This window comes from Felis catus, chromosome B1 (assembly GCF_018350175.1).
Source record: "Felis catus isolate Fca126 chromosome B1, F.catus_Fca126_mat1.0, whole genome shotgun sequence".
Taxonomy (NCBI): Eukaryota; Metazoa; Chordata; class Mammalia; order Carnivora; family Felidae; genus Felis; species Felis catus.
This window is the reverse complement of record NC_058371.1, coordinates 70402577-70546755: the sequence shown is the minus strand read 5'-3', so window position 1 is coordinate 70546755 and position 144179 is coordinate 70402577. Positions and strand designations below refer to the sequence as shown.

The window sequence follows — 144179 nt, the reverse complement described above, 5'->3', positions numbered from 1 at the left end:
CTCCTCTAAAACACACATTTCTACTTACCCACATTGATTAACACCCACATTAAAATTCATTCACACATTAAAATTCTTGCAAGCAGAGCAGTCATGCTTTAGCATCATTGAAAATCTGTACTAGTACCTGTTTCTGAGATTTTGCCCATTAATTGCTGAATAAATTCATGAATGGCACAGAAATATCTTTGAATCTTTCCCAAGGTCTCCGCAGTGCCTAGATTTTAGATGCATAATAAATCCATTTTGAATAAATGAAGGAGACATATAAATTCTGTATAAAATGTCAAACTTAAGTTTATCAAATTAACGTGTAAAAGGTAAATACATAAAGAATATTTTTCATATGGGTAAAAACTTTTAAGTAGGGCACAGTAAAAAAAAACAGTTGGAAGCCTCAGGGGGTATTTTCAGTTTTCATATGAATATAAAAAGTAATAAATATTTTTTTGGCCAAAATATATATATTGACTTGAGTAAATATTGTTTCTGACAAAATATAGGAAGAACCAAACATTTCAACACTTTAGAAAAATGTCCTAAAGTAAAGACAGTCTACTAATATTTTTTTTTTTTCATAGCACAATGAGAAGTAAAGAAAAAGAAAAGATCTCTTAAGAATTCTTGAGAAAAGTATTACAATTAGTGTTATTGAGAGTTTAGGACTTTTTCCCCCAACTTTACTTGGTTGTGAGTATATTGGCTTATTCTGAGTTTGCATCAGTTTAAAACTCAGAAGATGTGAAATAAAATTGCCAATATTATGTCTACATATTCATGGAAACCAAATGAAGCTTGAGTCATATAATTTGTAACAGGACTAACGGAGAATTGAACTTGCTTTTCCATGCTGATCCTGCCGCCATGATAGAAGCAGCCCTAGAATGAGCAGAAAGAATTTAAGCCTTCTAAGCTGAAGTCTTGAATTGTGTGGAAATTCTTTCCCTTTGTATTCAATACACATTTAATTTGATGCTATATTTTAAGTGTAGTCTCCTACATGAGCACAAAGACTATTCCAAAATAGTCTTTAGAATTCTATTTAGAAGGGAAAAATCTGTTAGAAATGAACATATATAACAAAACATAGGAAAATATTGTTTTAAACTTAAAATAATGGGAAAAAAATTCATTCTGTTTGTAAGACCAGAGGCTTAGAGTGTATCTTTTCAACACATGCTTCAACATGTTTTCCATTGTTATTCATGAATTTTTTATAAAAATTCCTTGGCTTCACATTGCACTGGTTTTACCAGTTTTTTTCCCCTAGACCTGCTTGAAAAATTAAGTGTTTTTCTATGATTTTACTTTTTTATTTTATTTTTTATTTGAGAGAGAGAGCATGTGCAAGTGAGGGAAAGGGGCGGGGGGTGGGGAGAGAGAGAGAGAGAAACTTAAGCAGGCTCCATTCTCCATGCAGAGCCTAAATCGGGGCTTGATCCCATGACCCTGGGATCATGATGTGAGCCGAAATCAAGAGCTGGACACTCAACTTACTGAGCTGTTCATGTGCCCCCCTCTATTATTTTACTGATTGTTATTTATTATTATAGAGTTTTCTCCCATCTCATGAATTTACTTAAATAATTCCATTTAAATTTAAATTGTAATTATATAGATCAAAATCTATTCAATTTATAAGCAGATTAACTGTTTACTTCTAAAATATTTAAGATATTTAAATTTTTTAGAATTCAAGTAAGCTCAAATTTCTCTTTGAACTACTCATTAAAAATAGACTTCCAAAATTCAAGAAAAATATTCATTGAAATTCCTATCTTAACAGAGAGAGAGAAAGAGAATTTTTAGTACAAATTAAGACTTTTCTGCAGTAGTTTAAATAATTTATGAATTAAAAATATTTTCCTATGGAAACTATCAAATTATAAACCACACCTGATTTTACAAAATACCAATTGATTTCTAAAACTGTAAATATAACTCATATTTTATGTGTCTCAAAAGACCTGATAGAAAGCTGGTAATTGTCTTCAAATGTTTTTAATTTGAAAAAAAGCAAATTGCATTTATCAACTAATAAAATATATAATGAAAGTAATAAGACCAATTTTTATCAGCATGCCTAGAAAGGGCAATGAAAAAGAAGCACAGGGAAGGGGGATTATGTAAGACCACAGACGGCATCTTATGTGCCCTGTGGTGTATGGGCATATGTGAGTGGAAGAACACGGTGGTGGGAGGGAAATCGACAGGAATAATTTTCTCGTATTTTTCTGAAGTCCTGTGGGTAGTCTTCTGGTGTCTAACACATTTGTATTTTTTAAGTGCTTATTGCAGATGACATTCTTGTATATATGTGAAATAAACTTTGTAGAATGGTCAATGCAATGATCTAGGGAAGAATACTATAATGACTCTGTTTCTAAGATGCTTTGAAAAAGCAGCATGAATTTAACACCCACTAATTCAGACAATTACATAATATCCAACATATTAAGTAGATAAAATGTTGTATGTTCTTTAGGTTTATCTTCTTAGAAGTTTTAGGAAATTTATACTGTGCAATTGGGTCTTAAAAGCAAGATCTAGGAATTGGCCATTGATAAGGAAATTGTCTAATTATCAGTTTCTTTTTTTTTTCAGAAATAAAAGTCTGAATATAGTTAGCTAAAGTTGAATGATAAATAGAATGAAATGGAATAAACTAAGTAGAATATAGTCTGAATATAGTTAACTAAAAAGTTGAATGATAGATAGAATGAAACAAGTCCATCTAGCCTGAAGGTTAACCATATATAAAAGCGAGGCATTTTTAATCATTACAGCATTCTTCTTCCTTTACATTACTCTGTTAACAACTCCTGTTCCATATCCATCGCACCATCTTTAGAAACTGAATCTTGTGGGGGCTCTTGGGTAACTGAGTCCATTAAGCGTCGACTTCTGCTCAGGTCATGATCTCAAGGTTCCTGGGTTTGAGCCCTGCTTGGAGCTCTGTGCTGATAGCTCAGAGCCTGGAGCCTGCTTTGGGTTCTGTGTCTCTCTGTCTCTCTGCCCCTCCCCTGCTTGTTCTCGCTGTCTCTCTCTATCTTTCAAAAATATACAGTAAAAAACAAAAACAAAAAACAAAAAAACAAAACCTGAATCTTGTAATATTATATCATAATACCAGCCCTTTTAAAAACCTTACTCATGAGAGGACTTTAAGTGATGACTACCTATTTTTACTGACCTGCGGAGATTTGTTTTGTAGAACCTATTTGCCACACTTTAAGGCACCCAGCATTTGCTGGTCTTCCTTTATTTGGGAATGCAGTTCCAAGATAGAATGTGAGAACTGTTCCTTGCTGCATTGCCTTAAGCATGATTCTCTAGCTGCATTGCTTTGAGGCATGATTCTCTTTGTATTGGGTTGTTTCAACCAAGATTACTCCTATTTTTTCACTGCCCCCCTTTCTCTAGCATGTACACACACACACACACACACACACACACACACACACACACACCTTACAAGGAGAGGAAATGCCTTATTATCAGAAGGTGATTTATTAAAATACATAATCTTTACATATATTTTTCTAGTGTTTTCCAAAAGACACGAAAAAAACTGTCTTGAGTAGAAAAACATAAATGAAAAATATATCAACGCTCATCAGACTTACTTCATTTATTTTTCGTGTGCTGGGCATTGGAACTTGACAAGGAGGATGAAAAGAATATCACTGGTGAGGCCAATTTGTAAACATTTTCTCCTAATGATCTATATATTTATCAAATATTAAACCAGATTAATTACATACCCAGTGTGATCTCTTTAACACATACACACATTACAAAGTAATTCTGACATCAGGGAGAACAGCAGCTGTGTTGAAAACGAGTTGCGTGCATGGTACAACCAGGCTGGTCGATGTGCAGTATTTGCAGAGGTCTGTGTACCACTTACAACCGAACCACCCAGGGTGCACATCTCAGATCTACCAAGACAGAATCTTCAGGGAGGGGATCCAGGGATTTTCATTTTGAATATTCATTCTCTGGATGGTTCTAAGACACACTGGGGAAATTTTGAGGGGCAAGTGTAAAATTTCTTCTCAAGGAAAACTTAACTCTTAAAATGAAAATAGAGGAATTAATAATACCTTCAACGCTTTGTATCGTATTTAGCACATTCAAAATTTCAGGTTGCGATTGTTACTTTTTTTGAGAGAGAGAGAGAAAGAAAGAGGGAAGGGCAAGGGAAGAGGGAGAGAATCTGAAGCAGATTCCATGCTCAGTATGGAGCCCTACACGGGACTCAATCCCATGACGATGAGGGCTCGATCTCAGGACCGTGAGATCATGACTGAGCAGAAATCAGGAGTTGGACTCTTAACCAGGCGTCCCAATTGTTACCTTTTTAAAATACATCATTTTGTATACTAAATTTAGGCTAATGACATTCTCCTCATCCAACAGGAAAAAACACAGTGGCAAATGTACATTCTTTCAAAATCTTCCAAATAGGAAAAATCCTAAGATTAGGATTAGAATACAATGCTCCTATAATTCTAGTTGTGTACAACATTTCATTCCTTGCTATTTTGATTCTTTAAGCTTCTTTTTTTCCTGCAGCACCATTATGTCAAGCTTCCACAGTAAGGCACAGAATTGGGGCAAGTATTAATAGACCAATTTAGGCCATAACCCCAAAGTGTCTCAACAATCGATTTAATTTGACTATGACAACTAACCCAGCTATAAATTTAAACAGGGTTGAATAGTCACCCAGAACCATATTTTGGAATGTCTCAACGCAGGTATAGGCTGGACTAAATACTCAAAAGTGCACTTGATTATGCCTGTTTTTTGGTAGATCACACATATATAAATATATGCATATATATACCAGTCAGAACTTTCTAATAGGTCTGTTTATGCGGCACTATTTGTCCTGGCTGGGGATTCCCAGTTTCCTGATGTTAAGTCCGATTATTACTAGAATCTGTGTTTTTTTTTTTTACTAGAATCTTGGGAAATACCTGTGTCTTCAACTCCTTACCTCACTACAGACCAGAATCAGTATTAGAGTTACAGTCCAAGCAGGTAGACTAATGTAGGATGATAATATCATTTTTCAGCATTTTTCTTTTGGCTAGTGCTAGTTAGAGCTATTGTATCCTTTGCATGCAAAATTGCAACAGCTAGTATAAGTTAGTTAGTTAAATAGGCATAAGAATGCTGTGAAGCTCAATGGAATGGCTTTGAGTTTAAAGTCTTAGAGGTTAAAGAAAATCCTCCACTCTGCCCTGGTGATACATTCACTGGGATCATGTCCAAATCTATTCTTGGAAGAGCCGACTGTATTACCAACTGTTTTTTGTTGGTACAAACTGTGTTTTGTTTATACAAAAGGTTGATAAGTGACATCAAGAGGAAGCGGCGATTATAGTACCAACTCTTAACCTGTGTTTTGTTTATTCAAAAGGTTGATAGGTGACATCCTTTACAACAATCATGCAATGCACTAGCATCATTGAACACATTCATTCTTTTGCTCAGTTTTTCCGATGGCATCCAGCCTTTGATGTTGATCATTTTTGTTGGCTCATTAATTCAATTTTCCTTTGTTCAATAAAATCTCCAAATGCTGATGTTGAATTGCCAGGAATAAAGATACTGATGATAGAAATGGCACCAGAGAAATCATTGCTATTCTTGGCCACGGACATTTCCAGTCTGAACAATAGTTGTTTTCTTCATAGCTTTCACCAATGTCATATTTTAAGCAGGGATTTTGTGAGCTCAACAAAGAATGGAAAAGGCTGCAAAATACGTTGCAGAAATATCTAACAGGTAAGCAGGAAATTTGGAATAGATGATCAGAACAGAGAAGTTATAAAGAGATGTCTAAGGCAAAAGAGAAAGCAAACCTGCTGAAGTGTGCTTTAAAGTGTGGTATGATTTGGTCAGCAGGTCAGCCACTATTTTCCCAGCTGACTTGGAATCCATCGCTCTATGGAGAATAAAAGGTCAGAAGATTAGGCTATTTGAAGAGTTAACAACTATTAAGAGTACAAGTTTCATAAGAATACAGTGATCTTAAGGTATTTCATCACTCAATGTGATGAAGTTCATATCCTTTTTAATGCTAATTATTTAAGTCAAGATTTTCAGGTTGCAAATATCCAAATAGAGAGTCACATCTGGAGTTTGATGCATGTAATGATAATTAGGGAGGATAGAGGTAACATGCTCATACTGTAGGTTTCTACCTTCCCTATTTTTTCCATCAAAGCATTAATGGGAGGTGACATATACAAAGAAAACTTTACTGATTGCCAAAAACAACAACAACAACAACGACGACAACAAACAGAGTAATAAGGAGTGTACTAAAAATCAGGTAAGACCTAGGGAAATTTCCCAAGTTTATTCAAATCTTCTTTACCTTTCTATCTCTCCAGAGACCCTCGAGAGTGGCAGCTGCCCCTTCAACAGTCCCTTCCAATCTTCCAAACTTTTCTCTTGCTATGCTGCTGTTTCTTTATGCCTTAGTTATCTACATTATATAAATCAAGATAATCCTTCCTAGACTCTTTTCTTTGGATCACCACCATGACTGCTGGCAGTCAGGGGTATAATTAAAAATCCTCATTATTGGGTAATCAAAGTAGTAGTGGTTGGTATGGGGGAGTAGAAAGGCAGACTCTCCTTTCTTTTTTGTCTCAGGATATAAGGAAAAACTCCCTGGCCTAACATCTCTAGTTCTCAAGGTTCTTAAAAAATAGACCGGATAGAAATATGTCCCTTGCTTTCCGACCTTCCTGAAATGACAAAATAATTAGTGTTCCTCCTTTTTAATTTAATATGCACTATTAATTTAATTAATTAATTTAATATATATGCACTTCCTTACACATAGTAAATATTAAATAAGCATGCACTGAAATGAATTTCACACTATGAGACAAAAATAAGACTGGGCATAAAATTCGTGTTTAAATTAAAATTTCTCTGCATGAAATATCTACGGTAAATCAATGAGTTATACACTTTCTAAATTATAACATGTGATATAAAACTCGTGTTATTATGGTTTTATAACTTATTTCTTTGTGCTCTGCAAGCCAAATCTACTTTGAATCTAACTATTACTAATAGTAGATTTGAGGATACAGAGAACAATTGGCGCCACTATTCTATAGTTTTTTTTTTTTGAGAACAAAAGAAAGAAATATAGAATGCAAATAAGCTAAGGTATATGATACACAAATAGAGTGTAACCGCATATTGTTTTCCCTGCTGCAATAAATAAAATTTCAAGGGAGCTGTTTATAAAAGCCAACCTAATAAACATATTAATCATCAAAGCCTCTAATCCAAACCTTACGTAAAGCCTTTCCCATGGGAAAAATAAAGTCAAATAGACCCTACAGATACTGCTGTGTAATCTGTCCTCAACTGATTGTCTCCTCGCTGCCATAGGCAGTGGTGTGTGGGAGACCTGCTACCTGCCAATTGTTAAATGTTTTAGATATTCTGTGAGTCAGTTGTTAAACAGAGTCACTAGCAAATATTAATTCATATAAACTCGCAATTAAATAAATCGCATTAAAATTAAAGGCAGTAAATAGTTGAAAGTCATCACTTTTAATTATATTACTACCTGCCACAAGTATCTATTCTTTTTTTTTTAATGTTTATTTATTTTTGAGACAGAGAGAGACAGAGTGCAAGTGGGGGAGGGGCAGAGAGAGACGGAGACACAGAATCTGAAATAGGCTCCAGGCTCTGAGATGTCAGCACAGAGCCAGACGCAGGGCTCGAACCCACGAACCGTGAGATCATGACCTGAGCCGAAGTCGGATGCTTAACCGACTGGGCCACCCAGGTGCCCCACAAGTATCTATTCTTTTGAGGTGATTTATGTCTCTTATATCTGTATGGTGGAAGTACTATAGAATTCGGTGATATTGTACATCTCTTTCCAATTCCATAATTAAGGATGTCACGTCAGACATACAGTGGGAATATTTTATGGGAATTGGCACATGTTATACATCAGGGATTCCCTCCCACCCACCCCTTCCGAGGCTAGTTGTTCAACATTTACCAGCATGCCACTAACTCTAGGTCACCATTTCTGCCAGGTGTGTATAAGAACATAATGACAGTGATCTGTGGAGAGGAAATCACATCCTCACAATCCCAGAAATTATTCCTTCAGGCCACAGTTAGGAAAATATTATCATTCAACAGGCTATCCAATTACAGCGAAAGAGTGGAGATTCTGACAACCCCCATTCATGATGCACAAGAGCTCTTGCTCCTTGCCACGACAACGCACTGGCTTCGAATTCTAGGTCCTTGCTATTTCAAGTTTAGGTTTCTGCCAGTAGAGAATCCTACCAGCAAGTGTGCTTTAGCTTGCACTGATAGAGCATGTGAATTTCCCATCACAAATAAACCAAATCCAAGTCTCAAGCAAGCCTCTGGACTGTTTAGTACTGATCTTAATGCGTTCCAAGTACATCTGAATGTCAAAAAGCTAGAAACGGCTCTCAATTTTATTTTTAACGTAGCTTGTCATATTTTTTATAAGTCCCCACTAATTGTAGGTCTTTCCTGTCCCTCTCATCTTTTTGTTTCTTAAAGGGCAAAGTGAGACATTCTCTGAAAGTTTTTTTAAGGAAATCACGTCTGACTTAGAGAAAGCAGGCCCCTAATTGTGTCACGTTTATAACGCTTTTTTTTTAAAAAAGATGTTTATTTATGTATGTGAGAGAGAGAGAGGAGGGCAGAGAGAGAGAGAGAGGAGGGCAGAGAGAGAGAGGGAGACAGATTCCGTAGCAGGCTCCCCACTGTCAGCACAGAGCCCGGCATGGGGCTCAAACTCAGGAACAAATGGTGAGCTCGTGACCTGAGCCGAAAGCAAGAGCTGATGCTTAACCAACGGAGCCACCCAGGCGCCCCACATTTATGGCAGTTCCTAACAGAGAATGAAGTTACATCCTTTGGTGAGTGATCTGGGGACCTGTTAAAAATATTCATTGACTCAAATTAAAGTGCAGTTTATAATGATGCTTACTTTTAGATGTGTTTCTCAATCTTTTTTTTTTTATATCGCTTCTCTAAAGAGAAAAAAATAAATTAAATATAAATTCTTCCTAATAAGAGACACTAAATACTAAGGAATAAGATTCTGTCAGGTAAATTTGAGCTTTGGGGTGCACCAACCATCGTCATGCCTAAATGCTATCTTTGCACCCCCAGGCCCCACACGAGAACTAATTTTCATCATGTTAGGGGCAATGTCATCCCTGTCGATAATGCATATGCACTTCATTCTGAACGAGTGTACTTAAATGTCCATTTGTTTCAAGTTTTATTAGAGAAGCTGATTTTACAAGACATCGCATATGTATTTGTCAAATTGGCTTTGTTCAGCTTTCAGACACTAAGTTAGACACCCAGGGATATTGTATTCATAATGGTTAGGCGGTCTAGAGCAACATTCACCAAGATGGTCACTGGACATATGTGGCAACTTCTATTTAAATTAGCAATTCAATTTCACTCATCCCATTTTGAGTGCTTGCTTGCCATTAATGGCTTGTGTCTTTTATGATGGAAAGCGCAGATAATAGAATATTTTCATCATTGCAGAAAGTTCTATTGGTAACAGTGTTCTACAGCCTCATCCTCAAAGTGTGTTCCATGGACCTGACATTGCTGTCGTGTGAGATTTTATTAGAAAAGCAGATTCATTTTTGCGCCCGGGAGGCTCAGTTGGTTGAGCAACCAACTCTTTTGGCTCAGATCATGATCTCACCATTCATGAGACTGAGCTCTGAGTTGGGCTCTGCACAGAGCCTGCTTGGGATTCTCTCTCTTCCTCTCTCTGCCCCTTCCCCACTCTATCACTCTCTCTCTCTCTCAAAAATAAATAAACATTAAAAAAAAGGAAAGCAGGTTCCTGGGCTCTATCCCAGACCTACCGAATCATAATTTGCACTTTTTGCAAGATACCTAGGGTTTCATACGAGGACACATCAGTGCTGCCAAGAGATCATTTTTTGTCTGCCTTTAAATACTAACTTCCTGGAAGATACATCATACTGAAATGTGCCTGATTTTTGGGGCACCTAGGTGGCTCAGTTGGTTAAGCATCCAGCTTCAGCTCAGGTCATGATCTCATAGTTCACAAGTTCAAGCCCCGCACTGGGCTTTGTGCTGACAGCTCAGAGCCTGGGGCCTCCTTCAGATTCTGTGTCTCCATCTCTCTCTGCCCCTTTCCCCCTCTTGTCCTGTTTCTCTCTCTCTCTCTCTCTCTCTCTCTCTCTCTCTCTCTCAAAAATAAATAAACCTTAACATTTTTTTAAATGTGCCTAATTTTTGAGATGTAGAGGTCAATACTTTATCTGCACTATTTTTTAATTCAATGCCTGAACAACAAACTATTTTACAATTATTTTATAACTAAGGGTGATTATGATGTGTTTGTGATTTTCCAAGTTGTCTGGTTTAATTCACAAGTTAACCATTTGCTCTCATGGTTTGAACCCACACAGCTTTTAAATTCAGAAAGCCTCCTTATTTTATTGAGACCCTCAGAAAAAAAGGAATGCCAGCCGAAGAAAATCACAGGCCAAGTGATGGTAATGATGATGTTCCACTTGTTTGAGTCATGAAAATAGTTTGGTCTGCATAACAGGACCAGTCCCTAATAAAGGCAGCTCTCTGAGAGTGGAACTAGAAATCCATACTTGTAACTGCAAACTGGAATGGGGTTAACCCAATTTTAAAAATGAAGGTAAAGATTAATCTATCCAACAGTATATATACCAACCCAAAGATATGTACTATTATTATAAAATTAAAAAAAAAATAATTCAGTTCTCAGAGTTGCAGAACCACTCAGGTGTAGCCTCCTTTAAAATGGAGAAAATCTCACTTCACGTATATTGCGTAATATCTCATCACCTTTTACATTAATAGTAAATTGTTTTATGACAATGGAATTGATTAACATGTCAAATGCAAGAATTATTGCTGAGCTTTAGGTAGATCATTTGAATATAATTATGTTCTACATATTTGTTCTTGAAGATGAGTATTCATTTCTTTACAACAAGCCAAGATTCTAAGATAAACAGTTCTCATAAAGATGTATAGGGCTTAGTTCAGGCTCTGAAGATAATTAGAAAGTTTCACAAATGGGCCGGCCCTGAATTCCAACTCTTGAGATAAACCAGGGATCCAAATAAAATAAGCTAATCTGGCTCAGGTTTTATAAAATCATGCCAAAATTCCATCTTTAACTGCTTAAAAATACAATATACTTTGTGGTGGCCAAATAAAAAATAATCACATTATTTTGTGATGAAGACTATGGTCCATGTCTTTCTTTGAAGTGAGATTAAATTTATTTTTCTTCTGGCTCCGCTTCCTCAGTTCCAAGATTCCAATTTGTATACCTGAATTATTAAAGAAATCATTTGGAGTGAAATAAAAAATGTCAAACTCCTAAGCTTGTAGAGCTTCATGGAGACCTTTCCTCTCACTCTCACCGAGATCTTTTCCCTCATGCTATAATTGATACTACTTTCTAAAGCTGAAAGACAGGGTATTAAAAAAACATATATATATATATATATATATATGTGTGTGTGTGTGTGTGTGTGTGTGTGTGTGTGTATATATATATATATATACATACATATATATGAGATAAGAACTCAACTGCCCCTTCCCTACATTGGTTCCCAGTTGGCATGGTGCATTAACTAAAATTTCACCATTAGGAATCTATTACTTTATCCCAACTCATATCTTCTCCAAACATCAGTCTTTATGTTGCAAAGTCCTGGGGGTAGTTTTCATTTACATTCTACTGTATGAATACTTTTATCAGATGTTTTACCTCCAGCTGTGACAGGTTACATGAGTTTCAAGGAATGTGACTGGGACTATATGGGACAGAGGGTAATACTAGAGCCTAGAGCACTACCTATGGAGGACAGGCTTAGCCAAGTTACTAAGAGGACAGTATAAGCTGTCCAGTACTCTGGGATGATCTGGATGGAGAGCATGGTATTGGTAAGGGAAGGTGAGGGAACAGGCTCAAACTTTATGTCTCATTTTGCCCAGGACTATACACAGGGAGACTGTTCGTTGCACTAGAGTTTCCTAATTCAATCAGGAACCCTGTGTTTAAAGTCTGAAGCTTGTTAAAGACTAAGCTTATTAGTTAAGCAGATGGAGTTTTGACTCAAAGGTTGTACCAAGCAAGTACACAAAGCAGCAGACTTTTCACATACCAATACGGACGATTCAAATAAGCACTCTATTTTTTTCTGTTTTGGATATTTGTGAGAAAATAACTTTTGGTCTGAAAAATCTGCTGATAATTCTTGCAAATACCCACTGTACTGTCACACTTTACTGTCAAGACAGCAGCTCGATTATAGTTCACACACTTCTGGAATACAATAGAATACTCACTGCTGTCTTACCAGTGAAAAGTATTATGGTAGACCTGATACTGGAATAAAAATAAATAAAGTGAATACATTTTAGTAATTGAAAATTATAAATTTATACTTTTATATGTCAATTAAACAAGTTAGCCATTTGTCATAATTCTTTACACTGATAGTTTGAAAAAATAGTTTTTCTAAAATTGTACAGAATAACATGCATAAATAAATGCATAGAGAATAATTTAATTGAATAAAGACATGGGGAGCGGAACTGATCGTGATATGAATTCTAAGAAAAAATAAAATGGTCTATATAAAAATTATCAATAAAATTACATTTCCATGAATCACAAAAATCTACCTGGATAAAAGTTAATTAGATTGAAAAAGATTAATCATCAAACTTAAGATTATATAAAAAGATTCCTATCTATAAAAACTTGCATTTAAAATATCCAACATTCTGTGAATCCTTGTGATAAAATGCATCAATACGATAACTACCTTCTGCAAAATTTAAAAACAATGGTTTTAAAAGCAGAAAAATTTTTATGAGTATTTCCAGAGTAATATTACATCCTGTTTGTAAATTAATGAAAAATTATAAGCATTTATTTACTCTAGTTATTAACTCTTCCTAGGAACTCTTACAAAATGCATGTGCTGTAGGAAGTATATTAAATCATTTTTAATTAGCAGAAGTACTTCCATTCGTACGTAAGTATTTTTAAAGTGTCATATTTACAGACAACTAAAGGTTGGCTAGCTAACTTATACTTCTTGGATTCCAAAACTATAGCCTAGGACACATAATAATATTTTAATTTTTACATTCTCTCACAATTCCATTAATATCTGACTTCGTTGCATTATGTTTAAATATAAACTTCAAAATTTCAACCATAAATGTTTAAAAACAAAAGCAATCATTTGAATTGTATTTTGCATTGATAATATTTAAAATATATATATATTACACATTATATATTGTTATATATAATATGTGTATATTTAATTCTATATAATTATGTGTATTACATAAATTTTATATTATATAAATATTACATATTTATACATTATAATATATTTTATAATATAATTTATATCATATAAAATGTATATGAATTTTTATAAATTTTCATAAGTTTATACACATTTTATATAAATATTTTAAATTTAGTACTTTACATAGAGCTACATTTGATATACTCATGAACCATTAAGAGATTGTCAAGGATAATTTGATTGGACCTTATTTTGTTTTTTGAACATTGACTTTAGAATCTAATTCTGCCATAAGATGTGTTATTTTTCATGATTAGTTATTTGCAGCGAGGTTTATTCCAAGGAAGGTAGCCATTTAGACATTAAGTCTTCCAATTTTCTCTCTTTCTTATTCTGATATAATGTTAGAGAATTCAGAATTTAAAAGTACAAAATTCTTAATAATATTGAGAAAAAAAAACATCATTTCTTCTGGATGTGGGTAACCCTATGTGCCAGGGGTCAGAAACTTTTTTTTTAAGTTTATTTATTTATTTTGAGAGACAGAGAGAGAGAGGTGGAGGAGAGAGAGAGAGAACAGGGGAGGGGCAGAGAGAGAGGAATCCCAAGTGGGATCCACTCTGTCAGCTCAGAGCCCTATGTGGGGCTTGAATCCCATGAACCATGAGATCATGACCTGAGACAAAATCAAGAAGCAGATGCTTAAACTGAGCCACCCAGGCTCCCCTAGAAATTTTTAAATAGGAGGATTTAATAAAGGGATTTTGCTACCCTGGTGTAGCTAGTTTAGGAGAAAAGGGAAGAAAGACTTAGAGCAGGAGGTAGCCACCATCCCAGGTCTGGGGAGTAAAGGGAAGAGAGCCGGGTAACCAGAAACTGGGGGCAGACCTCTGACTAGAGTGCTCTGAGCAGAAGAGGGAAGCCATAGAGGCTGATGGCCAAAACCATCTGCCACTGCTGGCATGATGGTGACAGGCACAGCAAGCAAAGAAGGATAGATTTGGAACTGAGATACAGTGGACCAAAACCCACAACTTGAAAGCAATAACTGACAATGTTTAGTTATTACATTCTTTGAATATATGTATCAAAGTTCGTTTAGCTCTAATGACAAATAATGTTTACAACAAACTAACCGATACTCATAAAATCGTTTTCTGCTATAAAGCTACAACTCTTTGATACTTAAGTTCGTCCTGAGTTCATAGACTTACAACTTCTACATATTAGTCATATTTAATGCTATATGTCATTAAAAGTTATTGAAATGGCAAATTAAGAATATGGTGCTATAGAGAGGAAAGAACCTTAGATTTTGCGTCAGAAAAGCTGGTTTTTAATCCAATTCTGAACACCAAGTAGTTGATTTTGGACACATCTCTTAAATTGCCTGAACCTCATATTCCTCATTATGGGGTTTATTTAATGATATTGAATATTATTTCAAGATTCACATATTAGAGACTATTTGATTCAGTGACTTATAGGAGAACAATACAATAAATTTTGTTGTTTTTGGGAACAGTGTGATGATATGCCATAGAAGTGACCTTATGTAAATTAATGGGGTCTATAAAAATATGAAGAAATTATTTCATCCACCTATCTGCTTTCAGATACACAGATGCCTTGGTATGCAAAGCTAAAAGAAACGATTCTGTTTAGTAATAGCACTTTGTTGAAAGAAGTGTAATAGGAATGGGCCTTTGTTTTGTATAAAATTGTTGCATCATTGCTAAAATTGGAAAAAATACAATCAGATATGCCCAGAATCAGAAAGACATTGTTAGTTATTGTCCAAATTTTACTTTTCTTCATAAATGTTATGATATTGGGAGGAGTTCAAAGTAGTTATTTTAAAAGTCAATAAATAGAAACTGCTAAATAATCAATCTAGCATATATAAAAGGGTTGAGATGTGGAATAACTTAGCATTCAGAAATCTTGCCATTTTTCTGAAATGTTAAAATAAGAATCAAAGTGACAAGAGCAAAAATATTGGTTTCTAAAGCACAATAAAATTCAGTAGAGCTAAAAATAAAATAAAATAAAGGATTGACCAGACAAAAATATAAAAGAAAAATCTGGAGTCTTGATGCTGAACCCAAGCTATTATGATTCTGGAATTTATTAAAAGGAATAATTCATGGGACATTTGGAAGTAATCTTTCTGCTATATTATGCATTCATGAGCTCTTTATTAGGATATTGTGGCTACTTTTTGGTCACCGCACTTTTTAAAAGATGTGGACAAACTGGAAAAGATCAGTGAAGAATGAGGAAAATGAATAAAGGGATAGAAAATAGTAACCCAAGGAAAGGTTTAAAGAATGGTGTTGCTCATAATAGACAAGGAAAGCCCACAGGGCAGTCTGATTATTATAATTAGATACATGAGGTATTTTCACAAGATTCTGTTATTTTTTTCTTGATATGAATATTAGCTAGAACAAAAGAAAAGTACGTAATTAAAGAGCATTTTATTATATATATATATACGTGGTAGTGTATATTTTATTATACACTATATACACTATATATTATAGTATATATATAGTATATATATAGTATATATATATATAGTATATATATATATAGTATATATATACTATATATATACTATATATATATAGTATATATATACTATATACTATACTATACTATATATACTATATATACTATACTATAATATATATATATATATATACTATATATATACTATATATACTATATATAGTATATATATAGTATATACCCCCCCAATTAAGCTTGTGTTTGTTTTTCCATTTCTTTGAATCTAGTGAGAGAAATACTAGAAAGTTACCTTGGTAATCCTTAGGAAGACAAATTTCCTTTCAGACCTGAAGGTAGATCCTCTTTCTAAGCAAACAGAGAAGCCTCCTTTGTCTAGGAAATGGGGTATAAAGCCATCTGTTGTGTTTTGGATGGTGTTGGCCCAGGACATTTAGTCTAACAATCCTCAAGTGGGTATATAGATAAACTGAGAAGAAAGGGCATATGAGGCCCTTTGAGTTTTGAGAAGTATAAAAGCAAGGCTCTGGGCATATTCAGAACTGCACAGACATTTCTTGAAAAAATTTTGGAAGAGCACTCCCAGAATCTGGGTAAGGTCTGAATATGACTGAGAGAAATAAGCATACGCACCTTGACCATATCAATCAAAACAGTGTAGGTCCTTGTTCCATATAATTCTCAGAGAATAGAGGAGAATCCCTCAAAGATTTATGGACTCACCTAGCTGATTGTGGAGGACGGGTTGTCAACAGAGACACCATGTGGCAGGGAGAAGCAATGGCAGCAGGAGAATGAAGAGAAACTCCACGTTCCCATTTAACTTCCGGAGAGGTGGAAGCTCACAAAGGAGAACTCGATTCTCCTTGTGATATGGATATTTCAGCCTGTAATAGAGATATGGCTGCGTTTCTACCTCACCTTGGATAAGTACCTATATAGCAAAGCAGCTACATGAAAAGAATGTTTTTAAAGATGAAAGAAATAATTAAAAGCTATAAAGATAAGAAGAAAACATTTAATTATGTACAAATACTGTTTCCTCATGAAAATCTTTTTAGTATGCCTACATGAGATTTTCCATGATCAACACTCATGGCACCATGAACCCTCTACTTAGAAATCATTAAAATTGAAATCCTATATACATTGCTGTTTATTGACAAAAGTCTGTCTCCCCCTTTAGAATAAAATATTCCACAAGAGCAGGCCACCCATCTCACCTTGGTACCTTCAGCACGTCTCACTCTAGGCTCACAGGATCACCATTGTAAAGCCAACCTCTATCACAATGGTGCATAACATGCATTCTATACATAACTTGGTAGATAATATACATTTAATGAACAGGGACTGAATATCATTCTTTAATAATCTAAAAGTTAAAATTGAATACATTATTAAAAAAAATTCTTCTCAAGGGGGGCATGGGTGGCTCAGTTGGTTAAGTGACAGACTTTAGCTCAGGTCATGATCTTGCAGTTTGTGAGTTTGAGCCCCACATAGGGATCTGTGCTGACAGCTCAGAGCCTGGAGCCTGCTTTGGATTCGATCTCCTTCTCTCTCTGCCCCTACGTCACTCATGTACTCTCTCTCTCAAAAATAAATAAATATTAAAAATTTTTTAAATGTTTTTATTTATTTTTGAAGGAGAGAGAGAGACAGAGCATGAGTGGGGGAGGAGCAGAGAGAGAGGGAGACACAGAATCCGAAGCAAGCTCCAGGCTCTGAGCTGTCAGCACAGAGCCCTACGCGGGACTTGCACTCACGGACCGTGAGATCATGATCTGAGCCGAAGTTGGATGCTTAACCGACTGAACCACCCAGGGGTCCCTCAAAAATAAATAAATATTAAAAAAAAAACTTTAAAAATTCTTCTCACAGTAAAAACTCCAGGCCCAGAAAGTTCCACTGGTGCATCTTTACAAACTTAAGAAGAAACGAGGGGCACCTGGGTGGCTTAGTCAGTTAAGCATCCAACTCTTGACATCGGCTCAGGTCATTATCTCATGGTTGGTGAGATCAAGCCTTGCACTGGGCTCTGCACTGACAGCATGGAGCCTGCTTGAGATTCTCTCTTTCCCTCTCTCTCTGCCCCTCCCTTGTTCGTGTGATCTCTCTCTCTCTCTCTATCAAAATAAATAAATAAACTTAAAAAAATAAAGAAGAAATAAGAAATAATACCATTCCAACATAAATTCTTCCAGGAACTGTAAAAAAAGGTGGAAGTCATAGCTCCTTATATGAATAGCATCCACCCTCCGATTCAAACCTGGCAAAGAAATTACAAGACAAAAACATTACAGACCGACTGTAAACATGGGTGCAAAAATCTTTAACAAAATATTAGCAATTAGGATTTAGTACAGTCGACCCCTGAAAAACCACACAGGGTTTGAACTACACGGGTCTACTTATGCGCAGATGTTTTTCAATAAACACAGTACATCTTTATTGTAAGAATAGAGTATATAATACATATAACATACAAAATGTGTGTTCACTGACTGTTTATGTTATTGGTAAGGCTTCACGTCAACAGTAGGCTACTAGTAGTTAAGTTTTAGGGGAGTCAAAGTTATATGTAGATTTTTGACTGCCATAGGGACGGGCGGTAGTGCTGCTAATCCTTGCATTATTCATGGGTCAACTGTATGTATATTTATACACACATACACCAATACCAAGTGGGGTTTTCCATATGTAAATTTAGTTTCACATTAAAAAAAATCAATCTTCGGGGCACCTGGGTGGCTCAGTCAGTTGAGCACCCGACTTCAGCTCAGGTCATGATCTCACGGTTTGTGGGTTTGAGCCCCATGTCGGTCTCTGTGCTGACAACTTAGAACCTGGAGCCTGCTTCAGATTCTGTGTCTTCCTCTTTCTCTCTGCCCCTTCTCTGCTCACACTCTGTCAATCTCTCTCTCAAACAATAAATAAGCATTAAAAAAATTAAACAAAAATCAATCATCATAATTTACCACACACACACACACACACACACACACACACACACAGAGAGAGAGAGAGAGAGAGAGAGAGAGAGAGAGAGAGGCAGGAAGGGGGGGAAAATCACATCATTGTTTTGATAGATTTATAAAAATCATTTGACAAAATTTAACACTCATAGTAGAAATCCCAAGAAAACTAGGATAGTAGGGAAATATCTTAATCTATAAGTAATCTATAAGAATATCTATAAAAAACCTAGAGCAAACATCTTACACAATGAGGAAACATCAAAAAAATTTCCTTTGAAATTCGGAAGGAGGGGCGCCTGGGTGGCGCAGTCGGTTAAGCGTCCGACTTCAGCCAGGTCACGATCTCGCGGTCCCTGAGTTCGAGCCCTGCGTCAGGCTCTGGGCTGATGGCTCGGAGCCTGAAGCCTGTTTCTGATTCTGTGTCTCCCTCTCTCTCTGCCCCTCCCCCGTTCATGCTCTGTCTCTCTCTGTCCCAAAAATAAATAAACGTTGAAAAAAAAAAAAAGAAATTCGGAAGGAGACAAGAATGTCGACTATCACTATTTCACTCAATGTTGTACTAGAAGTTCAGTCAGGAAACAAGGCAAGAACAAAGGACATAATAATGAAAAAAGAAGAAATAAAGTGATCGTTATTCGTAGATATAATAATTTGTATCTAGGAAATATAAAAAGCTTAAAAAAATTATTACTAATAACTGAATTTAGCAAGGGTATTGGATATGTGTCCAATCTACACAAATTGTGTGCATTCTAGCAATAAAACAACAACAAAATAAAACAGAAAATAATTGTATCATTATAACACATTAACAAACATTAAATGTCTAGGAATAAATGTATCAAAAGATGTTCAAGGCTTCTGCACTAGAAATGGAAATTTTTATTAAGGTTGAAGAAAGAGGAGGAATAATTTATGTTTATTGGAAGGCTCAGTATTGTAAAGATACCAATATTTTCCCAAGTATGTTTAGATTCAATGCAATCCTAACTGAAATCCCGATAGATTTTTTTTAAATCAAAAGTGATAAGCTTATTCTAAAATGTATATGGAAAAAATTAGCAATAGCAATATTGAAGAAAAGTTGCTAGGCATACCAACTATCAAGATCTGTTATAAAACTACCATGATTAAAACAACATTATATTTGTGTAAGGATGGAGAAGTTGAATAAAGGAATAGAATAGAAAGCACAGAAATAGCCCCCATACACTGTCATCTGATTGTGGTGAGTGATCTGCCCATATTTTCCTTAATAAATAAAGGACTTATTATTTCAGCTGCTGGTAAGATAGTTCTCAACTGTCAACCCTTTATGGGGACTGCCTTGGCTAAAGAAAACTCTCACTTAAGGTGTGCACTTATTTCCAGGGTTAGCCTGCATCCAGTGACTGATCGGTACCGTTGTGTTAAGGCTAGAACCCTCTCCTTAACTCAAGAAACTCTGAAAGGCCATCCCAGCTCCAGACCTCTGCATGGAATCCACAGAGGCTCTTGTTGGGGCAGCATTACAGATTAACTTCTCTCTCTGTCCAACCTTCTTTCCCTTCTACCTCTTTTACAGTTCTGCGTTCCCAAGAGCACTCCTTAATGAATGTCTGGCAAGCTAACCTTTATCTTTTTAATAGAGAAGCCAAAGAGCAGCCAGGAATGTTCTAAAAAGCAGATGCTGATATGCAATTTCAGAGCTGGATCATCTGTTGCTTGACTGGAGGATGGCTGGACTACTGCAAAGTCAACCAAGTGGTTGACTTAAGTCAAATGGTTGATTTAAGGAATGTGTTCTTTTCCACTGTTATCAGAAAAGAGGATCATAAACAGAATTTATTTGGAATAGAGGAAACGTTTATAGACATTTGGAGTTTTGTCCCAGGGCTATGCTAACTCTCTTACACTATGCCATGAAATAGTACAAGGGGATTTGTACCGTTGAATAGCCCACAGGACATCATTGGTCTATTAGATTGATGCCTTTATGCTAATCGGACTGAATGAGCCAGAAGTGGCTATTGGATTAGAGGCCTGAATAAGACCCGTATATTCCAAAGGGTGGGAAATAAAACCTGCAAGGATTCAGAGACCCATTACATCAGTAAAACTTTTAAGGGTCCAGAAGTCCTTTATTCTCCAAAGTAAAGGATGGATTATTGCGTTTTGTACCACTAGGAAGAAAGGACATTGCTAAGTAGGCTCATTTGTGTTATGGCTGTACCATGTGGCATATCTAGGAATATTGCCCTGACTTTTGTGTCAAGTAACACGAGAGTTGGTCACCTTTGAGTAGGGCACTAAGCAGAAAAAGGTTCTAGAGTCTGGCCTCGAGACAAACTCTAGGTTATTAAAATTGATGGACTGTATGGTATTTAATGTATCAGTGGCTATGAGAAGTTTATGGAAAGTCTCAATGAAAGAATCATAACATAGACCCTTAGGGTTTCTAGCAAGGCCATGTCCTTTTCAGTGGATAATTATATGCCTTTTGAAAAGAAGCACCCTGTTCAAAACCACTGAATTGTAGATAAAAAGTTTAATGCAACAGGATAGAGAGTCCAGAAATAGTTTCACAAATCCGAAATAGCATGGAAGAGATGGACTAATCAATAAATGAGCTTTGAACAATCAAATAAATACTGGGGTAAAAAAATTAAGTTAGACTAATTTTCACGCCAGCACCTACGTAAACTCCATATGGATTAGGGTCTAACTGTTAAGAGAACAACCTTTGGGCTTCCAGACTTGTTTGGGTTTTCTTGAGGATTTCATTGACTTTACAAATTAATTTGGAAAGTGTCATCATCTTTATAGTATTGAAAAATTCCTATTTAGGAGTATGGTCTCATTCTTCACTTATTTTGGTCTTTCTTTACATTCTTCAGTAGAGTTTTAAAGTCTCCTTGATGTACATGTTCCTTTTCTTTTTTTCAAGTTTTACACCTGAACTTTTTGTTTTTCTTATAATATGTATTATTTGTAACAATAGCTTCAAAAAACTTGTGGTATCTTGAGGCTCTCTCCCCAAATGTCACCATTCTTTTTTCCCCAAGTTCTACATAAATAAAGAAAATAAAGCATGGAAAATGGAGGGTGACATGGAAATGGAGAGAGAGTCAATTAAGAGACTCTCTTAACGGGAGAGTCAAACAGGTTTGCTAACCAAGTCCCAGAATTTGGCAAATGTAATCCACCTAGTTACAAGCACTGATGGACTATCTGAAGTTGATGCTGAGCACTGTTGGCTTTCGCCTACCCTTCCACTGTTTGTATCTCATGTGAATTTCTGTTGTGTATAGACTCTAACCTGGAACCACACTGTAAGTGGATTTGGGAAAAGATAATTTCAAGCTTCTCTTCTAAAATACAGAGAAGACCTAAGAAAAGAGTAGCAGTGATTTGAGTTGACTTTAGACAGGGGCCACAGGGGCAATTCCATCCTGCCACATGCTTTTTTCAAACACAGCCACTCCCCGGAATTTTCTATGACTGCTTTCATGTTGCAATGGCAGAGTTGAGTATTTTCAACAGAGACAATATTGCTGGTAAAGACTCAAATATTCACTATCTGGCCTTTTAGAGGAAAAAGTTTGTCAACTTTTGCAATAGAAAATCCAATATGCTTTTCAATATATTCTGTGTGTATTGGTCTTTGTGTTTTTTATGTCTTCCTGAGTCAATTTTGGTTATTTATATCCTTGAATATTATCAATGGCATCTAAATTCATCCTCTTTTTTTTTTGTTTTATGTTTCTTTTCTCATTAGTAATTGTATGTAGATGTTTCTTTTTTTTTAACATTCATTTTCAAGAGACACAGAGCACTAGTGGGGGAGGGGCAGAGAGAGAGGGAAACAGAATCTGAAGCAGGCTCCAGGCTCTGAGCTGTTGGCACATAGCCCTAAGCGGGGCTCGAACTCACGAACCATGAGATCATGACCTGAGCCGAAGTCGGCCACTTAACCAGCTGAGCCATCCAGGTGCCCCAATATGTAGATGTTTCTAATATCTTTTGTTTTGATACAAAATAAGACTTTGCCAGAAGTTATTTTACTTTAATTGATATAATTTGTTATTTATTTTCATTAATTTTTGCTTTCGCTTTTATGTTTTCTTTTATATTTAAAAGAAAATAACTGTTCTTTTTATGCAACTTCTTGGATTGAATGCTTAATTGATTTATTTAAAATATTCTTGGGTTCTAATAAATACATTCATAAATTTTCTTCTTGGTACTGCTTTGGTCTAAAATCCGTTACTTCTGAAATACAGAGCTTCTTCATTAATTTTGAAAAATTATATTTTCAGTTTTGATTTTCTCTTTAACTCAAGTTGTATTTTGAAATGTGTTTTTTTCATTTTGGAAATGAAAGGCTTTATGTGTATGTATGTTTCTAGTCATTTATACTTAATTTTTAGTTTATTGTATTGTAGCTTGAAAATTAAGCTGATATAGATTTTCCCACCCTGAAATTAGTTGAGTGATTTACTGCAGCTTTATAAATAGTCATTATCTACTATTGCAGGGGCAAAGAAGTTGGGCTTTGGAAAAGATCATGCATAAATTACAAGGTTTTTGTCTTTTTTTTTTTTTTTTTTACTGGTTATAAAATTCTCTCTGTGTAGATCAGTCATGTTAATTGTGTCATTCAGATTTTTATCTTCAGCATTTTGTGGTCCCAAACCAAAGATAAGAATAGGGAAAGGAGAGGAAAACTGACAACAGCAAGACAAAATTAAAGGCGGTTTTAGTTACTCTACATTTTAGTCACCAAATCAGACCAATTCAGGTAAAAAAAGAATTATGTATTTATTAATAAAAGAAACAGAAGAAGCAAAAAGTGCAAACAAATTCCGTATCTTCCAGGGTTTTTGCCATGTGATCCGATAATTTTTGAAAAAGTCATGTTAAAAATCTTCCCCCATGATTATAGAATCATGTACTTCTCTTTTTATTTAAAAAATTTAAATTACTATTTTTTAATTAAAAAATTAAAAACAAATTCAAGTTAGTTAACATACAGTATAGTGTTGGTTTCTGGAGTAGAACTCAGTGATTTACCACTTACATATAACCCCCAGTGCTCATCCCATCAAGTGCCCTCCTTAATACCCATCATCCATTTGCCTCCCCCCCACCCCGACTTCCCTTTATTATTATTTTTTAAACAAAAGAATTTATTTGGGGTCATAGTATCGCAATTTGAGAGCACACATTCAGGTAACAACCCAAATTGTGTCCTACTAAGGAACAAAGTTAGGGGTTTTTAAAGACAAAAGGGAATGCTGTATATGTTGTTTACAAATAACTGTGACTGATATTGGTGGCAGAAAACTAACCTTGGCTAAATAGAATTGGTTGCTGAGGCGATCACTGAGCAAAAGTCCATTACTGTAGCAAGTTGCTGGTATTCCTGCAGAGCCCCCAGACTATTTGTGCTTTGACCCTACTCAAAAGATTTTGGCCCACCTAAAGACTCTACCAAAAAACTACTAGAACAAATAAATGAATTCAGTAAGGTCATGGGATGCAAAGTTAATATACAGAAATTTGTTGCATTTCCATATACCAATGATGAAGCAGCAGAAAGCGAAATTAAGAAAACAATCCCATTTACAATTACTCTAAAAATAAAATACTTAGGAATAAACTTAACCAAAGAGGTGAAGACCAGTAGTCTCTGAAAACTATAAAACACTGATGAAAGGAATTCGAGGTGACACAAAGAAATGAAAAGACATTCTATGCTCATGGATTAGAAGAACAAGTATTGTTTAAAATGTGTATACTACCCAAAGCAATCTACAGATGTAATACAATGTCTATTAAAATACCAACAGTATTTTTCACAGAACGAGAACAAACAATCCTAAATTTGTATGGAACCACAAAAGACCCCAAATACCGAAAGCAATCTTAAAAAAGGAAAACAGAACTGGATTTATCACAATTCCAGACCTCATGTTATATTACTAAGCTGTAGTAATCAAAACTGTATGGCACTGGTACAAAAATAAACACATAGATCTATGGAACAGAACAAAACCCTAAAAATAAACCTGTAAGTATATGATCAAGTAGTCTTCTCTCTCTTCTTCTTCTTTTTTTTTTTTTTTTTTTGGAGAAATTTTTGTTGTACATGTCTTAGCTATAGAATGAAAGTTTGTGATTGTTATAATTTCTTTAGGTAAGTTATTTCTTCCTTTGTTGTGGCCAGTCTTTTAATGAGGTCATCAAACGCATTCCTCATTTCTGTTAATCTTATGTTTTGTTTCAATTTTTTTTTTTTACTGAAGTATAGTTGATACACAATATGACATTAGTTTTAGGTGTACAACATAATAATTTGATGAGTCGGTATGTTATGCTGTGCTCACAAGTATAGCTACCATCTGTTATCATAAAGTGCTATTATAATACCACTGACTTTATTCCCTTATTCCCTGTGTTGTACCTTTCATCCTTGTGACTTATTCCATAACTGGAAGACTGTACTTCCCATACTCCTTCACCCATTTTGTCCATCCCCCCAGACAGAATTTTCATGTCTGCTTTTGTTACCCATCTATTATTGCATATTTCTACTTTTCCCATTAGAGTCCTTATCGTATTCATCATAGCTATTTTAAATTCCCTGTTTGATAATTCAAGCACCTGTATCTAAGACTGGTTTCTGATGCTTGCTTTATCTCTTTATATTGTTTTGTTCTTGCTTTTTATTTTGTCTTGTTTGTTCGTTTATTTTTGATGAAAGCTACACGTGTTTTATTGGGTAATAGGAACTGATGTAAATAGGCGTTTAGTGTGAAGTTTTATGTTAATCTGGTTAACAGTTGGGTTTCATTTACTGTTTGCTTAGTTATAGGTACCAAAACCATCAATGTTTCTTAACCTTGGGTTTTTTTAAGTAGTTTTCAGGGAGGGGTAACTGGGTGGCTCAGTCAGTTTAAGTGCCCAACTCTTGATTTCAGCTCAGGTCATGATCTCATAGTTTGTGAGTTGGGGCCCCACCTTGGGCTCTGTGCTAAGCACACAGCCTGCTTGTGATTCTTTCTCTCTGTGTCCTTCCCCTGCTCATTCTTCTCTCTCTCTCAAGATAAATAAGTAAACTTAAAAAAAAAAGAATTTTAAAGTACTTTTCAGGAAAATTCTGTTTCTTTCAGTTGTAACACACCATTCTTACCCAGGAGGCTTTCAGGTGTGGCGGTATGGATGGGGGAGGTTATTCTATAATCTTCCAATCAGTCTTTCATTGGGGCCTGTGTGTCTGGCCTATGACTTTTCACAAGTGTTTTGTTTTTGTTTTTGTTTTTTTGTACAGGTTCCCTCCATAGGTGGAGAGGAAGGCCGGCGGGTTTGGAGGGAGCAGAACAGTTTTCCCCAGAGCTCTAGGACCAGGCTCTGATGAAGTCTTTACCCCTGGAGAGTAGGTCATCATTACAGAGAAGGCTCTGGGCATACATCACAAGGATTACTCTTCCTTCCTTGCTCTCTCCAGTCTCAGGTGACAACCTGTCTGGTTTCCTCAGGATAAAGTCCATGAAGTATGAAGCTCCCTAGGATTTCAGCCCCCAGGAGTATCTCATTCTCATGCTAGTCCACACTCAGCCTCCAGTAATTTGTCAAAATTACCAGTTAAGATTCCTACCAGTTTATAGCTCCAGTGGCCTCTGTACCATTTGAGCAGATTTTGGCCATGAGACTCTGGAATTTCCCGTCTCTCCAAACTCCAGGGCGGACGTTAGCACAATAGACTTAGTTCTCTGATAGGTCTAAGAAAAATCATTGGTTTCCGGTTTGTCTAGCTTTCTCTTGTAAGGATAGGAGTGACAACTTCCAAGTCTTTACATCTGAAACTAGAAGCCTCTAATCTAGTCTTTATCCTTATAAATATACTTGTTTGGGGCCTCATTTAATACTTGTAGTGTTATATCTTACTTTATCTGATTTTTAAAATTATCATTTGTTTAGAACATTCTTAGTCATGTCATTATTGTTAGCCTATGTGATTTTATTTTGTTTTGTTCCTTATAAAAAGCACATGGCTGGATTTTGTTTCTTAATCTAACCTGGCATTTATCATTTAATAGGGTAATTCAACCCCTTACTCACGCTGTCATTGCTCTGTATTGTGAGGATTCTGACATTTGATTTTCCAAATTGATGATTTGTTTTTAGCACTCTATTTTTAAATTCCCTTTATTAACCTTTTTTATATAAAAAAAGTGTGCTGTTGTTGTTTTTAAACTGTTTAACTTCTTTTTTTATTCTTCTCTACTTTCTTTGGAATGTTTTCTTATATCATTTTATGGATTCATTTTTATTTCCTTACTCGTATTTAGGGATTGTCTTACCCGGGTAGTAAGAGGCTAAAAATGAATTCTGTCACCAGTTGGCTAGGAGCCAATGGACTGGCAAGCTGTGACACCTCGGTTGAGAGCTCTCTTTGGAAGCATCCACATTAGTAAGCTCTTATGGAGTGAGCAGCAAGATGCATCTTCCTCCTGGCTTCTCATTTCCCTGGCACAGTCCTTCCCTAGGGGGACACAACAGGTAAGTGCATTTTGCTTTTCCCTGTGCTCTGATCACAGTGCAGATACGAACAGTTCTTCTGTGAAAGCCATGGCATGGGAGGGCATCACCCCAATTTCCTCATGTAGGTTCTCCATTAAGACTCCATGGTCTTGCATGACAGAAATCACTCTTTGTAGACTTCCCTTGTAAAAGAAAACCTTTTATGAGGTTGATTGCGTCTCCCTAAGCTGTATCCTTTGGCCCAACCACCCAACACAATTCCTCAACACGCGCGCGCGCGCACACACACACACACACACACACACACACTAATTACTAAAGAGGTGATTTGTAAAAGAATTCATTAGTAACATAGGAAGCCATCTTTATAGAATCTCGTTAGTTATCATTAACTTTTTCCATCTTCTGGAATAACAATATTAGACAAAGTAGCTTTCATATTGGAGGCTAAGTATATAGCAATATATGCCTGAAGAAGACTGAAGAATTTATTTCTATTTTGTTCTTTGTAAATAAAAGAGAACCTTGCATTTGCATTAGCTAAAGTAAAGAAATATATCTATATCTGTCTATTAGAAAAACACTCTGATTATTATTTTGTATCTGGCCAAGCTAAAGCACTCACATCAATAGTGCCCTATTTATTCATGACATAATATTATCCTTATAAATTGGGAAAATGAAGAGGTCTATTTCTTGAAATGTATTTTTGTCTACTTGTCAATGTGGAGATAATAAAGTACACTGCTTCAAAAACAATGGAAAACATTAAATTTACTAAGTTTTATTCATATGTTAACCTTCCAGTTTCTTTTGACCTTCTTAAATTTTGGCATAATTCCTCCTTCTTGGCTTTTCTCATCTTCTTCCAGATCAATTCCATTTGGAGCTACAAATTTGTTGAAAGCAACATTTAAGTGTTCATAATAAAAATCAGTGAAACTGCACTAAATGCCATCTATTATAAATTTTAAAATATATTCTCTCACTAACCTAATAAAACCTCTATTGCTTTTAGCTATTCCATCATTAACACTTAACCTGATCTGGCATCTGATTGAGACATCTTCTATCTTGGTTTTCAAATGAAAGCAATTAACTCAGTCAATTGTACACAGTTTCTTTAGGAATGACACTAACTAAAATAGAAGGGCAATAGATGAAGAATTATTTTTGGATATTCCTATATTTCCTTTGGCAACACACTAAAATACAAACAAGAACAACAACAACAAAAACCCTATAACTTCCTAAGAGGCATTGACTCAGGTCTCAAGTATCTTATTTACCTCTTTTATATTTGTTTTCTTAAGAATATTTCATTTTATTCTGTATTAGAAAAAGTTAATAACTATTTTATCCTTATGAAAGTCAATTATGTGGATTCATCTGGGAATTTTCCAAAATGTATGGACAAATATTTATGTTAAATAGCTAGGAATTCTGACTTTATTTTGCTATAGATTTCTCCAAAAATAAGGCTGACGAAATCTTGGGCTCATAAATCTAGTGGAAAAGATTTCCTAGGGATGTTCCAAATACCAAGCCAGAGATATAAATGACTCTCTCCCTCTTCTTTAAGTATTCTGAATACAAGCCTATCCACTGCATGCAAATATGTAAACTTCCTTTTGTACACCTGCCTCCTGTTGTGGCCTCAAGTTTTTTGCAGCTCAGGGATTCCAGGTTACTGGCACTGCAGTCAAGGTGGAAGTTCCTTGAATGACATTGACTTGTGTTAGAGCAGCAATTCTTGCCAGTACCATTTTTATTTTTAATTTTTAGGTACAAAGTTATTTTGCAAATATCATTGGGATTGAGCCAGTTACCAATTGAGGATATAGATTGATTGACACTGAAGTTTCATACATAATTCATTAATGGAGACATTTAAATTCTTAAACAATTCCATAAATAACCCTCTGAATTACTTTTTTAGCTATTTAATAAAAATGCCAAAAATGAATTAATATACCACAAAATTGAAACAACAGTGTTGTGTTATCTTGGAATCACAATATGTTATGTTGAAAGGTTTGCTTTAGTGCAAATTCATTACATTGTTTGCTTAATCTGTTTTTTTTTTTTTTCAACGTTTATTTATTTTTGGGACAGAGAGAGACAGAGCATGAACGGGGGAGGGGCAGAGAGAGAGGGAGACACAGAATCGGAAACAGGCTCCAGGCTCTGAGCCATCAGCTCAGAGCCCGACGTGGGGCTCGAACTCCCGGACCGCGAGATCGTGACCTGGCTGAAGTCGGACGCTTAACCGACTGCGCCACCCAGGCGCCCCTGCTTAATCTGTTTTAATGAAATTCCTTAATATTTGGAAATAATTCAAAATCAACATATTTTTGTGCTTATCATACTTCTTTTTTTAACTTTTATCTTATTTATTTATTTATTTATTTATTTATTTATTTGTTATTCTCAAATTAGTTAACATACAGTGTAGTCTTGGCTTCAGCGGTAGAACCCAGTGATTCATTTCTTACATATGACACCCAGTGCTCATCCTGAAGAGTTCCCTCCTTAATGCCCATCACCCATTTAACCCACCCCAACATCCTCATCAACCCTCAGTTTGTTCTCTATATTTAAGAGTCTCTTACGGTTTGCCTCTGTCTCTGTTTTTATCTTATTTATAGCAGTGATATCAATAATAGCCAAATTATGGAAAGAGCCCCAATTTCCATCAACTGATAAATGTATTAAGAAGAGGTGGTTTATATATACAATGAAATACTTCGCGGCAATGAAAAAGAATGAAACCTTGCCATTTGTAACAACATGGATGGAACTGGAGGGTATTATGCTAAGTAAAATAAGTCAGTCAGAGAAAGACATATCATATGATTTCACTCATATGTGGAATTTAAGAAACTTAACAGATGAACATAGGGGAAGGTAAGGAAAAATAATCATACTTCTTAAATGTAAATCCAGTAATGTTTTATCTCCTACTTAAAATTTTAACTCTTTAGCCTGGTGTTCAACATTCTTCATTATCTGGCTTACCTCTCTTGTTCTATGCTCTTCCATTCTCTTACAATGTTCCAGCCATACTGAAGTTCTGAATACCTCTTGGGCTCACACTCAGTTCAAATATCCATCCACATCCTGGTCTGTATGTTTAGAAAAAAAAAAAAAAATCTGCACCAGAAGGACTTTCATCCAGTTTACTCCTAATCTTTTACAAGATTCATTCTTTTGGAAGATTCATCTCTTTTGGGAAACCTTCATGATTCCCCCAGTTTGGGCTACATGCTCCCAGAATGCTCTGTGTGACAACTCTTAACCACACTGTTTTACAAATGTTTGTTTCTCCTACTTTATATCAATTTTGTATAGGTATCATTTCTTACTAGTTTTTATATTTCAGTTGCCTATATGATGTTTGGCCCATAGTGGATATCTAAAACATGTTTTCATTCAAATAAAAATAAAATGAAAATGAGTTACCTAGTATTCTTTCAGTCATAATGGGTAATTTTCTTACTTAAAAATATAATGTCTAGTGTTGCTCTAGTACTTTATCATTTCCATGTCTATACATTTTTAATAACCATATCTTTCCTAGGTTTCATTAATTTACAAAGACAGTATAGGAAACTGAGTTGAATTAATTGAAATTAATTAATAAAAAGGAAATTCAACACAAAAATGAGAAATAAATATCAAAAGTGCCAATTAACTAATTTGTCTTGGGATAAAAGTTTTATTTTTGAAGTATCAATTTTGACCAACGAAGATGTCCATAAATGCTTGTGGAATTCTCTTCCTGTTTACATTTGATGACGTGCATATGATGTTGAAAATGTTGGACTTTGCTATCTGTTAATATTTTTGGAGACTATCTTTATATCTCTACCTGTCCATTTATCTATTTATTTTTACCAATTCCATTTTCCTTTCTGTGTTTTGACTTTTAATATGTTATCTCTAAAGTTCTATATAGATAATTAACTGTAAACCATTTACACAAAGTAGGATATGATAATGAAAAGACCTAGATTTCAAACTTGGCTTTAATACACAGAAAATGACAAAAGACATATGCTTCCAGAGTTAGAAATACTGTACCTAAAGCTTCTGGTATAAGGTAACTGATTTATGCTTATTTTTGGTCCTTTATTTCATTCCTACTCCATTTTCCTGTGAAACACATCTTAGTCATTGAGAATGACAGACTGCAGCCTTTTACTATGGTAATTATTATTTGTTTGTTTTCAAAATCTCTCCTCTCCTTACTTCCATGAATTTTGTTTCCTCATTTATTTTAATAATTCTTCCATTTTTCCTCTAAGTGGAAGCATCTCCAAAGGTATAGCTAGACTTCTTTCTCTGTATTTTCCTTTAATGTGTAAGCTAGTATTGTGCGTTATATTACATTGCCATCCTTGACTTTTTCCTAAGTGTAGGTTTTTCAATTCTTACAGCCTGGCGGACATCACTATTTGGTGCCTCAATTTCGGTGCATCTGAAATAGAATATTTCCTCTTCCAATTGCACTCCTCCTCCTATTCCCTTCTATAAATATTCCATCAGAGACCTACTCATCTAAGTTCAAAAACCATGAGTTATATATGAGTGATTCTCACTGCCCTCCACATTCAATCACATGATAAGTAATATGGACCTACTTTTGAAATCTCTCTCACATATTTCCTTTTTCTATTTCAGCAGTTTCTTCAAAGTCCTTTCACACATCTGTCTCTGCCATCCATTCCAGGTGCTTTGTCCAAAGTCTAACATAGTAGGCCTGAAACTTTTCCTTCTACCATCAGAATAAGAGAAAAAAATAATAAACTAATAATATCTAAGTAGTCAAAAAAAGTTGTGAGTCTTCCCTGTGCTCTTCTTTCATATCTGCTTATAGTACTTGTCATAGGCTAAACTATGTCCTCCCAAAATGTGTACATTGAAGTTCCAACCCCCAGTACCTCCGAATGTAAACATCTTTGGTGATACGGTCTTTAAAGAAGTGAAAAAATTACAGTGAGATTGTTAGGAAGGAGCCCCATCCCAATATGACTAGTGTTCTTATGAGAAGAGGAAGGGACACCAGGGACATGTGTGCACACATTGGGATGACCATATGAAGAGGTAGGAAGCGAGCCAAAAAGAGAGACCTTACAAGGAAGCCAATACTGCTAGCACCTTGATCTTGGACTTTCAGCCTCCAGAACTGTGACAACATTAATTTCTGTTGTTTAAGCCCCAGTCTATCGTATTTTGTTATGGTGGCCCTAACAAACCAGTACAGTTTTGAACTTGGGTCAAGTACTTTCCAATCAAAAGGGATCCTCATGTTCTTCCTCTACATAGTAAAGTCGATCACGTAAAGAGAGAGAAAGAAGGTTCTAGTCAAAGTTCTGTAGATGTAGATCTTCACAGTTGGAATGCTTCGTACCCACTGCTTTATTTAATTTAATATTGAAGTTTATTATCGATTACTAGTCTTTCAGAAGAAGCTTTTTGTTTTTAAGTGTTGGAACGCATTAGCGTGTTTAATGATGGAGTTAGTAGAGAAGTTAAAGATGAAGGTAAAGGAAAGAGAGAGGAGAATTGATGTGTTATAGTTCCTGAATATAACACAGGTGATAAGATTTAAGGCACAGGTATGGGAATTGCTCTTGGAGAGGACAAGGAACGTAGAAGAAGTGTTTTATTTAACTGAATGGGAGGAGAAAAGAAAAATTCTTATCAGAAGTAGGTTTGTTGAATAAAACTTGAGGAATTTCCATTCTGATAGCTTCCATTTTCTTTTCTTTTTTTTTTTTTTTTTTTTTTTTGGCTTCCATTTTCTCATTGGTTGAGAGTGAGTAGGAAGTGAGATGTTTGGAGGTTTGCAAGAGTGGAGAACGTATGAAATAATCATGGAAAACAGGAGCCACGGTAGTAAGATTGTTGTGCTTTCAAAGGGCCAATCTATTATAAATGTCACTTAAGCCATTGTTAAGTAATTAATCTGTCATTCAGTTTTGGAGAAAGCAGGAAGTTGGCTTCACTCAGGGTTGGAATGTTATCAAGGAGATAAAGCAGAAGAACAAGGAATAGTTCAGGATATTAATAAGAGAGTTATTCCTCGAAACTGCCTAGCCATAATTTACATTCCCATTTCAGCCACTGAACTGAAATAGATTAAACAAAATACACAAAATAACTACCCCGTTGTTCCTATGTTTTTGGTTATCCACATGCTTGGTTCTGCCATCCTCATCCTATCATGTTCCATTATTCATTCCTTAACATTGAAATTGTCACCAGTCCTGGGAATTTTGCTTTGAAGATATCTCTTATATTCTCTGGCCCCTTATTTTCCAAGACTCTACCTATGTTTGGACCCATATTATTTTGTGTGGACTTTTACAACTTCCTCAGTGCTCTTACTTGTTCCTTGTTTTGTCTCCCATCATTGTCTCCAAGTGGCTGTTCAAGTGATCCTTCTACAAAAAAAAAAAAATGTGATCATATAATTCCCTTTACTTAAGACCCTTGGCTGCTTCATTACAGCTTATAAAATGAACTTCACTGTATATGAGACCCTTCATAATCTGACCCATCCCAACTTCTCCAGCTTTGTTTTCTGTTCCGTTCTCTTTCCCTCATATCAACTCTTTATGTTCCAGCAAAACAAAACCACAAAAATATGGATATAACATGCAATCTACATCTATGTCTCACACGCATTTTTCTACTTGTTAGGAATTCCTTTTTTCCTTTTGGGCAATCTGGCATATTGACTTTAGAAAAACAACTCAGGCATCATTTCGATGAGAAATGGCAATCCTTTCCCCATACCTCGGAGTCCATTAATAACTCACTTTCAGGAGGCCATGAGTGCCTTGTATATGAGTTTTTTTGTTGTTGTTGTAATGATTATACTCTACTGTTACCCTATTAGGAAGTGGTGCACTTAAAAGAGATGGTAATATTGTGTTTGATTCATTTGAGGATTGACAGATGGATATGACATTTATTGGTGTGGCCCCTGTGGACCAGCACCCCGTCTTGCTCATTGTTAGCGAAAGTTCTAATTTTCTTTTTCTAAGGCTTAAGTCTTGGAATCATTGGAAATACTGGAATTTTTCTTCCCTTCTGTCACCAAGTTCTCATTCTTCTCTTTGCTAGCACTGCTATCCTTGTTCTTGGCAAATTATTTAAGGCATAAGACCTACCACTTGACAAGTTTTATTTTTGCTATTCTTGTTGATTATCTACTTGATTTACAATTAGTGCTCTCAAGATTTAATGCTCAATGTTGAAACCTCTTATGTTGCTTGCAGTTTTTCACATCTATTGTTTGCTATCCCTCCCACTGAAAGATAGCTTATTAAGGAAGGTTACCATGTTTCAGACTTTCTAGAACTATTACATAAACTCTTGAATTAAGAGTTGTCGATTGCCTCCCTGGAATGTCTATAAGGTTGATCATTTGTGTTTACTTTCATAGCCTTCATTTCATCTAGCTCTTCATCTTATGCTGTGATTACTGTTAAGATCCTTCTAGACAGGTGCTATGCCACTAGTCTCTTATTTTAGCTAATATTCTACTCCTGAATGAACACAAAAAGCCTTGTTCACACAATCCCTTTAATCTACCAGGAGCCTATTCTTATACTGTTTTGTTTTGTTTTGTTTTGTTTGTTTGTTTGTTTGTTTTTTACAGATTTTCTGAATTCTATTTCTTGGAACCGTAGGTCTATGTTTTTAAACTTGCAGCACTAAAAATAAATCTTACGCAAACATGTTATGGAGATACTGGGTTAGATAATGTTGAAATGTTTCTTTATGACATAGCAAAACATTGAGTATGCTAAAATACTTTGTAAACTTGAGAAGATAAAAATTGATGAGTTTGTTTAGTCATTGACTATTTCTTTTCTCTCCTGAACCATACTGAGGGCTACGCTTGCATAGGACATCCTTCAGGAAATGCTAACTGAGAGATTTTGTCCAAATGTTTTATTCTGATCCCATTTTTCCTAACCCAATCCAATGCTTTCTTGACTTTCTTTGTGGCTTCTCTTTCACAACCAAGCCAGAGTCAGAATTGGACCTTTATCTGTCACCCCTCACCCTCTCTGCTGATGCTATTGCCCTAGAACCAAAGTTCTCCTGCACTAGTACTATATATATATATATATATATATATATTCTATTAATAAAGTATGTTTTAAAAATTAGGTTAGAGATATATAATCGTTACAATCCACAGCAAGCCTAAGTAGTTAATGATGACATGATGAGCTTAATTTCCTTGGTGAGCTTCATTTTAAAGTCTTATTTTAAACTATATTAATGTGATAAATACCATTTTTTTTTCTATAACTTACTTGCAATATTTGCAGGACCATTACCCATTCATGTGTTTATTCTAAAAAAAAAAATCTGCTAAAACAGAATGCTTGTTCTTATTCATCATCTCTCTCATTTTTTAAAAAAAATTAAGATTTATTTATTTTTGAGAGAGCATGAGCAAGGGAGGGGCAGAGAGAGAGGAGACACAGAATCCAAAGCAGACTCCTGGCTCCTAGCTGTTGGTACAGAGCCCAATGCGGGGCTCGAACCCATGAACTGTGAGATCATGACCTGAGCTGAAGTCGGACGCTTAACCAACTGAGCCACCCAGGCACCTCCTTATTCATCAGCTCTTATGCCATATACATAAATTATAAATGGGATTTACTAGTGTGGTAAAAAAATGAAACATTTCCTGCAAAGGCACAGATTTAGACATCATCATCTGCATGTTTGGAACTTTCAGTGGATCTAGCTTGACTTTAGAAAACCTAGAGGAATACATTTGTAATACTGACCAATATTGATTGTTTCCTCGGGTCTTAAAAAAGAGAGACAAGAACAACAAAAAATCAATGCTGACGTTGTTTACAAATTTCTAAAAACCAGATTTTTGGATTGCTTATCAAATTGAAATAACATATTTGCTTTGGATACCAGAGGAAGAGGACATGTTGTCATAAACATTTAAGACTTAAAATCCTGGTTGTTGGAGGAAAGCATGACCTCTTCTCAGAGCTGCAGCAATGTTGATGGGCAGATTCAACGTTTTTCCAAAGAGGCAAATACAACTTTGCTCAGACTTGGCGAAACTGCCTTTGACTGGAAGAGTTGTGCCCTGACATACTAGTCATCTGCTTCTGCTGCGATAATTGTTACTATTACTCCAGAGGAATGTTTGGCTTTGAATAGTCCTGAATGAGACAATCTATCACACGTTAGCCATAGAATAAGGGAAAAAATAACGTACATAAACTGATCTTTGGATGACTGTTGCTTTGTCATATCTGCTTGGATGTGAAGAGTTTTGGCTCAAATCAGCGATTTTGTTATGATATTGATATTGGACTAGCTTTTATGACACTAAATAATAGTTTTTTTTTTTTTCTGAAGGCATATTCTGGAAGTATAGTAACAGTATCATGTTATTTATAGAAGTCAGTAATTTTTTGTCTTTTTTTGCTAAGGACCTGGGATATACATCTGGTCTATCTAAAAGCTATATCATATTATATAGGTGCTTTTGCATTGAATGCTCTGATAAAACATCAAAATCTTGATCTATTTTAAGTTCCTGCACCTCCAATCACAGATTGTTCCTCTCCATGGGCGTAAGGGCTGATGATGGATTGATAGTACAGTGGGTCTTTGTGCAGAACTGTTTTCTCAACTGCATGATATGGCATAATGCTCAAATTCATAAACAGGAAAGTCTCACTCATATTTCTTATTTTATATTCTCAAAACCACATTACTATTAATCTGATGTTTTGGTTGCATATGAATGTTATTCTAGGTGTCATGGGATATGATTGAATATATAATTTGCAGTCGTACACACAAAAATACTTTATGTTTTTTTAATATTTATTTCTTATTGAGAGACAGAGAGAGAGCACAAGAAGGAGAGGGGTAGACACAGAATCTGAAGCAGGCTCCAGGCTCTGAGCCATCAGCACAGAGCCTGATGCAGGGCTTGAACTCACAAACCGCGAGATCATGACCTGAACCGAAGTCGGACACTTAACCAACTGAGCCGCCCAGGTGCCCCCACACGAAAATATTTTAAAAGCTTACTTTTCAGAAATATGTAAGTGTATGTCTTCTCTATCACTTATTAGGAAAGTTATTTGCAAACTTTATAAGAGTTATATGATGCCTCTGAATCTTCATCTATAAATTGTAGTGAGAATAGATAGTATTGGCCCCACAAAATCGTTGAGGAGATAATGAATTTAACATACTTTGTTCATGTCTGGAAAATAGTACACTCTATCAATAATGATAATTATTACTATGACCATTATGTTGAACAAAAAAATTAAGTGAAAAATGATTAACATATTAGTTCATGTTTAGGACCAACCTGGATTTGGAAGTAAGAGCCTGAATCTATACTTGAACGGCCTCTCTGACTTCAATTTTCTAATCTGCAGCCAGAATTCTGTATAAGCCATGTCTGCGTCTAAAAACTAAGCTGCTTTAACTCACCAGAATCAGAGTCTTAATGTTCTAACAGGACATTAAAGATGGAACAATCCCATCTCTTCCCTTTCTAACTCTATTATTCTAGATGAGTTATTTTCCCTTTTGAAGCCTCTGATTTCTGACAAAAAATATGGGTATTAAAATAACTTGCAAAGGTAGCTTGAAGTTTTTAAAGTATGGTATCAGTGCCATTTCTGGCAATTTAATCAATAACAGTTGGCTATTATAGATTAAAAGTTAGTTTAAAAATAATTGGAGATCAGAGAATATTTTAAGGATGATATGGTATTTTGGAAAAACATGGAAGTGATCGTGGGTTATCAAATACCGTTTTCATTATTCTAATACATTAAAATTGGCTGTCCATTGACACTTCCTAATACTAATTTTGCTGTCTTCTGAAATTCGTGAATAGTACTTAACAGATGCTGAATAACTGACACATTATTCTAAGCATCCTCTGTTTTAACATTCTCTTTATTTGTACTTATAATCCCATTATCTATTTTTGAACAATTTTTAAAGATGATGAATTGGGGGAAAAAAACACATCTAAAATAGCTGGACATGAGGGGCGCCTGGGTGGCTCAGTCGGTTAAGCGTCTGACTTCAGCTCAGGTCATGAGCTCGTGGTTTGTGAGTTCGAGCCCCACGTCGGACTCTGTGCTGACAGCTCAGAGCCTGGAGACTGCTTTGGATTCTGTGTCTCCCTCTCTCTGCCCCTCCCCTGCTCACGCTCTGTCTCTCAGTAATAGGTAAACATTAAAAAAAGTTTTTTTAATAAATAAAATAGCTGGACATGATGGAAGAATTGAGTGAAGGTGGTCAAAGGGTACAAAATATCAGTTATATAGTAAATAAGTTCTGGAGATGTAATGTACAACATGATGTTTATAGTTAACATACATTTTGTCTATTTGAAAGTTATTATGGTGCCACAGTGGCTCAGTCGGTTGGGTGTCTGACTCTTGATCTCAGCTTAGGTCACGATCTCAGTTTGTGAGATGGAGCCCAGATGGGGCTCTGCTTGGAATTGTCTCTCTCCCTCTCTCTCTGCACTTCTCTTGCATGCTCTCTCTCTTAAAATAAATAAACTTAAAAAGAAGAAAGTTGCTAAGAGAGTAGATCTTAAAAATTCTCATCGCAAGGGAAAAAAATTTGTTAACTATATGTGGTGATGAATGTGGTAATCATTTTGCAATATATACATACATCAAATCATTATGGTATACATCTGAAACTTATACAATGTTATATGTCAATTATATCTCAACAAAACTGGAAAAAATAAAACAGCTGAATATGTTTTTCTTGAAAATATATGGTGGTTAAATTGAATTTGGACTCAAGTTTTGATGAAAAACCTCATTAATGATTTACAATTCAGACTAACATTAACAAATCAACATGATCTGTATAGAGAAAAAATAGAAAGGGAATGAATTTACATATTGCAGACTAATGTTTCCAGACTTAAGGCAGTAGCAGGAGGGCTAAGTGCTTATTCCATATGAACAAATAATGTGGTGAGAAAAATCTCTCTTCTTATGTTTGGTTACTCAGTCTAATGCAAGATATATAGAACAGCATTTACTTTTGATGATCAATTAAAATAAATATTATAGGCTACATGAAGCTGGGTACATAAGAAATAGGGTTCCTATTGAATATGCTGAGATAGGTCTCATAATATCATTCCAGGTAGATGTAAATAAAAGAACAGAAAAGTAGGAAGAAATGTACAATGGGATCCCATTAATAAAAAGAACAAAAAACAAAAAACAAAAAAACACTATCATTCCATTAAACAAATAGAAAAAAAAAAAAAACACAAGAAGAGGGGAAGTAATTATTTATGTTGTCTCTACTACGTACCAGATATTTAACATAAATGAACCTGATTAGTTTTTAGAACAATTCTATAAGTTATGTACTTTTTTTTTCATTTTACTGATAGAAAAACACAACATTAAAGAGATTAAGCAACTAGGGCAAGATTTACTCATTTATTCAACACCATTCTACGTGGTTGGGCAATATCAATGGACAAAAACAGACACAAATCACTGCCTTCATTGAGCTTACATTTTTAAATATGGAAAGAGAGGCAACACATATATTAAGTTGTGTAATATATTAAAAGGCAAAAAAAATACAATGAAAAAAGAAAAGGAAAAGCAGGTAAAGGGGGATCAGAAATCCTTGGAGGGGGGACAGTTTGCACTTTTAAATAGTATCAGACAAATCGCCTTGAGAGGTTACATCTCAGATATAATTGAAGAAGTTAGGAGGTTAGACATGGCTGTCTGGACGAAGAACAGACTAGCGGGAACCAACAACCCAAGGTGGCATTTGCGTGGCACTGGCATGTTGGAGAAGCATCAAGATCAGTGTGGATCGACCCTAGGGATCAAGGGGAAAAATGGGAGAAGGGTACATAACAACTAGAACCTTGCAGACTATTGTGAACACTTTGGATTAGAATCTGAATGAAATGAGTCATTGCTGGGTTCTTAGCTGAGGAGTGATGTCATCTGACATATGACATATTTTAAAGGTTTCTGGCTGCTGTGCTGAGAATACTAGGGAATAGGGGAGGCAGTGGTAGAGGCAAGACGAGCAGCCATGAAGCTGTACAAATAATCCAATTTAGAGATGATGGTGACTCAGTCCAGGTTTGTTACAGTAAAAATAGTGAGAAACAGAGTTTCCTCATAGTTTGGATGTGGAGAGTGACACAAAGTGATATTGAATAAAGAACAATTTTTAAGATTTATTTTTTGGCCTGAGGAAGGAAGAAAGGCAGGCATTGCCATCAGTTGAGAAGAAGACTGAGTGTGGAACAGATTTTGGGGAGAAGAAGATAAACTCCGTTTTGGACTTGTTGAGTACTAAATGTTTATTAAATATGTGAGTTGGGACATTGAAAACGCAATTGGATATAGGAGTCCAGAGTTCTGGAGGAAGGTCTAGTTGGGAGAAATAAATTTGGGAGTCATCAACAATGGTACTGAAAGACCTGTAACTAGATGAAATTACTAAGACAGCGAATGGAAATTAAAAAAAAAAAAAAAATAGAGAAAGTAAACCAACACTTGACAAGATTGAGAAAATAGATTATTTCATGACATCATTGGGAAGCTTTCTTTTTGGAAATATACAAAGCAGCTATATACATTCAAATGGGCTGATATCTTCATAGATAATATTCAAAAATCTGAACTTACAGCTTCATAGGCCTGGAAGTGGTCATTTTAGGTCACCAACTGTATTTCCTAACTTCTGGGCAAAAAACAAAAACAAACCCAAACCTATCCAAACAGTTGGACATACTTTTCTTATGAATAACTAATTCTCCCAATATTATATCTACAGGTGGCATAATTACAAAACACTTCTAAGGAAAGTAAACCCGTCAATTTTATGTGTTTACAACACATAAATTCTTCCAAATGTGTTCCTAAGATTTTGTAAATAAAAGGTAAGTCTATTTCATTACTGGAATCTGAATATCCTATTATTCCAAACTCTTAGTGATTCCTTGATTATGAGAAAACTAAGTTCAAGGTTTTCTTCAACTTCCGAACTCCTTTGGTTGCATGAAACTTATTCTTTTACTTTACTGTAGGGGAGGAGAAAAAATTTTTCCCTCTATCCTTCTAGATTCTTGGCTAAGAACTGCTACGTTTCACCACCAACCCAATAAAAGATTAACAGGAGAAATACAAACAAGTTTATAACATGTATACCTCTTTGTACACATGGGAAACACCCAGGAAAACTGAGCAATTCTCTGAAGTCCATCAAACCATCATCTTTTTTTTTTTAATCTTTTTTTTTAACGTTTATTTATTTTTGAGACAGAGAGAGAGACAGAGCATGAACGGGAAGGGTCAGAGAGAGAGAGGGAGACACAGAATCGGAAACAGGCTCCAGGCTCTGAGCTGTCAGCACAGAGCCTGACGCGGGGCTCGGAACTCACGGACCGTGAGATCGTGACCTGAGCTGTGAGATCGTGACCTGAGCTGAGAGATCGTGACCTGAGCTGAGAGATCGTGACCTGAGCTGAAGTCGGACGCTTAACCAACTGAGCCACTCAGGCGCCCCATCAAACCATCATCTTAAATACCATCTACTGCTAAAGACAAAATAAGATGTTAGAGGGTGGGGCAGTTGTCAGGCAGGAAGGCCAGTTATGGGAGGTTTCCAGGAAAAGCACAGTAAACAAGTGTATCGTTGTTATGCAGATTTAAGTCAATGACTTCTCCACTGATAAAACTTTCTAGAGATTTAGTCAACCTCCTCTCCCTAGTGGAGAGAGAAAGAGACAGAGAGAGACAGAGAGAGAGAGAGAGAGAGAAACACCCTTACAAATGGAGACTTCCCCTCTACAAGTGAAATGTTTTTTACAAAAGGGTAACTTCTGCTCAGTTTTCAGAGCTTTCTCCTATGTCTGTTGTATCTTAAAAAATGATCAGCTCAAAGTAATCCTTATCCCAAAGAAATATAGTTTGGGGTAGCAAATTCTGTTCCTCTTCAATTCCTTACATCACATATTCTCCAAAACTTGCATCTTATAAAACTTATACGGTCAATGCAATTCTCCTTTATATACTTGTAAAATCCCAAAGTCCTATTCTGATCCAATTTGGAGGCTCCCAATAGAACAGTTCTTTAAGTAAAATAATGATCAGATGCTAACCTTAGGCAGCGGAACGTCTTGTGAAGCTTATAAAACAGGGTTGGGTACAGAAAATGTCCCCTTCTGCTCATATCATCTGGTTTGAAATATTTATTAGTGGATACATCTGTAGGCCCCAATATACAGTACTAAATGGTGCTCATCTGGGACAATGCTTTGTTCATAAAAAAGTCAGTTAGGCATACAGTCAAGCAGTGATAGGAAAGTTTTGTCTGTTACCTGAAGGTGCATAGTCAAATAAAAGGCTGCTTCCTAAAAAGCGACAACCAACACTTTGCTACCAGAAGACAGAGATCATATTTGACTCAAATGTAAAAATCAGACTTTGAGTTGCTGGTAAATTCCATTCAACATTAAGCAAATTCCTTAATACATTTGAGATTCACTTTCATCATCCGCAAACCGGGAATGACGACATAAAACTTGCCCAGGAATGAATGATATAATGCAGGGATAGGGTTTTGAAATTGTAAAGTTCTAGACACATGCTAATTATGTAACAAATGTTAAAATAGCATTACCTGAAAGATTATATGGTGTTAGTAATTTCGACCAATTTAAGCTTGCTTAGAAAGGTCAAGTTGTTAGAAATAGTTGGTAAAACTCAAGGGATTAAGTTAGATGCCAAGAGTCTGATGATGAAATTACAGAAGCTGTGTTCATCTGCTTTATCCAAGATCATTTGTTGTTTTCCTGTTTTTGTAACTAGTGATCAGAAGTTGACCCTAAAGGATTTCAGCTCCTTGAAAGGTCTGTCTCCTTCTGTCCCCAAACTGGTCCTCACCCCCCCCCCCCCCTCGCGCCCGTCGTTTCTAGTCCCCTGCAGGGGGACTACATTTCACAGAACCCCCTCCAGGGCCTGGAGGGGAAGGTGCTGTGACGTCCTTCCACGCTCGGTCGGAACACCTTCTCCCTCCTCCCGGCCCGCCGGCCCGCCGTCGCGCCAGCCGGCTGTCCCGCGGGCCAGCCGCCCCGGCTCACGGCAGCGCGGCCCGCGACCCGCAGCGTCCCCGAGCGCGGCTGCGGACGCCCCGGCAGCGGCGCGCCACGCACGGCGCAGGCTCGGCGGCCCGAGCAGGCGCGTCAGCCGAGCTCGGCGGTGGCGCGGGCGGCGGGGACGCAGCTGCCCCCGCTTTGCGCCCGCCGCACCCCCAGAAGCCACCGCCGTCTGGGCCCCGCGCCGCCGCGTCCTCGCCTGGCGGCTGCGGGCGGGGGCGCCTCGGGTAAGAGTCAGGGGCTCCACTCGGCTGGGGGTAGGGGTGGGGGGCAGAGAGGACGAGGAGTGGGCGGCGGCGGTGGTCTGGGGACCGGAATAAATGCTCTGCGGAGAGACCGGGTCAAGGCTGGGAGGCGCGGGGAGCACTGCGGCGTGCAGGGGGAGGAGGTGAGCGCTGCCCTGCGCGGGGAGAGGGGCACGGGGCGCCCGGCAGCCGGGTCACGGATGCGGTGGCGTCCGCGAATACGCTCCGGAAGGAGGGATGCAGAGAACTGGGGGGGCGTTGGGGGAACGCAGGATTTGCGGGGAGGGCTCCTTGCGTTGTTTTGTTTGTGAAGCTCCTTCAGTCATTGCAGTTGTCCCCTTTGAAAGGTTGGAGGTGAAGACAGAGAGCATAGGGTTGGATTTCTGTCGACCCTTCAGCCCGTTAAGGATGGCCCTCCTGATTTCCCCGGGAAGAATGTGAAGGTGGGAGAAGTACCTGCTGCTGCGGGCAAAGGTGTCTGGAAGCAGATGCCACCGTAGGATGGGGAAGGGAGCGTCCAATGCTGGAAGTTGACAGAGGAGAGCCTTCTGTTGTTGCTCTTGGCCTGATAAGCCCCCTCTGTTGTCCTCAGTAGAGAGAACCAGGGAAGAAGCCCTTCTGGCTTCCCTCAGGGGCTGTAAAGGATAAATGGGAGAAAATGAGAGTTCCTGGGAGAAAGGGAGATGCAAATTATGACATTGGAGAAGGAGAATTATACAGGTGAGATAGGAATTAAGTTAGTGTTGAGGATTATGATAGATCTCTTAGTCTGCAGAAAACAATGATGGGGAAACAATTTATGGTTTGGAAATGAAGGACTGCAAAAGAGGCTTAAATATTCCAGTGTCGCTAGATGCTTAAAGTTTTTTTCTTTTTCTCCCTTTTGTTAATGCATTGGACCGGCAAGAATATAATTCTCATTTGAGCATAGAAAATGTTATTAAAATAGGACTGAGAAGGTTATTTGGAAGGGTCTAACCACACTTGCTATTTTTTTCATATAATGTTACAGAATTTGTGGAGTCGAAAATCATCTTGATGATAAATGTTAGTAACATGAAAGTGGGAAAGCCAACAAGCTAACTTAAATCACTATGATCCTATTTTGAGTAAAATGTAACTTGCAAATTTAATGCATATAAGTAAAACACAATGAATATAAAGTGTGAAACTTTTGGTACTAATTTTTTATCTCTATCAGTTCTTTAATATTTAGAATTATCTTTTCCTTTAGAATAGTTTTATTATTTTTGAAAAAATGTACATGCAAAATTCAAACAATATAGAAATTTAAAAAGGAAATAAAGAATCCAATGTACAAGAAGTAGATAACCTTTTAACACTGTGTTAAACATCCTTCCAGGTAGCTTTCTAAACATTGGGATTATATTTCTGTGAATCACTATTTAACTTTTACTACTAAACATCACACATGTATAATGAAGGCTTACCACTTAGGTTTGAGCAATGAAACTTTCACGTATAAATGCCCTTGGCCATTGGGTAGTCATGGTCTACTCTGTAGAGTCCTGTTGTTATCATTTAATGTAAACATTTTCTTGTTCTTTCTTGTAGATTGGTCTCCTGAAATTTAACTTTCAAGATGAAGTTTTTATTGGCGATTGCCTTTTTTATTTTAATTTCCTTGTGGGTTGAAGAAGCTTATTCTAAAGAGAAGTCTTCAAAGAAAGGGAAGGGGAAAAAGAAGCAGTATCTATGCCCATCGTACGTTCTTCATGTCTTATATTCTTATATGGAGAAATGTTATTGCATTTTTTATCAAAGTAAGGTGGTTTATTAAAACACGTATCAGCAAAACTTTTCATATCAGAATATGTACCCATTGGTTTCACGAGAGGTTTAGCACGTGATAGCTATTTCCTAGTGTTTAAGGTAAAGTTTTATAAAGTTTTGTTCATGTTCTGGGATTATATGATTTCTATACATCTTTTATAAAATTAGAAAAAAGCATTACTATTTCTTTCAACCCTAAATATGCAACTATAATTAGATACTGGAATTCTGTGTTTTGAGCAAATACCAGTTCAAAAAGATGGTTTTAAAAAATATTCCTAAAAATGAATATTAATTTAAAAATTTGATAGCTAAAGTAGGATTTTAAGGTGTATTTAGTTTATATTGATACATGGAAGAAGAAAATTCACATGGTAGATCAGTTTTCTATTTCAGTACTTTTCTGCAAAGGACTTAGATTAGGAGATTAGGTTATTTCTCAAAAAAAACATGAAAACAAATCCAGATCACCCACTCCTCCTTTTGTGGATTGGACTCTTTTTTTTTTTTTTTTTTTAATAGGAAGGGTTAATATTGTTGGTGAATAACAGCAAATAGTACCTAATGGTTAGAGCAATTGAACAGTGTATAAGCAAACGACTTAACACCAACATAATGTGTTTTTAGGTGATAATATATGTGGTGGTCTGAAATAAAAGTTAATTTGTTGTTATAGGTCAGTTTTGAATTAAGATTTTTTAAATGCCATGTTGATCATGGGTAATTTCAGGATCAACATCATTTAAAGGTAGACTATTATAGTTTGTAGATACTTTGTAAGAGATGTTAAGGCACATTTTAGGAAGGTTATTTTATAAAGAAGGGCTATTAAAATTGTTTTTTGGAATGGGTATTTATATGAGTATGTGAGACTAAAAGTCTGGAGACAGTATCATGATCCACATCAAAGTCTAGAATTAAATAAATTTCCCTATTTAGACAAATCTGCTGGTTTTCAGGTTTAATAGTCCTGCTGCTTATTTCAGTGCTGCACAGTCTGATGTCAGGACCAGATTTCTGGGTGTGTAATAGGATGGCCCTGAATTCTACTCATGTGTCCCTCCTTGGCCATTTGCCCAACTGGGTATGAGGTATCTGATGGAGCAGGTTCAGGAATAATTGCCATCTGCAACTATCACTGGTCTTCAATGTCAAGAGCCTTGGTATCACAACCAGGAGATAAGCATTTTAGGGAACTGGACATTGGCAGGCCTTACTCCTCCCAAGGGAAAGGACACATTCTCATGTTTTAGATATTCTTTGTATTAACCATTTATTTGATGATTGTTGGCATATCGGTACAAACTGTTGCGCATGTCTTAACAGTCATGGTCATCCTGTGTGTGGAATCAAGCCAACTTCAATCAGTCAGGTTTCTCTATATGTGGAGGTTCACAGGGCTCTTTTCCTCTTCCTTCTGCCTCCCCCATCAACTGTCATGAGTTAAGAGAGTTCTGAAGATGCCAACACCAAGCCTGAGAACTACCATGCATCTTACATGAGTTCTTTAGAGGACATTCTATCCCTTTTCAGAATTATGCTGTTAAATTGTCTTATATATAAAATGGCTATATATTTAAGTGTCTATACTTAAGACAGATTTTTAAAGTTAAATCTAGTAGGTTAATTAAGAGTGAAACCATAAAGGTTCTGTTCTGATGAATATGAATATCTTCAAGCAGAAGGCCCAACATACACTTGGTAAGCCCATATCACAGTATTTTAGACGTGTTGGTAATTAATTGAAATTTTATCTTTGAAATTTACTAACACAATTTTAAACTTTTTAGTATTTTATTTTTTTATAATTATGAGACTAGCTAAAGCATTATTAACAGTTGCCATGGTGATGCTGCCAAAAATCTGACTTATTAAAAAGTAAGTGTGCCTTGGAGAATAAGATTTACATATTTTTTTGTTTGAGCATTTTATTAAGAATTTTGACTTACTATCACTGAATTCAGTGAACTTCAGAAGACTAGAGTTTTCTCTGGCTATGTTTGGATCCATTGTATTAAATTTCTTTGAACATCCAGATTAACAACCTCAGCTTTAATAATGTGCTGTGAAAGAATATGCAAATCATTTGTATCTAGAGGATGATCCAGTTAGCCCATCTTATATAAGTTGAAAAAGTATAAAACATTTTGACTAAGAGGAATATTTGAGATTATGAAAGTTAGGTTCAGATCACATCATAATACTCTTTAATATGGGGAAGCCTTAGTGATTTTTTATTTAACTTTTTTTTAGTAGAGTTGAGACATTGGAGTTGTATAGACATAGGCAGTTAATGTGTGAGTGTAGCAAACACAAGCACAAATTTTCTGTTTCACTGTTGTGATAATATCCTTCCCCCAACCAAGACTGTATATAAGAAGAAAAAGGTTTTAAAATGTAGAAGAAATAAAAGACTTGGGGTCCTTAACATTCTAGGGTTCAATTTTGATGTTGAGCTTGAATTATATCATAAGCTTTTACTGGCTCTTTTACTTTTTTTTTTTTTTAATTCACATTTTTTTTGAGATGCTGTAACTTATATAAATTTATGCTGTTGTTTTTTGATGTGTAAGTGAAACAGCCATATGACATTGACAAGCTACCTGATAAATCTCCTTTCAAACATTTTAGAAATTTAATATATTTTAAAATATAAGAAATAAACTGTAAATGAGAAGATAATTTTGATTAAGTCCTTGGACACAGCTTTTTATTTTCCAGTTTGAATTTGACATTAACCTTCATTCCTTGGTCTTTCTTCTGGTTGTCTATACAGTCGGCCTGAGAGATTCTGTCCAAATCTATGGCTGTAACTACCATTTATTCACTGTAGTCCTAAATCTCTGTGTCCATTTCAGACTTCTTTGAAGAATGCCATACCATAACTCCAATATTTTTATGTGGCTATACTTATTTGGACCTCGGGCTCAACTCAACATGATAAAACCTGAATTCAGAAATCCTCCCCACCACTCCTAATACCGTGTTCATTTTTCCAGCAAATGATACCACTTCCTCTTTTGCTAATGGAAGTACTGGGGATCACCTTAGACATTCTCTACCTTAGCGTCTCAAATTGAGTAGTCTCCAAGACTTCTCAATTCAGAGTCTTTATCAGCTCTGGAATGTGTCCTTCATTTTCACTCCTCCGTGGACACACTACTTTAATTACTCTTCTCCACCGGTTTTGGTGAACTTCTTATTAGTCTCTCTGCTTCTTGTCTTCCTCCATCAATTCATATTTTACTGGAGTGTGTTTTCTGAATCTTCAGTCTACTCAAGTAGTTCCAATGCTTAGAGCCCCTTAAGCGCCTCCATAGCTTTCTATATAAGGTTCTTATTTCTTGGCTTCATACTCAAAGCTCTTGCTAAGCTGGCCTCTGACACCTCTAGCAATATCTTTCTTTACTTCTTCTTCTTTTTTTTTTTTTTTGAATAGCCATTTGCCACCACTTTTATTTTTTTACACAGAGAGAGCACGTACATGTGGAAGAGGTTAGGGGGAGAGAGAGAGAGAGAGACAAAGGAAGAGAATCTCAAGCAGGCTCCACACACTGCACGAAGCCCCACACAGGGCTCTGTCCCACGACCCTGGGATCATGACTTGAGCTGAAATCAAGTGTTGGATGCTCAACCGACTAAGCCACCCAGGCATCTCCAGCAATATCTTGCTATCCCAGTCCCCCTCCCACCTCAACACATATGAGTCAGATCTCATACACACTTGCTCTTTCACACCTCTAGAAGTGTTCTTTCCTTTACCTGAAATGCCAATGCTTTTTCTTTAGTTAACTCCTGCCTCAGTGGAGTTGTCTAAATCCATGGCTGTAAATATCACTTATTCACTGTTGACTCTTCTTAGAAAACAAAATTCAACCAAGTAAATTTGAACATCTCATTGGTTTAGTAGCAGATCATGAATCAGGCAGCATTCCATCTAGCAAGTACAGAGATGCTCTGAGGAGTTATACAACATGGAAGGTTCTTACAGGAAGGAAAGTGTGGCAAGAAGTTATTTAGCAAAAAAAGGATTATTTCAGGCAAGGCTACATTCCCTTAGAGGGAAGGGATCTTACTAGATGCATTATCTCATCTTTTGGGGAATGGAGAGGGCACATGTGACGGATTCCTCATTGATGCTGATCAGAACATTCCTGACTGACTAGTTAAAACTACATTTTTAGGGGACATTGAAATGTAGTTGGGTTAGGTATTAGGTCTATATGTGGTGACTTGGCTTAAGTGGCACCATTTTGGGCCTGTGGTTTTCTTTTTAATACACCTAAGTCTGTATGTCTGGCCCAGACCTCTCTCTGAAGAGCATCACACCCATATGACCAAATTTTAATCTGACTGTTCCATAACGATCTCAAACCTTGGGAAACCTTCCCTAATCTGATCATTTGATCTAGATAATGACACTCTGTGCCTCCATAGTTCCCCAACTGCCTATCATGTTTATTATAATACTGTTTGGTAATCATCAGTTGTAATTGCCTGCTTTCCCCACTAGATTGTAAGCTCCTAGAGAGCAGTGTCTTATTGGCTCAATCATCAGAGATCACAGAATATATACATACAATAAAAATTTGTTTAAAGAATGAATAAAAACCTAAAGATCTTTGGCTCTTATAAGTCATTATATCTGGGTTAAGATACTTGAAAGGAACTTATATAAGTCCCTATGGACCATATTTAGAAATATAGTCTCAATATAGGGACAACTAGATGAGTTAACAACTGGGTAATTAGTGGAACATCTCCAAAATGGATGATGTTTCCTTGTGAAATTTTGGCCTTATCAAGTTTAACATTTTTTTCAGTGACTAAAATAAGACTATACAGAGGAAACACCCAAACTGAGGATCGTGTGATTTGGGAACATATAGTGAATATCTGAGACAGGATTAGGATCCACTGTGATGTTGAAGGGTTAAAGTGATGGGCTGAATCTAAAAAAGATGGAAGTATAAATTGCACTTTTGTCAAGAAATCACCTGTGCAAGGATAGGATGGGGAAAATATGGTAGAAAACATTTGAAAGAAAAAATGAGATACTACGTTAATTATATATATATGTGTGTATATATATATATATATGCATTACATGTATATAATATATATGATACAAATGAGTATATATCATTACTTAAAGAAATTAGTATTTCTATTTTACCAATTTTATGTTAAGTATATTAGTAGAATGATATTTGAAGCAAGATTTACAGAGATTTCTGCATTGTGCTAATCAATATTGCAGTAACAATTGAAATAATTAAAATCATGTCATACTAGGAAGAACTGAAGAAACTGAGGTATTTGAAAGTTGTTTTCAAATCATTGAAAAACTCTGATGTGGATGAGAAAGTAGATTTTGCTGCTTGGCACCAATAGTTAAAATAAGTAGTAACTGGAGGCACTCGGCATGAAGGGTAATTACTTGGCAGATATATTTTACAGAAAATTTGAACATTGGATAGGTGGTTAGACTAGATAGTGATATTTAAGGTCAATTTAATTTGTCATATTTTTAAGATTCTTTGATTTTATATATTGTATTTGATTACAGCCTTACTATTATCCAATAGAATGAGATAGAATCATTTGAAAATTTTGTTTCAGTGCAGATTTAAACAGATCTGCCTTTATTTTTGGTGCATTGTCTTGGAAAGCCCACCCATATAAAATAAATATATCTTGGTCTTGTGTTAATAATAAGGATTTAGGGGCGCCTGGGTGGCGCAGTCGGTTAAGCGTCCGACTTCAGCCAGGTCACGATCTCGCGGTCCGTGAGTTCGAGCCCCACGTCGGGCTCTGGGCTGATGGCTCAGAGCCTGGAGCCTGTTTCTGATTCTGTGTCTCCCTCTCTCTCTGCCCCTCCCCCGTTCATGCTCTGTCTCTCTCTGTCCCAATAAATAAATAAACGTTGAAAAAAAATTAAAAAAAAAATAATAAGGATTTAAAAACCTTCAGTGGTAGAATCTCTTCTTGGAATTTCATGAACGATCATACTTTTAAAGTATGTCTTTCAAGCCCAGAAGATGTTTCTCCTTTCTGATCTAAACCAATAGGAAGAAATATGTCAAGCTACTGTTCTCAAATCATGATTGAGGGATGGCAGATTTAAGTGATCTAGTCATACCTGCCGTAATTTTTAAGAAGGTGGTGTATGTTGATATATTTGTATTTATATGTGCATTATATATGAAACCAGAACATATATAGTATACTTTCAGAATTTTTGATTGAATAAACCAAAACAAAATAGAATTATCACAACAAAAAACATTACTTGTCACTTCTGTTTGTGCTATCAGCAGACATAATGTCACTTTTAAATACTGAATTTGGCCAGGCGGTAACCTTTTGGCACATGCTGCCATTTTTGCCATCACCGAGCCTAGGGAACCTTCTACCATTTGTTGGGGACTGTTTGAATTTCAAGTTCATGATAGTTTACAGTAAGTGCACTAATATGTTTATAACTTAAAATTTCCTTTCTCCCATTTTTGGCCCATACTTGTATCTGAAATATGGGGAGACTTAATAATATACCCTTGATTGATACTAGATGAGGGCTGCTATTATTTATATTAGTGTGTAGTCATGTTAGCATAAATGAGTCCCATCTTTTTTCCTCCAAACTGTTGGTACTCTACTTTTAAAATCATGACAAAGGAATTTGGTTCTGTGTGTATAATGGAAAACGATGTGGCTTCTCTATATTAATTTGTTCACAAACTAAAAAAAAAAAAAAAAAAAACAACTATATGTGTAAAAGCATTTGGTATGTTATGAGAAATTTTTTTGTCTCTTAGAGATTTGACCATTTAATGATAGCATTTGTATATATCAGTTATATGTGGTAGAAGGGTAGATGTACTGAATAATCAAAGCTATTACATGTTGTCTAAGTGTAATATTAGCTATTTTCTTCCTATTCTGATTTTCTTACCTACTATTGATTATAATAGAGTGGATTGATTTTAGTTTAGTTCTAGTTTCTTCCTGATGGAAACATTCAAGATAAATGTGGTGGCCAAAAGATGAAAAGCTGATTGCAAAAGGGTGTGGGTAATTTCTGTAATGAATACAATTGAAAATTGTCTGTATTATTATTACCATAGCACATCTAGCTTGAATATGTCACTAATGTTTAGTTATGCATTTTTTTTACTACCTGTTAAACAATCCCAGCTTACTGGCATGCTGTTGTTTTGCCATCAGGTGAATTAATGATCTTCCCTTTCCAAATAATTTCCTAGGTTTTGAAACTGGCGTCCTCATTACTCTAGCTACTCAGGCATGAAACTTAAATGGAACCTTTCTTTCTCTTAGAATGATTTCCTCTATCTGTCATGTTCGTTGCATCTCCACTTACCGTCATTTTTAACTTTTTTCCTCAATAGTTTTCTAATTATTTGCCCTATTTTTTCTCTGGTCATTATTATTCATCTTATATATTGTTTCCATTTTCATCTTGTTAATATTATGTTCAAGACCCACAATGTCTTCTTTTTGCCTGATGGATCCTAGTGCAAACTCCTTACTTTGATTTTCAAGGGCCTCTCTAATTTGCATCCCAAACTTTATGTGAAACTACCCTCTAGTTTTAGAAAGGTTGATCTGCCCTTGCTCCTAAACTACTCTTGCCATTGTTTATGCTTAGACATGTTTATGTTTAGAATGACAACACCTTGGTTAATCTATGCAGGTCTCAGTCGTCCTTCATGATTCACCTCAAGTATTACCTTACCTTATGAAATTTTTAAAAATAATTAGAAGTTTCAGTTGAGAATAAGGTTAATATAAATTGATAGCATGTGCTGGCTATTTAATACTTAGTCTTGGACATTGATAGAAATACTATTTTTAGAAAGAAAAAAGTATTAATATCATGGTGGGTATGAATTCTGGTTGCCATCATTTGTGATGGTTAGAATTTCATGGGAATTTGTTAAGGAATCATGATCAGGATTTGCAGGAACATGAAAGTCTGTTGTTTGGTTGGTTGTACTGTGAGCTGTTTTCCTTGAAGAATAGAAGAGTAGTTACCTGCTATTTGAGGAGTTATTACACAAGATGAACTAGACTTCTTTTGCATGATGTCGACTTATAGAACCGAGATCAAAGAGAAACATAGAGGAAGACAAGTTCAATTTTAAAGGATATGATAGAACTGTCCAAAGAGAAAATGGATTTCTTTGGGTAGTTCTTTGTTGCTAATAAAATATGGCTTGGGTAGAGATACTACCCAAATCAAGCCTCACTGGGAAATTACAGAATTTAAAAGTTGTTCTCATCCCCAAGATTTCATGAGTCTATGACTAGAATTAATGTTAACTCCCTCTTCTTGAGTCTTTTTTGTTCATACTGCATGTTTTGATATTTGATTATATTTAATAATAATACTCTTTATATGGTATCTTTTATTTTCTTGTTGAACTATATATAGTATTAACTCTAACAAATATATGCATACACACACACACACACACACACACAGACACCCCTCATCTAATATGTATATATACATATATCTCAAGTGTTTACAATTTATGGTTAACACATAATGTTAACTCTAACCATATATAACAAATGTATACACAGACACGCTTTTATTTAGCATGCATAATGAGAATCTTATGCAAAGTATCTCAAAGTAGGCAGAATGTGAAAGTTTAATGTATATACATACATATACACACATATACTTAGTAATATATGTGAAGGTGTGTGTGTGTGTGTGTGTGTGTGTGTGTACACACACACATAGTATACACACACATACACAATTTTATATTCTGTCTACTTCAAAATTCTTTGCATAAGACCCCACTATGCCTGCCAAGTCAAATGGAATAAAATGGGTGACTATACAGAAATAATATAAATCAATCTTTTGATGGGTCAGTGGCTGACTGGGACTGGGATTAAAGGTAACACCTTTAAAGTTCCCTTTGTATGTCTGCTAAATCATGATGGTCAAGGCTTTGTAATATGGGAGAAAGAACACTCCTGTATCTCAGTTAAAACTGTTGCTGATTGGTTTTATGACTTTGAATAAGTCACTAATTTGGGGGGGGGTCTCTACTCATTTGTATAGGGAAAAGTTTGATTTCAGTAGTCTCCCAATTTCACTCATCCATCATTCATTTATGACAACTGTATCTTTTATGACTTAATCAAGTTTTATTTATCATTCTTTTGGTACCTTTATATTCAGGGTTAACTCCTTTTGTTTTTGTTCCTCTTTTGCTTTCAGATTAAAAACCAGCCAAACCTACCAACAGAAAAAGAATACACAAAATTCTGTTTCTTGACTAAGTTAATTACAAAGGGAGCTAAATTTCAGAGTTGACTTATTAAAATGTATGTATTTCATTGTATTCCAAAGTAGATTAATGTATGTAGAAGGTGAATTGTTTGCGTTATTAGCGTACCAATTTTTATACATTAAGGAATTTGACTTACAGAAATGTGCATTTTTTTTTCTTTTGGAGATACAGTAATATGGTAAAGCACAGAGTATATTTGCAGAGATCTTCTCTATTCTCATTGTGTTACTACCTGAAAGAGACAGAACACTGCTGTGTTCCACAAAGCAGAGAACTTTTTATAAAGGATTTCTTTTACCGTAGACATTTTATGGAAATTTACGCTTAGAATTCATGAGGCAAATTATTCAAATTTATGTACATACAAATAGCTCCTCTGAGACATGATGTAAATATGAAATAATATTTCTGGAGCTCTGATTGGAATAACAGCAAAACACTGATTAAATCACTAATAGAATATGTTGGTTAACTTGAAACATCTGACCTTTGTTGGTCCTCTTTTAGGAGAACAATAGTATGGATTCATGACTGTTCAGGGAAGTTTACTACCATGATTCCTGGGAATAACCTCATAGAAAATACCAATGTATTAATGAGTAGATGAGTAATGAGTGCCCTTTTGCATCAATATCTAGCTCTCCATTACACCATGGGCATGACTGACAAAATGGTCCAAATTCTTACTACAACACTTTTCAATATCGCCCAGAATTTTGTATTCATTTGACTATGATATTTTTGGCTTAATTCTTCAGATGTAGATGCTTTCAGTTATTCAGAATCTGTACTGATTTATTTTGTGTAGTGATCTAGTCTTGGCTGGGTCTTCACAATGTTTCCAATAATCCTTTTACTTGGCCCTTAGTGTCTCTGTTTTTCTCTCTCTCTAATAATTGTTTTATCCTTGAGCCTACCCCTTTGAGTCTTAGCATACAGTCTTAGTTTATTTCAAAGACAAACAAATAGAAGTAATTGGGTGGAAACTCTCCCAGTGCCTATCTTCACTCTAAAGCTACCTATACTACCCTTTCTTTTCTCCTTTCCATGTGACATAACAGGAAAAGGGACTTCCTTTTGTCCTATCTCCTCTACTCTCTTCTGAGACCTACCTCTATTGCCTTACCTCTGCTCTCCCGAGTTTTCAATTTGCTTTTCTTTCTTTGGCTTTTTTTCCCCCCTTAAGGGCTTACAAATATACTGAATTGTCTCTCAACTGAAAAAAAAAAAATATATGCAGTTTTTTTTTTTTTTAAGTTTATTTATTTTGAGAGAGAGAGAGAGTGCAAGCTAGGGAGCGGCAGAGAGAGAGGTAGAGAGAGAATCCCAAACAGGCTCCATGCTATCAATGCAGAGCCCAACTTGGGGCTTGATCCCACAAACCATGAGATCATGACCTGGGCTGAAACCAAGAGTCAGATGCTTAACTGACTGAGCCACCCAGGCCGCCCCTACTGTATAGTTTTTATTTTTGTTTTTGTTTTTTCCTTCCTAGTATAGTTTTTATATTCCTATTTCATTAACTTTGTTTTTTCCCTCTGTTCACTACCATGTATCTTAAATTAATAGCCTACAATGGTCTATACTTTCTCTGGGCTATTCATTATTTCTTTCCTTTCCTTGAATTTCTTGGAATTATGAAAGCCATACATTATTGTGGTAAGAAATGAAACAATGTGTACTACTTAATATTCTTAATGTTCACTACTCTGTTAATATTAACTCCTGTTACCATTGTACTTTTTGGTAAAGATATTTTATTCTTTTTAAGCAAGTCTATTGACTTTTGAGTCCTTCTATGACTTGATAAGGACTAATGATTGTCTTCTACATCCTGACTCAGTCTCCTACCCTAAGCATCCATCTTTTGGCTACTAGCACTTGACTCACTCTTGGAACTTTTTTCCTGATTTAACTGATTAGCCACTTTCACTAGCTATTCCTTTTTAGTGTATCCTGAAATACTGGGTTTTACCAGGTATTCATTCTTGGTCCTTTTAGCTTCTTTACTCATCAGTTTTTTTCCTGAGTAATTTCTACTTGTATCTGTGGTTATCCACACAACTTTATCTCTAGGTGTAACTACTCCTGTGGGTTCCCCATAATTATTTTCAACTTCCTGCTGGACCTCAGAGTTCATGTATCAAGCCGGCTCTACCATCTGCATTTCTCAACTTTGTACTCAGCCTTTCATGAAAAATGGCAGAAGCATCTTTCTTCCATGAGCTCTCTCCCTGATCATCTCATCAGTTACTTATCCCATTGATTCCTGTTTGGAAATGACTCTTATATCTGGCTGCTTCTCCCCATCCCTGCTATTATGGTCTTGGTCATTTTCTCATCATTTCATCTCGAATCTTTTATTGAAATCGCTTACCTAGTTGCCTGAACTCCAGCCTGCCTTCTCCACTTTAGTTCATACTGCACAGCAGTGGCTCTCCAACTGTTGGTCTTAGCACCCCTTTGCAATCTGAAGCATTTTGAAGGCCACAAAGAGCTTTGGTTTTTGTTAGTTATATGTACTGATATTGTCTTATAAATTGAGACAAATTTTTAAAATATTAATTAAATCACTTAACTATACTTATTACATCTTAACATAAGCAACTTAATTTTTATGAAAAGTAACTATATTTTCAAAAACAAACAAAAATAGTGGGAGGAGTGGCTGTTGTTTTACATTGTTGCATATCTCTTTCCTGCTGGCTTAATGGAAGAGAGCCAGATTCTCATTTTGGCTTTGTGGTATACTGTTTTGATTGGAGTAGGTAAAAAAAAGTATGACTTCACACAGACATGTAATTAGAAAAGGGAAGATTATTTTAATAGCCTTTTCATAGCTGTGAATATTCTTTTTTAATGCCATGCCAAAAGTTAACAAGTGATAATTTCTTAAAAGTTAATTGCGGTGTTAATTCTGAAATCAGATCAGTGAACATTTTGTTCTCTGTTGTACGAAAATCTGTTGGTTCCCCCCCCCTTTTTTTTTTTTTTTACACTTTCTTAGTTTTATTACTGTTCACATTTTTTTAGCGTCTTAAATTGTGTTTGGAACAATTTGATTTCTGGTTTTTTTTCTATTTTCATTGAGATGTAACTGGCCTATAACACTGTGTTAGTCCATGGTGTACAACATAATGATTTGGCATATGTAAGTAAGGTGAAATGCTCACCACAGTAAGTTTAGTTAATATCCAGCACATATTTATACAATTTTGTTTTTCTTGTGATGAGAATTTTTAAGATTTACTCTTTCAGCAACTTTCAAATATACAGCATAATATTGTTAACTATAGTTACAGTGAATGACTGTAACATAATTTTATAACATTCTCCATTGGCCATTAGGAAAATATTGGCTTGCTGGGTTTTGCAAATGTTGACACATTTCATTATACAATATCAAAACATCACATCTATCTAATGTCACTTCCAATCTCACTGGAAAGTCTGTTAAGTATTGGAAGGTATTGAAGCTCATGATGGTGAGTATTACCTTATCTAAAATTTACAATGTGTGAAAATTTACAATTATTGGCAGCAAATACTATGCTCTTTGCAGTTTTTCTCAAAGTTAACAAGCTCTCTTGATTCACTTTTGAAAAATTGCTTGCTAAGTAACTAAGACTAAATTACCATAGTTTTTCTGTGTTGTTCCATGAAAATGGTGTTCCATAAGAAGTGTCTGCTTTGGCTAGAACATCAGTGACCCAATTGCTGCTTTTGTGGCATCGGTGTAAATGTCAGTATAGTGAAACAAAGCAAATAATATTTTTAAAATTATTATTTTTATGAAAGTAATTTTGACTCCATGGACCACCAGAAAAGGTCTTGGGTACCTTCAGGTATTTGTGGACTGCACCTTGAAAACTACTGTTTTATAGTGTCAGCAGATCAGTGATGCTCAGTGTATATCCCATCATTTATTTCTCTGACTATGGCTGACCCTTTCTCTTTTCACTTCTATTCCACACCTCTAACATGCTCTTGGCATACTTAACTTGTCACTGACAAACATCCCTTTGTGCGCTGTTGTGCATACTATAACCACTGCCTTGACTCTGTCTTTGTCCTCTCCTTTTTTACCGGTTACCTGCCTCCTCCTCCTCCAGCCCCACCTCAAAAGCCACCTACCTACTCTACGAAAGCCCTATTCTATGTGTAATTAAATGATTGAAATTAATGCCATATTTAAAGTGAAATTAGTTGAATTAATAAAGAGGAAGAAGAATTAGATGTAAATTCTGGAGAAGAATTGGGCTCTGCTCTGTTACTAACTCGTGGTGTGTTCTCAGATAAGTCACTTTTCATTTTAATAACCCTGATCTGTAAAATGAAAGAATTAGCAATAAGATTTATGAATTTCTCACAGTTTGGGGAGAAAAGATTATTTGGGATTTTAACATGTGGAAACAATGTTGTCCTGAGTCTGAAGACCGTGGTTCTGTTCTAGAACAGATTAATACATTTGTGACCTTGAATAAGCAATTGTTTTGCCTCTCCAGTCCTCAATTTTCTTATCTGTAAATTGGAAATAATTATCTCTACCTATTTCACAGAGCTTCTCTGATAGTATAATTTGAAATTGTATATGAAAGTATTTTCTGAACTGTAAAAGTTCTACAAAGTGGATTACCTATATTTGTGTATTGTTGAAACCTTTTTTTTTTTAATTTTTTTTTTCAACGTTTGTTTATTTTTGGGACAGAGAGAGACAGAGCATGAACGGGGGAGGGGCAGAGAGAGAGGGAGACACAGAATCGGAAACAGGCTCCAGGCTCTGAGCCATCAGCCCAGAGCCTGACGCGGGGCTCGAACCCACGGACCGCGAGATCGTGACCTGGCTGAAGTCGGACGCTTAACCGACTGCGCCACCCAGGCGCCCCTGTTGAAACCTTTTTAAAGGTTCAAAGGAATTTTACGTATTTCATGTTATTCTTGGTCTCATTCTTCTATCATTACTTAAGGTAATTATTATAGGCAGGAAAACTAATCATGGAGAAAATATATGAGTAACTTTATTAGACATAGTTTTTTCATAGATTCAGAATGCTAAGATTTGGTTGAATACAACGTATGTGGCACACTCTCTCAACGTGAGGGCAGGTGCCATGTGCTTGACCTATGACCCTTTTTAATACAATGAATCTATATCGGAGGCAGCATCCTTCTCCCTTTACATGTGAAAATTTTGTGCTGTGGAGCATGTTTATATAGCTTTCTTAAGGTCATAAATTTAGTAGTATTCTTGTTATCTAATCCACATGGGTATTTTAGGACTTTTTTTTTCTTTTTTTGGTCATACAGCATCATAGTCCATTCCGTTTTTTTGGAAGATAAGAAAGCTGAGGTCACAGGAGGAAATGGCTTTCTTAAGGCACACCACAGGCTAGGAGCTGGAAGTAAAACTTAGGTCTTCTGATTCTGAGTGCAATTTGTTTTATGAGCCTTCTTTCCAGTTTGTATTTATCTAGATGTTATTTCCACCAATGAGAACTCATTTTTCTTGACCTTGATTTCACTTATCCTTTGTATGTTTTTACCACTTTCAAGTAACACATTAGGTTTGCTTGTGGGATTTTACTGAGATTTAAAACTCATCGATGTTTTATCTAAATAACAGAATGTCAGTTTCTGAGGACACAGTCTTACAATCTTCCTGTTCATTGATGTGGGTTCCACCATATAAAAAATAGTCATTCATTTGATTAATGGTGTTCAATTTGGATGTTGGTTACCAATAGAGTTTTTGTAAATAAGAAGTCATTCTAAGCTACTATTGTCAGGAAACAGTATCTGTGCACTCTTTTTTTCATACTGCCTATACTCATACAATAAGATCTACAAAGGCATAACTACAAAGGAAATGAAGTGTAAAACACACAGTTCTCCTCGACTCTGCTTTCAGGGGATAAAAAGCAATAGTCCAGTTCTTGAGAGATACAAAAGGGAATTATCTTTTAGTGACTATAACAAATTTGGATGCGTGTATTTATCCCCTTTCACATAGAATATTAGAGAATTTTAGTTTTAACTTACCAATAATTCCAGAATCACCTTTTAATTGCTTTATGCAATCTCTCTGTTTCTCTTTTCATGTGTGTGTGTGCGTGCATGTATGTATATACGTGTGTGTGTGTCTGTCCATGTGGGTGTACACATACATACACATATATTTAAACACAAAAGTTGTTGTTGTGTGTATTGTTTTACACGCTTTGAAGTCTAATATGCATATATAGAAATGCACTAATCATAAGTGTACCACTTAATTAGCTTTCACATTTCACCATGGAACCAGCACTCAGATCTAGAAATAGAACGTTACTCAAACGTGAGAAGCCACTTCATTCTTCTTCCAATTACTCACTGCCTTTTTGAAGATTAACATACAGTATGTTAAATTTGCCTATTTTTCAGCTGCATATAAATGGAATAATCCAGTAAATATCTTTAATGAGTGGCTTTTTTTTTTGTTTTATCTGTGAGATTCATCAACAGTGTTAAATGTCACAGTAGTTGTTACTGTCATTGCTGCATTGTATTCTGTCATATGAATCACTACACTTTATTCTCCTGTGAAGGCATTTGGGTTGTTTCCAAATGCACAGACACACACACCAATAAAGACTTTTATTGAGAACATAAAAAAAAAATGCTTTTGAAAATCATTAAGGAAAAGGCAGGCAACCTAATTGAAAATGACCAAAAGACTATAGCCAAGAGGTCAATAAGCATATTCATTGGTCACTAAGGAAATGCAGATTAAAATGACAATGGCATGCTATTACACATCCACTAGAATGGCTAAAAGTAAAAAAAAAAAAAAAGAAAAGAAAAAAGAAAATACCAAGTGTTAGTGAGAATGTGAGCTACAACTCTCATGTACTGCTGATGAAAGTATGGACTGGTACAAGACTTGGTGACTCATTTAGCAGCATCCAAGACCTGAAATTCATATCCTCTATCACCCAGCTAATCTGTTCCTAGGTATATACTCAGTGGAAATGTGTACATATGTGTACCAAAAGATATGTACAAGAATGTTCATAGAAGCATTGTTTGTAATTAATTACCAAAAATATAATTCATTTTTTAAAGTTTAGATGTGTTTCTTTGATTCAACATATTCAAAATTTTGGACTAATGCATTTGGCAATGCAGCAGGAATTAGAACGTTGATAGTACTAATATAGATTGGGTTGTCTAGAATAAGAATTATATGAAAAAAGGTAAAATAGACATTTGGAGCTACAGTTAAAGTATCCATAATAAAGATGGACTCCTGTAAGTAACTTCTGGAAATGTGCATCTTCTTGCTTATAAAAATTAGGTAGGTATAGTCAGTTCTGTCTTATCAATGGAAATGAAAAGAGTAGTCTTATAGGTAGCTTTAAAAAAGAAGGCACAGTCATTACAATTTTGAGTACATTATATGATTATATTCTGGGATTTCAAAATTATTATTATCTTTTTTAAGATTATTTTGAGAGAGGTAGAAGGACAGGAGAGGGAGAGAGAGAATTGCACTCAGGCTCTGTCTGCCAGCGTGGAGCCCGATGCCAGGCTCAATCCCAGGTTATGAGATCATGAGCTGAGCCAAAATCAAGAGTCAGACACCTAAACAACTGAGCCACCCGGGTGCTCTGAGATTTCACAATTCTTAATGCAAATTTTCAACTTAGAGCAAACAATCTCTTTCTGACACTTAACTGATATACTGCCTACTTCTTTTATGTTTTAAAAATGAGTCATTTAGTTTATTCAGTTACCCTTTATTGAGCATTTAATATGTACCAGGCCCTGATCTAGGTGCTTGGGCTATAGCTGTGACCAAAACAAAGTTCTTGCCCTCAGAAAGTTTGGTACTAGTGGGAGACAACATGGATATGTAGACATGAATTTTTAATATGGCAGGCGGTGAGGGGCACCTGGGTGGCTCAGTTGGTTGAGTGTCTGACTTCTGCTCAGGTCATGATCTCGCACTTCACGAGTTCAAGTCCCGCGTCAGACTCTGTGATGACAGCTCAGAGCCTGGAGTCTGCTTTGAATTCTGTGTCTCCCTGTCTCTCTCTGCCTCTCCCCCACTCATACTCTGTCTCTCTCAAAAACAAATAAACATTAAAAAAATAATATGGCAGATGGTGATCACGGCTATGGGGAAGATTAGAGTAGGAAAATTAAGGGGTGGGGGTTCCTATTTTATACATGCTGGTCAAAAATATCTTTCGGATAAGGTAAGATTTTAATAGGGAGCTGAAGTAAAGATGAAGCCATGGAGATCTCTAGGGGAACAATGATTCAAGGAGAAGGACACCAAATATCAAAGTCCTGAAGCAGGCTTTATGTATTTAAATGATGGTATGGAGACCAAGAGCAGAGTGAATGATGGGAAGAGTCAGAAAACATATAGGTCATTGTAAGGGTGATTCCCATGTTTTGGGCCTGAGAACAGAAAGCATGAAGGTTTTTGTTTGTTTATTTGTTTTAATATACTGAGAGGTCTATTAAAGACTACATTAGGAGTAGATCAGAGGTGAGGGGAAATCAAGAATTTGGTCTTGGTTGTCTTAATTTTGAGGTTTTCATTAGACTTCAATGGAGAAATGTCCAATAAGCTGTTGAATATAGCATCAGAAATTCTGGGAAATGGTGTAGTCTGGAGGTATAAATTTGTGAGTTGTAAATTAATGAAATGAATGAGGTCACTTAGAAACTGAGTTATTTAGGAAGGTAAAAACATCTGAGACATGACTGGGGATGAAGTTGAAGAAATGAGGAAGAACAGGCAAAGGAGAATGGAAAGGAGCAGCTAGTGAAGTAAGATTGGAATTAAGGTCATGTCTTTTTACTTAGAACTCAAGCCAAGAAAATCTTTTAAGGGAGGTGGTAATGATCAACAATGTCAAGTATTGTGGTTAGATCAAGAAGGTGAACACTGAGAATTGGTCATTGCATTTGACAACATCATTGACCTTGGTAAGACTTGTTTCTATAGATGGTTACAAAATCTTGCTACATTGGACTTAAAGGACATTAAGGGAAGAAATGGGGGTATTAAAATTCTTCTGAGGAATTTTGATGTAAAAAAGCACATTAGTAATGAGCTGTAGTCAGAGGGGATGCAGGGTCAAGAGAAAGGTTTTTACAGATGGGGGATAATAAAGCATATTTGTAAGGTGGTGGAAAGGTTCTGGTAGAAAGAGAACGTTTATGATGCAGGAGAGAGGGGGCAGTTGCTGGAGTGATTTCGCAATGGCAGAAACACAGAGAAGTGGAAAATGTAACCTTCAGTAGCTTTTTTTATCTCTTTTTCCAGCTTTTGTATGAGGTTCACAATGATAGAGGAAAATTAGATAAGCAGTTGTTTTGGTTAAAAAATCGTATTACATTGGAAAATATAAAAGGGACTTAATCTGGTATCGACATATATTGCACCTGATAACCTTGCCACTTATTCTGCACTAGGACACAGATACCAAAATAAAATCTTTGGATAGATAGCAGAACATCAACTGTATTTCTGTTAAGTCTCCTTTGTATTACCCTACAGGATCTGTACAACCTGTGCAGGTTTTAATTGACTGATACCCCTGTGCCATGCAGCAGATAACTGCTTATGGTTCATTGTTCTCTCTCTATGGGTTCCAGAAGATTAGAGTACAGAGCTTTAGATTGTTTTCTTTCCATATATGTACTTGCTTGTTCGCGTTTGAAGTTCCATTTCTAAGCCATAGTGCACAAATTACCTTTCAATAGTGTGTGAAATTTTAGAGAAAAACCCACCTGAACAGGAATATTTTTGAGATAAATGTTTTTATTTTTTTTTAATTCTTCCTTTAGAAATGACCAGTTGTTGATTCAACTATTAATTAGGGCAAAGAACTTTTATTTAATTAGAAAGCCAAGTTATAAAAATTCTAGTTGATAATGTTCATAATTCTTAAATCTTAGCTCATGTGAAAATTCTTAAATTTCTACTTCAAAAAGTCTGCCTATCTGTATTAATTCACCTTCTGTATTGGAAAGTCTTTTATCCTTATATTACATCCTGCCAGAATCCAAAATATAGAAATGATAATTGATTATTTGATATTAAGGAACATTTTAAGTACTTCTATTTAATGTTAAGTAAATATTAATATTTACTTCATTAATTATATAAATAATCTATAATTACCCACATTTTCTGTTAGAAAGGACCACTAAGAGCAGTTAAAAGTTAGCTTAGTATATCAGGAAGTTGGAATAGCATTCTTTCTGACTCAGTTTTTGGCTGAGGCTCCAAAGGCCAAGAACAAAACAATAGGTGCCACGAACCCCCACATACCAAAGTTGGGAAAGAGACCTCTTATGCAGTCATGCAAAAAAGGTGCTGAAAACTGGCTTTGTGACCTTTACTCAGCATCTACCTCAATGGCCTTAAAGGGTTAAGATTGAAGAGAGCATATAGAAATACTTTGGAGGAGATTCTTTGGAGCCCAGTGACATTTTCCATACTCCCTGCCATGGAATTGGGAGGAAAATGTTTTTCCTTATTCTCAGTGCTACTGAGAGGCGGAACCATGTCTGTCCCCTGTAGTTTGGGGGATTCATAGTAGACTGGTATCTGACTCACACTGGAGAAGTCATCAGTCATGGCTGCAGGTATTGGCTAGAGGCTGTAGAACAGAGAGAAGAGTGCTACCATGATATGGAGATTTGCTTTCTGTGTGTCAGGAAAAAGAATACTTGGGCATTCACTATGACTCCGATGTTGGTCACATGAGAGAGAATAGGAGTAGACAATGACAGGGTGAGAGCAAAGTAAGTAAGAAAGTGCCGGTTTGATGTTTAAAACAAAGGAAATATGGGGAGCCTGGGTGGCTCAGTTGGTTAAGTGTCTGACTCTTGATTTCAGCTCAGGTCATGATCTCATGGTTTGTGAGTTCAGGCCCCACATCGGGCTCTGCACTGGCAGTGTGGAGCCTGCTTGGGATTCTCTCTTTCTCTCTGCCCCACCTCTGCGTGCTTGCTCGCTCGCTCTCTCTCTCTCAAAATAAATAAATAAACTAAAAAATAATAATAATAAAAAAACAAAGAAAGGAAATTCGCCCAAAAGGGGCTGGGAAGATGATGGAACCCCAGTAGTGTGCCTGTGAGGTGTGGACTGCAGAATACCTGGGGTGAAGTGGCCAGCTGAAAAAAAGCCATAGCCATTTCATGGTGATTGAACTTTGAAGTTCTCGAAGAGAGGATTTTGGGAAACCCACAAAAATGCTGTAAACTAACAAGGCAGGAAGACAGAACAAAACCTAGTCATGCCTGCAGCCCCTTTCTGAGGGAGACTTGAGGAGGAGAGGGAGGTGTTGTCATTTCTGAATCAAGCTCTGAAGTTTTATCATTACCAGGGACTGGGCATCTGAAATATAAAAGTGACAATTTTAGTGGGACTGAAAGTGCCGGTGGAGACTTTTTATTATCAGAGAATGACTGAAAATATTATGAGACCTGTTGAAAATTTCCTTCAAGTGCAGTGGAATGCTGGCTCACATCCAAGTTTGGATGGATGTTGGGGAGAAAACAGAATTTTATTTTTTTATTTTTTTTATAATTGAGTCCTCCAGATTCTAGCTCATTCAATAAAGAGTCACATTCGTTTCCAAACAGTGGTTGATAAGGACAAAAAAAAGGCTTATCTTTCATTATCCAGATGCTACCACATACTGCAAGGAAGTAGTTCATCTCACCTAATGACACTCATACTTGTTGCCTTTGTATCTTGTCATGGGATTTTTGTTGGGGACACTTATCATTGTTCAGACATGTGTGCCTGCGGATATTTTAATGAAGATATAATTCATAAGAGATGGTTTTCTTGTCTCTATATCACAAGTAATCTTACACCTTAGAAATGCTGCAAAGAGAAGTTGCAAAGAGCAGTTACAGCAGAAACAGAATCAACTGTGTTGGCTTTTCAGCAAGCAGTTCATTCAGCTCATTGGGTTTCCGGACAGTAGCAAAAGCCCCTTTCTCCAAAGGCTCTGCAGTGTCTCTTGGAGCTCTGTGCTCTAAATGGTGTTGAGGCTTAATATTTTATTTCAATTCCTGATTTCTGCTCTGACTTCTCTTGACTTAATGTCCTGTTTTTAAATTTTGGTTTGTGGTAGCAAGAAAACTACTTCCTTTCACTAGCCCAGTACCATAATTTTCTAGAGAGCAGTAAAATTAGAATATCGTTTTGGAAAATAAGATGCCTGAATTTACAGTATGCATATATGCAAGAAATCAGAATATTCTACATATTCGCTTAAACCAAACCACAATACTGATAAATTTCACTTGCTTTGGACTCCATTTTTTTTTTTTTTCTGACTGGGTTGTCTTATTTTGTAACAGATTCCTTTTGCTTTGCTTATAATACAAAATAGGTTACTGTGAATTGATACATAACACGATGTATAACGTACTATTCTAAGCTCTTTACTTAAATTGTCTAATATTGAAAACAGGTCTTTTACGAAAACAGGATTTTCTAGAATAATTAGGCTCTCTGCCTCAGTTAGCTCATCTGTGAACAGGGATAATAATCCTGGAAAATCACTTCACTCAACATCATATCTGTGAGATTTCACCCATGTTGTTGTTATAGCGATAGCTCTTTCTTCCTCATTGCTGTGTTGTATTTAATTGTCTTGAATATACTGCAGTATATTTGTCCACTTTATGTCAAATGGAAAACAAATCCATACTTAGGCAAGATTTTATTGGGAAGGACTGTTGCACTAGAGGGACACTCTGACTTTAAGACCGATAAGCATCTGAAAGGTCAGGCAGAAGGAACTTCTCTTTTATAGGAGTGAATGTGGCCAGAAGGAGCCAGTTGTTGAAGACTGCAGTGAGCAGGTGGCAAAATTGGACAGTTTTTCTTTGCTGTGAGCCAGTTCTTGGAGGAGTCCATTAAGGAGGTTTTGTTCTGCGTTCCAAGTGATTGCTTTTAATCTTAGGGGCTAGAGAAAACTGAGGAACCCGTGGGAGGAGAGAAGCCTAAGCCACATTTGGTCAGGTGAAGTTGCCAGGTCTCCGATTCAGATTGGTCAGTGGTGACAAACAGTTCAGGTACTCATTTAGTAGACAAAAAAGGGGAGTTTAGAGAGTTTCTGGTCTTGTCATAGGTAAACAAGGGGTTAACCGTGAGTCTTACTTAGGTCACCTGGGGACAAACTCTTTGAGGTAAAGTGCTTCCCAGAATGCTGGGAATGATGGAGGTATTTCTTAACATCTCAGTGTTCCAGGAGTTCAGGTAAAGTTCGAATATTACTATCACTACTATTGATGAATATTCATAATGCTTCCAGTTTAGGGTCATTATTATTTGGGTTCATTAAAAGTGTTATGGACATTTTTATACATGCATTTGGGTAGACATAAGCATACACCTAAGAATGAAATTTCTGTATCATAGGGTATATGAATATTGAACTTTAGGAGATATGGACAGTTTTCCAGTTATTCTCCATCATTAATGTATGAGGGTTCCAGCCACTCCACATTCATGTCCAAAGTTGATATTATTAGCAATCCCTTGAATTTTAGCCATCTTGTGTAGGTATAATGATACCACAGTGTAATTTTAATTTGTATTTCCCTGATGATTAATCTCATTGAGCACCTTTTCATATATTGGACTTCTAGCTATCTCTTTTGCAAAGTGTTGTTTCAAGTATTTTCCCACTTAAAAAATTTGTTTTCTTTTTCTTATTGGTATGTAGTTCTTCATGCATTCTAGATAGGATTCTTTGTCACATACATGTACTACAGATCTCTTCTCCAATCTTTGTTATGCATTTTCACTTTCTCAATGGTGTCTTTTGATGAATTGAAGTGCTTATTTTGAATAAGCTCTGATTTATTAGTTATTGTTAATGCTTTTATGGTTTTTTAAGTCTTTCTTTAGCCCAAGGTCATGAAGATAATCTATTTTTTTTTTCTGAGAGCTTTATTGTTTTATGTTTCACATTTAACTGTGTAATCCACTTCAGTTTAACTCTTGTATATGATGTAGGGTAGGGTCAAGACTCATTTTTAAAATAGGCATATCCAGTTAATAAACACATTTATTTACTTATTTACTTTTAATATTTTTAAAGTTTATTTATTTATTTTGAGAGGCAGAGAGAATGTGTGAGCAGGGAGGGGCAGAGAGAGAAAGGGCGAGGGAGAAAGAGAATCCCAAGCAGGCTCCATGTTGCCAGTGCAGAGCCCAATGCAGGGCTCAATTTCACAAACTGTGAGATCATGACCTGAGCTGAGATCAAGAGTTGGATGCTTAACCGACTAAGCTACCCAGGTACCCCAGTGCAGCACACTGATTGAAGAGGCCATCCTTTCTCTGATTTCCAAATAATAGCTGTGCAAATAGTTCAATAATAAGCTATTTGACTCAGTTTTTTAAAAAAGCAGACTAATTTTTGCCTTTTTTTCCTACATCAAATTGAGCAGTAACTCATGCAAAACTTATTTTATGTATAAACACAGTATAGATTTTTTTTTTAGAGGTTGTCACTAGAAATTGTATTTTTTTTCCATTTTATTGTGGTAATAACACTTACTATACCATGTAACCTCCTTAACAGATTTTCATGTACAATACAATATTATTAGGTATAGGCACAATATTGTACAGCAGATCTCTAGAACTCATTCATCTTGCATAACTGAAATTTTACCTCTTTTTTTTTTTTTTTAAATGTTTATTTGTTTTTGAGAGAGAGACAGAGTGTGAGCCAGGGAGGGGTAGAGAGAGAGACACACAGAATCCGAAGTAGGCTCCAGGCTCTGAGCTGTCAGCACAGAGCCTGACGCGGGGCCCAAACCCACAAACTGTGAGATCATGACCTGAGCTGACTGAGCTACCCAGGCACCCCAGAAATTTTACCTCTTGATTAGCCACTTCTCATTTCTTCTCACTCTAGCCAACTGTCATTTTCTTCTTTGCTTCTCTGAGTTTGACTACCTTAGAGACCTTATAGAAGTGGAATCAGGCAGTACTTATGTTTTTGACTGGCTCATTTCACTTAGCATAATGTCCTCAGTGTTCACCCTTGCTGCATGTTGCAGGATTTTCTTTTTTAAGGCTTGATAGTCCTTGATTGTATGTATATACCGCATTTTTCAATGTGCTCATCTGTCAGTGGGCATCTGTCAGGTTACTTCTATATTGTGGCACTGTGAATGCAGTGAGAGCTGGGTTTCCAGCCCACTCACAGCAAAGTGGGGGGCAGAGCTGTGGTGAGTGCCGCTTGATCAAACAGCTGCTTTGTTCTCTCTATTCCCCGGGGGGGACTACCACGTGTGTGCTGGATCCCATCGTTGCCCCAGATGGTGAGATAGGAGTTGGTTCCTAAGGTAGACTCAGAAAAGCTGGTATATTGGATGTGAGGTCTCTTTCCCTCCTCAGGAAGAAGCAGGAGCTAAGGACATCTCTGGATGGCATTGCACTGTGCTGTATTGTGCTAAGGTGGAGATTATGGCGAGAGGGTGTCTCCACTTTTCCTGCTACTTTCATTACACATGCTTGGGTGTAGAGCAAGCTTTTAGATTTCTGACAAAAAGAATTGATTTGGGTTTTGCTGTTCATTTGGTATGTTCAAGAGGGGAAGGAGGGTCCAGAGCTTCCTGTCCCTTGCTGAAGTCTCTCCTAGTCAAAAAGTTTTCAATGGGTATTCTCCCTTACTTCATTTCCTACCTTACCGCTCACTACTCTGCCCACTCCAGTCAGGCTTCTGTCTCTCTCAGCTGAAAAACGGCTCTCCCTTTTGCTAAATGCCATGAGGATATTTTCTGTCCTCACCTTAACCTCTCAGCGGTATTTGGTCCCGTTATCCAACCCTTCCATAAAATTTACCCTTTCTCCTTAATTTCTGCTGTCACCACACACTTCTTGGATTTCTTCCTTCTTCTTGGGTAGTTGATTCTTTGTCTTAATTGTTGGCTTATCTTCCTCCATCTGCTCATTAAATGGTGGAGTTCCTCAGGTTTTAATTCCATGTTCTTCTCTTCTAACAAGTGATTCATCTGACCATTAGAATCATCTGAGGAGCTTTTAAAATCCTGATGCTTGGACTTCACCCCAAACTAATTAAACCTGGGGTGAGACTAGGCAGCAGTAGTTTGCAGAGTTTCTCAGGTGAATTCCGTGCACAACAAAGCTGAGAATCACTAGACAAATCCATGTGGACCTCAGTATTAAAGTTTATTTATTTTGAGAGAGAGAGAGAGAGAGAGAGAGAGAGAGAGAGAGAGAGAGAGAGAGACCGAGCATGTGCATGTGTATTGGAGTGGGGGAGGGGCATAGAGGGAGTGAGAATCCCAAGTGGGTTCCATGCTGTCAGTAAGAGTCAAATGCACGGCTCTCGATCCCAAGAACCGTGAGATCATGGGAACTGAAATCAAAAGTCGGGCAGTAACCACCTGAGCCACCCAGTGTCCCAAGAACCCACAATTTTAAATACTACTTTTGCATCAGAATAACCAACATTTGTGTTTCATTCTTAAGTGCATAGCCAGCATATGGCACCATGCATGGTATATAGCAAATGCTCAAAAACTTTGTTAAATGAATTTAGTAATGATTAAAATGCATGTAAGGAGAAATTTAGCATGCAGACAGTTGAATGATGGTTAAGTTTTCGTTGTTCTTTGAGGAGTTTTATTATTTAGTTGATGGTGTGGGTTGAGTTCTCTCTAAGACGGACTGTGAGATGAAGATTTACATGCAGAAAGAGATTGCTTTTGGAACACTTCTAGGGAATGAGGAAGTGGGTTTAAGCACAGGAATAATGCCTTTGCAATTGAGGCATCAGGATGCTCCAGGGAGCTCTGAAGCTTGGATGGCTTGCAGAGATGTCTATCAGTAGGAAGGGACCTTGAATGCTTTTGTGTCCCCATATCAAAGTCTTTGAGTGTGGGTTGCCTCCAGGGCAAGGCTGAAGGAAGGCTATTCTGGAAGTGACCTGGCTCAGAGCCTTAGGCAGCCAGCATTCCTGGCAGCAGCCTCAATTCTGAAGGGGTGATCTGGGGGATGGGGCACCACAGCATCCGCTGCAAGTGGAACCAGATTATCAATTGAATGGGATTTTACAGACACCTGATTTTGACCTTTGATTTAAAGGTGAGTATACTGAGGCTCAGAGAGGGATTTGCCCAATATTATGTAGTAATCTTCCAGTCTGTCTGCGTCTAGAATGCTAGTCTCTTGGCTCTTTGACAAGTGTCTCTTCAATTATAACCACACGTAACTTGATCATGTGTGCGTGAGTGCTGGACTTATCTTCTCACCATTTCTGTGAGGCCAGAAGGGAAACATTTTATATTTATGTTCTGTATGGAGAACTGAGAAAAGGTAAGCACTGTAGCAGTTGCAGTTGGTGTTGGAGTCAGAGGTATTACTCGGGATTTGTATCTGCTGTAATGCTCTGTGGGTGGAAGGTAATTGCACGGTGAATGTTTTGAGGCGTAAGTTTGACTCCTTATGTCATGAGGTTTGTATCAAATTAGTAAACCAATAAGAAGTAGTGAGAATATATAATGTTTTACACTGTCTGAGAAACGTAACACGTAAATAGATCTTTGTAGTGTTCATAGGATGAGTAACCTCATGTGATATGAAGTTAAAAAAGACCGTAGAGATTGGGAGATTGCTGGTATCCCAAAACCAGAATCTCTACACATAGATGTTTCTACTTTGTGAAAAATGTTTTTCTTTGGGCCATGGGTGATGTAATTCCATGATTGTAGGTAGACAAGATTTGAAAATGTTTCCACAAGATCCAACAGTTCCTTAAGCCCAATTGAGGGATAAATAAAATGAATGCTGTGAAACACTGTTCTTAATTATGATTCTTGGCCTGTAATAACACAGTAGACTTTGCCACACACATGCACATATGCCCATAAACACATTCTTTTCAAATAAATATAAACTAATTAAACTCAACTAATCCTGTAAAAGGTATCACTCACTATATTCATAAACCTTCTGTTCACAGTTTAATCTGTGAAAACTGGAAAATAAATATAGAAGCTGTCAAGAGAGGTAATAATAAGTTATACTGTAATTAGGAAAATGCAAAATAAATAAAAATATAATAACCTCGGATTCATACACAACTATTGACTTAATTTATTACCTGAATATATAAAGTGTTGCTCTGTCTTTGTATGTCTATCTATCTGATTATCTAGAAGAGACTCAGAGAGGGATTTGCCCAATATTATGTGGTAATCTTCCAGTCTGTCTGGGTCTAAAATGCTAGTCTCTTGGCTCTTGGACAAGTCCTCTGTGCTCTGCCTATTAATCTCCTTCTCACTCGCAGTCCCTATCACCTACTGATCTTTTTACTGTTCCATAGTTTTGCCTTTTTCCATAATGTCACAAGTTTAAAATCATCATACAGTGCCTTTTCGTATCGTCTTTCATTTAGTAATATGCGTTTCTGGTAACTCCATATCTTTCCATGGTTTGATAGAGCAAATAATTTAATGCTAAATAATATTCCATTATCTGGATGTACCACAACTTATTTATCCACTCATATACTAAGGGACATCTTGGTTGCTTCCAAGTTTGGCAATTATGAATAAAGCTGTTATAAACATTTGTGTGCATGGTTTTATTTGTGTGTGTGTGTGTGTGTGCCTGTGTGTGTGTGTGTGTGTGTGTGTGTGTGTGTGTGTGTGTGTGTAGACATTAAGTTTTTATATCCTTTGGGTAAATACCAAGGAGTGAGATTGCTGGATTGTGTAGTAAGAGTAAGTTTAATTTTTGAAGAAACTGCCACACTCATTGTCTTTCTAAGTGGCTGCACCATTTTGCATTCCCACCAGAAATGTGTCAGAGTTCCTACTGTTCCTGTTTGTCCATATCTTCATTTGCATTTGGTGCTGTCTGTGTTGGAGACTTTGGCCATTCTAATAGGTATAGATGGTATTTCATTATTTCAATTTGCATTTGCCTGATGATGTATGATGTGGAACCTCTTTCCATATGCTTATTTGCCATCTGTCGATCTTTGGTGTGGTATCTGTTAAGGCCCTTGGCCTTCTGCTCTTCCCCGCCCCACCCCCCCCCCAATAAACTTTTTATTTTAGAACAGCTTTAGATTTATAGAAAATTTGCCAAAGTTTCTCCTATCATTAACATTTTATGTTAGTATAATACATTTTTTTTTATAATTAAAGAACCAATACTGATACACTATTATTAACTAAAGTCCATGCTTTATTCAGACTTCCTTGGTTTTTACCCAATGTTCTTTTTCTGTTCCAGGATCCCATTCAGCATAGTAAATGTAGTCTTTATGTGTCCTTAGGCTCCTGTTGGCTGTGACAGTTTCTAAGACCTTCCTTTTTTTACATGACCATGATGGTTTTGAGGAGTCCTAGTCAAGTATTTTATAAAATGTCACTTTACTGCCATTTGTCTGATATTTTTCTCATGGTTGGATTGGAGTTATGTGTTTTGGTGGGGGAAGACCACAGGATTCATTGCCATTCTCATCACATTTTATTAAGGGTACATAAAGTTGACATGACTTTTCACTGTAGAGGTTAACCTTGATCCTCTGGTTGAGATAGTATTTGTCAGGTTTCTCTGCTGTAAAGTAACTCTTTTCCCCCTTCCTATATGTACTCTTTGGAAGGAAGTCATCATGCACAGCTCACACTGAGAAATGCAGAGCTCTCTTCTACCCTGAAAATAAAGGGTCTATTTGGAATTACAGTTATTTGGAATTCTGCATGGGAGAATTGTCTGTTCTCTTCCATTTGTTTATTTATTTAATCATTTGTGCATGTCTTTATGGACTCACAGATTTTTATTTTATACTTTGGGATATAATCCAATATGACTTTATTTTATTGCTCAAATCATTCAAATTTGGCTCTTGGGAGACCTTTCTGTTGGCTTTGTGTCTCTTTGATACACTCTTATCATCTTTTTTTTTTTTTTTTTTTGAGCTTACTTGCAGTCACTACATGATATCTAATTTGTTTTTTAATCTTCTCTTTTCCTCCCATTTTAGATGAGAATACCAACATCTGTTTCCACAAAAGAGGGTTTCTACCACCTGAGGTGTTCAGGTCCACGATCCCTCAGCATTGTAAACTTTGCATTTTTTCAGGGAAGAACATAGCTTTTACCAGATTCTCAGTGTTGTCCATAACCTAAAAAAGAGGTAAAGAATCGCTGCTGTAAAGAGGAGAAATAATACAACCTACACATTTTACATACCTTCCTCTTTGCTTACTGCTTTGTGCTTGCTTGCCTCAGTTCATGTGAGGCTCAAAGCTTTGTGGCTCCCACACCCAGATTACTCATGCTGGCATGTGCCATACTACTTCAAAGTCTGAAAGGAATTTTGACCATTGTTGTTGCATTTATAACTCTATAAAAACAAAATCATCCGTTTGGACTCCCTCCTGGTTGGAGGGAGGATATTCAGATAATATGCTCAAACACACCGGTTTTGAAATGGAGCTGTGCAGTATGATCACTAAAGGGTCATGTAAAAATAAGAATGCTCTTCAGTTAATGGAAAACTGAGTTTCCCCTTTGGAAAGAAATTTCTGGATTTTTCCCTTCGTGCTGGAAAACATTACATCATCCAGCTATACAGCCTGATGCATTCCTTGCATAACTTCACATATTAGTAATGACATCGGTTCAAGTTTAGGCAAGTGAACAAAAGAAGACTGGTTGTAAAAAGGCTTTTGATATAAAACATTATTTTCTCTAGTCATTTGATCACTTTGCCTGAGTAAAGTAAGTTATTTTCTTAAATTAGTATCGTATTTCTATGCAGTAAATCCTCTTTTGTAGTAATAACAGAATTGTTGATAGATTTCTTGAAATAAAACAAAATGGCATAGTCAAATAGATAAAATATTGTACTGAGATTCAGAATATAAAGACTAACAATGAAACGTGAATTAAGTATGTGCCCTAATTAAATGCATTTAACTCTTCTTATTCTTGCTTATTTTGTGTACATACTAGTCACTATACCAAATTGCAAAATTATGTAAAGTGCAGGCATAATTTGAAAATATGCAAATTATTTCAACTCTTTGGCAGAAAGTGGTATAGCTTCTAGACTCTTAAAGTATATTTTAATGTGTAGAGATGACTTTAATGTTATTTAGTATTGATTGAGCTAAACAAGTGATTTCTACTGTTTTCAGGTAGGAAAACCCCTGAATGCATGCATGTGAATATAAACTACATGGGATTTCACTTAAGTTTTAAAACATCTTTGAATTTCTAATGTAAATAAAGGTGAACTACTGAACTATTGAATAAATATTCATATCAGATTAACTACAGCAGAGTCTTGAAAATATATATTGATACAAATAAGAATGAAAGAAAAGAGCTGTAATATATTTGATATATTCCTTTTTATAATTTCAAGAGATTTTTGTTAGTGACATTGATTTTTTTATTGTTAATAAATAAGAATTTTTGTTGTTTTTGTTGTTTCTTTTTAGCTGTGGAAAGAAATAAAAACATTTAGAGATGGCTGGAGGGAAGAGTGGTGCTGATAAGTTATGGAAAGAGCAAATACAGATTTTTCAGGACTAATGATTTTAAAAATTAGTAAGACTAATGAGTAGAACCTGATATATATATATATATATATATATATATATATACACACACATACATATATGCATACGTATATACGCATATATACGTATGCATATATGTATGTGTATATATATATATACACATATATATATATACACATATATATATATATCAGGATTTTCTCTTTCCACAGAAAAAGAGCTCTCTGGGGGGTTAAGAATCTCTCCTATTTCATCAAAGGAGCATTTGTGATTATTAAATGAAAGAATGTAATGGACATGACAGTTGATTCCTCAATGTCTATTTCATTCCAGACTACTGATCTGAGCCAATAGTGATTGTTTCTTTCTCCTTGCCAGTGATTGGTTCAGCAGTGGCCAATGCTGGGAAGCTTCTGAGGAAAACAAAAACATAAAACCACAGAACCACAAAAACTAACCTTCATCCTAAGAGGACATCTCAGGAGGAAATGCTCTTCATCTGCAAGTGATGTGTGTACTGCTATTGCGACTCCTGCTGCTGCCTGCTACTCCTATAGCGCATGCAGGCATCTTGAGGCCGAGGTCAATTTAGAAGCACTGGTGGATGGGAAGTGCTTGAGACAGTGTGTATTTCATACTATGCAAGCACTATAGGGAATTACAAAAATCTGGAAGCCATGATTCCCTCAAGAATCGTACTGTCTACATTCAGTCCAGTTAGTAATACACACACACATGCGTGCGCGTGCACGAAAAAAAAGCTACAAAATGATTGCCAAACAGTATATCTATGTTTGTGTTCATTAGAGTAAGCTGGGATGATTAAGGCAAGATTTTAGATAGGCAACCTTAAAGGACAGGCTGGATTTAGATGAGGACAATGAGAAGAGGAAGTTACAGTACTCTAGAAAGGAGGATTTATTCTGAACCAGTGAAGGGGGGAAGGATAAAATTTGGTTACAAGGGCTAGGAAGTGAGTTTGACACAAGCTTACAGCTGAATGGGAGGAAAGACTTTTCCCTCTATCGTCGATAGCTAGGTCTATGAAATAATGGGCATATTATTAGCAGGAGTAAAGGTATACAAATTATTAATTTTTAATTTTACATGCATCAGGGGCACCAGAGCAAAAACCCAAGTGAATACCCAGAGTGTGATGAGATTTGAGAGCTGATATTATGTCTTGATAGGGGAGAATACGTGCCTCGTAAAGGGGGAGTACGGGAATTTTAGGAAAGATGAATTGGCCCCCAGAAGAATAGATGGGAGATATGACAGTTTGTGACCAAGTTTTTTGAGTGTCCTCTTCTGTGATAAGATTCAATCTTCTTTAGTTGATGAAACTCCCAGGGAAGGGATTTAGGACAATAAATTCTGTTTGGAGGATCTGTCTGTAGGCAGATGGGAGTTCAGAGAGAGACTCCCCTGCATTTGCTCTTTTTCAAGTGGCTTTAGCTCCAGATAATCCATCTGCCAAAGAGACATCTTCCACAGCTGGAAGGAAAAATCGGGCTGGAAATTTCTCTACTACTAAAATTAGTATTCATTGTTTTTATGGTGTCTGGTCATTTCATTGCCTAGAATGAATGTACCTGTAAAGGAATTTACATCAAGAGACACAATAATGCAGTCTTTAATTGATCCGGTAGAAGTGTATTTTGTAATCAGTTCTGTTTTCCTCCCCTGAATGAGAAACCTTGTAGATGGGTTTGAACACTAATTTGCATCCTAATATCCAATTTTCCCACATACCCTCATTCTCTTTAGAATTTTCAATCTTTTGATAAGGGATGACAACTGGCTCTAGGGAGATTACAGTTTCACCTGCAGTGAAATGGAAAATCCCATTACCAGTCCCCAAGTCCCAACAGCTGTGATATTAGAACTGGTAAGACCATGAGAAGCAATTTTAAAAATCTATATAGTCTTTTGCACCTTTAGCTGTTTTAACTAATTGGTTATCAATTTTTTCTTTAATATTTTGGACTCTGATATCTACTTGAAAAGGTTTTCTGTATCAATTTGTAGTATTTTCTGATTTTTATAAACTTCTTAATATCAGTCACATCACACCTCTACTGGTTCTTATCAGCAGATTGTATGATAATTAACTCAGAACAGAACTGACTGGTAGGTAAGAGCTGGGATTTCAAAACAAAGCCATTACTTCTAAGTTTTTTTCACATAAATTAATATCATTTGTGAAATTAATAGTTTCACCATATCAATACAGAATAGAGTAGACTGCTAGGTATTCCAAGTATAATGAAAACTTCTTTGTAATTGTAATGGATTTTTTTTTTGTATTGGGGCAATAATTATATAAGATTTTATGGGTCATAAAAGGAACCCAAACAAACAGTAAACAACAAAAACATTTTTTATTAGATCTAAGGAAGTGTGTTTTTTGTTTCTGTTAAATGCTTTCAAAGGATACCAATTTAGTCAAGCTTCATTGTTCAAAGTTAATTAAAATGGAAAAATATGGCAATTTGTCCTTTCTTTGATAGTTGACAGCAAACATATGTAGAAAAGATAGTTGTAACTTGTAGCTCTGTATTTTCCTTGTTTAATTGATCTGGTAATAGAGAAACTTCTTTTACCATCCCTCCACCCCCCCCCCCCCCAGAATATTTAACTCAATGAGAACATTCATTGGTTATTTCTTGGGTAATACTATTTTATAAATGTCAACATGATAGTTTTATGAATTCTTAGACTATCTCTCTGGCTGTATTCTCTTAATAGTATTCACATACTCCTTGCTTAGGTTAATATACATCATTAAAAATATTTTTTGCTGTTCTTATTTTTTCCTATTATCTCATTGTCTGCACTCCCTTTGCGCTTGTCTAGATTTTGATTGCAGGTTGTTTTGGGGCAAGTAAGACGTCTGCTTAATTTTATTTGAAAGAGAGTTACATGGAGTATTTAGAACAGTGTTTTCATGAATGTGGTAAAATTAAGTGGTAAGATACTTTTTTCATTTTTTATTTTTTATAACCAATATTTGTTGGGCATCTGACAATGTCTACTATTTTTAGTTACTTCTATTTGGAAACACCATGCTTTCGTTGTGAATTTGTCTCAAAAAGCGTCTTTTCCCCAATGACAATTACCCATTTCTGTTGTTGGCCATTTCTAAATACTTACCAGAGTTTTGTTTCGTTTTCTTTTATAGCCAGCAGTCGGCAGAGGACCTTGCCCGCGTACCCGCCAACTCCACTAGCAATATCTTGAATAGGCTATTGGTCAGTTATGATCCCAGGATACGACCAAATTTTAAAGGTTTGTTTCTCCCCCCACCAAAAGTCTTCAACCTCTGCAGTTTAAAAATTATTTTACCTGTATAAAATCATTTAATTGTGATATTCAGAACAATAAGATGTCAAATTGTCATGTTACTGTCCTGTGATGTGCTTAGACTTAGAGCAACTTGATGACAAAGGTATTCAAAGATAAGCAGAACATTAATTCTAATAGTTTCATGTGGTTCCCAGTTAAAAAAACAAAAATAGGTATAGTGTGAATTAACAGTCAACCTCTGTCATGGGTTTTCTAAGTAGTACTTCGTATTCTTAACCTTAGTGATTTAAACTTCAGGCTCTGGATGCAGTCTGGCTTTCATTCACAGACACCAATGTTATAATTTGTAGAAAAGCTTATATACTCATTAGGGATGGACAGTAGTTCCTATATGTATTTAGATTATTTCAAAATTTTTGTTAGCATTAAACGTTGATTAAAAATTCCCTCTACTCTTTCGCTGGAAAAAGATGGCCATATGGTTTTAAAAAACATGTTAACTTTGTGAATAAGAGCGACTATGCTTTCTACCACATAGATTGCTTCTACTCCAACAGAATGTTACTATTTATCACACCTTTCAAGAACCAAACTATACTTTGAATAAAAGTCACAGAAATATTGTTTAGTTGTGCAAATTTTCTTTCTTTCCTTCTTTTCTTTTTTCTTTCTTTCTTTCTTTCTTTCTTTCTTTCTTTCTTTCTTTCTTTCTTTCTTTCTTTCTTTCTTTCTTTCTTTGTCCTTTTGATGAGTTAGGAAAAGCTATATGAAAAGCTCTCCTCTGAAAAACTGTAATCCTTATTGCCGGCTAAAGACAGGTATTAATGTAGATCAGATTAACATTATAAGGCTTGATATTTTTTTCTTCTTCCTTTACAGAAAAAAAAAATGTCTGCAGCTGTTTCTAGTCAACTGAAGTTATACAACTATGTTGTAAAAACAGGGTTTTTTGTTCATTACCAGAACCTATTCAGTTACTTTCAACAACAGCCATGGTCTGGGTTGTCTCATGTCTACCATATATTGATTCACCACCTGTTTTTCATCAGTCACTGGTTCTGTGGCTAAAAGGCTAAATTCACATTTTCCCTTTGTTAGCCCAACCAGCAGCCCACAACGAATAAAAAGAAAAAAGAAAAAAAAGCAAGCAAGAAAGAAATTTGCAACATTATACCTTAATTCCCACTCCATGAACTTTCAAATTATTTTCCAACAGGTCAGGCAAAAATCTTTATAATGATTCTGTTATATGTCTGCTTAACTTCACATATTTATGAATTAAAAATCAAAATATAATAATTGTAAGTAAAATGTATTGAATACCACTTTCTAATTCAAGTAAGATTTGAAGTGATTATAAAAATGCAAAAAGTTAAAACATTTTGAAAATGGTGCTTTTTAAAGAATAATTTACATTTTGTTAAGGTAAATGCATTAGCTCAATTTAAAATTCTTTAAAGGTGAAAAACTTACTCCGAGTCTCTACAATTTAAGAGATAAGTATGTCTGAATAAATAACATGAGAAAATACAACTTAACTCATTTTTATTTTTATTATGATCCCTTATTTAGAAAAATATGTTAATAGCAATTGTGAACATGGAATATTGAGACCATAGATTTAAATTTTTATATCCCATGTGGATTGGAAAAAATATAAAAATCAAGTGCATAAACCATTAAAATTTGAAAATTCTGACCAAGTTTTTTATAGTTACTAAATATATTCTTAATTTTTATTCACAGGCATTCCTGTTGATGTTGTAGTCAACATTTTTATCAACAGTTTTGGATCCATTCAAGAGACAACAATGGTAAGACTGCAGTTAATTTAATATTTTTAATTATCAAAATTTTAACTAGAGAATAGTGAAACTAATATTAAAACTGAAAAATAAGGGCACCTGAGTGGCTCAGTCCATTAAGCATCCGACTTCAGCTCAGGTCATGATCTCACCGTCTGAAAGTTTGAGCCCTGCAGCATCAGCACAGAGCCTGGTGCCTGTTTCGGATTCTGTGTCTCCCCCTCTCTCTCTACCCCTCCCCTGCTTGCACTCTGTCTGTCTCTCTCAAAAATAACATAAAAACATGAAAAAAAAAACTGAAAAATAAAGGGGCACCTGGGTGGCTCAGTTGGTTTAGCATCTGACTTCGTTCAGCTCAGGTCATGATCTCACGGTTCGTGAGTCCGAGCCTGGTGTTGGGCTCTGTGCTGACAGCTCAGAGCCTGGAGCCTGTTTTGGATTCTGTGTCTCCTCTCTCTGCTCCTCCCCATCTTGCGCTCTCTCTCTCTCAAAAAATAAGTAAACATTAAAAAATTTAAAAAAAAAACAAAAAACTGAAAAATAAAGAATAACTCTAAGGCAAAATGCCTGCTTCCTTCTAGTATAAAATATCCAAGTTCCAAGGTTTGTTACATCAATGATTTCAGTGCCTATATAATTTTGCAGTTCAAATGTAGCCTTAATGTTAGTTAAAACTTACGGACTTGGAAGAATTAATATACTCACTCTGAGCAACTAATTGGTTACCACCTGGGAAAAGCACTTCTGCAATGTATTCTGGAGCAACATTTATTTCCTAGTATGCTTATCTGTGTGAGCATTAAAAATAAGTGTTCACAGTTTATTTTTCTTCTGGTTTCTTGAGGAGAATCTTCATTTCCTCTGTTGTGCTAATATTGTGATGTTGGGATCAGAGAATTGTAGAAAGCAAAGAAGAAAATCAATCTTTCTAAGATATGACAGCAGAGCTCCCTAAAAAACTGACATAGCGAGGGGAAAGGTCAAGGAAAAGCAAAGGAAGAGCAGAAAGTAGTGACAGGCAGGCTCCTGTCTTCAAAGGCACGGAAAAGAGTTTGGAGGAGTGGCTGTTATCCGTGATGAGTTGTATTGCAGCTTCCATGAAGTACTTTTTTATTAGTAGGTTACTAATTAGCAGATTACATTAGCAGATTACCTGAATGATGTGTGATGTAATTCCTCTTCAGCCTCTTAAAAGACATTCAATAAAGTCTACTTGCTTTTTGATGTTTTAGAATATTGGATTTTGCCCTTTTTGAAAAAACACATGCTGAAATGCTGCTTCAAGTGGGAGAGAGAAGTCTCAAGTTTTTTTGTATTTTTTGGAGATACTTATATTTTTATTAATACTTACATTTTTATCAATATAGTATATGTTCCAGATTGAAAGCCTAGTAATAGATAAGGCACAGTATAATTTTTCAGGGAATATCTCACACTAGATTAAGAGTGATTTAAAATATGTATTCCATTATTCCTCAGGGTAGCACAATGTGTTATAAAAGCAACTGTGTATTGCATTTAATTTATGACAACTGTTTTTATATCTAATTGCTGTGAGAATGTTATTTATTTTTTGTAGAAGCATGTATTTAGCCCCTGAATAACTGATTATTTTCTTAGCTGATAGATGTTTTTGGAGAATTATTCAAAAGGATATTTTGGAATCAAATTCATTTACTTCCAGTGACCTTTTAGTTCACCTAAATGACAGAAACATACAGTATAGATCACTAGAAGATAGCTGTGGGATAAGATACAGACTACTGTTCAGCACTCAGGAGACAAGTGTAGTTAACTTTAACTGAAAATGTGGTTAGTATGTCTAAGCACTTCACTTTGCAAGAGTAGGAGATGTTATTTTCCTAAGGTGAAACTTTAAGAGGATCTACGTAGTGTCTGTGCTCTCCTCTGTACCCTCTTTTGTCTTTTGTGGCATCGTTGCCCTAATCCTAAATCATCCCTGAAAGATATTCTGGCCTGTTGGAGACATTCCTACTGTATCTTGCATTCTGGGACAGCTAATGCAAGGATATTTGTTCTCATTTGTATAAAGGCTACCATGTGTCCCAACCCAGGAGGTATCATTAATATATCTATGCTTTAGTAATTATCGAATGCCCTCCAAATGTCAGACACCTAAACTTCTCCAGGTCCCATCAGTAGTTACTTGATTGTATCGGGTTGAAAACACCTGGGGAAAAGGGATGCTAGAAAAGGGAGAGGAACTTTCTTACAGAATATTTGAGGATTATAATAAAATATTGCATATTTATAATGTATCCTCTTGTTGTCCTCCTGCTGGGATTCATCATGGTAGCTAGCCCAGAGTACTTCCTGCTGGAACCGGATTCATCCAATTTTCATCAGGGAGTCTTTGTCCCTCCTATTTATCCCTGATTTCCGTCTCTTATCTTCTAATCAGAGCCCTTTATGGCTATTCTGACTCACTTAGTGCTTTCTTTTCAAACCACATCTTTCATCTCTATCATCTGATAGCTTCTTTACTGTAACTAAATTATTTTTGTGTGTTCTTTTATTCTCTAATGGACTGTAAACTTCTTAAAGGCAGGAATAATGTATCCCACTTCATTTTCTCCAAGATACAGGAGACAAAAGGTGCTCCATAAATAGTAAACCTATAAATAATTTCTTATATTAGCTAATATTGATTGAATAAATGAACAAATATTCTGCTCTTTGCCTAGCACAGAGTCAAAGTAGTGTTAAAACAATTGGCAGGGCAAATGTAATTAATAGACTTATGTCAAGCACTTATTTGATTAAGTAACAGACTGAAATAGGTTTTTATTGTAGAGCATTGATTTTGGAAATTTTAGAGACCTTTATCCAGAGGAGCCAAATTATATATATTTGCTAGATGAAAATCAATCTGCCTTTCACTTTGTGTTGTGTAAACACAGCCTAAAGTTTTGCTTATTGAATACACTTAAATATTCTGCTTTATTATTATTATTATGTTTTGCTTTCAGCAATGTTTATTTTATACATCCCCATAAAACAGTTTCCTAAACATGTCTTTTGAGACTGTCATATTTTATAGATTCGCTCAGTCTTTTCAAAAATAGTGCCCTCATACTTTGTTCCTTCCAAGTAGGGAAAGTCACAAGGTATTATAGGTACATAGATAACTTTAAGGTGTCATCTAAGGAAAAACAAGGTCTAAAACAAAATTTGTTCTTTGTTACTAGATACAAACACTGGTCAGGAATAATAGTGATGGACTCAGGAGAATAACTTAAAGGGTATATTGGATGAGAGGATATTTCTTTTTTTTTTTTCCTTCCAATCTGCCAGGGTGGGCTTACTTTATTATTATTATTGTTTTAGCTATTGATGTATAATTGACAAAATTGTAAGAGATTTGAAGTGTATGTGATGATTTGATATATGTCTCCATTGTGAAAAGAGTCCCCTCATCAAATTAATCAATACATCCATCACCTCATATGCTTATCTTATTTTTTAAAGTTTTGGTGAGAACATTTAAGTTCTACTTTCTTAGCAAATTTCAGTTACACAAACAGTGTTTTCAACTATAGTCACCATCTTATACATTAGATCCTGACCTTATTCACCTTATTCACTTTATAACTAAAAGTTTGTACTCTTCTACCAACCACACCCCAAGCTCCTGACAACCACTTTTCTACTCTGTTTGTATGCCCTCCAGGCTCATCCATGTTGTTACAAATAACATAATTTCTTTTCTTGAAGGATGAATTGTATTCCATTACACACACACACCCCACATTTTTTTGATCCGTTCATCCACTGATGGACACTTAGGTTGTTTCCATACTTTGGCTGTTGTCAATAATGTTTCAGTGAACATGGGAATACAGATATGTCTGCAAGATTATAATTTTATTTCCTTTAGATATATACCCAGAAGTGGGATTACTGGATTTTATGGTTGTTCTATTTTTAATTTCTTGAGGAACCTCCATACTGTTTTCCATAGTGGCGTATAAACCAGTTTATGTTCCCATCAGTAGCATACAATGGTCCCCTTTAATCCACATCCTTCTTGGTATTTGTTACCTCTCTCCCCACCTTTTCATTTAAAATAATAACTAGAGAACATATTTCTTAGCAACAAAGCAAACAAAGTGCCCTAAAACAAGAGGTTGGGAAAAAAGAGTATTAGATTTGTCTAAATACAGGATGTATGTTTATGGAAACAGTATGGTGCACAGTGTGCAAGCCGTGGTAGCAGACAGGCTTGTGCTTGAATACCTGAATGTACTTGTGTTGAATACACTTGTGTTGTGTACCTGATGCGCTATACCCTAAAAAGAGTGAATAAGTTACAAAAATAAAGCAACAGTATTTTGCCTGGCATATTAGCTCTCAGTGACAGTGACTCGGGTTGTCAAGCATTTTCAAATTATGTACTGTTTCACAATAGAATTGCATCTTAAAGGAAATGCTAAAGAAAATGAACTATTTATAAGTTTGTTAGTAGCCCCATTGTAAAGTTGTGGTTTTGTTTATTAATAGCTGCCTAGAAATTTCCCCTACAAAGATATGGTGAAATAAAGGAACTCCTAAAATTTAGGAAGCTTCAATATTGCCCAAAGCTTTTCTCTATAGTTCAGACCTTTCTACCTCAACTGGCAGTTTCTTGTTCCAGAAGGCATAATGCAGAACACAAAGCTCAGGGGTGCGTGTAACATCAGTAGTTACAAGTCAGGTGGCAGACAGATGTAGGGCAGCTTCTGAAAGAAGGCAACCCAGCCCTTTCTTCCAACAGATAAAGTTGGTTATCGAAGAAGCAATCAGGGTTCCAGGCATTCACATTGTTGTTGGGAAATTTTAACCAATTCCATTTGGCAACCATTTCTTTGTGCTTGTTTGTTTAACTCAGATGCTAACTATTGCTGGCTAAACTAAAAGTAATCTCACATTGATTCACAAGCCATAATTGTGTAGTGAAGGAGAAATTACAGTCATATTAATATTCCTTAAGATCTTTCCATGTTATATGCCCCTACAGCTTCTTTTACGATCCCATTTTATAGCTCAAAATTCTTATTTCTCATTTTGATGTGTTTATTTGCATCCTACTACCTTACTTTTTGTTGTAAAATATCATAATTAATACTACAAGTGGTATTTCCTGACATTAATAGTAACATCACCAAAATTGTCAAATAAATGTAATCATCCTAATTTGAAGTTCTAGTTTTATCAGTGTAGATGCCACTGCTTGGGACAACTGGAAAAGGAGCATTCAGAACAGTGAGAAGAATGGTTTTTTAGAAGCCAGGTGGCATCTGTTCCATGGTTATGTTTATAATATTTATTGATTTTTTTTATTCAGTTCTTACCTTTGGCTTAAATCACTGGGATTTTCATAATTGAAAATGTGAACTATTACACTTGTGGGGGAAAAGTTGGGTATTATGGTTTATTATAATAATCTATACACAGACACTTCACCTCATCCGAGATACGTAAGCGCTCTTTCATGGAAATCAAAGCCTGCTTATACAACCCATATTATTTCTTTGGTTTAGTCATGCTTCATAATTATATTGAATTATTATTGCACTATAACTCATGATCCTGTCAGACTTTCTGTGCCTTTCTGCTGTATGACTTTTTATTTGTCTTAATAATAGACTTCAGCTCTTTTTGAGCCTATCAGGAAAAAAAAAAGTCACATTTGGGATCTGCTAAAAGAGCTTAATTCTGGTTTATGGCAATGATTTATCTTTGTTGTTTTAAAAACAATTTTGTATATTTCCCTTCTATATAGAGATTTACATTTTTTCCTTGAAACTAGTCTTAGTTTACTATTCCTTTTATTTTGTTGCTTTGATTATTAACTTTCCAACATTAATTCATTATAGAATAAAATTAGATGTATGTGTTCCCATTTTTTTTCTATTTTACATCTTAGATACACAAACCTTCAAAAGGTTTTATATATATATTTTTTCTCATATGATCTACCTTTAGGTTTGTACCCTGTGGTAGGAATAATGTTCCTCCAAGATGTCCATGTCCTAATCTCAGAGTCTGTGGATATGCTGTTTCACATGGCAAAAGAGACTTTGTGTGTGTGATTAAAGTAAGGATCTTGAGCTGGGGAGATTATTCTGTTGTCCAAGCAAGGCCTCTATAATCACCAGGGTCCTTAAAAACAGGAGGCAGGAGGATCAGAGTCAGTAGTAGATGCAATGAAACCTATATGAACTTGGAGTAATACAAGGAAGTGATGTATCATCAGTCAAGGAACATAGGTGCCCTCTAGAACTTGAAAAAAGCAAGGAAATGGAATCTGTCCTCAGAACCTCCAGAAGAAGTCAGCCCTGCAGACACTGTAACTTGGGTCGTGTGAAACTAATTTTGATGTTCTGAACTCCAGAAGTGTGAGATGATAATTGTTATCTGTTAGGCCACTAAAGATTTGGTAATTTTGTTACAGCAGCAATGGGAAACTAAGACACATGCTGATGAATACTTTAATACAGTTTTTCCTCCCAAATTCTGTTGGAGGATCATCCCAATTACGCTAGGTTCTTTTGGTATATGCAGCCCAGCAGACTGCTACTCTCATGGAGTTTTGAGTTCAGAGAGGCACCACAGTACCACCTACCAGGCACTCCTAATATCCATGGAATATTGGAATAGGACTAGAAAATTTTAAATATGCATAAGGTGTTATTGAACGCCATTTAACTAAAACTTTTTAATAAAATTACACATTGAGAAATATTGCTAAAATATGACCTAAAAAATTTTAGTGGCATTTTGTTAACTTGTAATTCCTACACGAAACATCTAACCTCACTAATGACTAAATTTAACCCTTTTCAAACAGCCTTATAACAGCTTTGTTGACAGAACTTTAGTTATTATGCTGCCAGATGCTATGAGAATTGATCTCCTTTATTTCTTTGAATGCTCAATTTGTATTGTAATGTAAAGACTACCCAAGAGTTAAATTAAAGATTGCACATGTGAAGGCTAGGTAAAAATCAGGACTAACCAGAATAGCTATCCTAACAATAATACAAAGTATAAAAACTTTTTAAGTGTTAAAATATCAATAATGCAATTCAACCAGTTTTAATGTCTTGTTGTGAAGTGTTTTATTGCCTTGAAGAAATAGTTGAATTTGGGTGTTAATTGGGACTGAAAATTTTGGAGAACATCCATTTTCTAGATAATGAATAATCGTATGCTCTTTGGAATGAACAATGAGTAGTATTTGTCACCAAGTTCTTTAAAAACAATTAAGTAATTTTCCACTGATAAAAGAAGTCTGTTTCTGATGGGAATTTTTCATTGCAAAACAAACGATAAAGCTATAATTATTGCGATTGAATAATTGAAAATGAAAATAAGTAGGTTTCAAAGATAGTTATCTTAATATAGAGCATTGGAAATGCCAATAACTAGCAATTATTTAGAAATGCCCATAAAACATTCACCAAAGCAACTAATGAGCTTTTATCTTTTAATGAATGTTAAACTCAAATTATTAATTTAAACTGTAAAATTTTAAAACATTCTTAAAAGATATATAAATTTGCTGCAACTTGGATTGAATCATAATAATATGTGGCTACATAGCTAACAGAAAAACATTGTTGAAGTACTTTCATAATGAGATAATAAGATACAATGACCAAGACTGATACAACAAGAAGAGCAATTTCCAGTTTTTCAGTGATGCTTACTGTAATACAACTCTAGAGTACTCTAAAAAATAAAATTAAGAAAAGGATAACTGTAGAGGCTTGAGGATTATGTGGTATGTTGAGCTTACAACAGAACAGTTGAAAGCAAGAAGAATAATACAGGAGATGCTCAGAAGTATATTTTAGTACTGTGTCAGGATTTGTGACCTTGAAGTAAATTATTGTTAAGAATAACTGTTGGTTGATCAGCACAGTACAGAACAAATTGAATGAGTGACACTATATGCAGAATTTTTTCGAGGCAAAAATTTTATTAATAGGTATTACCGATATTATAAAAGGATAACAGCAGCATAAAAGATATATCCTAATAAGGCAATGTGCTTGTTTAGCCCTTAGTATAGCCAAGTGCAGAATATATTACCTCACTTAATCCTTATAAAAATGCTATCTTTGTGGGTATATTTTTGTTATCCACATCTTATAGACAGGAAACTTTGTCTTCTGTTCTTAATCCTCCATAATCTTGCTTTTACTATGTCACTCTACTAAAATGCTTCTGCTAAAATTTTCAGGGGCTTCCTCATTTGCTGAAAGTGTGATTATACTTGAACTTCTGTGACGTCTGCTGCTGTTGACCTTCTCAAAGTTTGTGCCTGTTTGGGTTGGTGATGAAATCACATTCTCAGGGTTTCCTTTTCTCCTCAGTCTTCTAGCCTGTCCCTTAAATGCTTGCCTTTCCCAGAGCTTTGTTAGTTAGTTTGTTTGTTTGTTTTTTGCCTTGCATTCCTACTATGATTAATACTTTTAGACACTCTTCATTAGTCTTCTTTTTGTTGTTGTTCTGTTTTCAAGATTTATTTCTGCCATAATGTGCACCAGAATTTCATTCCTTTTTATGGCTGAATAATATTCCTCGGTGTGTATGTGTATGCAGGCATACCTTGTTTTATTGTCCTTTGCGGATTTTGTCTTTTTTACAAATGGAAGATTTGTGGCAACCTGCAGTGAGCAAGTCTATCGGTGCCGTTTTTCCAACAGCATTTGCTTACTTTCTGCCTCTTTGTCACATTTGGTAATTCTCACAGTATTTCAGACTTTGTTACTATTATTTGTTATGATGGTCTGTGATCTTTGATGTTAGTCTTATAATTGTTTTGGGGCATCAGAAACCATGCTCATAAAAGATGACAAACTTAATTGATAAATGTGTGTGTTCTGACTGGTCCACAAACCAGCCATTTTCTGTTTCTCTCCTTGTCTGTCCTTGGGCCTCCTATTCCCTAAGATACACAATGTTGAAATTAGGCCAATTAATAACCCTACGATGGCTTCTAAGTGTTCAAGTGAAGGAAGAGTCGCATGTCTTTCACTTTAAATCAAAAGCTAGAAATGATTAAGCTTAGTGAGGAAGGCATATCAAAAGCCAAGATAGGCCAAATGCTGGGCCTCTTGCACCAAACAGCCACATTGTGGTTGCAGAGGAAAAGTTCTTGAAGGAAATTAAAACTGCTGCTCCAGTGAACACATGAATGATAAGAGAGCAAAACAGCCTTATTGCTGAAATGAAGAAGGTTTTTGTGGTCCAGATAGATCACACCAGGCACAACATTGCCTTAAGCCAAAGCCTAATCCAGAGCAAGGCTCTAACTCTCTTTAACTCTGTGAAAGTTGAGAGAGGTGAGGAGGCTGCAGAAGAAAAGTGTGAAGCTAGTAGAGGTTGGTTCATGAGGTTTAAGGAAAGAGGCCATCTCTATGACATCAAAGTGCAAGATGAAGCAGCAAGTGCTGATGGAGAAGCTGCAGCAAGTTCTCCAGAAGATGCAGCTGAGATAATTCATGAAGGTGGCTACACTAAACAGCAGATTTTCAATGTACACAAAACAGCCTTCTATTGGAAAAAGATACTATCTAGGACTTTAGCAGCTAGAGAAGAGAAGTCAATGTCTGGCTTCAAAACTTCAAAGAACAGGCTGACTCACTTGTTAGGGCCCAATGCAGCTGGTGATTTTAAGTTGAAACCAATGTTTATTTACCATTCTGAAAACCCCAAGGCCCTTAAGCTTTATACTAACTCCACTCTGCCTGTGCTCTTATCAGTAGCACAAGAAAGCCTGTATGACAGCACCTCTGTTTACAACCTGGTTTACTGAATATTTTAAGCCCACTGTTGAGACCAGCTGCTCTAAAAAAAGGTTCTTTTCAGAATATGACTGCTCATTCTCAATGCACCTGGTCATCCAACAGTTCCGATAGAGATGGACAAAGAGATTAACGTTGTCTTCATACCCGTTAACATAACATTCATTCTGCAGCCCATAGATTAAGAAGTAATTTTGAACTTTGGGGTGCCTGGCTCAGTCGTTTAGCGTCCAACTTCGACTCGGGTCATGGTCTCATGGTTTGTGAGTTCGAGCCCTGTGTCAGGCTCTGTGCTGACAGCTCAGAGCCTAGAGCCTGCTTCGTATTCTTTGTCTCCCCCCTCTCTGCTCCTCCCCCACTTGTGCTCTGTCTCTCTCTCTCTCTCTCTCAAAAATAAATAAACAATTAAAAAAAAGAAGTAATTTTGAACTTCAAGTCTTATTATTTAAGAAAAACTTTCCTCAAGGCTATAGTTGTCATAGATAGTGATTCCTCCATTGGATCTGGGCAAAGTAAATTGAAACCCTTCTGGAAAAGATAGTGTTTTAGATGCTATTAAGATTATTGGTGATTCATGGGAAAAGGTCAAAATATCAACATTAATAGGACTTTGGAGAGAGAGATTCCAACCCTTATTAATGATTTGAGGAACTCAAGACTGCAGTGGAGGAAATAACTGTAGATGTGATGGAAACAGGGAGAGAACTAGAATTAGAGGTGGAGCCTGAGGATGTGACTGAATTGCTGCGACCCCATGATGAAACTTTAGTGGATGAGGAGTTGTTTCCTTTTGGATGAGCAAATAAAGTGATTTCTTGAGATGGAGTCTCCTTCGCGAAGATGCTGTGCAGATCGTTGAAATGACAACAAAGGTTTCAGAATAGTACATAAGCTTAGTTGTAAAGCAGCAGCCTGATTTGAGAGGATTGACTCCAGTTTTGAAAGAAGTTCTTCTGTGGGTCAAATGCTATAGACAGCATCTCGAGCTTCAGAGAAATCATTCACAAAAGGAAGAGTCACTGGATGTGGCAAACTTCATTGTCGTCTCATTTTAAGAAATTGCCACAGCCACCCCAGCCTTCGCCAGCCACCACCCTGGTCAGTCGGCAGCCATCAACACTGAGGCAAGACACCCTCCACCAGCAAAAAAAAAAAAAAAAAAAAAGATTATGACTCACTGAAAGCTCAGATGATGGTTAGTATTTTTTAGCAATAACATATTTTTTTTAATTTTTTTTTCAACGTTTATTTATTTTTGGGACAGAGAGAGACAGAGCATGAACGGGGGAGGAGCAGAGAGAGAGGGAGACACAGAATTGGAAACAGGCTCCAGGCTCTGAGCCATCAGCCCAGAGCCTGATGCAGGGCTCGAACTCACGGACCGTGAGATCGTGACCTGGCTGAAGTCGGACGCTTTACCGACTGCGCCACCCAGGCGCCCCTAGCAATAACATATTTTTTAATTAAGGTGTGTACATTGTTTTTTTCAGACATACTGCTGTCACACACTGAATACACTACGGTATAGTGTAAATATACTTTTTATATGCACTAGAACACCAAACAATTCATTTGACCTGCTTTACTGCAGTATTTACTTCATTGCTGTGGTCTGGAACTGAACCCGCAATATCTTCAAGGTATGCCTGCATACCACACTTCGGTTATCCATTCATCTCTTGGTGGACACTTGGGTCGTTTCCACCTTTTGACTATTGTGAATAATGCCGCGGTGAATCTGAGCATGCAAGTATCTGTTGGAATCTCTCCTTTTGGTTCTTTTGGGCTTATACCTAGGAGTGGAATTGCTGGGGCATATGGTATTCCTATGTTTAACTTTGTGAGGACAGACTATAATTGTTGAAAAGTTAAATATGTACGTAGAGTGAGGACATGTTAGTGATTTATTGAATTCATTAGTGAGGGATCCAGTGGGATAGTAAAGCTGCTTCAGTGGAGACTTCAGGAGCTGGAAGTGAAGGAATGAATGCTGAAATTAGACTGCTAAATTAGATACAGACTTGTTAATGTCTCACAGGGCAATAAAAACATATTCTTGGTGGATATCTTTTCTACCTGACATAAAACATTTGCATCTACACCAGGCAAAAATCATTTGCAATTTACAAACTTGCTATAGGTTATATGATTTTATGGCATCTGGGCCCGTAACCAGTAGAAAATGGCAAGTCAGACAAAGTTACATTTTCCTGGAGAATCCTATGACCCTTTAAGTGGGCTTGTTAGACAATGTTTCAGCATGATATTAAAAAGGCAAACAACAGCATTTTTTCTCTATTTCTAGATTTTATTTTACTTTACCTCCTTTTCCCTTTTATTTTGTTTATACTATGTTTTGCATTCAATTTTTTTGTAGCTTCATCTTGTACATACCTTTCTTAGGATGAATTACTTTGTTGGAATTTGTTTACTTTTCTTTAAATTTTGATATATGTTGCCAAATAACCCTCCAAGAAAGTTTTTAAGTTTATTTTGCTATCCGTAGTGTAGGAATGTGCCAGGTCTCCATGCCTTGTGAATGATAAATATGATTACTCATCATCCTCATTTCCAATTTCATGAACAAAGGGAAAAAATTGAATCTTGTTTTTTATTGTGTTCCTTTTCTAGTGAGGCGGAACATATCTTCATGTTCATTGGCTCTTCTTAGCAGACTTCGCTATTGGGTTTTCCATGAGAAATGTTACTTTCTTGAAAGAAACTCGTAGTATCAGTGTTTTGAGAGAATGATCAGATTGTTTTATATAAATTATGTTCATATTTTTAATGGTAAATTCATTCTATCATATGAAAATAACATATTTTACTAATCTGTTCCTCCATGATAGATTTTATATTGTTTCTGGGGGTTTTTGTTGGTTTGTTTGGCTATTACATAGATGTGTGCAATAAACATCCTTGAAATATATTTATGTGCCAAGTGCATTTACTTTTATGTATGTATGTATGTATGTATGTATGTATGTATGTATGTATTTTTTAATGTTTCTTTTTGAGACAGATCAAGAGGGAGAGAGAGTGTGAACGGAGGAGGGGCAGAGAGAGAGGGAGACACAGAATCCGTGACCTGAACCGAAGTCAGACTCTAAACGACTGAGCCACCTAGGTGCCCCAAGTGCATTCACTTTTAAAAGTAGAGTTTATTTTTATTTTTTAAATTTATTTTGAGAGAGAGAGAGAGAGAGAGAGAGAGCGAGCACAAGTGGGGGAGGGCAAAGAGGGAGAGAAAGAATCCCAAGCAGGCTCTGCACCATCAGCACAGAGCCTGACATAGGGCTTGAGCTCACAAACCGCAAGGTCATTACCTGAGCTAAGATCAAGAGTCAGACGCCTAACCTAGTGCACCACCCAGGCACTCCAAAAGTAGATTCTTTCAGAGCAGTTTTAGCTTCACAGCAAAATTGAGCAGAATGTGTAGGGAACTCTCATACACCCCCTGCCTCTCCCTGCCTACAGCCTCCCCCACTATGGACATCTGCACCAAAGAGATACATTTGTTGCAATCAGTGAACCTACCAATGACACATCATCACCTAAAGTCTGTTAGATTACATTAGGGTTTGCTCTTGGTGTTGTTCATTTCATGGGTTTTGACAAAGGTGTGAACACATGATCTACTATTATAATTTGATACAATAGAATCTCGCTACCCTAAAAATCCTTTGTGCTCTACCTATTCATCTCCCCCTGGCAACCGCTGATTTTTTTTTTTTTTTTTTTTTACTGTATCCATAGTATTGCCTTTTCCAGAATGTCACATAATTGGAATCATGCAGCATATAGCCTTTCCAGATTTGGGTCTTTCACTTAATAGTATATATTTAACATTCCTGTATGTCTTTTCGTGGCTTGACAGTGCATTTCTTTATCCTGGTGAGTAATATCTGTTGTGTGGATGTACCACAGTTTGTTCATTCATTTACTGAGGGACAAGTTTTGACAATCATGAATAAAACTACGGTAAACATGGATGTGCAGGTTTTTGTGTGAGTGTAAGTTCTCAGCTCCTTTGGGTAAAAATAACAAGCAGTGCAGTGTGGTAAGAGTATGTGTCATTTTGTAAGAAACTTCCAACTGTCTTCCAAAGTGGATGCACCGTTTTCATTCCCACCATCAATGAATGAGAGATCCTGTTGTTCCACATCTTCATTTGCATTTGGTGTTGTCAGTGTGCTGGATTTTGGCCCTTTCTAATAGGTGGTGTAGTGGTATCTCATTGTTTTAATTTACATTTCCCTAATGACATGTAAAGTGGAACATCTCTTCATATTTGCCATCAGTTTATCTTCTTTGGTGAGGTGTCTATTAAGATATTTGGCCCATTTTTAATGGGGTTGTTTGCTTTCTTATTGTTGCATTTCAAGAGTTCTTTGTAGGGGCACCTGGGTGGCTCAGTCATTTGAGCATCCAGCTTTGGCTCAAGTCATGATCTCATGGTTTGTGGGTTCGAGCCCCGCATCCGGCTCTGTGCTGACAGCTCTGTGTGTCTCACTCTCTCTCTGCCCCTCCTCCACTCATGTTCTGTTTCTCTGTCAAAAATAAATAAACATTAAAAAAATTAAAAAGAGTTCTTCGTATATTTCTTGCTCTTGATTTTTAACTAATGTCTTTCCACTGATTACTTACAAAACCTCTGTCTCTTGTTCTGGCCTCTTTTTAGTGATGATATTATGTTTGTCAATTTATGTATCTTGATATTTAGTGATTCTTTTAATTAATTTTTTTTTTGAAGTTTTCATTTATTTTTGAGAGATCAGGAGCATGGGAGGAGCAGACACAGGAGAGAGGGAGACACAGAATCTGAAGCAAGCTCCAGGCTCTGAGCTGTCAACACAGAGCCTGATGCGGGGCTTGAACCCACGAACTGTGAGATCATGACCTGAGTCAAAGTCGGATGCTTAACCAACTGGCCACCAGGCACCCCTTAATGATTCTTTTGTGTTACTGATAAAACACTTACCTGACCTTCTCTGATCGCAGCACCTGGCAAAATTCTGCCCACTCTCAGGGACCCTCCTCAGATTCACATTCTACAGCCTTTCCTGACTGGTGTCTGAAGTGATCATTTATTCTGTCAACAAGTACTGTCACCCTTAGAATCCTTACCAATTATTTCCTTACTTGTATCCTCATCACCTCCTGAGAGTGTGGCCCTCATGTTTTTATCCTTCTCAGACTGGTAGCTCAGAACTTCGAACATAGAAAGTCCTTAATGAATTACTGTTTAGTGAGTGAACAAATGAAGGAAGAAATGAATGTTTAACCTAGCATAGTAAAACTGATTGTTAACCGAGCCTCTTTTGTAATCATTGAATTTAGTCTGGAACATAATAGCAAGTAGATATTTTATTTTGTTAGTCTATAAAACAAACTTGCCATTGCTCATTGATGTATCTAAAGTCTGTGAAATCTTAATATTAGATTAATCAGATATTAGTAATTAATATTAATCAGAAATCTGCTTTGCTTTCTATTATTGTATTATGTTGATCTGTGTATAATCAGCAACTAATATAGTCCTTTACATCTGGTACATGAACAATGATTTTTCAAAGCTTTTGAAGAATTAATAGAATTAAAGTTAGTTTTGATGTTTGGTAACCAATTAAAACTTACAAGTGACATCTTTACAACAATAGAAAAGAAATGCTTTCAATAGTAATTGTTAGCCTTTTCACAGGGGTGATATAGCTATCTTGATAATAATGTTAATAATACATATAATAAATTAGCTAACTTTGAGTACTTCTTTGTTCCAGGTTTCATGCTTTAGGTACAGCATTTCATTTGATTCCTGTGAATAATTTAGGATTAATTTTATTGATGAGGAATTTGAGGCTCAGAGAGATTAAGTGAATTGCTTTAGGGCACATAAAAATATATATATAATTCAGACCCATATTTGTCTGACTGTCCTGTCTTCAGGTCCCTGCCTTGATGTCAGTTCGCTTGGCTACTTTTATCTAATCCTGAGTCTAGATTAGATGCCCTGTTGCAAACTATTTCCATTTTTATAGCCTTTTGCAAATTGTTTTATGTTTGACTGATTGTCAGTGTAACTTACAATTATCTTTGAAGTCTGGGAGTACTCACAGATGTATCCTTAGTATCCAGTGTTTGGAAAAGAATATATGGTTAATAAATAATTTTTGAATTGAATGAGTGAGCCAACCCATCACCTAGGGATTTAGGAGGAATTTAAGTAAACATTTTCTGAAAGTATAGAATGTACTCTGTAGCTAGATTCTCAAGGATGTTTAATGAAAAGAGAACTAACTTATTTATATAGCAGTCACTGTGTTAATCTTTTAATTGAGTGTTTTATTGAATTATCACGTTAGGGTATTAATATTCATGTTTTTTATATGAAGAAACTGAGCTCAGAGAGGTTAAGAAACTTGCTCAGGGTCAAAGCTAAAGATTCAGAACTGAAATTTGAGTCAAGTACTTTATCTTTTCTAGCCCATGTTGACTCCATTATACTAGGCTTTATAATTTGGCTAATATAACTTCAAAAACACTATTTATGATGATATATAGAATAAAAAGGTGGTGACATTAAAACATTCTTGTATCATTTGTAATTTTGTAATTTTTTTCCACAGATAGGTTTTATTTTGTCAAAACCCTCTGGTACTGTATAGGGCTATGCAAGGCTTTAATCAGCTTTCAGCTGGTTAAAATGCTTTGAACTTAATAATGGATATAAAGGTATAAGTGATATAAAGATATTCATGCATGATGGAAACACTGTTTAGAGTTCAAGAAGGATTTGGAATAATGATCTTCACATGGAGAAACACTCTTAAAATTGCAATAAAATTTTTAAAAGAAAAATAATTTTGCTGTATAATTTAGATGAACTATCCATACAATTTTGGAGACAGAATAGTGGAACATAGGATATGTGTATGTGTGGAGATTTTAAGGAGAATTCAGGTTACCCCAAACATTATAAGGTGGCTTCTTTTTAATTATGCAAAGTATGCTGAAGTTAAAGGTTAGCATTGCTTTAATTCCTGTCAGATATCTTGAGTATTATTAAAAATATTGATATAATATCATTGGAAATTAATTACTAAGGGGCAAACCAGTATACACCCCAAAATGTAGTTGTTTTTAGTCTAGATACAGAATACCAATAGATCTTAATATTAGTATCTCTATAAATATATCTAACATTCTATTAAAATAAGAATACCTAATATTAGACTAAAATAAAGCATCTAGATTCTAAAAGCCACATTGGCAGAGTTGCTTAATTAACAGTGGCATCCAAATAATGCTGACAGTCTCTTGTCAGGTATATGACAGTCCCTCAAATGATATTTTACTTTTCATCCATCTCTATTTCTGGCAAGGATTTGAGGTGTATAATAACAACAAAAAAAAAATGCAAGCAAATAATTGAAATAGGACTAAATGTGCAAGAACCATGCAATGATAGTCATACCAGGATATGAGAGATGAATTATTAATTCAATTGGCTGTAGAATTTAGCCTTCACTCCTTAGCTGCCAGACAAAAAGAAAAACATGATGAGATACTTCAGTCTCACTTTCCTGTAATAGGAGGCATGTAAGAGAATCAGGAGAGCATTTTTAGGAATAAACTCTAAGGAATAGATTTATTTTTACAAAGCGCTTAGAGTAAGTGTGCCTAGCACACAGTAAATATCTATTAAATGATATAGTAATATATGTATAAACAAGTGAAAAATTAATAAATAAAGAAGAATTTATCTTGTGTATTTTCATATAATGGTCGTTGACCAAAATAAGGAGTCATGGCTTTAACAACATGTTTAGAAGATAGATAGGCAACCTCATCTGGTTATTTTTCATACTGATCCTTGACAACAAGTTAAGGACATGTATTTTATCATGACATGTGAATGCACATTTTAAACATAGAAGTTTAAAGATGTGGTTTTCGATGAATTACCTTTTGACAAGACATAGAACATAAAGAAAGTAATAAAATAGTTTTAGTGTGTGTAATTTTAGAATACCAATAATTTTAGCTGATCATTTCAAGGAAGCTTTTTAGCAAATAATATGAAGTTGAATACTCATAAGTGCTCAAAGTCATGACAAGTCTATGTCAACCATGCGCTTAGTGAAGGTAGCATAATTGTTATTTTATTAGAAAATAATTGAACCTAATGTGTATGCCTTTTAAAGGGGAGGGCCATGGATGTTTGCCTGGAATGCATAAAAACTTGGGGTGGGGAGAGCATTACTTCTGCTGGAAGTGTCACCACATAATGGTGAGAAGCCTTTGTCTTGGATGAGTTTGAGTTATTTCTTGTAGTCGTGACAACCACAGTCAGATATAAAGCAGTTAAATCCCATTATGAATTTTAAGATATGCATATATTTTAACAAACAGTTTATGTAGCTGTGCAACATAACTCTTTGTTTTCTAGAGTCCTTGGCCTCCTTTATTCCCTCCTTAATTCCATGTTCATTTAATAAGATAAATGTTACCTTCCCCCCCCAACCCCCAATGGTGCAGATAAGTTCAGTGTCAGCCTATATAATCCTTTTTTTTTTAGTGTTTATTATTTACTTTTGAGAGAGGCGTGTGGGGGGAGGGAGGGAGAGAGAGAGAGAGAGAGAGAGAGCGCGCACGCTTGTGCCAGCAGGGGAGGGGGAGGCGCAGAGAGAGACGGAGACACAGAATCCAAAGCAGGCTCCAGGCTCTGAGCTGTCAGCACAGAGCTCAACGTGGGGCTGGAACCCATGAACAGTGAGATCATGACCTGAGCTGAAGTTGGATGTTTAACTGACTGAGCTACCCAGGCACCCTGCTTATATAATCCTTGGTTTATTTGCCTTTGACACTCTGAAACCATCTGCATATGATTTTTAAGAAACCATTTGTGTTATATATGTTGAAGCCTTTAGAAACCTTAAGTTTAGAGTAGCTATGAGATATAGGTAGGTTAAATCTTATTTTACTCTCTGTACTTCAGTGTGTGGATATTGTTACTGTGTGCCTTTACCCTTCTACAATTACTATACAGTCTGAAGATCATATGAGAAAGTAAAATGTCTCAGATTGCTCCTTGCTTATGCTTTATTTTATATTTTACACATATGTAAAGCATGTACATTTATGTTTTATAGAAATCTATCAGGTCTTATTATTTAGTAAAAGATGATCTATAACCTCTTCCTAGTTAATTATTTTGGATTTTGATTTGAAGTTTATGATTTCATTCATTTTGATAATATCAAAGACTATATGGATAGATAGTATTTTGTGAATTTTGAATGATTGAAAATAAGGAAGCTGAAGCCCAATGCAATTTATGCTTTGGACACTTTTGTGCACGTTCTGAGTATAGTATATACAATTAAAATCAAAAGATGTGAGCATGATGCTCAATGTTAAGTTCGTATATACTAACAACCTGATTTGTGCTAGGACCCCATTTAACTGGCAGATAATAAAATGTATTAAGGTATTAAACTTGTTCCTAGTGCACATACTCTTAAAATCTATGTCTTGACATAATTCAATTTTTACAAAGTTTTAAGATAAAAATTTTAGGAGATAGACAAAAAACTCAAGTTTTTTAAATAATCAGCTATTTAGTAGATTTCAAAACATTTTTCTACTATAGTTAAATAAAATATAACATTTACAAATTTTGATGTCCCTGTTTTGCATCCAATGCAAATCTCATTTGACTATCTTAAATTCTCTCTATAATCATACATGTATGAATCTTCAAAGACAGTTTTTCTTTTTCCTTCTTAGGTAAACATATGTACATGTGTGTTATATACATATATACATAATATTATATAATGTATATGTTTTATATACACATATATATTATTTTTGTAGTTTGCTAACTAGTAAAAGGCCAGGAGAAATATTTTTCTTTACTCTCCTTTTTTTTTTTTAAGCTTTATTGAGGTACAGGAGTAAGAGTAATTAAAGATGGGCATTAAGCATAAAGCAGTGAGTGTTGGAAAGGCACATTTCATAAGCAAAAAAGAAAAAAAAATTATTTTAGTTATATTGACACAATATACACATATATTGATTAATAACCTGAAGCTTTTTTGTTGTTGTTTATTTTGTTTTGTTTTTATTATTATTTTAATTTAAATCAAAGTTAGTTAACATACAGTGTAATGATGATTTCAGGAATAGAATTCAGTAATTCATCACTTACGTGTAACACCCAGTGCTCATCCCAACCAGTGTCCTCCTTAACGCCCCTTCCCCATTTAGTCCATCCCCTCACCTACTTGTCATCTATTTTGAATTAAATTTTATTCTTTTTTTGGTGTGTTGGGGGGGGGGGAAGAATATGGTAATATTTAGCAGTCTCAGGTTTTTATAACACCACTTACCCAACTGCCATAACTGGCATTTGCATAAAGGTAAAGCAATTATTGGTAAACTTACATTCTGATGTTGGAGCTAGCAAGTGCTGCTGGAATGTCTATAGAGACACAAGGGTCTTTTTAGACTGCTCTTTTTATTTAGTGACCAAACTGTTTTGCTCCTGGTTGATGTTACAAGACCAAAAATATCGGTGCTGCTAATCACTGAAACTCTTTTTATTCTGGTGCTGAGCATGTCTTTCAAATAGCAGTAAACACCCATACGCACACATTTTCTCCCCCCAGGACTATAGAGTTAACATCTTCTTGAGACAAAAATGGAACGATCCCAGGTTGAAGCTCCCTAGTGATTTTCGGGGCTCAGATGCACTGACAGTGGATCCCACGATGTACAAGTGTCTGTGGAAACCTGACTTATTTTTTGCAAATGAAAAAAGTGCCAATTTTCATGATGTGACCCAGGAAAATATCCTTCTATTTATTTTTCGTGATGGAGATGTTCTTGTCAGCATGAGGTACTTGTTAATATTTGTACATTTATACATGTATATATATTTTTTAAGTCAGTGTATCACAGAGAAACATGTTAAGCAACTTCTAAGACCTCTGTTTCTACTTTCAGGTTATCTATTACTCTTTCCTGTCCTTTGGACTTGACCTTGTTTCCCATGGATACACAGCGTTGCAAGATGCAGCTGGAGAGCTGTATGTAAATGAGACCCAAAGTGACTATAGCACAAAATCTATATGTGACTATATGTTTAAAATCTCTAGACAATACATTCTACTAATATCTTGGATAACAATGATAAAACTAATGCTTTTGATTACAAATAGTCAGTAAAATAATTTATTTAGGAAAATTATAGTTATTCTCTTACCGTAATCATTACTAAGATAGAACCCTTTGGTACTAGTTTTACTTTCAGTTACGTAGGTGTATACTTCTAACTTCTTATAATTGCCAACTTCCTTTGAAATTAGTATCATAATTAAAGTAAATGATGAGACACCTAGGTGGCTCAGTCAGCTAAGCATCTGACTTCAGATCAGGTCCTGATCTCACTGCTAGTGAGTTTGAGCCCCATGTTGGGCTTGGTGCTGACAGCTCAGAGCCTGAAGCCTACTTCGGATTCTGTGTCTTCCTCTCTCTGCCCCTCCCCTGCTCGTGCTCTGTCTGTCTGTCTCTCTCTCCCAAAAATAAATAAACATTTTAAAAAGTAAGTAAAATAAATGAAAAAAGAATATGTCTTAACAACTGTTCTGCTGTTAAAATCACGTGTTCAGAGCAGAAAATTTGAAAACATTGAAAAACTCTCTAAATCCTGCCAAATAGTCATTTTCTTTGGATGTGTAAAATTTTTTTCGACAACATTGGAATTTTTGTGTTTCTATGATCATATGTTTTTCAGTTTATGAAGGGTGCACTATATTAAGGTATAAAGTATATTAATTGAAATTATTATTGAAATGATTATTTACCTTTAAAATATATTAATTCACTATGATGGTTATCTTTTGAAAATAAAAGTGGGACATAAAACTTGAAAAATGAACACTAACACAAGGAATCCTTAGCCTGAATACCTATATACCGTGAGCTATTTCAGCAAAAAATAAAGAGTTATAGCCTTGGAAAATATCCTATATATACTTGCTAGATGATGTGCTTTAAAGTTACTTTGTGGTTATTTGTTGTTGTTTTAAGTGTACTGAAGTTTGATCCTACATTTGAACAATATCGGTTGCTTTCTAAGTATAAAATGGGATTTTGTAGATGTAAGTGTGTGTATGTACATTTTTGTGAATGTGTTGTACAGTGTATACCTGTGTGTCAATATGTATTTGTGTAGGAAATTTTAACTATTTACATTCAAATCTATTACCAGATGCACTGAAATATTGCTTTGGAAAATCCATACACTTTAAGAGTTGAATAGTAGGCTACTCTATGCTGTAAAACCCTATAGGACCCTTGAATTGTAGCCATATTACCTAAGCCCAAAATGTGTGCTTCAGCCTGCTGTAATACTGTCCACTTGAGAGGTTGTTTTACTGCTTTCCTGTGGCCATGCAACTCCTTCAGGGCAGTTTGTGGTCATGTCTTCAAAAACATAGGTGATTTCGTGCTTAAATGTTTTTTGTTTTTTGTTTTTTAATTTCCAGGTAGCATATTGTATAGTTGTGAATGTAGATATGCAAAAAAGCTAGAATGACTTACTCACTACTCTTTAGCAACGACAGTTCAGAATTTTGATGTAGAGAAATGTGCTACTACATATGATGCCATAGGATTGTAACTGCAATATGCTAAATATTCTAGCTTATTCTTTCTTTAAGCCAACTAATTATCTGTAAATTTGTGCTAACATTTTCATTAATGGCCATAGATTTTATCTCTTCACATTTTTAACAAAAATTTTATATAAGTAGGGCCTATGATCTTACCATTGCTGAACTTAATAATTGGACTACTAAAATATTTGAAAAGTATTAATAATCATATTCCAAACTAATATTTTTATTCATTTACTTTTGTTTATAGTTGGCTACACAACTGATGATTTACGGTTTATCTGGCAATCAGGGGATCCTGTTCAGTTAGAAAAAATTGCATTGCCTCAGTTTGATATTAAAAAGGAAGATATCGAATATGGTAACTGTACAAAATACTATAAAGGCACTGGTAAGTAATATTCTTTGAATTAAACAAAACTAAGTCATATTTCAAAGATTCGTTTTAATTTTAATATATGCTAGGAACAGGATAGAAAAAAAACTTAGTTAAAAAGAAGGTTCAGTATTTATAAGTAGTTTATCATATATCCATATACTTAAATTACATATTTAAATCTTTCATAAAATTACATTTACTAAAGTTCTTAAAAATTTTATTCTAGTTTTGCTTTTCTTTATGTAATTCTAGATAACAAGAGGTTTTCAATTTTTTATTTTAGTAATATGAACTCTCCCAAGCAATGGTTTGCTTAAGTATTGAAGAAACTCTGCTTCTGGCAAGATTCATTTTGGGGCCAAACATTATGGAATTGATCGATGTAATCCATATACATTTGTCTCTTGTCTTTTAGGCAGGTTTTAGATGTTGGTTGAGCCATATTGTTAGTTTTACAAAGCACTGATCTTTATGCTGTGCAGGATCAATAGCGTGTCTAGGAAATAACTAGACATCAGTGAACACTCCCTGTATAATATTCTTGGCATACGTTATGGAGCAGCTAATTGCGAAAAGCACAACAGATTAACCTCATTCATTAAATTACCTCAAACTTTGCAGAAATAAAAATATAATACTAATCAATACTTTAATAATATGATTCATATTCAACCTTTGAGTCACAACTGATAGCTACAGAGAGTTTTAGATATTAAATATAATAACATTGTTTCTCTTAGTAAAATACATAAAAAGATGATTGAATTTTGATCATTATATCAAACTATTATTTCAAATTATCATTTCAACTTGTAAATTACCATACAATTTCTAATTTTCAGGAAGTAAACAAAGATATGATGAAGATATTCAGAAATAGATACAATAAAAGTTTAAATTTATTGCAACATTTATGTTGGATTGCAAAAATAAAACATGTATAGTATAATTCTGTAGAATTCAGAGAGATCGGATGTTTGAGCAAAAATGCTTTCATCATGACATCATCAAAGATAAAATATAATATTAAAAAAGGTAGAGTGAACATTTGCATATTTACAGTGCTACAATAAACGCAACACTTAAGCAACTTGGAGATAGAGTTAGTTTAAGCATGTGTTGTTTACTTTCACATAAGTTAACAGCTTATATAGCATTTATATATAAGGAGTTCCTTCTCTTATAAAGCTTATATATTTTAGAATGGGAGAGAGAATAAGGAAGTGCACTGCGAAATAATTTATGAAGGTTTTTAAAAGGAAAACCTGAAAGCTCTTAAAAATTTGACCACCAAAATACTCAATGAAGAAGTCATAGATACACGGACTGCTAGACATGGAAGTGATCTTATTGACAATTCTGAGCCAGCTTCTTTATTTAACACATAAAATAACTGAAGAGCAGGGTGACTGAGTGATTTACCGAATGTTCCAGGCAATTCGATGTCGGCGACTGCAGGAAACATAGTGTTCCTCTTCTTGGTACTCACTCAAATTAAGGAAATGAGCTACAGTGTTTAGAAACGTTTACAGCTCACCTAGTAATGAAAAAAATAAGCTTGAAAGCCACGAAGCAGCGTTTTGGGATTGTTGTGTAGAAGCACATATTAAGTACATAGCTCTTTGATTTCTTGGTGTATGTCAGGCATTATTTTAAGTAGTCTACAGGAATTCTGTATCTTAATCCTCACAACAATGCCATGACTTCGATACTTTTCTTCTCCCTATTTTACATGTTAGGACAATAAAGCAAAGACACTTATCTAGGTGAAGCACTGGAATAGTGAGTCTAGTATTGCTACCCTACCTGTGGAGTCAGTCCCGTTATGCACTGCAAATATGCACTGCAAATAGTTACCCACATCTAGATTATATGCTTAACATTTCAAAATGAATAGTCTCTAAATTGTTTTAAGAAATTTGAAATAGACCCTAGTGAAATTTTAAATTTCATCTAAAAGATGAAAATGAAACTGGTAATTTTATTTCTGATTTTATGTAATAGCATAAAATGATGACATAGCATTGAAAATCCTGGGATATTTGTTTTTTCACCTTTAAGCCCTACATCTTAAGCCCTATATCTAAAAGTCTCCTTTTGGGGATGCAGCAAGGAATAAAGGCAAGATCCCTGGCCTTTTGTACATATGTATTCTAGTATAGTACACACATAAGCAAAATAATTTATTTTAGTTTTAAGAAGAAAATAAGATGTGCTGGAGAGTAGTTGAGAGATTACTTCAGATTATAATAAGTAAAGATTTTGTGGTATTTTTTGAATTATTGTAAATAAGTCACTGAACTCTCATTAGCTGCAGAAAATAACAAAAAAAACCCTTATTTCTATTTAAAAATTTTTAAAATGTTGTTTATTTATTCGAGAGAGAGAGAGAGAGAGAGAGCGCGCGAGCATGAGTGGGGAGGGGCAGAGTGAGAGAGGGACACAGATTTGGAAACAGGCTCCAGGCTCTGAGCTGTCAGCACAGAGCCTGATGTGGGGCTTGAACTCACAAGCCATGAGATATGACCTGAGCCAAAGTTGGACACTTTACTGACCAAGCCACCCAGGCACCCTCCCCCCTAAAAAGAACTTATTTCTAACATCATAATAATTGTCATTTACTATGTTTCAGTAAGCATGCTTTATCATCAGTGTTTACATGAATCATCATATGACTATTAGTAAAATGTATTTAATATTTGGATATTTAGAAATGTACTTAAAAATATAGAGCCTTCTGGGGCGCCTGGGTGGCTTAGTTAAGCGTCCAACTTAGGCTCGGGTCATGATCTCATGGTTCGTGGGTTCCAGCCCCTCGTCAGGCTCTGTGCTGACAGCTCAGAGCCTAGAGCCTGCTTCAGATTCTGTGTCTTCCTCTCTCTCTGCCCCTCCTCCACTCGTGCTCTGTCTCTATCTTTCTCTCTCTCTCTCTCAAAAATAAATAATTTTTTAAATAAAAGAAATAAAGAAACTTCTAAATATATGGGATGCTTAATAATGTAGAATAATGAAAAAGATATAGATAGCAACATATATAGAATGATGGACAATATGTTCTTTAACTTGTACAGAAATAATCAGAAATAATAATTTGGCTTTAACTTTATTAAAAGTTACAGGTTTTTTATAATTGTAGATGTTACAAAGGAGAAATATATGGGAAAACAAGTATGAAAAATACTTAAATTGCAAGCCTAGGTGAATAATAATGAAATAAAACCCCACAGGAAATAGAAAGTAAATTGAATTTGCCAATGAACATTTATATCAATTAGCTGCCCACCTGCCTCTCATAAATGTAACAGTACTAGGAAAAGATCAAAAAAGATCAAGAAATGTTTCTCATAAAAGTTTATGGAGCAAATCACTATAATATCCAAGCATGTATTTTATTGCCAAATTCATCCAAGTCTTGGGAAGCTCCCCTAGTGGGTGCCTTCATAAAAGGAGGGGGTGGAAACTTGCTTCAGAGTACAGGGTTTCTGTTATTTAGGCTGCCAATTAAATATGATGGGATGGAATGCAAAAGTTCATTTTAAAGTGAGCAACTCCATAGTAAATTGTTGTAATATTTGTGACAATTCAGGTTACCTAAAAATATGCAGTAAGTGAGAGACTACTAAAGATAGAGAACAAGCCGAGAGATAATGGGTGGGGGGATGGGCTAGATGGGTGATGAGTACTAAGGAGGGCACTTGTGTTGAGCACTGGGTATTGTATGTAAGTGATACATCACTGAATTCTACTCCTGAAATGAATAATGTACTGTATGTTAACAGATTAGAATTTAAATAAAAATTTGAAAAGAAAAAACAATAAAAAAATAAATTTAAAAATATGTGATAAGCACATGTATGTCATTCCCTATCTCACATGTGCTAGGTAAATGTAAAATTAAATTGAGTAAGTGATGCTATTGCAAAGCCAGGTACTTTAGAACCACTTTTAAGAAGTACTGGGAGCCTCTTAATTGCAGAAAATGGGACTTTTAAAAGATTCTATTTTGGAAATTTTGCACATAATTGTTAGTTAGAAACATATGTTCTTGTTTGTCCAGGCAGGAAGTTAAGATGAGTGGTGGGGAACAGAAAAGGGAGGGAGGTTTCATTATTTGACCTTTTGCATCTTTTTAAAACCTATGCACAATTTAAATTAATTGCCTGGTTTTGATGAAATTAAAATTAAAAAAAGAGACAAACATTCTGCATTTTTTTTTTGTTTTCTGATATAATATGGAAACATTTGGCATAAGTAGAATTTACTGCAGTTCAAATCAACTCTTTATTTTTGTTACATATTTAGCCCTAATATGTTTCTAACCTCTCAGAGGTGGCGATGATTATAATTCACACTGGGGAAAAGATAGGGTTCTAATCTAAGTTATTTAATAAGAGGACGTGAATAGCCATTCTTTTATTTAACATTCTTTAATTGTGCCACTATTGCCATAAATACCATTAATGAATAAAAATGAAGACTGTTTTAGTGCCAGAAGTGTATATATCCTTCCTAACTAGGAAAATCAGATGAATATTGCTTTTAAAATTTAAAATAGTAAAAAGCAATATTGTCCTTTCCCCACAATTATTTTATGTGTTCATTTATCATTCATTTATATATTTCCACATTTTAAAATAACAAGGTTTAAGCTGAACACAACTGGAGATATTTTAACTTTTTGGCATTTGCACATAACCTTGCTTTTGTTTGAATGGCTAACGACAATTTTATCAAAATTAAGCACTGTAGGCATTAAATATTATATTTAATTTGCTAACTGAAAGAACTAAAGCATTTAAAAAAATAATCTCAAACATCTAGAAGTGTGTCTTCTATTCTAGTGCTAGGAGAATATTTTGTCACTTATTTTGTTTCTCAAGTCAGCAAAGGCTATTATGAGGCTGCCCATAATTTGTGATTAATCCGGGGGACTAGTAGTGTCATGGCATCTCTAGAATTATGCTGTAATGCAATTTCTGCATTTGTCTCCGCTTGTGAAAATGAGGTCCTCTGCCTCATAAAGCATGCTTGAGGGTCTAGAGTGGAGGAGAGAATTGAGAGGAACGTTGGATATTTGCCCTTTATAATTTTTTATCTACATAGATTGAAAACACATATTTCTTATTGCTGCTAACATTTACTTTCAATACTCTTAACTTTTAAGGTTAAAGTACGCATAGGAGTTATTGAAGACTGCCATACTTTCTAGATAAGAAGTGGTACATGTAGCTGAAAAATTATACTGACAATGCGTAGTCGTGGAGTGTTTCTTTTTAGACTTGTTCCACTTTGATTTACTGCTCCCTATATGACTCCTTTAGATCAATTGCTCTGAGAGGACCCATGGGTAATGAAAAGTTTAAGTTCATTGCGAATTCTCTGAACAAAGACTTAAAAGCTGAGATGTTGACATAGTGGCACAGCATGTGGTATCTATTTCTCGATGCCATAATAAAGTTGTGAAAGGTCAGGTGAGACAGGTCCCATAATGTCAACCTTTCGCATCAAATGAATTATATATTTATAGAAAAAAAATCTTTTTTCTGAGTTTACTTTGTGAAACTGCCTCAAATGGAAGTGACTTACAATTTATAGGTACATCGTTGATTTTTGCAGTTGCACGTGGGTGAGCACCTCATATTTCTAACACGTTTGTTTCTGAAAGGGTACTACACGTGTGTGGAAGTCATCTTCACCCTGAGGAGACAGGTCGGGTTTTACATGATGGGTGTCTACGCCCCCACCCTGCTGATAGTGGTTCTCTCCTGGCTTTCCTTCTGGATCAATCCGGACGCAAGCGCTGCCAGAGTGCCCCTGGGTAAAGCGTTCTGTGCTTCTCTCTCGATGTCTGACGTGGGTTATGTCCTTGCCTAACTGTGTAATCAACTATTTTCAAACAGAACTGTAGAATTGAAGGCAACCTTTTTCTTTTCTTTTTTTAGGCTGCCTTCAAAACTTGACATTGCACTGTATTTTCTCAGTGTTTATGCAGTCAATAATTAAACTAAGCTTTTTTCTTCTTTCATGTCTTTGGGTATTTTAAACAGCTGATCTGTCCAACTTTGACTCTTGTGAAATAATTATTAAGAAGTGATTTCCACAGGTAACTAAAGTCTAAAAGCCGCAATAGTGCCAGACTTAAAAACAAAACTATACTGATGGGAATCTTTCTCAGTGATATTTTATACTATCTCATGCTCTTCACTGGGGAATATGTGGTACAATTTATCTTTTTAAAAGTGACTTTGCATCATTTTCTTTTTTTTTTAAGTTTTTTTTAAGGTTTAGTTTTGAGAGACAGAGAGACAGAGACAGAGAAGCAGAGAGAGAGGGAGACACAGAATCCGAAGCAGGCTCCAGGCTCTGAGCTGTCAGCACAAAGCCTGATGTGGGGCTCGAACCCATGAAACATGAGATCGTGACCTGAGCTGACGTTGGACACTTAACCAGCTGAGCCACCCAGGCGCCCCATCTTTGCATCATTTTCTTAAACATCGGATATTGTGTGCTGTATCATCAGGAGTGGCTAGGGAGAAGAAGAGCTGGTTATCTATGCTCTCTTATTTGTTATTTTTAATGCTCTGTCACATAGAAACATCATTAGCCAGTCTTAAAATTGTGTCTGTATAGGGGTGAAAAAGTCTTTGCTTTGTGAAGTAATCAAGAGCCCTACTAGTGGGTGAAGTGAATAATCTTGAAAATAAGGATTTTGTTACAACAAATTTTGATTGTTTGGAATGTTTTAAAATGTTTCATTTCCGTGTGTGTGTGTGTGTGTGTGTGTGTGTGTGTGTGTTCTCTGACTTTCACCTGGAACTTATATAGGTAGGGCTGTGGTATATCTGACCTCTTGGTGACTGATTGCTTGCAGCATTTTTTTTATTTCCATCAAAAAGGCTTTGTGCAAATCTCCCCTCAGACTTGCTAGGGGAATTAAATGAAATACAGATTTTAAAGAGTAGAAAACCAGGAAAGAAGCAATGAAAATGACAGTTTTACTTGAATAAGACATTTGGTGATTTACATTTAATAAAAGCCACAGAGACCAAATCTACATCTTAATGACCAAAAATGTACGAGATTTCATCCTAGCGGTTATGTATGTATAATGAAGACAATGGCAACTCATAGATTAATTCATTTAGGGGATGAGAATTAACTATGTAGTATGTTGTACTGAGAATAAAACTACTGGAAAACTAGATTTGTATTCTTAGACTTGTCAAAAATATCATCCATTTCCCCCAAGTAGTCAATTTTTTGCTTATTAAAAATATCTTACTCTTATGCACCAATATAAATTGAAACGTCAGACTTTCAAGAGTACTCTGGAGACACTTAAATCCCTGATATGTCCTTGAAGGATTTTTCTCTGTAAATCCCCATCTATTGCAGGAGTTCTGACAGAAGGTCCCTGAGCTGTCCACTTAATGTCCAGTAGACCTGTTGTATGGAGCAGAAGTATTTCATGGTTGAAAGTCAGTCCCTCGAGTTCAACTTGGATTTCAATTCCTGCTCTCTGTCTAAATTGTGACAATTTAGATAACAAACAGATCTAACCTCTTTAAACATACTCTGTTGAAATGTCAACAGGTATCAAAAAATACTCAAGGGGTTTTTGGAGAACTGAAAATATGAGTGTAAAGTGCTTATTACACATTCAGGAGTTAATAATATGCCACATGTATACATTATTTTACACTTTGTAAAGCACGTTTACCCTCTTGATTCATTCTGCAAGTATTTAGTGTGTGCCAACTGTGTACTAAGCAATATTCAAGAAGATGGGCACATAGCTAACAAAGTAAATAGCTAAGAGATAGTTAATAAAATAGATTAAACAAAAGAAAACCTCTAAGCCTCAATGAGTATGTATTTTTTTGGAGAGAAACAGACATCAAATAAGTACAATATATGATATATAAGACGGTGACGTATAACTTCCAGTTATAAAACAAGTCATGGAAATGGAAAGTACAAAATAGGGGATATAGTCAATTATATTGTAATAACAGGGTGTGGTGACAGATGATGACTGTACGTAATTATGGTGAGCACTGGGCAGTGTATAGAATTGCTGAATCACTCTGTTGTACACTTGGAACCAATATAACATTGTATGTCAACTACACTTCAATTAAAAAAAAAAAATCCTAACGTCCGGGAATGTAGAAAGATAGTGACATAAGGACAGAGTGTTCAGGGACAGCAGCCTGCTTGTAGGGAACTGTTGAAAGAGAAGTGATATTGGGTAAAGATGTGTTGGAGGTAAAGAAATAAATCACGGTGGATATCTAGGAAAGAATGGGCTGGGTTAGTGATCATCAAGGCCAGCATTCCTATGGCTGGAGCACGTGTGGAGTACTTTGGGAACACCAAGGAAGCCAGTGTGGCTGGATCAGAATAAGTGAAAGGGTGATGTCAGAAAGACAGCAAAAGGGAGGAGATGTGTAATATGTCCTAAGGCGTTCTGATTATTTTGGCTTTTATTCAAAGTGAAATGGGAAGCCCTTGAGGGCTTTTCCCTCAGGATGTGCTTTAAATTTTAACAGATCTCAGGGCACCTGGGTGGCTCATTCAGTTGAGCATCAGACTTGATTTCAGCTCAGGTCATGATCCCAGGGTCGTGGGATTGAGCTCCCCCATGTCGGGCTCTGCACTGAGCATGGAGCTTGCTTGAAATTCTCTCTGCCTCCCCCCAAATCAATAAATAAAAATAAGAAAATAAATAAATAAATTTTAACAAATTCTCCTTGCCTCTTTGTTTAGAACCCACTAAAATGGGGCATGGGTGGGGGCAAGGAAATCAGTTAAGAAGCTATTTTAGGGGCGCCTGGGTGGCTCGGTCGGTTGGGAGTCCGACTTCAGCTCAGTTCATGATCTCACGGTCCGTGAGTTCGAGCCCCGCATCGGGCTCTGTGCTGACAGCTCAGAGCCTGGGGCCTGTTTCGGATTCTGTGTCTCCCTCTCTCTCTGACCCTCCCCCATTCATGCTCTGTCTCCCTCTGTCTCAAAAATAAATAAACGTTAAAAAAAATTTTTTTAAAAAGAAGCTATTTTATTAATCTAAGTGAAATGATCACGGTATGAGCCAGAGGGTAGAGATGCTCATAATAAATGATGGATATGGTAGAGATAAAGAGATGTGTAGATGTGTTGTATGTAGGATTTAAGAAAGTAGAATCGAAGCTGACTTCAAAGGGTTTTTGGTTTTGTATTTGTTTTTTGTTTGTCTGTTTGAGAAACTAGAGGGATGAAATTACCACTTAGTGACATGGGAAAAGCTGCATGTAAAAGAGGTTTGAGAAGGTGGGAAGATGAGGAGCTTGGTTTTGGACATGTTAAGTTTGAGATCTCTTTTAGGTAGAGGTATCAGATAGTTGGCTATTCAAGTATGGAGTTTTTAAGAGAGATCAAGCCTGGAGGTAAGAACTTTAGATTTGTAAGAACATAGATGGTCTTTAACGTGAGGAGACTGGAGTGCAGGTGGACGTGTAAAGGTTAAACCCTTGAGACTGAGAAGATGAGCAACAACCAGTATGATGTTGGAGCCAAACGGGGAAAGCATTTCTAGGTTAAAGGAGTGCTCAGTCAAGCTGCTTGCCAATCAAGTAAGTTTGGGGCTAACTATTGTCATTGGATTCATTAACCTGGAGAAGTCACTGGTGTCTGTGATAAGAACAGTTTCTGTAGAGTGAACAGAGGAAAGCTTGATTGGAGTGACTTCAAGAGAGAACAGTGGCATCTAGGGAGGAACTAGAGGCATCCAGTAGAAACAACACGCTGGAGATTGTCAGCTGTAAAAAGAAAAAGAGAATGGGGAAATAGCTGGGGTGGGAATAGGAGTTGAGAGGGTTTCTGGTTTTTGTTTTGAAGACGGACAAAATCTTAGCATGTTTATATTTAGAGGAAAACAACCAATAACAAAGGAAAAAAATGAGAGATGGAAAAAGTGCAGGAGCAGAATTTGAGAAGTGAGAGGGGATGAGACCAGGTAGACAGATTGGCCTTTTCGAGGACAAAGTGGATTGGTCCCAGGGATCAGCAAACTCTTCCTGTGAAGGGCCAGATAGTAAATACTCTATGTTTGTGGGCCATATGGTTTTTGGTGCAACTCCTAAATCTGTTGTTGTAGCATTAAAGGCAGCCTTAGGCAATACATAATTGAATGGGTGTCCTATGAATCAGTTTACTAATCCTTGGTCTTCAATATAAGGAGGGAAGGCAGAGTATATAGGTATAGACAGAGATAGGTAAGTAGACATGGTAGAGGGGGCTTGTGAATGATTTTGTTTTCTCAGTAAAATAGGAAGAAAGGTCACAAGTTGCAAGTGAGATAGGATAGACTGTTGTGAGTTTGAAGAGAGAAGGTAGTGAATGGACAAGGGACATATACAATGCTTGCTGTGATTATGGGCTTCCTGAGGTTAGTGATTATAAATTTCAACTAAGATCATTCAGTATGTTGGGATGATTATCTCTAGCCACACCCACTAAAAGAAAACTAGAGGATAGGAATATATTTGTTTTTGAGATGTATCCATGTTGTTGCTCATGTTTATATTTGACTCCGTATAATTGTTGGGCAGTATTTCATAGTTTATTTTTCCACTCCACAGTTGATGGACATTTAGATCATTTCCAGGTTTGGGTTATTATAAATAACCCAAATATTGTTGTCAATAATTGTGTACAAGTCTCTGTATGGACATATGTTTTTATTACTCTTGGGTAAATACCCAGGAATAAGATTTCTGGATTTTAAAGTAAAACTATGTTTTACTTTTTGAAAAACTTTTATTTTTACTAAGTTTTTAATTTCAATTCCAGTATAGTTAATGTACAGTGTTATATTAGTTTCATATGTACAGTATAGTGTTTCAACAATTCTATATATTACTCAATGCTCATCATGAGTGTACTCTTTAATCCCCATCACCTGTTTCACGCCCCCCCCCCCCCGCCCCGCCACCTGCCCTCTGGTAACCATCAGTTTTTTCTCTATAGTTAAGAGTCTGTTTCTTGGTTTGCTTTTCTCTCTTTCTCCCTCCTTTTGTTTTTTTTTCCTTTTGCTCATTTGTTTTGTTTCTTAAATTCCTCATATGAGTGAAATAATGTGATGTCTTTCTCTGACTGACTTATTTCACTTAGCATTATACTGTCTATCTCTAGCTCCATCCATGTTGTTGCAAATGATGATTTCATTCTTTTTATGGCTGAATAATATTCCATGGCATGTATATATGTGATATATATATATGTATAGTATGTTTGTGTATGTGTGTGTGTGTGTGTGTGTGTGTGTGTGTGTATGTGTACAGAGGTGCATGCATTCCTTTGAATTAGTGTTTTTTAAATTTTGGGGTAAATACTCAGTGGTAGTTCTATTTTTAACTTTTTGAGGAACCTCCATACTCTTTTCCACAGTAGCTGTACCAGTTTTCATTCCCACCAACAATGTACAAGGGTTGTTTTCCCCTACATTTTCCCTAACACTTATTGTTTCTTGTGTTGTTGATTTTAGCCATGCTGACAGGTGTGAGGTGATATCAAGATACACTTACTTTTATAAAATACTGAGATACTATTTCTCAAAAAGATGGTACCATTTTGCATTCTTACCAGTTGCTTCAAATACTCCCCAACATTTAATTTTCTTACCTCATTGTGGTATTTCTACTGTAATGTTGAATAGAATTGTTGACAATTGTTCTTCCTGATTCTAGTAGAAATAACAGCCATTCACTATTAAGTGTGATAGTAGCTGTAGATTTTTTGTAGATGTCTTAACTGAATTGAGTAGATTTCCTTTGCTTCCTAGTTGGCTGAGTGTTGTTTTTTTTTATCACGTATGATAAAATTTCATTGAATTTAAATTTGATTGAATTTTGCCAAATTCTTTTTCTGCATATACTTAAATATTTAGATGGGTTTTCTTCTTTATTTTGGTGAATTATATTCATTGATTTCTAGATGTTACATGAGTTGCAAGAATTATTAGCACAAAATATTTTCATAATATTCCCTTATTCTTTTAATGTCTGGTTATTAGTGGTATGTCAGATTTAATTCTTGATATTGTTAAATTGTGAATTCTCTTTTTCCTGATTATTCTAGCTGAAGGCTTATTTTTTTGATATTTTTAAAATATCAGTAACTATTTCATTTATTTTTTTCTATTTTCCTTTTGGTTGATTTTTAGCTCTTTATTAATTTCTTTTTAATTACTTTGCATTTAATTCGATCTCTCTTTGATGCTTAAAGTGAAAACTCAGATAATTGATTTTAAATATTTTTTTCTTTTTAAACAGGAGCACTTAAAGTTATAAATAGATATATTCTTTCAGTTAAAAATGTTTTCTAATTTACCTTGTGATTTCTTCATTGGCCCATGGATTCTGTTTGATTTCCAAATATTTACTTTTAATAAGTACCTGATAATGATTTTAATTTTATTTAAATGCTTTTTGATTTTGTCAGAGAATATGATTTCAAACTTTTTGTTTATTCAGACTTTTTTTTTTATGGCCTAGCCTAACATGTATCTCCTGGTAACCATACCACATTCCCTTGCAAAGTATATTTGTCACTGTTGGATGTAGTGTTCTGTAAATATCAAGTTGTTTGATAGTACTGTTGAAATCTTTTATGCCTTTTGTCTAGTTATTTTTACAGCTATTGTTGAGAGAGTTGTTAAAAATCTCCAACTATATAAAATTATGCTGTAGGTATTTAGAAGCTCTGTTACTAAACCTATACATATTTATAATTTTATCTAAAAGAGAAATAATATTACTTTAATGTACTACTTAATATATCATATTACTTTAATAAAAAGATATTCCATGCAAATGGAAACAAAAAGAAAGCTAGAGAAGCTATACTTATATAAACAAAATAGACTTTAAATACAGACTGTAATGAGACTAAGAAAGGCATTACACAATGATAAAGAGGTCAATCCAACAAGATGATATAATTTTTACAAATATTTATGCACCCAACATGGAAGAACCTAAATTAATAAAGCAAATATTCCCAGACCTAAAGGAAGAAATAGACAGCAATCCATAATAGTAGGGGACTTTAATCCCCCCCCCATTTACACCAATGCCTAGATTACTCCAACAGAAAATCAATAAACATCAGTCTTAAATGGCACATTAGAGCATATGTACGTAACAGCTACTTACAGAATATTCAATCTAAGAGCAACAGAATACATATTCTTCTCAAGTGTACATAGAACAATTTTCAAGATAGATCATATGTTAGGCCACAAAACAAGTTTTAATAAATTTAAGAGGATTGAAATCACATCAAGCAGTTTTCCAAACCACAGCAATATGAAACTAGAAATTAATTACACTAAGAAAACTGGAAATTTTCGCATGTTTCTGGAGATTAAACAACATACACCTACACAACCAGAGGATCAAAAATAGAAATCAAAAGAGAAATTAAAAAATACCTTGAGACAAATGAAAATGAAAATGTAACATTCCAAAATTTATAGATGCAGCAAATGCAGTTTTAAGAGGGAAGTCTATAGTAATAAATGCCTACCTCAGGAAACAAGAGAAGTCTCATATAACAACCTAACTTTATATCTGAAAGAACTAGGAAAAGAAGAACAAATGAAGTCCAAACTAAGTTGAAGGCAGGAAATAAAAATTATAGTAGGAAAAAATGGAGACTAACAGGCAATAGAAAAGATCAATGAAACTAAGAGCTGACTCTTTGAAAACATAAACAAAATTGACACACCCTTAATTAGACTCACCAAGAAAAAAAAAAGAGAGAAAACTCAAATCAATAAAATCAGGAAAGAAAGAGGAGACATTACAACTAATATCAGGGGATACAAAGAAATCCCAAGGGACTCTTAGGAATAATTATATACCAACAAATGGACAACTGAGGCAAAATGGATAAATCCCTAGAACTATACAACCTACCAAGCCTGAATCATGATGAAATAGCAAATTTGAACAGATAACAAAAATTACCAGTAAGGAGATTGAATCAGTAATCAGAAACCTCTCAACAAACAAAAGCTCCAGACCAGACACATCACTGGTGAATTCTACCAAACATTAAAGAAGAATTAATATCATTTTTTTCTCAAACTCTTCCAAACAATAGAAGAAGGAAGAACTCCTCTAAACGTATTTTACAAGGTCAGCGTTACTCTGATACCAAAATCAGACAAGAATACCACACACAAAAAAATAAAATTACAGGCCAATATCCCTGATCAATATACCTGCAGAAATCCTCAACCAAATATTAGCAGACCTGTTTCAAAAATACATTAAAAAGATCATACACAATGATCAAGTGGAATTTATTCCAGGGATGAAAGAATGGTTCAACATCTGTAAATCAATGTGTGATATACCACATTAACAAAATGAATGATAAAACTCCTATGATTATCTCAATAGATGCAGAAAAAGCATTTGATACATTTAACATCCACTTATAATAAAAATCTTGTAAGAAGGTGGATATAGAGAGAATGTACCTCAACATAATAAAAGCCATATGTGACAAGCCCACAGCCAACATTATACTCAACAGTACCCTAAGATCAGAAACAAGACAAGGATGGCCACTCTTGCTATTTTTATTTAACATAGTATTGGAAATACTAGTCAGAGTCATTAGGCAAGAAAAAGAAATAAAAATCAGCCAAAATGGAAAGGAAGAAGAACTGTCATTATTTATAGATGACATATTATATTCAGAAAACTGTAAAGACTCTATCAAAATACTGCTAGAACTAATAAGTGAATTCAGTGAAGTTTCAAGATAGTCTGTTGTTTCTTTACACTAATTATGAACTATCAGAGAAATTAAGAAAGCAATCCTAGTTACAATTGCATTGAAAGCATAAAATACTTAGGAATAAATTTAACCAAGAATGTGAAACAGCTATATGAAAACTGTAAGTCATTAATGAAGTAAATTGAAGACAGTGCAGATAAAGAAAAATATATTACATACCCATGGATTTGAAGATTAATATTGTTAAAATGTCTATACTACTCCAAGCAATATCCAAATTCAGTGGAATCTCTATCAAGATTACAATAGTATTTTTCACAGAAATAGAATAATCCTAAAATTTTTGTGTGGACACTAAAGATCCCAAATCTTGAGAAAGCAAAGCAAAGGTGGAGGCAGTATTTCAAACTATACTACAAAGCTGTAGCAATTAGAACAGTGTGGTAAAAAAGAGACACATAGTTCAGTGAAACAATAGGGACCTCAGAAATAAACCCATATATATGTGTGTATATATATATATATATATATATATATATATATATATATATCAATTAATTTATGACAGGTGAGCCAAGAATGTATAATTGGAAAAGGGCAGTCTCTTCAATAGTGTTTGGAAAATTGGACAATCACCTGCCAAAGAATGAAACTGAACCATTATCTTATACCCTACACAAAAATTAACTCAAAGGGGATTAAAGACTTGAATATAAGACTTGAAACCATAAATCTCCTGGAAAATAACAGGTGATAAGCTCTTTGATATAGATCTTGGTCAATCTTGATGATTTTAGCAAAAGCAAAAATAAACAAGTGGGACTATACCAAACTAAAAAACTTCTGCACAGCAAAGGAAACCATCAATAAAATGAAAAAATAATAAACTGAATTGAAGAAAGTAATTGCAAATCATATATCTGATAACAGGCTAATATTGAAAATATGCAGACTCATACGGCTCAAAAACAAAAAGAAAACAAAAAAAAAAGCAGAAAAACCAAAAATAAAAGTCCAGTTAAAAAATGGGCAGCAGACTTGAATAGGCAACATCTAATTGGTCAACAAACACATGAAAAGATGCTAAACATTCTCCCAATCTCATTTGAATTTACCTTTTCCATTGTTAACAAACGTGAAAGCTCCCTCTATGAATTTTAGGTACAGACTTTTGTCTGTAGCTCTTTCTCTGAGTATGGAAGTAATTATTGAAGCAACTTTTTGTAATACTCTTAAGTAAATTATGCATAACACTCCATTTCTCTGGTACATATAGTACTTGAATTGTTGCTAAAAGGGAATTTTTTTTTTAAAAAAAGGAGTTTTTTTAACACGTAACTTTCAGTTGAAGTGTAAAAAGATTAATAATTTAGGTTACAAGGCAGACCTCTAGCAGACCATGCATGCACACATTCTTTCTTATACTCTGATCATCTAGAACAGTGTTCAGGGATTATAAGGACCTCTTACAGAAATGTCAAAAAGGTTTTTTTGGATTCTCACATGATATTAATAATAGCTTTCCTTTTCATATCCTTAGAGTAAAATGTTATGAAATGATAACATGCTAATATAATTTAGTAGTACTTCTAAATTAATTTTCATCTTATTAATCACAATTCCCCATGTATGAATTTGATAGTTTATTGCAGTATGAGATAAAAATTATTTGTAGTTTAGACAGGTATGTAAACACTTGCAGTTTACTCCTTGACCTCTACTGGTTCATGACATTTGTTATTATACTAGCATTATACTCTCTAGCTCCATCCTTCTTGCTGCAAATGGCAAGATTGGCATTGTTTTATGGCTGAGTAAAGTTACATTGTATGTATATGCACTTCATCTTTAACGATTCATCTATCGTTGAACACTTGGTAGGCTTTCGTATCTTGGCTATTGTAAATAATGCTGCAATAAACATAGGGATGCATATATCTTTTCAAATTAGAGTTTTCATTTTCTTTGGGTAGATGCCCAGTAGTGAAATTTCTTTTGATTGGTTTATAATTATTAAAATTCAGACAAAATTTCACTATGCATTATTTAACAGTGAAGTAATTTTATTTGAAGACTATGTTAAGTGAATGGTATAATACTTGTCCAAAGAAATATTATTTGCTCAGATTTCTTATTTTAGGATTAAAAAAGCAAATGGATATTTTCTAATTTTAATATGATTTCCTGAAGAGAAGGCATACAGTGATGTTCACATTTTTCTCCATTTCTATTCTTTCATCTCTGAAATGATAAAAATCTTAATAGAATTGACCATCATGGTTTCTAACTTAATATCTGGAATTATAAATTCCTCCCTCCTCTCCCCAGAAAACCCTTAATGCCATATTCTTCCTTTAAAAGGACAGTCCCTTCTCTGTTTCTTTGGTCTCCTTTCTTTGACATTCCAGCATCTTTTCCTCACAAGGTTTTCTGCATTTTCAAAATGACCTCCATCTGAATAATATTGGCTAATCTTTTCTTTTACAACATTCTCAAGTGTATCATGCTCTTGTCATGGTCATCGGTTTTATGCTTCTTGGCCTTTCTCTAACCCACCTCAGTGTTTTCATACCAAAGTCATTTCTTTCCTATGTCTCCTCTTCCCATCTTTCATGGGTATTCTTCCAGTTATTCCATTCTTCAGAGCTTTGTCTCAATCTTTTCCTTCTTCCTTTAATCAGTAACCAAGTCTTTTAAAATGTCTTGTCAAAATCCTTTTGCATCAGTTCTGTGCTTTGTTTCTGCAGCTACTATTTTTTTTCCTTTCTTAGTCTGTTGTATATATCCCTACCAGAATAATGTTACTCAGCATTCTTTTGGTAATGTCATTTCTCTTCCCCAAATTTAAAGTTTCTTAATATTTTCTACCAGGTATGGTAAATTCATTATAGGGCTTTCAGGACCCTTAAAATCTGCCATTATTCTCCATTTTCTCATGAAGTTTCTGATATATCAGGAAATTTTCAGGTATACTACTGAGTTTACAACAATTTGATATATCTATCCTGTGTTATTGATGAAAGTGAAATGCTATGGAAACACAGAGAATGGTGTGTCAATATATTCTATTTCAAGGAATTAAGTAAGGTTGTTTTTGATTGCTAGATTGACATACAGCCTTTGATTAAAAATAGAAAAATTGACTTGGAAATATGACTTGTTAAATTAATGCCCATAGGTATAACTAATTGCAGTTTCGGGCAACAAGTGATAAGATCTTGGTTTTTATGTTAGTTTCCACTTCCGGGTTAGAAACATTAAGACCTATATTAACTTTTAAGATGTAGTCTCTATTAATTAGTTCTTAGTTTTCCTCAGGACCAAGGGTAATTAATATAACTGTCAAGTCTTTACATTCTAAGTAATATTGTTTCTATCTGGAGAAGTTACTATATTTTGCTAGAAACTTTTCTTTCTAGTAGAGAATCTCATAGCTCTTCAATACTCACAAAAAAGAGCCGAACAAACTTGACACCTCTCAGGAGACTTTAAAACAGTGCAACTGATGGAATATATTTTTCAGTGTTTTAACTGATTATTAATACTAATATAGTGCTTACCATACTTCCAAGGCGAGAGACAAGAACACCAAGTATATCTTTGTTAGGTTGATCTATTTGTTAATTCTCTGTGGTGGTCAAATCTAAGAATAAAAAGTGCATTTGGCCCCATAAGTGCATAGCCTAGGCAAACCTGTTTTCTACATAATGTGAGCCTCCTTTGACATCATAGAAGACTTTTTCTGACACAGGGTGTCACTGGTAGTCAGTGGGAATGTGGCAAGTGCAAAGAAAAGGAGGGATATAAATTATTGCAATTTTCCTTCTGGATTTTACAATTATTTGGCTTAAATTGATATGTAACTAGTTAACCTTCCACAAATGGCTAATACAGATAGCAGAATATTACTCTTTCCTTGAAAAGCTGAAATCATTTGTTTCCCCTGAAATAATCAGGAATGCTCTATCTTTGTCTTTTCTATTAGATATTTTAAATTGTGAGCCTTATCAGAAAATTGCTTTATATGTTCTATTCTTGTTCAGACTTAGTTGTTCTTGGGGTAAAATGCAGTTCTGTGACTGTCTAAAATAAAGCTGAAAAATGAAATAACTCTAACTAGAGAGCTTTGTGGCTTCCTCCGAGATACTACAAAATAATTTCAGACATCTTTAATATTTAAACCAGATCTAAATTGTGTTTTTACATGTTGGCTTAAATTTCTATTTACTTTTAAATATTAAATATTTACAAACATCTCCAACTACATTAAATAATACTTGCATGAAAAGTATGTCAATATTATTTTTTTCTACCCTTTGAGCTTGAAAGAGATCTGATGAGCATTGGGAGTTAACTGCAGAGGGATATCATCAAAAAGTAATGTTTGCAGAACATTTCACAGGGGTAAGAAGCAACTTTAACTGCTATTTCTATTTCTGTAGGTATCTTCTCAGTACTCAGCTTGGCCTCCGAGTGCACAACCCTTGCTGCTGAACTTCCCAAAGTATCCTACGTGAAGGCCCTTGATGTGTGGCTCATTGCTTGTCTTCTCTTTGGGTTTGCTTCTCTGGTGGAGTATGCTGTCGTGCAGGTGATGTTGAATAACCCCAAACGAGTCGAAGCAGAGAAAGCCAGAATTGCAAAGGCTGAGCAGGCAGATGGAAAAGGTGGAAATGTAAATGCTGCTAAAAAGAATACTGTGAATGGTACAGGGACTCCTGTTCACATTAGCACTTTGCAGGTAAGAATGACACTGGCGAAAGTATTTCCCCCATCCGCTCTGCAGTTCAGGAGAAAGGTACTTTTCTGTGGGTGTGAAGCTTTGATAGAATTGGTGCTCCCTCATTCTTCTCTCACAGATAAAAAGGAACTGAAACACATCGAACCTTTTTTTAAGAGAAATAAAAAATACTAAGGTCAAATACTAATTAATAAAAAGAAATCAACACCTTATCAACTTTCTAGAAGACTTTCCATGGAGTTTAATGAGATGTTTCTTCTTTGATGGGTACCATTGACTGTGGAGATATTGTCAAAGCTACAGACCCTCCTGTTCTTTCTCACCTGATAAGCCTCAAAGGCCAGAGGATTGCTGGAAGCACTGACCTTTTGCCCACTTGGTAGATTTAGGGTAGCCCATGCTCTTGATAAAACCCCCTTCCTTTCCCTATCAAGTTAGAGAGCTCCACACAGAATATGGCCAGCAGGCTACTTACTTACGGGATGCCTGGCCCATGGGAAAACTATACCGTAGTCAGGGATCTGTCCAGCCCAGTGGTGAGTACTTGCAGCAGAATTGGACCTTGCCTTGTCACTTGATCATTGGTCTAAGAGTAATGGTCAGTGCCTTTAGATTCTGGTAAATTCTGGATCAACAGGCTGTTTCATGAATTTAGGATAGGTTTCTACTTACCCCAAAGCTCCCCTGATTGATACCTTCTGTTTGGGATGACCAGTAAACCAGGAGGCTATTGCCATTGAGCTTATTAGCCTGGTACATTCCACAGGAGACTAATAGGTTCACACCATCTTACAACTTTGAAAATCTTGCCTTCTCTGCCTGTATTTTGGCCCAATATTACTCTTTCAGTTTGTTATCTACCATCACACCCCTTACCTAGAATGTTAGACAAGTATGCCAGGTACATATTTGTAGATATGAAAAGTAAACTATTTTTGTGGTGCTGCCTGAAGCTATATTTTTTAGAAAATTTTAATTTCTTGTAAAGTCATTAAACTCATTTTCTGCATCTACAGCCAAGTCTCTGTAGTGTTAGTTGCTACCTTGTGGGAGGGTTTTTAAGGCCTTATGATTCTTTCATACCCTAACTCTCTTTATGATAAATAAAGCTAAACTGTTTGTTAATAAAGAACGATCATGACCTTAGAGAAGTCATATATTTGACATATCTTTTTCCATCCTTTTCCATCCAGCATGTCTAAATCATTATGTTTGAAGTAAGTTTCTGGTCGACAACATATATAGTTGATTTATGATTTTGAACCTCTCCACCACTCTCATGTTTTAATTGGTATGTTTAGATGATATGATTTAATCTAAGTAGTGATATGTTAGGACTTCAGTCTATTGTTTTATGTTTTCTTTTCTGCTTATCCCATTTTTTATCTCCCTCTTTTCTGTTTCTTGCTTTCATGAAGGTTACTTAAACATTTTTGAGAATGACATTTTGTGAGTTTTCTACATTGTGTTTGAAAGTGTGTCTCTTTATCCATCTTGTTTAGTGATTGTCCTAGGTACTAATTATATGTACATAACTTATCAAAGTCTGCTGGTGTCATTATTTTACCAGTTTGTGTGATGTGTAAAAATATTACATCCTTTAATGTCACTTTAACTTTCTATTTATGATAGACTTGTAAATATTTCTGAGAATCTAATTAGAAAGCATTCTACTTTTTATTTCACCATCGAATATACTTTAGGAAACTGCAAGGGAGAAGGAAACCTTATTGCATTTATGCATATTTTTGCTCACCATGTTCTTTCTTTTACTCTGATATGTCTTTCATTGTTTACTTATAGAGAATTTCCTTTATTCAATATTTTGAGGAGCACTGCTGGTAACATATTCAGCTAGTTTTCCTTCATCTGAGAAAATCTTGATTTCCCCTTTATTTCTAAAGGATATTTTCACTGGGTATAAGATTCTAGGTTGACAATTCTTTTCTTTTAGCATGTAAAAAATATTGTGCCTCCTCCCTCCATCTGGCTTCCATGGCTCCTGATGAGAGCTCCTCTTCATTCATATCGGTTTTCCCCTGAGGGTAAACTCATTTTTGTCTGGCTGCATTCAAGACTTCTTTTGGTCTTTATTATCCTTAAAGTCTGTGTTTTGGTGGGGATTTCTTTGGGTTTATCCTGTTTGGGATTTATTCAGCTTATTTAAAAATGTAGGCTTATGTTTCTTGTCAAATTTGCAGTTTTCGACTGTTATTTTTTTTTTGAGTACCCTTTGCAGACCCACCTTCTTTCTCCTGTCTTTCTGAGCCTCTGATGACGCAACTGTTAAATCCTTTGTTATAGTCCCACAGATCCCTGAGACTCTCCATTTTGTCTAGTGAATTTTTTTCTGTTTTGTTCAGATTGGATAATTTCTTTGGTTATATCTTTTAATTCACTGATTCTTTTTTCTGCCCCTTCCATTTTTTCTGATGAGCTTATCCACTGAGATTTATATTTTGCTGAATGTATTTTTCAGTTACAAAATTTCCATTTGGACTTTCTTTTTGCTGAGATTTTGTATTTCTTTGCTCAGTCTTTCTATTTGTCAGTGCTTTCAAACAAATGTTCATAATACCTGATTGAAATATATATATATTTTTATCATCCATGTTTTAGAACCTCTCTCAGATGATTCTAACACATTTTTCATTTTGGTGTTGTTATCTACAGACTCTGTTTTTTAAAAAATTCAGTTTGAGATCTTCTCCAGTTCTTCGTATTATGAATGGTTTTCTATTGAAACCTGGACATTTTCATAGTTTGTTATGGACTCTGAATCTTATTGAAACTTTCTGTGTTAGATGGCTTTCTCTGGCCCTGTCCTGCTGGGAGAAGGAAGGGTGCTGCTTCAGGACTTCAGTGGAAGTAGAAGTCCAGGGCTTGACACAGTATAGCTGGGGGCTCTTTATTGTTGCAGGGTGGGACTGCTAGTTTTTAATTACCCATGTGGTCTCCACTGATACACAGTGTGTGTGTGGGGGGGGGATGCCCTCATTACCACTTTGTGGTGATAAAATTCCTGCCCCTCAGCTAGGGCTCCTGTGACATCACCTCCAGTGTGGAAGAGGAGAAGCAGTCTGTTTCTGCTGGGTAGGGGTGGAAGTCCATGCTGCCTGCACAGTCTCCTCTGATGCAATGGGGGAAGCAGGGCCTTGTTAGTGGTCTATGGAGATGGGAGTCCTCTCTCCTTAATGGGTCTTCTCTGATACCACTGCGGTGGGAGTGTTGGGCACCTTGTTACAGACTCTAAAGGTGGAAGACTTAGCTCCCCACTCAACCTTTGCTGGCATGGGTGGGGATGGGGTCACCTTTTTGTGTGTGGTGTTTGACTGGACTAGAGAGAACATTGTCTAAAAGTTTTTTGTCTTGGGGCGCATGGATGGCTCAGTTGGTTGAGCATCTGACTCTTGATTTCAGCTCAGGTCATGATCCTAGGGTCATGGAATCAAGCCCCACATTGGACTCTGTCCTGAGTGTGGAGCCTGCTTGAGATTCTCTCTCTCTACCTCTGCCCTTCTCCCTGGCATGCTCTCTCTCTAAAATTAAAAAAAAATAAATAAAAATTAAAAAATAAAGTTTTTTGTCTTGCTAAGCTACTCTTTTCTTTGTCCTTTGGCTAGAGGAATTAGACTTTTATTGGAGCTATTTTTATCTGTACCAATTTCATTTTGAATTTCAGCTCCTTCAGCTTCAAATCTGGGATATATAAGGCGAAAAGGACACTCACCACCATGTTGTTCCATGTGTCTGAAGGTCCACAACTGGAGAATGGTTGTTTCTCCACTGTTCACAGTCTTCTTAGGTTTGTTTTATATAACGTCCAGTATATGTCTACTATATCTTCCCGGGAGCAGAGTTCCCCAATACTCTTTTCAAGTCTCCCAGCATCCTCACTGAACCTGTAGCCTGGCTGCCACACCCTAGTGATTAGACACGTCACTGAGCTACTCTTAACACTTCAGTTATGTGACAGCTGCTCTACCTATTGGACTGTTTCAGACTTACTGCATTCCTGCACCAGGAACACACCTTTTCAGAGAAATATTGGTTCTTTCCCCCAGTATTTTACTTTTACTTTCTGTTATGACCCAAACCACCAAATAGTACCTTGGAAGAGCTCATGGCTGGTTAAGGGTGCTTCAGAACATAAAAAAAAAAAACCAAAAAACCAAAAAAACAAAAAAACTGGTATTTGAAGCATGCTAGCTCCTTGTGAGGAAGTTTGCTTTTCCTTCTAAACATACTTATTTCCCCGTTCCAGAAATGGAAGGAGGAATACTTGAGCCCCCTTTTTTATATGGACATGTCACTATATGGACTCCTTAAATATGTGGTCCTAGCTATCAGTCCCCCAATTTATATCTCCTAGTCTTTTACCACTTTCTCATTTTTCCTACCTCCTAATCCCCCTACCCACTAACTTGAACTCTGGTTAAGTGATCTAGAGAAGAAAACAAAGACGTTCTATGGAATGGGTGCTTGATTTTCAGTAGTGCCACAATCAGCTCCATTTTATGGTATGTCACGGGGTCTGGATAATTGCAGAAATTATCTAGTAATAGGGAACACCAATGTGCAAGGAATTTGGAATCTTAATATATTCGATGCAGTGGGATTGATACAAGAGATTCATTGGAAGCAGATTTTCAGAGTACTATAGAACATATCAAAATTATTTGTGAAAATAGATACAAAGGATAAATAGGATCTAGAACATTAGACTGAATTATTTATTTTTTATCAAAGAATAATTGCTATACAATATTGAATTAGTTTCATATGTACAACATAATGATTTGATACTTATATACACTAGGAAATGTTCAGTACAGTAAGGTTTGTCACCATCTCTCACCTTACAAAATTGTTACAAAATTATTGACTTTATTCCCTATGCTGAAATTTACCTGTTGTGTATCACTTATTTTTATAAATAGAAGATTGTATCTTTTAATTCCTTTTACCTATTTCATCCATCCTCCTGCCCCCCTCCTCCAACAACCATCAGTTTGTACTCTGTATCTATGAGTCTGTTTGTCTTGTTTTGTTTGCTTGTTTGTTTTGCTTTTAACTCCAAATATAAGTGAAATCATACAGTATTTACCTTTTACTGACTTATTTCACTTAGCATAATACTCTCTAGGTCTCCCAATGTGGTCACAAATGACAAGATTTCATTCTTTCTTGTGGTTGAGTAATACTCCATTGTATGTATTTACCACATCTTCTTTATCCATTCATCTATCAGTGGACACCTACGTGCTTCTATACCTTGGCTATTGTAAATAATGCTGCAATTAACATATTGGGGTACATATGTCTTTTTGAATTGGTGTTTTCATTTTCTTCAGATAAAACCCAGGAGCAGAATTGCAGGATGAAATGGTGGCTCTCTTTTTAATTTTTTTCGGGAACCTCCACACTACTTTCCAGTTTACATTTCCACCAATAGTGCACAAGGATTGCCTTCTGTGTACATCCTCACCAACACTTGTTACTTATTATCTTTTTGATAGTAGCCATTCTGACTGATGTTGTATGATAACTCATTGTGTTTTTGATTTGCATTTTCCTGATTGTTAGTGATGTGGAGCATCTTTTCATGTGCCTGCTGATTATCTGCATATATTCTCTGGAAAAGTATCTATTCAGGTCGTCTGCCCAGTTTTTAACTGGATTGTTTTATTTTGTTTTTGATATTGAGTTATATGAGTTCTGATGTGAATGTTAGCACATTTGATATTGTCCCAAAGATCCCTTAAATTATCCTACGTTTTAAAATCCTTTTTTCTTTTCGCGTTCAGTTTGGGTTATTTTCACTATCTTGTCCTCTAGATTGTTGATCTATTATTCTATATCATATAATCTGCTGTTTATTCTCTCTGATGTATTTATCATTTCTGTTATTGCATTCTTCAGCTCTGGTTGGTACCTTCTTATATTTTCCAGCTTTGTTAAAGTTCTCACTGTGTTCATCCTTTCTTCTCCTGAGTTTGATAGGCATTTTTATGACCATTACTATGAACTCTTTATCAAGTAGATTGCTTTGCTCCATTCATTTAGGTCTTTTTCTGAGGTTTTGTCTTGTTCTTTTATTTAGAACATATTCCTCTGTCTCTTCATTTGCCTGACTTTCTCTATATGTATTGGGTAGTTCAGATCCTTTTCCTAGTCTTGAAGGAGTAACTTTATGTAGAAGTTCTCCTGTGGGGCCCAGAAGTGCAATTCCCCCTGGTCTCCAGAACAAGGTTGCTCCAGGAATGTCCCCTGTGTAGTCTGTGTGCACTCTCCTGTTGTGGTGGGGAAATGACTGCTGTGGGTACATGATAGGTGGGAGTGGCCCTGGACCAGCTGGCTGCGATGCCTGGCTGTCATTGCTGCAGATGCACTGGTGGGTAGGGTTATTATGCTGTTGGCTGTAAGGCCTAGACAAGGCCCAGGCTTGTTTGACACTCTTGGTGGATCATGCCCTCTGACATTAGCAGTCTAAAGGGAAAATCCAAAATGGTGCTCCCCAGTGCCAAAATCAGTATGGCAGAACAAGATAGTAAAAATGGCTGCCTCCAGTGTCTCAGTTCCTGGAGAGAGAGAGGCCCAGCTTTCTCCTGACTCTCTAGTGGGTGCATTAGTAAGGAGGCCTCCTTCACCTATAGATACGCACTTTTTGATCGTGTTTCTTGCACTGCTTTCCATGTCAAGTGAGCCAGCACATGAGCTTTTTAAAAGTGGGTTATTCTGTCACTATAGTTTCATAGTTTTCCTGAATATATTCCTTGTAACTTTCCAGAGTTGGGTATTTTGGGGGCTCCTCTCTCCTGTGCAGAATCTAAGGGGTAATGTGCCTTACATGGAGTTCCAATCTTTCACTCCTCAGGGTAAATAAACTTCTGTATCTTTGAGATCCCTCCGATCCATGGAGTGCTGCACCTCGGGTGTGTTTTTTTCCTCAGCGAGACAGTGTCTGTGCCTCTTCTACCCATTTTGTTGTTCCTTGTTGCAGAGGCTCTGTTCATCCAGCTTCTCAATCCCCTTCATTGCACTGCTTTCCATGTCACGTGAGTCAGCACCTGAGCTTCTCACTCCAGTTTCTCAATCCCCTTCAGAGGGAATTATTCCATATGCAGTTATGGATTTGTTCTGTCCATGGGAGGGGTGAGTTCAGGATCTTCTATGCCATCTTGAACTCTCCCCCAGAATTATATTATTTAAATTTTAGTCTTCAGGCATTAAAATAATTTCCCAATGAAGAAAACTTCATCATATTTAAGAACTTCTGTATTTCAATTCTCTATGTTTGGGTTGCCAATAGAAACGCACGTGTCTTAATTCTGAACCTGCTACATTCTGAGTGATGCTTAGGGAGTTTAAAAGTTGGCCAGAAATTTTTATCTCCAGAAATAAATGTAAATTACTCTCATTGCTTACAGGCCAAATGCAATTTCTTTAAAAAAAAATAATCTTTATTTATATAAGAGAGAGAGAGAGTGCAAGTGGGGGACAGGGACAGAGAGAGAGGGAGACAGGATCTGAAGCAGGCTCCAGGCTCTGAGCTGTCAGCACAGAGCCCAGTGCAGGGCTTGAACCCATGAACCGTGAGATCAAGACCTGAGCCTAAATTGGACGCTTAACCAACTGAGCCACCCAGGCGCCCCCAAATGCAATTTCTAAATCGAACATTGGACCTGTGTAGTATTTGTACCCTGAGAAAGATTTCAGAATGTGAATGCATCTGAAAATAACTTAGCTTTATATATATATATATATATATATATATATATATATATATATATATATCTCAAACTTAGAGCAAATGTGTAAGCTTGATAAATTCAGTAAGATTGTTACACATTGACACATAAAAGTATGTAAAAAAGAAATTAAAAAATTGTTTCTTTTTTCATTGATGGTTTTCCCGTGAAAAATATAGTTTTTGGTTTCAAAATGCATCTGTTCCAGTGTATTTTGCTTTCAAATCACAAACTTTTGCTAAGTAATTTCAATGAAATTGTTAGCAAAACCCAACTTCGGCTGCTTGCCATTGGAAAGGTAATACTCAAAAGACAGGTGCTGGCCAGAAAGGAAAGAATGCTTTATTTAGGAGTCTGGCAACCTGGGGAGACAGCGGATTGGTGTCCAAGGACCATCTCCAAGGTTCCAGGTTAAGGAGCAGGGTTTTTAAAGGGGAATTCAGGGTAGGAGATTACATATATGTTGATGAAAAGGGCAGGGAAACTTATGACTATTCATGAGGAAAGGTGGAATACACACATTGAGCAAACATACATGCAGCATACATCCCGTGTTCACTTTGGTGGGGGGGACTTAACACCAGAGGAGGAAAAATGCAGCTCCTGGCGTCAGTCAGGAGGTTATTTTACGCCAAGGACAGGGGGCTATGGGCATGTTCCAAGAGCTGGCATAAACTGGAATGGGGTCTTAGGCTCATTATCTGTTAAGGAATGCAGGGCTTTGCTTGTTCATAGGCTGGGACTATATCAGTTGACCTTGAGTTCAAGCCTCTGTAGAAACAGCTAGTGGATTTGTTAGTGGGGTCTGAAAAGACACAATAGCTGATTAGGGAGAAACAATTCTCTAAAAAACAACCTTTAAACTTTCTGCTGGTTTCAGTCTCATTAACACTGTGGGGCATGGTTTCAAAATGATATGTCATTTATTTTTAGACAGCATAGGAATAGTAATTGGAAGCACGGTGAAATTTGGATTATAGGAAATTTTTGATGCTGATATTTAAAATAATACTGTCCTTGCTAAGAACAGGGAAGATATAAAAAAATGTAAGAGCAATGATAGTTTAATCTAGCTTTTAACGTGTTTTTATAATTTTAGCTGCATACATAAATCTGTCATCATACATACATAATTTTCCAGGTAAATTTAGGACTTCCTCAACCATTACAATATTTTGTTTACTAATTTGTTTGTTCACTCGCACATTTCTTTCTTTTAATTCAGCAAAAACAGTGAGGACCTACTGTTGTTAATACCACCCTATTCTCAATGCCTAGTGTGTGCCGTGTACCATTCACAAGAAAGTTGTGAATGAAAGACAAAAATAGTATCCTTGCTTTTGGATTTGATTGAATTAAAAATAAAATCTACTGTTCATGTTTCAATGGGATAGTTGTTTCCTATGGTAATGTTAAATTTTTAAAAATAAGGAATGACTTAAATTTAGTAAAATATATAGAGATTATTCCCTTCTGAACGTATTTTCATCAACTGCAGAAGGTATCTTTATCACCACGAAATCATGCGTAAGTCTTCTGGTCAAGGAATATTGCATAAGGTTATTTGCCTTTAAATGTGTGACTCAAACTGAAAAGGACAACAAAGAAAATCTTAAGGCTTCAGTTTGAAACATTAGTAAGTTATTCTCTGCATCATTTTTTTATTCCTAACAGTTTCATCATCATTTTTGCTACCTCATTTTTGCTACCAGTGATTTTCAAAAGTGACAAGTTTATATGATGAAATTACGACACATATTTATCTGAGAAAAATTGAGAAATTTTAGATTGGAGATTAATATAACTAAGATCACTTTTAATAATGTGTTATGTAGGGTTAGTATCTCATTTATAAGGAGTTTATTGAATCTCTCTTCATGTGATATTATAATTGCTTAAAACATTTTAATAAATTTGTACTTTTATGTACATATTAGATATGATAATTATGTGTGGAGAGTATTAACTAAATAAAAAGTTATGTTTGTATAAAATCTTTGATGAATGGAAAAAGGGGAGAGCAGCCAACTTGTTAATGAATCATGACTTATTTAAGGAATCTGAGGACTTCTTATTTCTTTCTCAGTTGTGTCACATAATTAAAAAATATTTCTGTAGAAGAGGTTCTCTCCATCAGTACACACACACACACACACACACACACACCCCTACTCTTTTCAAATAGAAGAATCTTCAACTATGTTTCTAAAAGAGGTTTTAATGAATAAAATGATTGAAGATTTAGTGTAACCAAATTGAAGCCCTTTGGAGTACTTTTCTATTTTATTATTTTAACATTGAAGAAATTATTCTTCTCTTACTGACATGTTTACTATATTTAAATAAACTCTCTGAATAAATATAACATCCTGTGTCACATTTTGAATAAACTGTGTAGGTAAAATTTTAAAATTATTAAAATTGCTAGCAGAATCTAAGAATATGTTTACGTAAATAAAACAGATTAGAAAATGTGAAGCATTTATGTGTAACTTAGGTTATAATATCATATAAATTTGATTACTTGTTTAGTTATTTATAGATACTAAAACTATACTTAGAGCTATGTAGGCGTGTATAAAATATGACTTAAAGTAAATGTATTTCTCATGTAAATATGCATCTCTTTCTTTGTGAAAAAGTAAAGTCACTGAGAAGAAACATGCTTCTTAAGTCTATTGGCAGAAGCCCGAATACTCCTTTGTTTTGATAAGTGGATTCTAAAGCACAGTTAGTGAATCTAAAACTTTAGATTTCTTTTTTTTTTTTTCTTTTTTTTTTTCCCCAACGTTTTTTATTTATTTTTGGGACAGAGAGAGACAGAGCATGAACGGGGGAGGGGCAGAGAGAGAGGGAGACACAGAATCGGAAACAGGCTCCAGGCTCCGAGCCATCAGCCCAGAGCCCGACGCGGGGCTCGAACCCACAGACCGCAAGATCGTGACCTGGCTGAAGTCGGACGCTTAACCGACTGCGCCACCCAGGCGCCCCTAAAACTTTAGATTTCTTAGAGAATTCTAAAGGGAGAAAGACTGGGATATCTACAGAGTCCCAGAGTTTGCAGATTACTCTGAGAGTCTGAGGATAGTGCAGAGATTTGATATGTAGAGCCTGTTCTCAACCTCTGTTCCAGTGAAGGTAGTCATTTTACTCTTTACAAAAGTTCACTGGTACATACTGAGACCGACTCCTCAGATAGCACTGGAAAATTTGAGCTTTAAGTGCGGGCTTCCTTCTGGCACACTTACACGGAAGGTGTGTGAATGTGAATACGATGAGTCTGTGTATGTGCGTGAGTCTGTCATGGTGGTGGAGCTTAAATGACAAACCGCTTGCTGAAAATAACCTTTTGACATTTCCAATTGGGAAATTTAAGTGGAAGGTCTAAAGGTAAATTTTATATATATAAAATCTATTTTCTATCATATATAATCATTATATTCATAATTCATAATATTCACATATATAATACTCATGTACATAGTCAAATACAGATATTCATATATCTGTATATATGAATATATATGAATATCTGTATATATATATATATATACACACACATATATATATATATATGATTTCCCAAAGTCCTATTTAAATAATTTAGATTTTAGTTGCTACCTTTGCTGTCTTTCTCATTCACCAGCCCCTCTTTTTTGCCAGATATTGTCATAGACACAGTGCATAAATTGGTATGGACTAGACACTAGACCTGTGGTTGCTCCGTCAAAACCAGATACCTCATCAAGACACAATTACTCTTCTAAGCTCAGCTGAGATCTCACAATTGGCAAATTGTAACGGCACATTAGAAAAGCGGTGGGGATCCTCTTTCTTAAGGTTGGCTGCTGGTAGCTAAAACAAAGTCCCATCAAAGCAGGATGGAAATGTGTTTCCATTTGGGCTATTTAATAACAAACATTCTCTAAATATGTTAATATATTGGCACTCCATATCTTTTCTTTCTTGTGTATTTTTGTATAATTATGTTTATAGAAACGTATTTTTTAAACATTCTTACTCAATGGGATTGTACAAATATCTATGTGGTATAAAGTATATAATGATCAAGCTAACACTTGCATACCAGCTGAAAAAATAACATTACCAATACATGTTCATAATTGAAAAAAAAATGGAAATAACCTACATATATAATGACAGGAGATGCATAAACACATTTTGGCTTTTCCACTCAGTGTATCTTAATTATGTGTGCTATCCACCTCTAGACACTGCCATCTGGCTCTGGCCCAGAAAATATGTCTCAGTATTTGTTCAGATAAAGGATAAGGTCCTGCTACCTGAAGTACTTCTAGGAAATAACGTGTTTTACTTCTTAGAATAAGCATAACTTTTACCCAGCCATAACTCAGGGTAAGTAGAATCCATATGTATTATACTAACAAGGCAAAAACTATAGTATACCGACAGTATATATAATGACATAGTTTCCTTTTTCAGTAAAATCAGTAAATATCGATAATGGAGACCCCAAAGGTGAAGCATAGAACTCAGGAGTAAGAACAGTAGGAAATTAAGCAGTAGAGTCAAAAGCTGGCCCTTCTGTGGCCTTTTGTAATATCAGGGCTATCCTAGACACTGGGGTTAGCCTACACCTCTGTTTTTTCTAAGAGCATTTCTGATTGCTAGAGTTCAGTGTAAAATAATTGTTATGTATGTTATGGGGAATGAATTCAGATTTAATAATTCAGAGACCATCAACTGAATAATCTCTATGGCTTATGATCTGCCTGAAATACACACAATTTCTTTAGATTCTCTGAGTGTGGTTGGCTCTTCAAATTTAGTCAACAAATTAGGAATGGATGCCTTTCACCAGTAAATCTTTGGTTCATGGTAGTTGTGACCATCTTTTAGATCTTGTTTGTGAGTGTGGTTTGGAGACAGAGTCTGTCTCATTGAGGAGATAAATGCCTCAGTCATTTATAAACCACCGTCTTTGGAAATAGAATCCATGGGGAAGTCAAAGGTTAGAAATACCAGAAGATTTCTGTAATCCACATATTGTGGTAATGTGGTCTGTGTTATGGTTAAATATTGGATTTTTATTCATTGGTATTTCAGCTGAGAACTCTCACAAGCCTGGGAGCACCTGAGATAAATGTTGGTTTGCGCTTTGATCCTTTGACATAAAATAACCTGTCAAAAGTTTATTCCATGACATAAGCCTTGTTATATGGGCAACATTTTCAAGCCCTAAATGTTCAGGTAACCCGATGGTCTAATCAGTTGCTATTAAATTGTTTTGCCAAACAGAGATAATAGTCAACTGATTAGACCATCAGATTTTTTAAATATCCTTTTGAAGAGATGTTTTATGAATAGAAAAAAATTAAATATACCGTGTCCTTAATTTTTATTCTCAGGTTGGAGAGACAAGATGCAAAAAGGTTTGCACCTCTAAGTCTGACCTGAGGTCTAATGACTTCAGCATTGTTGGAAGCTTACCAAGAGATTTCGAATTATCCAATTATGACTGCTATGGAAAACCTATTGAAGTCAACAATGGGCTTGGGAAATCTCAGGCAAAGAACAACAAGAAGCCGCCCCCTGCCAAACCTGTTATTCCAACAGCAGCTAAGCGAATTGATCTTTACGCAAGAGCATTGTTTCCTTTCTGCTTCTTGTTCTTCAATGTTATATATTGGTCTATATATTTATGATAAATCTTTTTCATTTGTGTAAAATAAAATCCCATGTCATTGTGACCAACCTCATTCATAAATGCCAGTCTGAAAAATTTTGCATTTTCATAGCAATATATTGCATTTTGGATGCCATGTGATTGTAATAAAAATGTGGCACCTAACTTTCGAATGACAGCATGATCTTGTTACGTCTGTGCTCTACTGATGATGTATATATGTATAGCAAACATATTGCTTTAGGAATAAATGAAGGATAAGCATACTCCATACAATAAAATCTAAACCGTTCTCTTCGGTTAGTGTAAATTGCAAATATTTCACATAATTCTGATAATAAAATGATGTGCACGCTGGATCCTGTTATGATGACCACTCTAATGTATGTAGTATTTCAAATGTCCTTCCTTGTAACTTTCAGAGAAAGCCATCTTATTCTTGTATAATTTTAGATGGTACTATCACAGATTAAGCAAAAATTATATTACATATTGTTTAAACTTTGTAAGTAGAAATATATTAACTATAATTATGTGGGCTCTGTGGAGAAATAAAGTTCAAAAAGTTACTAGTTTGTAAAATCAGCTCATTTTAAAGTGTGTCTGTGTTGTCAAAAGGCCAGGTTATGAAACACGGTAAGCATTTTTGAAACAAAGGGACATCTGGATTTACATAAATTCATCCTGAATTCTGGCTTCTGATAAAAATAAAGGATAGATACATTGATTAAATGTTTCTGACAAAATAAATTCTATTTAATCCATCTTAAAGCCTAAATATATTTTCATGGATTTCATTTTGTTGATATAGAATATACAAAATCATTGTGCCTTAAAGAGTCATAAATATTTTAAATTGGAATATAATAATGGATATATGATTCCACATAATTTTTAAGAAACCAAGAGGAAAATACCCTATTAGAAGTAACGAGTTTGAAAAAAAAAATCTTTGAAGGATTTTAGCTTCTTTATTTTATTAAAATGCTTACATATTTTAAAGTAAAACTAAATTTTTTTAATTCATTTCTTTTTTATTTGAATAATTTTGGATTTGTTATAAAACATTTAAAGATTAAGTAGATAATGTCTTTGTCTATGTTAGGCCTTCTAGTTGTATTTTTGTTCTTGCTACAAGTCTAGATTACTTAGATTTATTTACTTTGATCTTCAGTTTGAAAGTAGGCAATTTCTGGTCTATAAGTGTCCTATATCCTAGTGGTATCCACCCAATGTACCTTTTTATTTCTCCATAGTTGAAATTGGAATTATCAGTAATTCATATAACACAAACATAAGACCAAATAAGTATATTTACATTATTTGGAGAGTTCTGTCGCAGATGAGAGTTTATATGGTTAATTCGACAATAAAGTGTGTTTAAATATTGTTTATGCAAATTGCTATGTGTCATTCAATGCTATTTTATTAAAGACTTTAACTTTTAAAAATTTTCACCGATTACCAAATTTTTAAAAAAATAAGGTGTAATCTAATCCTCTGTAGAACTTCAGCACCCCCTAGTTGCAAAAGCCCAGCCATCTGAATAGTTTTAAAATGCCACAAGTAACCCTACTGATGGACTTCAATATCCTGCAAGGACCCAAGGCAGTAACATTTTAATGGAACCATGCTAGGAAGAAAATGCCTTGAGTAAGACTTAAACCATTTACAACTTTTATTTATAAAAATGGCATTTGCTTATAATACATTTTTTATATTTCTGCAAATTTCACTCATATTCAGAAGTTTGATTTAGATATAGAGTTTTAAGTGGGAAATGTACCAAATGGAAGACAGGTTTCATTATACAAGAATTTATTTATTGAAAATAATGTGAATGAATTCCTTTCTGTAATATTTTAGCCTCCTAAGATCAATTTTAATACCAAACTAAATACATAGCCATCTAAGGATTAAGTGTGTATATAGAACTTCAAGTGGAACATTAGACAGTGATCATAACAATGAAGTCCAATTAGTGTCCACTTAACAGTTGTTCTATAATTATTATCTCAAGGACTTAGTCGCTTAACCCCAGGGTAGTTCTGGTCTGTGTCTTTAAATATTATGTCTTTCTAGGAGACTTGCAGTGTATTTACCTGTATCTCAGTATCTCAGATCCAGTGTCTCCAAAATAAAAATTATCTTGTCCTCACAATCAGTAGGTTCTCTTATTCCCTATTCCTGTTAAAGCCGTCCCTGTTGCAGTCAGCCATATTAGATCTTCTTTTCTTCTCTCACTCTACACCCGTTCAAGTACCGAGGCATATAGATTCTCCCTCTCACACCTACCACTTCCTCCTCTCTGTTTCTGCTGACACAACCCTAATTCACTTGCCCTTTCCCATTCCTTATCAGACTGTTACAGCAGACTCGCTCCACTAGAACTCAGCTTATTATTATTATTATTTTCATCGGGTAGGCTTCATACCCAATGTGGGGCTTGAACTCACGATCCTGAGCTCAAGAGTCACATGCTCCACTGACTGAGCCATCCAGGCACCTCAAATCAGCTTCTTTTTGAACTGTGTGATACTCATTTTTTTTTAATTACCCAAGTAAGATATGAATACCCTGATGTATTAGAAACCAAGATGTATTTCGAGTAAGCACTCAAAGTTGCTGTCATGGCAGCTGCTCTCCAAGCTCTTTTCTCTTTTCCCCAGAGGTCACCACCTTAGGCATCTGCCTTAGGCATTTACAACTCTATCCATTTTTTTAAATCAAATTTTTAATTAAAAAAATTTTTTTAACATTTATTTATTTTTGAGAGAGACACAGAGACAAAGCATGAGTGGGCGAGGGGCAGAGAGAGAGGGAGACACAGAATCCAAAGCAGGCTCCAGGCCCTGAGCTGTCAGCACAGAACCTAATGTGGGCCTTGAATCCACGAACCCCAAGATCATGACCTGAGCCAAAGTTGGACCCTTAAATGACTGAGCCACCCAGGCACCCTTATCCAGTTGTGTTTTTTTAAATGTTCATTTATTTATTTTTGAGAGAGAGAGAGCACAAGTCAAGGAGGGATACAGAGAGAGAGGGAGACACAGATTCCAAAGCAGGCTCCAGACTCTGAGCTGTCAGCCCAGAGTGGGGTTCAAACCCATGAACCGTGAGATCATGACCTGAGCCAATGTTGGGCACTTAACCGACTAAGCCACCCAGGTGCCCCCCCATCCAATTTTTAAATATGAAAGATAATTTAATGTAATGGGATTTAACATAAAGGGGATTTTACCATATGTTTGGTTTTGCAGTTAGCTTATTTTTTGTTTAATATGTCTTGGAGATCTTTCTTTGTGAGGACATACTGGACATTCATAGGTCTATCTTCTGTCTCCTATTATTTTATAGCATGAATATGCCTGAATGTAGCTTCCTCTTAAACAGAAATTTGTGCACATATGAGTATCCTTCCATGAGACAAATGCCAGAAGTGAAGTTACTGAGTTGAAAGATGTATACATTTTAGATTTGGGGAGTTCTCCCAGATTTCCCTCCTAAAAGCTACAAATGTAGCTTTTCATCATGATAAACTCTCACAGCCTAGTCATCTCTTAACCTATCTTATGCCATTGACATATTACTTTTATAGTTTTTTTGAAATTGTTTCAGACTTTTAGAAAGCTTGCAAAAATATTCCAAAGAATTCCTGTGTACCATTTATCCAGTTTCCTCAAATGTGAATATTTTATCATACTTGCTTTATTCCCCACTACTGTGTGTGTGTGCGTGCATGAGTGTGCATGTGTGCGTGTGTGTAAGTGTGCGTGTGTGAGTGCGTGTGTGTGTCCTTGAGACATTTTTTTTCTGAAACATTTAAAATAAAGTTGCATGAAGATATGATGATGTCCCTTTACCTCTACAAACTTCAGTGTACGTTTCCTAAACAAGAACTTGGTACCACCATAATGCCAAGTATCCATATCAAGAAATTAACATTAATAAAATGCTATATTCTAGAGACTTTATTCCAATTTGCCAATTGTCCCACTGTTTTCGGAGGGGGTGTTCAAGATCCAATCCAGTTTCATATATTTCACTTAATTATCATGATGTTAAGTTCTGTAAAATAAAACTGTGATCGTGGCATTCTGGTCAAACATCTCAAGTGCCTTGTGTTGCCCAATGAGCTAAGTAAAAAAAATCCTCTTTCTGACATGAGATTCTCTCCTGTTAAATGTTTAATTTATCCCTGAAGCTGTTTCTCATACTACTCCTCTGCTCACATTTTGAAATCCAACCAAATTGATTTTGACCTTTATGTTTCATTTAGTAGTGATTGGAGTGTTAAGTTCAGCCAGATACCTTGCCTTACAGGAAAGTGGTTTATGTTTCACTATTTCTTTTACGTGTGCCAGCCTTGGATGTCATGTCTTTAAATACTCCTTTCAACTGATGTGTTTTCACTCAACATTGTCTTTTAGTCACATAGTTACATCTCTATTGAAAAATAAAGTTAAAATATTTCCCATTACATACACAGTGTTTAACTCAAGCTGCTCTAAAAACAACTCAATTTATCATCTATTACACTGAAAACTTCAGCTTATGCAAATAGTTGAATATAAAATTTTAAAGTACCAAGCCTAGGGGTGCCTGGGTGGCTCAGTCAGTTAAGCGTCTGACTTCGACTCAGGTCAAGATCTCACAGTTTGTGATTTCAAACCTTGCATTGGGCTCTGTGCTGACAGCTCAGAGCCTGGAGCCTGCTTCAATTCTGTGTCTCCCTCTCTCTGCCTCTCCCCGTCTTGCACTCTCTCTCTCTCTCTCTCAAAAATAAATAAATATTAAAAATACAATACCAAGCCTGTGATAAATGGTTAGAAATATTTTTGATAACTTTTACTCAATGCTTTCTTGTTAGAATATTACCTTGCTTTAGAATAGCAGATTTATTCCACTTATATTTTCAAATTAAATGCATATGTTTATATAACATATTAATAATTTAGCATTCATTAACTCACCCTCACTTTTTAACTAAACAGACTTTCTTGTGATTAATATTAATGGATAATATGAATGTTATATTCAAGGTTGGTTATACTCTTAGTGTGTGTATACACATATATACAGACATTTAATATTTTATATTTAATATGTTTTATATTTTCTCTACATATATACCCATATATTGTTATATATGCATATATATTATTTTATTTTGTCCTTACTCAGCAAGAACAATGAAATTTTGGGATTTCTATATTCTAAACAATAAATTTCCACAAGTACTTTAAAAGTTCTCACATCTCACATATCACACCCCAGACAATTCTTTCTAAACCCTCTTTAGCCTAGAATACTGAAAAAAAAAATGTAGCTCTGTAAATGCTTCTTGGGTATTTAATATCTTAATAGGTGTTAACCAAAAACTGTGAAGACAGAGATTCCATTCCTAAATGAGAGTCAACAGTGTGAGAAGGAAATATATGTTAAATTCCCAAATCACTATAAAACAAATCAGAATGCATAATGCATATTATCAAAGCATAAGGAGGAACAAAATCATTTGTGTAAAAGGAAAAAAACCTGTCTTAAGAAAAAGTAAGTAAGAAATATTTTAACATACCCATTAATAAAGGCCATTTTACCATTGATCATAGAATTTTGAAGCTAGACATTAGCTAAAAAAAGAAAATTATGATGCGTAAAGTGCAGAAACATTGCAATTAAAAATGCCGAAGTGCTATTTGAATTTTATTTCCTAGTTAACATTGCTGAGGAAATAATGAACAGTAAAGGAAATTTTCCTTAGCTGATGATGTAATGCACTTTACCTAATGTTTGTTTCTTAACTAAAACTCCCATCTGATCTTAATCCTGTAGCTTGAAACATTTTTCAGTAAATCCCAATTTGCAGCCTGAGGCAACTGCAGTTCAATTAATATCATTCACAGCGAGGCTGTCAAAAGGAGTCAGAGCCCTCCACCCCTTCAGCAAGAATGCAGTCAAACTACAGGTCCTTTCCCAATTACCTCATCAAACAGGGATTTTATTAGTCAATTAGCATTGCCTCACCCTATGCCATCGATGACACATAACAGAAACCCCATTTGGTGAAACGGTAAACAAGATGAAGAGGCAAATGATTTCAGTTTTTGAAAAGCTCAGCTCAGTTCACTGTATGTTCCCATGGGATATTCTTTTAAGTGTTTATTAGAGTTGGAAGTATAGCAGGAGGGAAATGGCATTTAACAATAGTAAACACCCTGTCCACTTCTCTTTGCGGACTGCGACCTCACGCCATATAGCTTTTAGGTATCTCCTCCTTAGGACACAAGCACGCAAGCACATCCGCTTGCTTTGCTAACAGGGTTTTTTTGTTGTTGTTTTTTTTTTTGTTTGTTTTGTTTTGTTTTGTTTTATAAATCTAAGTCAGAATTTTCAGGCTTGTCAGCTACAAAGATGATCTTTAACTTATTAACTGGGAGAATTATATGGAACTCATTAAGAGGGAATACCTAATAAAGTCTGCCTTAGACTATTATAAAGCCTCATTCTAAACACAGCTGCACTTGTCTGGTTCATTCATTTGTATACTCAAAAGCCCTTTCATTCAAAAAT

The 144179-nt window shown here is 35.6% G+C and overlaps 1 protein-coding gene and 1 long non-coding RNA gene across 7 annotated transcripts; one reads left to right on the top strand and one right to left on the bottom strand.

The window, feature by feature from the left end:
• Nucleotides 1-43775: 43775 nt before the first annotated feature.
• GLRB (glycine receptor beta) lies at nucleotides 43776-139006 on the top strand. 4 transcript variants are annotated; one of them, XM_023252742.2, is made up of 10 exons: nucleotides 43776-43909; nucleotides 45503-45652; nucleotides 79850-79956; nucleotides 81721-81788; nucleotides 102268-102497; nucleotides 102605-102687; nucleotides 104528-104668; nucleotides 110322-110474; nucleotides 123889-124187; nucleotides 137329-139006. In XM_023252742.2, exons 2-10 carry the CDS (start codon nucleotides 45531-45533, stop codon nucleotides 137623-137625), a joined length of 1500 nt encoding a protein of 499 aa, XP_023108510.1. In that variant the 5' UTR covers nucleotides 43776-43909; nucleotides 45503-45530; the 3' UTR covers nucleotides 137626-139006. The 4 variants fall into 4 exon arrangements, with proteins under 4 accessions (XP_023108510.1, XP_044911676.1, XP_006930863.1 ...); XM_045055741.1 differs by lacking the exons at nucleotides 43776-43909; nucleotides 45503-45652 and adding exons at nucleotides 77161-77178; nucleotides 81073-81190; XM_006930801.5 differs by lacking the exons at nucleotides 43776-43909; nucleotides 45503-45652 and adding exons at nucleotides 78426-78556; nucleotides 81073-81190.
• Nucleotides 74318-123139, bottom strand: LOC123384899. Of its 3 annotated transcripts, none has more exons than XR_006596628.1 (4): nucleotides 123007-123139; nucleotides 114307-114453; nucleotides 106079-106193; nucleotides 74318-75264 (listed from the first exon to the last, which is right to left on the bottom strand). It is a non-coding gene; the product is annotated as an uncharacterized LOC123384899 (long non-coding RNA). The 3 variants fall into 3 exon arrangements; XR_006596629.1 differs by lacking the exon at nucleotides 74318-75264 and adding an exon at nucleotides 93018-93563; XR_006596630.1 differs by lacking the exon at nucleotides 74318-75264 and adding an exon at nucleotides 96088-96144.
• Nucleotides 139007-144179: the final 5173 nt, after the last annotated feature.

What these genes read in the sequence shown, in the direction of transcription:
- GLRB (XM_023252742.2), top strand. Translation starts at nt 45,531, where the DNA reads ATGAAGTTTTTATTGGCGATTGCCTTTTTTATTTTAATTTCCTTGTGG. An exon ending in CCATTCAAGAGACAACAATG is followed by an intron (nt 81,789 to 102,267) that starts GTAAGACTGCAG and finishes TTCTCCCCCCAG; the next exon opens with GACTATAGAGTTAACATCTT. An exon ending in CGCTGCCAGAGTGCCCCTGG is followed by an intron (nt 110,475 to 123,888) that starts GTAAAGCGTTCT and finishes CTATTTCTGTAG; the next exon opens with GTATCTTCTCAGTACTCAGC.